At 48.5% G+C, this 144,179-nt stretch overlaps 2 protein-coding genes across 2 annotated transcripts; both read left to right on the forward strand.

The window, feature by feature from the left end:
• The first annotated feature begins 11,074 nt into the window (after positions 1-11,074).
• Positions 11,075-72,510, forward strand: LOC119978522 (olfactomedin-like protein 3). The gene is made up of 4 exons (XM_038820222.1): positions 11,075-11,335; positions 46,300-46,433; positions 58,209-58,494; positions 69,492-72,510. Exons 2-4 carry the CDS (start codon positions 46,323-46,325, stop codon positions 70,274-70,276), a joined length of 1,182 nt encoding a protein of 393 aa, XP_038676150.1. The 5' UTR covers positions 11,075-11,335; positions 46,300-46,322; the 3' UTR covers positions 70,277-72,510.
• A 48,795-nt stretch (positions 72,511-121,305) lies between these two features.
• mcee (methylmalonyl CoA epimerase) lies at positions 121,306-122,668 on the forward strand. The gene has a single exon (XM_038820620.1). It carries the CDS (start codon positions 121,365-121,367, stop codon positions 121,836-121,838), a length of 474 nt encoding a protein of 157 aa, XP_038676548.1. The 5' UTR covers positions 121,306-121,364; the 3' UTR covers positions 121,839-122,668.
• Positions 122,669-144,179: the final 21,511 nt, after the last annotated feature.

Here is a 144,179-nt window from a genome sequence, read left to right on the forward strand (position 1 = left end):
AAGTGGTAAGGGCCCCACTGGGCGAAACAAGAGAGAAGTAGGAGGAAGAACTAGGCACAAAGATAGGGGGAGGACTCTGGAGCAAAATACCTCACAGGGTGAACTCTACTTCCTCGTGTGCGAGGCTGAGCCTGGCGAACTGAAGGTGGTACACAGGGCACACCTGACCAGGAAACGCATGAGCGGGTTCTTCCCAGAGCTGGAGAATAGATGCGAGTGTGTCAGGCGGGGTCTGGCCATCCATTCCTACATGTTCAGGTCTTGCCAGATTTTGGACCACCATCCTCAAGTTCATGTCCGAGGTCATGGGGGTTAGGGTGGAGCCATGCCCATGAGTGACGATCCTCAGAGTATCAGAGTAGCCAGAACTCTTCGAAGGGAGGGGGGCCGTGCCCTGGCCTTCGCCTCCTGAATATCCCGACAACGGCTCCTGCACAGATGGAGATCAGCAACGCCACCCAGGGCCTCGCACTGGCTGGCCGACCTGGCGGGGTTCCTGAGGCTCAAAAAAGTAAAACTTTCCGTTGGGGGGTCGGATGAAGGCTTCTACCTCAAGTGGAGGCAGTTCACCACCAACTTCTTATAAACGGTAGTTCGCTAACATTGCCCTACGAACTGATGAATTTTTATCCTTTTTTTAACTCAAATGCTGTACTTTGTAATATCTGTTTTATTTTTTATGTTACTGTGTATTTTTTGCTTATATTTTATTTTATTTGTTTGTTATAAACGAACCCGTTCAATAAAAATACTTTAAAAATAAATTATATGACCACCAGTGACACACAGTGGCAGCCGTGTGTACCATCTATAAGATGCACTGCAGCAACTCCCTAAGGTTCCTTCGACAGCACCTTCCATACCCAGAACCCCAACTCCCTCGATGGACAAGAAAATGCATGGGAACACCACCACCCACAGGTTCCCGTTCACACTACACACTATCCTGACTTGGAAATATATCGCCGTTCCTACTGGGTCAAAATCCTGGAACTCCCTCCCTAACAGCACTGTGGGTGTGAGGAATTGAACAACCGAATGTGATATAAAATAGCTAGTTAAAATATTAGTTACAATAATGTAGATATGAGCCAGTCTGATAGTAGTGAGTTCACAAACAAAGGACAAAGGGATTCAGAAAGCATGGCAAGGAAGGGGGGAGGGGTGCCTCGTGGAGAATGGGGAAAAGGATGCTGGGTAATAAGAGGCCCAGGGTTGAGGAATGCGAAGTGAGCCAATCAGGATATATGGCCAGGTCAGGAGGTGTATAGGATAACCTATGGGAATCTTGTATGCGAAACTTGATGCCATTTGAATGATATTTGCAGAGATTTCTTTGTCTCCGATTTCACTCGGTTCTGGAGCCTCAGATGACGCCTGTGTGTTCTGAGTCTCTGTGGAGTGAGTCAGCCTTGCAAGTTGGTTAAAAATAAATAATACGATACGTACAAATCCATCTCGAGTTTTATTGAGGCCGGACTGACGGGTAAAAAACTCATATTGTCAGGTGTACCTCCAACACATGGACTGCAGTGGTTCAAAAAGACAGCTCACCTTCTCAAGGGTAGTTGGGGATGAGCAATAAGTGATGGATTAGCCTGAAACACCCATATTCTGTAAAAGAATTTAAAAACCTGGAATACTGTGAACAGTTCAGGACATCACATCATAGGATGGATATGTTACCCTTCGAGAGTCCTCAGAGTACATCTACCATCATGATAGCTGGTCATCAAGGGTTAATTTACATGGAGATATTACGCAACCTTAGGTTGTGCTCTGTTAAATTTAAAAGGTTGTTCAATGTTTCAAGCTAGTAAGAGGAAAAGGTATGGTGGATGGTGTTGCAATCTGCTATGATCTCATTAAAAGACGGACCAAACTTGAGCAGCTATGTGGACTCCTTCTGTTCCTATGTTCTGCAATTTCTTGTTAGTTTGGCTACAGTTTGACGGCCAGTAAGTTAGATGTAGTTAGGAGACACCTAGATATCTAATGTTGTTTCTTATGATCAAATTTTAGTTCCTTGCCCTTCGATTTGATTTAAATAAATACTTAAATATAATAATATACACCTTGTACAAGGAGCACTTGCAAAACTGGAATGAATGAGATCAGGGGGAAAACTCTCCGCTGGTTGGAGTCATACCTGGCACAAAAAAAGATGGTTGTAATCTCAACTCCAGGACATCAGTGCAGGAGTTCCTCAGATTCCTGACCTAGGCCCAACCATCTTCAACTGCTTCATCAATAACCTTCCTTCCATCATCAGGTCAGAAGAGGGGACATTTGCTGATGACTGCACAATGTTCAGTACTATCCACAACTCCTCAGATAATGAAGCAGTTCCTGTCCAAATACAACAGGACCTGAGCAATATCCAGGCTTGGCAAGTGGCAAGTAACATTCCCGCCACACAAGTGTTAGCCAATGACCATTTCTGACAAGAGAGAATCTAATCATCATCCCATGACATTCAGCATTACCATTGCTGAATCCCCCATTCGTAACATCCTGGGGGCTACCATTGACCAGAAACTGAACTGGACTAGCCATATAAATATTGTGGCTACCAGAGCAGGTCAGAGGCCAGGAAGCCTGCACTGAGTAACTCGCCTCCTGATTCCCCAAAGCCTGCTCAACATCTACAGGACAAAAGTCAGGAGTGTGATGGAATACAATCCACTTGTCTGGATGAATGCAGCTCCAACAACACTCAAGAAGCTCAACACCACCCAGGACAGAGCAGCCCGCTTGATTGGCACAACATCCCCAAAAATTCACTTGTGGCTCCGACTGCATCGGTTCAAGAAAGCAAAATTAATAAAATTAATTTTTTTAAAACAGCTCCCCTGCCAGTGACGTTTAGTAAACATTCTGCCAGGTAAGCGAATAACCCACGCAGACCAAGAAAAATGCTCAGTCTGGGCGAAGAGCTAGAATCAGAGAATCTCTACAGTGCAGAAGGAGGCCATTCAGCTCATCGGATCTGTACCAACCCTCTGAAAGAGCACCTACACAGGCCCACTCTGCACACTCCCCTTCTCTATCCCCATAATCTCAGCTACCTTTGGGACACTAAGGGACAATTTATCATGACTAATCCAACTAACCTGCACATCTTTGGGCTGTGGGAGGAAACCGGAGCACCTGGTTAGCTGATTTCAGCTGGGCAGCGACTGGGGCATACTGCAACCATCTCAGTGTCCCCCTAGCTTGGGAATTTCCAATTCCGTCGCTGTTTTGGGTCAGAGTATGTGTAGATAGTAAGATGAAGACAACACTGGGCATACCTCCTACGCCCTACCAACACTCACTCTGAGAACACGCATGAAGAATGGCCACAGCTAACAAGGGACCAAAGATAAGCAGCCACAGTGCACAGGTAATGCACAGTCCAGGGTCTCTTTCTTGATCAGAAAGGTAAATGGGGAAGGAGGGGGGGAAAAACATCAAGTAAAAAGCGAGGGGAAGAAGAACAAAATTCATAATGAAAATGAAAGGAATTTTAAACAGAACAAACATGCATAATAGATACAAGGGACGTAATGTGAGAAATAAATACCCTGAAAAGGAAGCAGAAAAACAACAGAAACAAACTGAAAACAAGCAAGGGGATTTTGTAAAGCAACACGCTGGAGCGGACTATGATGGGAAGGGGTATTTAAATAACTGGGTAATGCTACCCACCTGGATTCTGTGGTACCAAGTCCCACTGTAGCAGTTTGTGAACTTTAGTTTCGGCCTCTCATGTTACTCACCCAAGAAGGTTTGGGGCAGAGTGTGGGGGGGGGGGGGGGGGGGGGGGGGGGGGGGGGGCATGGCGGGGGGCGGGGGGGGGGGGGGGGGTTGGAATTTTCTGACTGTTTGTGTTTCCGGCAGTAACTGACCAGAGGGAATATTTCAATACTTTTCCCACCCGATAGCCAGTCAGATTTACAGATACCCGGGAAAGCAGCCAGCCATGGGAGAGCCGGGAAGCATGACATAATTCACAGCTCCAGGGTCCCAGGTTCGATTTCTGGCTTGGGTCACTGTCTGTGCGGAGTCTGCATGTTCTCCCTGTGGCTGCATGGGTTTCCTCCGGGTTCTCCGGCTTCCTCCCACAAGTCCCGAAAGACGTGCTGTCAGGAAATTTGGACATTCTGAATTCTCCCTCAGTGTACCCGAACTGGCGCCAGAATGTAGCAACTAGGGGCTTTTCACAGTAACTTCATTGCAGTGTTAATGTAAGCCCACTTGTGACAATAAAGATTATTGGCCTGTTCCTGTGCTGTATTGCTCTTTGTTCTTTGTTCTTTGTGTTGAAGTGCATCAATTTGACCTGCCCAGTAAAGTAAGTGCAAGAAAAAGTATAACAAAATCTGACCAGTGGAGGGAGCTGTGTGCAGATGTGTACCCAATTCAGACGTACAGCTCCAATTAACAATAGGTACACAATCCAACTGTAACAACACCTGGACAGCTGCCTGTTACAATGAACAGTGTATTTGATCAGGGATTCACCTCTCGTACAGCACAGCTATGGAAAATTGAACTGCTCAAAATCTATTACAAAGTTACACTTGCTGGGGGCTACAAAACTAGACACCATGGGCGGGATTCTCTAATCCCACGGCAGAGTGTCCACGCCGTCGTCAACGTCGTCGCATTTTACGTCGGCGTGAACGGGCCGAGCCGAGGACTAATTCTGGCCCCTACAGGGTGCCAGCACGGCACTGGAGCGGTTCACTGCTGGGGGTCGAAGAATTTCGCCCCAGATGAGCCGAAGTCCCAATGGCATGACCCCAGGTCTAACCTGCTTTTAAAAATCACGAGACAGTCGTGCTGGCTCACGATCCGGAGGCAGGAGGTGAGGGGATCAACGTGGGGGGACCTACGAGTGGCAGGACGGGCACGGGCGTGGCACCCCCTGTGAGGGCACTGCCATGCAACGGTGGCGCCATCATGAGTGACGGGCAACAGGAGTCGGGGCACAGAGGGTGTGGGCAGGGGTGGGTGTGCATGCGTGTGTGTGGCACAAGCGTGGTGCAACCGTCCAACCAGGGAGGCAATGTAGCCCATGGCATATGGTTGTGGAGGAGGCCATGCACCATGGTTAAACCTGTTGTCCACCCCCCCACCCCCTGCAGATCATAATGTTTGGGCACCAGCCAGTGATGTTGGCCGCCGTGGCGGGAGCCTCTGCCCTGCATGTAGCCATGTGGCACCGTCGGCGCAGGCTGCTCAGGGAGTCGGCGGCAGCGGTGGCTGCAGCAGAGGGACGGGCTGCAGAGGGCAAGGTGGTACCCGCTCAGGCTGCAGGGGCCGCCCAACTGACTGGCGCAGGAGGAGGAGGAGGACAATGACGGGGGCGAGGCACAGGATGAGGATACCAATGTGGATGGGGGTAGGAGGAGGAGGAGTTGGAGGAGCAAGTGGAGGAGGTGCTGCACCTGAGGTGCCCAATGGGGCCTCGTGTCTACCGGCGCCGCATGTCCTTTGAGGACCTGCCAGAAAGGGCATGCAGGAGAAAACTCCGGATGAGCCGGGATACCGTCGCCCATATCTGCCACCTGATGGCATGCCTGGTACCACGTGGCACTGGGGGAGGACATGCTATCCTGGTGACCATCAAGGTTACGGTGGCCCTGAACTTCTATGCCACGGGGTTGTTCCAATCGCCGAGTGAGTACCTGTCCGTCATCTCCCAGGCATCGGTGCACAGGTGCATCTCTGTGGACCGAGCCCACCAGAATGCCCGGGCAGAGGGATTCTCAGCCGTGGCCAGGATACCCAGGGTCCAGGGGGCGATCAATGGGGTGCACGTCACCATGCGGCCACCAGTGGATAACAGGGACAAGTTCATGAACAGGAAGGGGACCTACTCCATGAACATTCAGATGGTCTGCAACCATCCCCACCATGTTCGAGGAACACACACACCCCCCCCCCCCCCCCCCCCCCCCCCCCCCCCCCGGCTGAGGGGCTGGTAGCGGGACGCCAAGGGTTACCCATTGCGGTCATGGCTGAAGACGCCTATACGGAGGCCACAGACCGACGTGGAGAACCGCTACAGTGAGGACCGTGCAGCAACCCATGGATATAGGGGCAAATATATTGGGTAAGTGGACAGGGTGACAGGGTGGTATACCAGATGGGTAAAGCTCCATTGAAACCTAGAGGTAGAATTTCTGCTTCAGGCACAATTGACGATTCCATCAGAAACCCCTAACTACAGTGGTTTTGTCCCCATGTTTCCACTCAAACTTATTTTTATATCACCGAATGCAAAACCTGCTGTGAAATAGTGCGAACAGACAGCATTTTAGAGCAGGCAATTTTTTAAAAATTGGCTTTAAAAATATTCGTTTATGTACTGAAGAACGGTAATTTGGTCAAGTTCGATCAAAAAATTGATTGATCATGAAAAAATAAGTAATTTCAAAAGTAGGTAGGTAATGTTCTAATCCCGCCGTTTAAACAGGGGCTGGCTTTTAAAGCAGACCCAGCAGCACAGTTCGATTCCCGTACCAGCCTCCCCGGACAGGTGCCGGAATGTGGCGATTAGGGACTTTTCACAGTAACTTCATTGAAGCCTACTCATGACAATAAGCAATTTTCATTTCATTTTCAAATTTGCCATAGTTCCAGTGGCTCCTCTTCCCTTTCAGTGGGAGAGCTGACTGGTGGTGATTTAACCTGAGGACCACCACACCTCAGACGAGGGGCAAGGTTGAGAAGGCGGGGCCTTCATGAATAACCTCAGCCGGTTTGGGAATTGAACCCGTGCTGTTAGCCTCACTCCGCACCACAAACCAGCTGTCCAGCCAACTGAGCTAAACCGAGCCCGGAAGCTGTCACTACGGACGCAATTCAGCGGGGCAAATACAGAGTGCCATTTCAGGTGTGTTGAGCGGGGAGTTTCTCGGTGCCTGGGGTGCCGAGAAAGACCCCACTATCCAACGGCACTTTGCCATTGTTTCTGGCCTCGCTGGGGAGCACTTCACCGAGGCGGCACTTACATAATTTCTTGCACTGACGAGCTCAGCTCCTGCAGACATCTTTATATGAGCCAAATGGCTCAGTTAAATAAGCTAGTCTTCTCTGCTTTGTGACATCACGCGAGAGTCCAACATGCCAAGCGTCGCAAATCTCACAAGAGACCTCTCGAAAGATTCAACAGTCTCAGCGTGTCACCAAATTGGGCGCGAGGAGGCTGGTAAATCGTGCCCTACATTTCCTGAACATGATGAATGAGAGTGAAACATAGTACTGTTGTAGCATGTCGATAATGTGATATGCTGCAAGAAGGTGGGAGGAGGTAGGATTAAAGTTTTAATACAGAAATGGAGCAGCTGAGCCGAATGGCCTGGTTCTGTGCTTTAAGTTCTATCCAATTCCTCCCATTGTGATTCCACCGTCAGTCAGTAACCTGACATTAAATTACTGAAAAAGACGTTTTGAAAAATTACACAAATCTATTTTCTAGCTGTTATCGTGCATAGTAGTCAGTTCTTCAGAAATATTTCAAAAGAGTTTTGTTCAAAATGTACGTATCAAAATGCAACAGGCGGTAAAGAAGGCTAATGGGTATGTTGGCCTTCATTGTAAGAGGTTTCGAGGATAGAAGCAGGGATGTTTTGCTGCAATTGTACAGGGCCTTGGTGGGGGTCACACTTGGAGTATTGTGTGCAGTTTTGGTCTCCTTCTCTGAGGAAGGATGTTCTTGCTCTCGAGGGAGTGCAGAGAAGGTTTACCAGACTGATTCCAGGGATGGCAGGACTGTCATATGAGGACAGATTGACTAAATTGGGATTGTTCTCGCTGGAATTCAGAAGAATGAGGGGGGATCTTATGGAGACTTACAATATATAACAGGACTAGACAGGGTAGATGCAGGGAAGATGTTACCAATGATGGGTGTGTCCAGAACCAGGGGTCACAGTCTGAGGATTCAGGGTAAAACATTTCGGACAGAGATAAGGAGACGTTTCTTCACACAAAGAGTGATGAGACTGTGGAATTCATTATTACAGGAAGTACTGATGCTAAAACTTTGAATATATTCAAGAGGCGGCTGGATATAGCACTTGGGGAGAATGGGATCAAAGGCTATGGGGAGAAAGCAGGATTAGGCTATTGAGTTGGATGATCAGCCATGATCGTGATGAATGGCGGAGCAGGCTCAAAGGGCCAAAAGGCCTCCTCCTGCTCCTATCTTCTATGAATCTATGTCCTTGCACCCAAACTTTCCAGCTTATTTTTTGGGCACTCCTTGAAAGCCTGCAGCCGAACACAAAAATTGCCAATGGTGATCAATTCGCCCAAGCGGTACAATGGGGTTGTGGGTGGAGCCTGCTTCAAGTGCAATGCTTTTATCCTGGTGTAAAAGATCCCAGAAGCTCCAACTTTATAGAACAGAATTCGCACTTAAAATTCCATGATCTCACATAGCGGTTACACCAATGTCAGGTGGATTGCATGAAACAAAGGCGATCATGTCAAAATCCCAGATCTTAATAGTCGTCCCATTCACAATTGAGAGGAGTCAACTCTGTTTGACAAAGAGTATTTAATTTAAAATGAAAAATTTAAGACAAAACCTGATTGAATATTTCACTTCAAAAGACAGGCTTCTAAATTCTATTTCTGAATCCTAAATTGTGATTTTTAAATGATTATAATCTATGTTTTGATTTCTGAAACTTAAATTATGATTGTTAAATTCTGAATTCTAACATTGGAAATGGATTACATTGTAGATTAATCTGAACTTGATCCAGTTCAAACGTACCTGGGATGACCTGTCAATTGTTTCAATAAACAATTTGCAAAATATTTATATTAACAGGGCTGGTGAAATGTATAACTCAGCATTAAAAGAAAGGTACAGATGTTCCAATAAATTGCAACTCTTAAGTGTCGAAAAACAACAAGATAAGTGAGACTCGAGACATGCGTTGGTTGTAAGTGCATGATACCCAAAGTCATGGAATTCGTCATGTGTCCCAGGGTGGCAAGGTGGCACAGTGGTTAACACTGTAGTCTCACAGCACCAGAGACCCGGGTTCAATTCCAGCCTTGGGTGACTGTCTGTGTGGAGTTTGCACTTTCTCCCCATATCAGCGTGGGTTTCCTCCGGATGCTCCGGTTTCCTCCCACAGTCCAAAGATGTGCAGTTTAGGTGGATTGGCCATGCCAATTTGCCCCTTAGTCTCCAGGGATGTGATGGCTAAGTGTGGCTACAGTGAAATTACAAGGCTGCAGGGACAGGTTGGGAGACTGGGTAGGGTGCTCTTTCAGAAGGTCAGTGCAGACTTGATGGGCTGAATGGCCTCCTTCTGCACTGCAGGGAAACTATGATCCCCGCCAGGTGACAGGTTCCTTTGTACTCCTTCTTTCTTCCCTGGATTTACCTTGGCAAAGCAGCAGGCTGTTTCAGCTGCTGTAACTACTGTGAGTTCACTTGTTTTCTACTTTATAAGGAATTCTTGTGGTGCAGTGGAGTCCCTACCCTTGAGCCAGAAGCTTCAGGTTCAAGTCCCACCCTAGGGCTTGATGGACAAGGAAGGTGCCTTCATAATGCAGTTGAACAGGTTGAGTATCATATGCTGGAAAGAATGTTGAAGTTGCTGTTGGTGCTATCCATTGCTCCCAGTTGCAACACACATGGAAAATAAAGCACATGTTGCAATAGTAACTTGGGCTCACTGAGTGAACTGTAACCAACCACACACACACACATGTTATATTAAATCACTGCGTCTACTAGAGTAAAGGTGTGTCAACACAAGCGTTAGTGATTGTTTGAAGAAACTTTCATTCATTTCAGTGGGCATATGGGTGGCATGCGCAGGTCTTTATTGCATGCAAACTCTGAGGCAATGTACATTGGCCTTGGGACGACTTCTACCAGCAGCCTCAAGCTCTCAAAATTCAACCCAAGCCGAGAATCACCAAATGGCACATGAAAAAAGATGGGAGTGCCGGTGGAACAATGCTACACTGACTCCTGGAGTGTGATGAGGATCCTATAATGACAGGTTGAGCAGAATGAGCCTCTACTCTCTGGAGTTGATCTCCTTGAAGCCTAAAAGTTTCTGAGGGGACTTGACAGGGTAGAGGCTGAGAGGCTGGGGATAAAGGCCCGATTGTTTAAGACTGAGATGAGGAGGAGTTTTGTCATTCACAGCATTGTGAATCTTCGTCATATCCCTATCTCCCCTACTTCCGGATGCACAGTCGTTTGGGTATATTCCACGTCAAGATTTTTTCAGACTCCAGTGGAATCAAGGGATGTGGGGGCTAAGCAGAAAACTGGAATTGAGGCCCAAGGTCATCCATGACCTCATTGAACGGTGCAGGTTTAACAGATTCTAAGAGCTAATCTGTTCTATTTTTAATGCTGTTATGCTCCCAACGTCAGTCGGATAATGAGGGAAGACAAGAATTATTATATTATTATTAATAAGTGCAGAGCAATGTAACAAAAAGGTGTATTCTCCACCCTACCTATTAACGAAATGGGGTGGAGATAATAAGCTACAGGTAAACACTCAGAGAATCCTGCTTAAAGGAAGCACAGAACGGAGAGAGCGATAACACATTGGAATCAAATTCTCAGACCTGCATTCCAGAAAGCACAGTTCCCCCACAAAGGAAGCAGAAAAATGGCAGAGTAAATTATTTTGGCTTCAGTACTGAACTATCATGTGAATTGCTCAAGGCAAGATGCTGCATGGGAAGGATACGATTCAGGGTATTAGCCAGTTGGACGGTCTCAAACAGACGTTAAACATAAAAACACGGTCTTAATCTGTAATCCATGTGTTCTGATGCACAACCTAAATTGCCTTTCACATCTGGAGACCGTTTAGAAAGAGCTGGACTGAGGATCTCCAGAAACTAATTTCCTTTCTGCATTGCATTTTCCAGGAAAGATGTGCTGGTTTGATAACAAACCAAGTCCGTTGGGAGGTTTGGGTAAATTCTGATCTGTCATGCGTGGCTTCTCTGGGCTGAGGTTAACCTTTGCTCTCTAAGCTGCTTAGCTCTCTTCCCATACTACCTTCATTTTAACAGCAATCCAGGATTATTTGAATTAAACACATGCCAAAGCCAAGTGTTTAAAAGCATGAAAGCAGCAGGCAAGTCACAGCTGGCTGTACTGTACAAGCTGCCAACCGTGGCTCTGTGGGCTGGACTCCTGTGGGTTCAACTTCCATTCCAGGGACCTGAGCACAAAATCTAAGCTGATGCTCCAGTGCATAACTGAGAGGACTGAGATAACTACACTGTCAGGACTGTCAGACTTTTGGATGGGATCTTAAAATAAGGTTGAATCTCCACTCAGGTAAGTGTAAAAGGATAGTCAGGGGATGGAAGTCCCCAAGCTGACGGGAAAACTAGCGGCAACGACTCCGGCGTCAACGGCCCCCCAAGTTGAGGAATTAGAACATAGACATAGAACAGTACAGCACAGAACAGGCCCTTCGGCCCTCGATGTTGTGCCGAGCAATGATCACCCTACTCAAACCCACGTATCCACCCTATACCCGTAACCCAACAACCCCCCCCCCCCTTAACCTTACTTTTAAGGACACTACGGGCAATTTAGCACGGCCAATCCACCTAACCCGCACATCTTTGGACTGTGGGAGGAAACCGGAGCACCCGGAGGAAACCCACGCACACACGGGGAGGACGTGCAGACTCCACACAGACAGTGACCCAGCCGGGAATCGAACCTGGGACCCTGGAGCTGTGATGCATTTATGCTAACCACCATGCTACCGTGCTGCCCTTTCTTGGGAGCTAGGTGTATGCCAGAGGGGTTTGCGCACTCCAGCCGGTGCCGAAGGGCCGGCGCGAGTTCGCGCATGCGTGGATCGACTGGGATGATCTCGCGCATGCGCGAAATGGCCGGTGTGGTTCCGCAAGTGTGCCGACCAGCCGGCATATTTTTGCGCATGCGAGGGGGGTTCTCTTCTCCGTGCCGGCCCCCGGGCAATATGGCGGAGCCTTACAGGGGCCCGGCGCGGACAAAAGAAGTGCTCCCACGGAACAGGCCCGCCCGCAGATCGGTGGGCCCCGATCGCGGTCCAGGCCATTGTGGGGGCCCCCCCGGGGTCGGATCCCCCCCTGAAGACCGCCCCCGCACACTTACCTGCCAGGTCCCGCCGTGTGTGAGGTGAGTAATTCTCGGCGGAACGACTCGCCAAAACTGGACGGCTGCTCGACCCATCGGTGTCCGAAGAATCGTTGGGGGGCCGTTGTCAACGGCCCTCAACTGGCATGGCGGGAATCCGCCGCCACCCGAAAAACGGCGCCGGAGAATATGGCAGCTGGCATCGGGGCAGCAGGATTCGCCCCTCCCTCCGGGGATTCTCTGACCCGGCAGGGGTCGGAGAATCAAGGTCAGGGTATACTCTCCAGTCCATGGCCAATGATTATGCTTCAAACATTATCACATTATTATTATCACTATTATCACATTATCACAAAAAATAAAAAATCTACAGCAAGATTCCCCATTTCTGAGACGAGGGGCTGAATTCTCCGCTGTCAGGATTCTCCATTTTGCCGTCAGCCTGGGGGTTTCCCGACGGCTTGGAGCAGCCCCACCGTGGGAAACCCAATTGACCAGCCGGTGAAATGGAAAATCCTGACCACGGAACGGAGAAATCCGCCCTAAGTGTTCCACGACAGCAAAACAGGTGCTGCACCTGGCCCGATTCAGCTACTGTTAAGGGGCTAGCACCAGCGCCACGTGGAATGCAATCAATTCCAATGAGAAACGGCGCTGGTTTTCACCGGGTCCAAGATTGACACTAACCCTGTTTCACACACCCGTAACCCTACCCCCCCCCCCCCCCCCCCCCCAACCCGGAGGGCAGCCAAACCCCCATCCTGCACCACATGCCGGCACCCATACTAGCAGCCATGGCTGGGTGCCCTGGGAAATGAGGCCACCAGCGACCCACCCCTGGGCTGCACACGTCGGAGTGTCTAACACTGTCATTTTCTGTTTCCCCCGTACCCAGAAGGCCTCTCATAACCCCCGCAGTGCCAGACAAGCCCTGATCTGGCAGATATGTCGCAGTGCTTCGCTGCGCAGCCGGAGTCTTCGGCTGCATGCTCGGTCCGGCAGATCCTCGAATGACAGGCTCTGCCCGTACATGCGGAGCCTCATGCGGCACCTCCTTTGCACCTCCTCAGCCTGTTAGGTGGCCAACTCTGCATCCTGGGCGGCTGCCTCCAGTTCCTCTGGGACAGACTCTGCTGCTGCCCGCTCCACTGTTGCAGCTTCCTCCTCCTTGAGCAGCTCCAGCTCGCACAGCCACATCCCCCAGGGCTGCGACGACTAGCAGGAAGACTAGTTGAATTCCAATATCCATTGTCTGCAGGGGTTGAAAGGCCAACAAGTTATCATGGTGCGTACCCACATGCCCAATCAGGTCCACCAGGCTTCATGGTGGCACCGGTTGGCATTGCGGGCTCCGCCTCCACAAGTTCCCCCCCCCCTCATCTCTGCACCATTGCCCCCGTCATTGCCCAGAACCATGGAGGCCTCCGGCCCTGGTGCTCATCCCTGCTGCCAGGGGTACCATCGGTTGGTGCTGCCGATGCCAGCAGAATGCTCCACGGCCTCTGCTCGGTGCCCCCATAGGAGCTACTGTAGGTGTTGCCCTGGGTTGGCCATCGGTAGTGGGGGGCTATGGCAGAGGGTGGGGTGCGGGGGGGGAGTAGGGGGGCACACATACAGCCAATGTCACTCTACAGAACCAGAGGCCAAGGTTGGTGGTCAGTAGGGTACACAGCAAGATGGTTGCCTTGCATGCCACGGCTATGGTGGTCTGTGATGAGACCATCAATTCACAAGACACGTGATTGGAAGTGAACAGTGGTTTTAATAGTTTTACAACAGAGCCTGCCTGCAACGAGATGAACTGGCAGCAGGCTCACGACTGCAGAGCTTTATACTTCCGGTTAGTGGGAGGAGCCATGGGCGGAGCCATGGGCAGAGCCAAGGGTGGAGCCCAATACAAACTCCTCATCTCCCCCTATGGGCAGAGCCGCGCAACGGCTCATATGCAGAGCCCACAAGGACACAATACATATAATACAACACAGTGTGAATTACTAGGTTTATAATTCACCACATTCACCCCCTGTAAAAAATCACGTCCGACGGGGGTGATGGGTCTACAAATTGAGCCGGTCCGGCGGCCGAGTCGTCCTTTGGGATCGGCAGAGCGCCGGGGTTGCAGCCTCTTCGGGTGGCTGGGTGGGGGCGGTCGGTGAGTGTACGATAGTGGACTCCGGGGGTGATTCGGACAGAGCTTTGTACCCGACTGGTTCGACGGGCGACGGGGAGCGCCGGAAACCTATAGGCGCGGGGGCGTGGAGTACGGGCAGTGAACCTGTAGGTGCGGGGGCGCAGGGCACGGAGGGTTGGGTGGGGTGTAGTGTGAGGGGTACCTCGGCGGTTGTGGTGGTGGAGTTGGATCCTGCAGGCGCCAGGTCCCGGAGGGAAACAGTGTCCTGGCAGCCGTCAGGGTATTCGATGAAAGCGTATTGGGGGTTCAAGTGAAGTAAGAGCACTCTTTCTACGAGTGGGTCAGTTTTGTGTGCCCGGAAGTGCTTCCGGAGGAGAACCGGGCCCGGTGTCTTCAACCATGCTGGGAGTGAAACCCCCGTGGTAGTGCCCCAAGAAAAAACAAATAGCCGCTCGTGAGGGGTCTGGTTAGTGGCAGTGCATAGGAGGGACCTGATAGCATGGAGCGCATCGGGGAGGACCTCCTGCCAATGGGAGGTCGGGAGATTCCTGGACCGGAGGGTCAGTAGGGCGGTCTTCCAGACCATCGCATTCTCCCTCTCCACCTGCCCGTTCCCCCTGGGGTTGTAGCTGGTAGTCCTGCTCGAGGCGATGCCCTTGTCGAGCAGGTACTGACACAGCTCGTCGCTCATAAAGGACGAACCCCTGTCGCTGTGTACGTAGCTGGGGAACCCGAACAGGGTGACGATACTGTGCAGAGCTCTGATGACTGTGTGGGAGGTCATATCGGGGCAGGGTATAGCAAAGGGGAAGCGGGAGAACTCGTCGATGACGTTCAGGAAGTACATAGTCCGATTGGTCGAGGGAAGTGGCCCTTTGAAATCGATGCTCAGGCGTTCAAAGGGCCGGGATGCCTTTACCAGGTGTGCCCTGGCTGGTCTATAGAAGTGCGGTTTGCACTCCGCACAGATCGGGCAAACCCTAATGATGGCTTTTACCTCCTCGGTGGAGAAAGGCAGATTTCGGGCTTTGATGTAGTGGGCGAGCCGGGTGTCCCCCGGGTGGCAGAGGTCATTGTGGATGGCTTTCAGGCGGTCGTATTGCGCGCTGGCGCACGTGGCGCGGGACAAGGCATCTCGGGGCTCGTTGAGCTGCCCCGGTCGATACATAATATCGTACTTGTAGGTGGAGAGTTCGATGCTCCACCGCAGGATTTTATCATTTTTAATTTTGCCCCTTTGTGAGTTGTCAAACATGAAGGCAATCGATCTTTGGTCGGTGATGAGGGTGAACCTCCTACCTGCGAGGTAGTGCCTTCAGTGACGTACAGCCTCCACAATGGCTTGTGCTTCGTTTTTTACTGAGGAGTGTCGAAGTTCCGAAGCGGAGAGGGTTCGGGAGAAAAAGGCGACTGGTCTCCCTGCCTGATTTAGTGTGGCTGCGAGAGCTACCTCTGAGGCGTCGCTCTCCACCTGGAAGGGGACGGATTCATCCACCTCCCACATGGCCGCTTTGGCGATGTCCTCCTTGATGCAGGTGAAGGACTGGAGAGCCTCAGCTGACAGAGGAAAGAGTGTGGCCTTAAATAGTGGTCGGGCTTTGTCCGCATACTGAGGGACCCACTGGGCATAATACGAGAAGAATCCCAGGCACCTTTTGAGGGCCCTGGGACAATGAGGGAGAGGGAGTTGTAAGAGGGGGCGCATACGGTCCCAGGACTCCGTTTTCCACGACACAGCCGAGGATGGCAAGGGTGGAGCCCAGTACAAACTCCTCATCTCCCCCTATGGGCAGAGCCGCGCAACGGCTCGTATACAGAGCCCACAAGGACACAATGCATATAATACAACACAGTGTGAATTACTAGGTTTATAATTCACCACAGTCTGTGCCTCAACACCACCCCTGTCCCATGGGGGGGGTCACCCCAGCCTCTTGGTCTCTTCCCCGTCAATATAAAATATTGAAAAATATAAACATTAATTTAATAAAATAAATGAATAAAATTAATTTTAAAACCCTGAACTTGTAAAACAAAAAGCTGCGACCATTTTTTAAAAATAGAGGCCGCACTGCGCATGCGCGCCCGATCATTGGCGCGCATGCGCATAGTTTTGCATGCGCAATGCGGCTGAATTTTTTTTTACATGTTCGCGGCCGTTTAAAGGCCGATTGCAGCAGGTGTTATTAAATGCCGGGTGCTGCACGGGGATTTGCGCAATCGGGAGCGCCGCAAAGGACGGCTCTGCAACCCCCCCGACACCCGCCCGCGACCCACCCGCGGGTAGCGCCCGCGAATTTGAAGAACACTGCTCTACACAAATTGTTTGATGCGTTTCCTTAAAATACAACAGTGACTACACTTCAAAATTACTTCAAAGGCTCTGTAGTGCTCTGGCGTACCCTGAGGTTATCAGAGCACAAAAATGCAGGTCTTTTATTCTTCTTTTACTGCCATGCTGCTTCAAGTGATCAGAATGGAGCTTAAGGAATCACAGACGTAAAATCCTTTTCTACGACTTGAAACAGCACGAGGAGAATTTATGCCTTAATTCCATAAGTTCCTTTCCTGGGTCAAGTCACCAGGGGAAGAAGTGGGTGGTTATTGAACTTGTGAGCATTGCTTATATCATCAGCATTTGATTATTGTCACAGTACTGAATTCTGAATTTGTAAATTAATATTTTTTGGGTGATTTAAGTGATTTGGTTGATCGGAGTTTGTCCACCTGTTTTAAATAGAGACGGTGCTATGTGGGCCCCTGACAACTGCATTTTTCTGTATACTGACCCCTGCTGGCAAGGAGGCCCATCACAACCCAATTAGAATGAGCAAAAATCAATCACAGTAGATATTGCGGAACCATTGGGGGTTCGAAAATACCCAAAGTTTTAACAAAGGTATCTTGCCACAGACTAGAGAGGTAGTCTGCTCCCCTCCCTCCCTCCCACCCCTGCTAGTGTTTGCCAGTGGCAACGGCAGAACATTGACAAAATAACCCTGACGACTCGATGACACCACAGGTGGCACTCTTGTCCCATCCCCACAGCAACAGCTGAGGTGGTGGTTCACAGCTGTGACACCGAAACCCAGTGCTTTCAGTCAAGGGGTTTGTGACATTATGATAAATGTACAGACCTGTAAAGGTTAAACATATGTCCAAATCAACAACTAGAGGGAGCTACATTCAGAACTGTGTAAAGCATCGATACTAACCTTTGGGGAGAGTATTGAGGAGAAGGCTAGAAGGAAGACTGTAGGAAAGATAGTGTGAGTGAGAGCAGACCATAGTTACTGTACTAGTGTAGAGGTTAGTAGTAGATGAGGGTAGATTGTACGTTTACTGACTCCAATTAAGTAGTGTAAATAAATCTTTAGCTTTGTTTAATATAAAAGCTAGCCGTGGCTGAGGCAACCAATTTTCCACTGCATGAAGCGATTAACATGTGCAAAGCCAGTGAACAAGCATCCTCTGAATATGCAGAGTTCAGGGCAAACGAAAAAGGTGCAATGTCGGGAAACATGGCCAACGCCATTAATGCTGTGTTGCAGCACAGCAAACTGCATCCAATGGCCGGCAGCCATTTTGAGAGTGGCATCACGAGCATGATGATATGCATGTGATGTGGCCACGCTCACAGTAAAAACAAACTGGCAATGTTCCAATTGGTGCAAATACAGTCACTTTGCAGCATAGTGCTGTTTCACAGCAGTTTTTACAGCAAGTACTTTTTATAAACCTGCAACAACTATAGGAAGATTCAGAATATACAGAGTGAAGGAACAGAAAAAAAAAACCTTAACTGACAATGATGATTCCTCCCAATATGCGCAGAAAGATACTTTTATGGTCGATGCAATTCCTCGGATTAATGCACTTGATTGTGATAACAAACCAGTATATCTGCTTTCTCAAAATTTTCGAGAGTGGTCTGTACTATCTGATATAAATGGTTCTGAAATTGCATTTAAGATAGATACAGGAGCACACGCAAATTTAATAACAGAAAGGGATTTAAGACAAGCATACAGCACACCACAAGTAAAGGAATCAACCTGTCGATTGACTGACTATAATGGAAATAACATAGAGGTCCCTGCTGTCTCATTGTTCAGAATGGCGACATCAGTATGCCAATTGACTTTGAAATAGTGGAAGATGACAAATCATCGTCACTTGGGGTGAATGCTTGTGATAAATTAAACTTGGTTGAAAGGATACACATAACCGAAAATTCGAAAGTCAAGCTTAAAGAGCCAGGACAAGGATTATTTTTGCTGATACCTTATCAAGAGCTACAAATAATAGTGATACCACAATTTCAGATACAGTACACATTACGGAAGCACAAGCCTAATTTGTTGCTGAAATTCTACCAGTAACTGACAACAAGCTACGTATCATAAGAGAAGAAACAGAAGGACTTGACATAACAAAGGATAATCAGATGCCTGAAAGAAGGGTGGCCCAAAGAATGCTGCTCCAGTTTTCGCAGTGTCAAAGATGACCTCACTGTAAGTAACAGATTCCTACTCAAATCTGTTGTTTTGGGGTCACCTAGGAATTGGAAAATGTTGTACACGAGCAAGACAATCTGTGTACTGGCCTGGAATGAACAAGGACATGGATAATCATGCGCAGGAATGTAGCATTTATCGGATGCATCAATCTGCGCACATGCAAGGAGAGCATGGAAGAAACTAAGTAATCACCTATCCACAGCTGAAAGTTGGAATGGATCTATTCTACTTTCAAGGTCATGACTATTTAGTCATAATTGACGACTTTCCAACTATCCAGAGGTTATTACACTCACTGATTCAACGACTCGTTCTGCAATCCGAGCAGCAAAATCTGTATTGCTCGACATGGAATTCCATTTCACGCTGTCTCTGACAATAGTCCTTACTTCACCAGCTGGGAGTGGACACAATTTGCAGAAAGTTATAATTTTAACCATATCACATCAAGTCCATTGTACCCCCAATCCATTGGCAACACTGAGAAAGGTATAGGAATAGTTAAGCTATTTAGTAAAGCACTAGATGACAACAAAGAATTATCATTAACACTGTTGACACACAGAGCTACTCCATCGTCATCAGGTTTGCCGCTTGCCCAGATGTTGATAGGAAGAAAAATTCATACCATGTTACCAGAATATGGATGAACAAGAACTACACAACCTACTGAGGTTACAAAGAGAAAACAAAAAGGCTACTACAACGGGCACGCAAAACCTTTCACGCTGTTCCAAGAAGGAGACTATGTCAGAATACTAAATCCTGATGGTGCATGGTCACATGTTGCTGAGGTATTACGACAAATATCCCCAAGATCATATTTGGTACAAACTGAAAAAGGCACAATGTTTAGAAAAAATAGACGAGCATTACTGAAGATGAAGAACTATGTTCCATTTCAAACTCCAAATATTATTGCTCAAGATGCCATTTTCCAAAACATTGCCTTTCCAAATCCTTCATTATCGACAACGAGTCAAGACAACGTGGAAGACAACTTGAATACTTCGACAAGAACACTGAGAAGATCAACGAGAACATGAAACCTCCAAATAAACTGAAGTTGGAATGACATATTAATAACTATTCATCTGTAATCACTACAGTGATATGACATTTCTTTTGCAACTGAATGTAAAACAAGATAATGATGCGTGCTTGCTAATGTAATATTCAAAGGAAAAGTGTTACAAAAAGTTTATAACCTTTTTTTACAAAGGGGGATTTGACATTATGATAAATGTACAGAACTGTAAAGGTTAATGTTATGTCCAAATCGACCACTAGAGGGAGCTAGATGCAGAACTATATAGAGCATCTCTTTTCATGGGGAGGAGGGCAGACGCTCTTGCCTTTACCTCCCTGACCGCCCGCTGTAGAATCCTGCTTGGTTGGCGATCAGCTGCACCACCTAAAGCTGCAAACTTGCTGTCCGACCTATCGAAATTTCTCCAGATGGTGAAAATCAAATTCACCATCCATGGGTCAGAAGAGGGCTTCCACAAAACATGGGAGCCATTCACCTGATTGTTCCGAGACCTGTTTGTGGCTAACACATAAATAAATAAATAGCCAGTAGCCAGGGAGAACTAGCCAGGACAAGATAGAAAGAGGAAAGCGAGGGAGGACCGGCTGGTGGGGGGGGGGGGGGGGGGGGGGGGGCGAGGTAAGGTAGCAAAACTAACAAGAGAAAGTGGAGAATAGCAGAGGGTCAAGGAGAGGGGAGCTGGAGGGGGAGTGGGATAGGGAGGATTGTACGCTGAGGCAGACAGCAACAAACTGTAAATAGAGAAACCTAAGAAACCTTTGGGACTGTACAATGAATGAAAACGAACAGCAATGTATATAATTTTGAAAATGCCAACAAAAAGATTTTAGAGAAAAGAACTATGTAAAGCATCGATGCTAAGCCTTCGGGGAGAGTGTTGAGGAGAAGGCTGGAGGCAGACTGTAGGAGAGATAGTGTGAGTGAGAGCAGATCATAGTTATTGTGTTAGTGTAGAGATTAGTAGTACATGACGGTAGATTGTATGTTTATTATCAACCGTTTATTACATAGGAGTAAGTGTCGAATCCAATTAAGTAGTGTCAATAAATCTGTAGCTTTGTTTAATATAAAAGCTAGTTGTGGTCTTTGTGAACATTACGCCAACCATCATCAGATCAGAACTCACTCATTGTACACACAAATATATGAATTAGGGACAGGAGTCAGCCACCATTCAACAAGCTCAGGTTTGATCTGATTGTGACTCTGTTCCATGTTATGCCTCCCCCTGTAACCTTTGACCCGCTTGTTAGTCAAGAATCTGTCTAGAAATATTCATTGAATGGGTTGAACAGTTCCATCCTGAAGTAGGGCCAGGATTCTCTGATTCTTGGCGGCGCACGGTTCGCTGCCAGTGGGATTCTCTCTTCCTGCCCCTTATCAATGGGATTTCCCATTGAAGCCATCCCACCCTGCCGGGAAACCCGTGGGCAGGGATGTGCTGCCAGGGGGAAAAGGGAATCCCAACGGCCGGAGAATCCCGGCCGTAGTGCAGAGGTTACATAACTCGAACGGGTGATGCAGAAACTTGGACTAATTGTCCAGAGATCGTTCAAACCCCACCATAAGGAGGTAGTGGTGCAGTAGCGTTGTCGCTAAACTAGTAATCCAGAGACCCAGAGTGATGCTCTGGAGATCAGACATGGAGAGAATGTGCAAACTCCACACAGGCAGTGACCTGGGGCCGGGATTGAACCCAAGTCATCAGCACTTTGAGGCAGCAGTGCTAACCACTGTGCCACCATGCTGCCCCTTCCAATCCACCTAACCTGTGTTGTGTTATGCTGCTTCAAATAACACAGGCTGCTACTTGATGTAGTCTTAACTAAAGGATGCTCCAGACTCTGAAATGAGTTCAACGTGTTTATTGAGCTATTAACACAGTTCTCAAATGAGTTCGACTCTCTGCTAATCTAACTGTAGTAACTCGGTCTAACTGCACCAGCTTGCTCTAAGCCACGTGCTGGGGTGTGATGCTGCTGATCAACCCTGTCTAACTCTCTCGATGTCTGTCTGTGGAAAGAGGCAGGGTGTGAGAGCCTCATCCCTTTTATAGTGTTTATATCATGCCCCCTTGTGGTGATGCCATCTCTGAGTGTCCTGACTGCCCATTGGTTGTGTCCTACTCTGAGTGCTCATTGGTTGCATGTTTGCATATCATGACAACCTGCACATCTTTGGAATGTGAGAGGAAACCCACGCAGACACAGGGGAAAAGTGCAAATTCCACACGGGCAGTGACCTGGGGCTGGAATTGAACCTGGGTCCCTGACGCTGTGAGGTGACAGTGCTAACCACTATTGCTATCGTGCTGTCCCTAAGTTGGTTTGATAATTGTCTTTAGGGAAGGAGATCGACCACCCTTACATGACCTGGCCTACATGTAACTTCAGACCAACAGCGATGTGGTTGACTTTTAACTGCCCAGTGAAATGGCCTAATTGTGGTCAGGAAGGTTATTGCCAGCACCACCTCAAGGGCGATTAAGGATGTGAAATAATCATTGATCTGAGTGACAAATTCCACATCCAGTGAATGAAAAAAGTTCTATTTCCTGTAGCTTTCTTGTCGCAGATCCTGTACCAGATGTGCACTGGTGCGTCCAAAATGTTAAACCGGTCTCTGACGAAGAAAGTATAAGTAAAGAATGAAGCAAGTGGAAATGTAATCAAACACCACTGGATCCATTTCAGTGTAGCTGTGCCAAACTCCACACAGACTCCCTCGGGATTTTCCAGGACTTGGCAGTCCTTTAGGCAAACATCCTGTCAGTGATTTAGTCATGCACGCTGCCAAGTTCCTGCCCCTGACATGGACAAATTGTTTACCTCACTGTTCTGTCCATGGCTAATTTAGATTACAAAACTGATCGCAAGAGTATTCCCAGCGCCTTCTGTTTACATATCAGATTTCCTGAAACTGCAGCATGACTGGCTTTGCATTAGATTACAAAGATGTAGGGGCGGGATTCTCCATCCATTCTTGCCGGTGGGATTCTCCGTCCGTTCACGGCAGCGGGATTCTCCCGTCATGCTGCGGTGAGCAGGAGATTTGGCTGAGCGCCAAATTCTCCGTCCTCGCTAGCAGCGGTAGCGGACGGACTCGCAACGGAGAATCCCGGCCATACTTTACAAACGAAAACAGTGACAAGATATTGTACACCAAAATTAAAACAAAATCCTCTGTATTCTGTCAATCCGAAATAAAATCAGAAACTGCTGTACTCAAATAGGCGTCGTAATGTGGCGACGAGGGGCTTTTCACAATAACTTCATTGTAGTGTTAAAGTAAGCCTACTTGTGACAATAAAGGTTATTATTATTATTAAATACGCAGCAGGTCTGGCAGCATCTGTGGAGAGAGAAACAGAGTTGGGTGGAATTTTCCCCAAAAAATGATGAAAAGTCATTTTCGGTGGGAAAACCGGTGCGAATCCCATCGAGCCGGCGATGAACCTTTAGGCACTTCTGTAAAACAAAAATTTCCCCACATGAAAAACGCCACGCCTGAGGCACAAAGTGTCTCATTCGCACACCCTGGGCATTATCTGAGCACTTCAATCAACCAGGTGCTGCATGTAAATTCCACAGAACTCACTCTCATTCAGGTCAGGAGGATGGCAGCTGGAAGAACAGCTCCTAGCTTTTCAGAGGGCCCCTCACTTGATTGCTGGTTACCGTGGAGGAGAGGCGGGCCACAATTCACCCACAGGTTGGCAGGAGGCCACCTCTCCAGCAAGGTCATCAATCCCGACAGGGAGACAGTGGCTGCACTGGTCAGTGCCAGCGGACCAAGAGGATGGGGCGGTTCAAAGTAGAAAAAAAATGAATGACCTACTGTGACCTGCAAGCCTCCTGTCTGCCCTTGGCGCTCCATCCTTCCGTCATTACACCTTCATCCACATGACCAGGCTCAAGTGAGTTCTCTATAGTCCAAAGACTTGACCAGACCATGGATTAAAATCATGTTCCTTGCAACATCAACCGATAACGCTCGGCCATCAACCAGCAGTGCCGCCCCTGACCACCCACGACACACCCTCGACATTCCCTCGGAGGATTGGGATGACATGTCACAGTTTTCACCTGCACCATCCACCATCGGAGACTCCAGGCCAGTTCGCCCACCAAGCAGCTCAGTGGGTGAACGTAGCAGGTCGGCTTCTGGATCACTATCTGGTGTGCCTCATACTGCTTCTGATACACATCAGGTGGAGGCAGGAGCATCCCAGGGATCGGGCAGTCTAATGGATCCCAGGACCCAGCTGCGCCTCAGCTGGGTGCCGTGTCTCTGAACACATTTGTCCCTTGAGATGCAATGGCAAAGCTGGGAATACCAGGAAGAGTGTCAGCAACATTCCTGTGACTGCAAAGCCAAATGGTGGAGTCCCAAAGCCTTTAGTTGCAGGAGATGTTGCTACCAATGTTTAGCACCCCGGTCAACACTGCAAGTGTGGTGTCTCCAGTGGAAAGCCTGGGGCAAGGTGTCAGGGCCACGACCAGAGAACTCCAAAGCATGGCTCAGTCCTCTGGAACAATTGCTGAGGTGTTAAATACCATGGTACAGACAATGACAGGCCTCCAGAACTAGCAGCACCAGATGACATTGAGGCTTCTGGAGCTCACTCCAGCTGTCTCTCCATCCCATGAAGCAAGCAAGAGGCCCATGAGCACCCAGAGGGAGGAGGAAGCACTGGAGCACATCCCAGGGCCTTCTAACTAGGAGCGCCTGGGAATGTCAAGCCCTTCTGAATCCCCCATTCCTGATGCCGGCGCAGCTCAGAGGCGGCGGTCAGAACAGGATGATGTGGCAATATCAATACCACCCGAAAGCAGCCCGGGGCCCTCCAAGTCCCGGCCTCCAGAGGACACCGTCAAGGACATCTCAGTCAACAGGGCATGGAAGGCAGCAGGCCACGGCCACTTCTGTTATGCATCTGGGAATATAATGAGGTGTAGTGGGAGGGCTAACAAGAGGAAGGAGTTGTAGGGGCAAAGAGTGGGCATGGAGGTAAAGTTCACCCTGTGCAGTGCTTCAATCCAGAGTCCTCCCCCTGTCTCTATGCCTAGTTCCTCTTTCCATTTTTTCCTTGTCTCGTCCCGGGGCAGTGTACCTCCTCCACAGTCACCCGTACAGGTCTGCACAGTTTCCCTTCCCTAAGTCGTCCGCATCCAGCAGTTCTTCTACTAACTAGTGTCCTGGTACCAGGGGGTACGTCATTATTTCCATGCAGTAGAAGTTTTTGACCTCAATGCATCTCACGTCACTTCCTCTTGGTAACTGGAACCTCGCCGTGAGTTCTCCCAGGGTTGCTTCTCTATCATCCGTGTACATGTCCCCAACCGTCAGAGTCCCTTCGTCCTGCATCCACCTTTTTTGAAGGTGGTGTACATTATTGCGTAGTGAACCTGTGATTGTTGCAGATGGGGGCCATGGTGGACAATTTGGTTAGGCGGAAGTGTTGCCTCATTTGGTACCATGTCCGGAGCATGGCTACTACTACTGGGCTCCTTGAATATTGAAATGAAAATGAAAATCGCTTATTGTCACAAGTAGGCTTCAATGAAGTTACTGTGAAAATCCCCTAGTCGCCACATTCCAGCGCCTGTTCGGGGAGGCTGGTACGGGAATTGAACCGCGCTGCTGGCCTGCCTTGGTCTGCTTTAAAAGCCAGTGATTTAGCCCAGTGTGCTAAACCAGCCCCTATTTGGCTAGGGGCGATGAGAGTGCAGCTGTGACTTGTGCTGAGAGGGTTGTCCCTCTGCAGGAACCATCTTTACCCACTCTGCTACCCGTTCTTTAACTCATCACCATACAGTTTCTATGGTAGCCGTCCAGTTGTAAAACTGTAGGTTCGGAAGGGCCAAGCCAGGTATACCCGGATCTGATGGAGACAATAGGGAGCTGTCAGGACATTCAGAGGGAGATGTCAGCGACACTCCAGCAGATCCATATCTGTTTGGAGGAGTCCCAGAGGTTATGGGTGCAGGAGATATCGTGGGCAATGTGTGGCACTGAGGCCAACACTGCTAGGGTGGCGACCGCAGTGGAGTGCCTGGTGCACAACGTCAGCACCATTAGTGAAGGTGTCCAAGGCGTTGCGCAGTCGGTAACGGCCATGGCTGAAGGTCTCAGCAGAATGTCCGACTCACTGGGGGATGTGACCCAGTACCAGGCTGACCTTGGTGAGGTTCTGCAGGACAGGTCCTGCTCTCAGATGGGAACGGTCAGAGCGCTGCGAAGCTATTCCCAGTCACATGTGGGCATTGCTGAGTTGCTGCAGAGCATGTCCCACTCACTGAGGAGCATCGACGAGGGTGTCGACACCATGGTGTAGGCATCGGGGAGCCGCAGGGGTGGCAGAGCCAGATGATGCAGGGGCAGCCAGGGCTCAAAACAGCTGTCCCTCCATCCCAAGGTGAACCCTACGGCCCAATGAGCACCGACCGGGAGGAGGGGGTGCTGGGTGCCAACTGGACCTGTCCAACGGAGTGGCGATGGTGGCGACCGGTTCCCCCGAGTTCCACCCCTCTGATGAAGGGATGATGGGGCGGTGAGAGGGGGTTGGGGGATGAGGGGTGGCGGACCCATCGGGAGAGTGGGGAATTGTAAAACACATTAAACACCCTTGTGCACAACCAGTATGACGCGTCTGTCACTTTCTCCTGCAATGTGGGCCAACCTCCGAACCCTTGGCCCATCTCGCCAGGTATCTGGAAGGCTGAGGAAACAAGGTTCACACAGGGCGCTGGAGAGATACAAGATAGCCAGAAGGGAACTGAAGAAAGGGATTAGGAGAGCTAAGAGAGGGCATGAAAAATCTTTGGCGGGTAGGATCAAGGAAAACCCCAAGGCCTTTTACACATATGTGAGAAATATGAGAATGACTAGAGCGAGGGTAGGTCCAATCAAGGACTGTGACGGGAAATTGTGTATTCAGTCTGAAGAGATAGGAGAGGTCTTGAACAAGTATTTTTCTTCAGTATTTATGAATGAGAGGGGCCATATTGTTGGAGAGGACAGTGTGAAACAGACTGCTAAGATCGAGGAGATAATTTTTAGGAAGGAAGATGTTTTGGGCATTTTGAAAAACTTGAGGATAGACAAGTCCCCCGGGCCTGAAGGGATATATCCAAGGATTCTATGGGAAGCAAAAGATGAAATTGTAGAGCCATTGGCAATGATCTTTTCGTCCTCACTATCAACAGGGGTGGTACCAGGGGATTGGAGAGTGGCGAATGTCATGCCCCTGTTCAAAAAAGGGAATAGGGATAACCCTGGGAATTACAGGCCAGTTAGTCTTACTTCGGTGGTAGGCAAAATATTGGAACGGGTATTGAGGGATAGGATTTCTGAGCATCTGGAAAGACACTGCTTGATTAGGGATAGTCAGCACGGATTTGTGACGGGTAGGTCTTGCCTCACAAGTCTTATTGAATTCTTTAAGGAGATGACCAAGCACGTGGATGAAAGTAAAGCAGTGGATGTAGTGTACATGGATTTTAGTAAGGTATTTGATAATGTTCCCCATGGTAGGCTTATGCAGAAAGTAAGGAGGCATGGGATAGTGGGAAATTTGGCCAGTTGGATAACGAACTGGCTAACCAATAGAAGTCAGAGAGTGGTGGTGGATGGCAAATATTCAGCCTGGAGCCCAGTTGCCAGTGGCATACTGCAAGGATCAGTTCTGGGTCCTCTGCTGTTTGTGATTTTCATTAATGACTTGGATGAGGGAGTTGAAGGGTGGGTCAGTAAATTTGCAGACGATATGAAGATTGGTGGAGTTGTGGGTAGTGAGGAGGGCTGTTGTCGGCTGCAAAGAGACATAACTAGGATGCAGAGCTGGGCTGAGAAGTGGCAGATGGAGTTTAACCCTGAAAAGTGTGAGGTTGTCCATTTTGGAAGGACAAATATGAATGCGGAATGCAGGGTTAATAGTGGGGTTCTTGGCAATATGGAGGAGCAGAGAGATCTCGGGGTCTATGCTCATAGATCTTTGAAAGTTGCCACTCAAGTGGATAGATTTTTGAAGAAGGCCTATGGTGTGCTAGCATTCATTAGCAGAGGGATTGAATTTAAGAGCCGTGAGGTGATGATGCAGCTGTATAAAACCTTAGTACGGCCACATTTGGAGTACTGTGTGCAGGTCTGGTCGCCTCATTTTAGGAAGGATGTGGAAGCTTTGGAAAAGGTGCAAAGGAGATTTACCAGAATATTGCCTTGAATGGAGAGTAGGTCTTAGGAGGAAAGGTTGAGGGTGCTCAGTCTTTTCTGATTAGAACGGACAAGGATGAGGGGCGACTTGATAGAGGTTTATAAGATGATCAGGACAATAGATAGACAGTCAGAGACTTTTTCCCTGGGTGGAACAAACCATTGCAAGGGGACATAAATTTAAGGTGAATGGTGGAAGATATAGGGGGGATGTCAGAGGTAGGTTCTTTACCCAGAGAGTAGTGGGGGCATGGAATGCACTGCCTGTGGAAGTAGTTAAGTCGGAAACATTAGGGACCTTCATGCGACAATTGGATAGGTACATGGATTATGGTAGAATGATGGGGTGTAGATTAATTTGTTCTTAATCTAGGACAAACGTTCGACACAACATTGTGGGCCAAAAGGCCTGTTCTGTGCTGTATTTTTCTATGTTCCCCTCCCCCACCTGGGCACACCATGTGCAGATGATGGGTGTGAGCGAGCACTCAGCAGACTGGTAGGGGTCAGGCTATGGCAGAGATTGAGGAGCACTGGTGCTCAGCTCTCTGCAGGTTATCATCACTCCCCTGTCCTCTACAGTGGCCCGCTCGTTGATGGTGATGACACAGTCCCAGCACACGTGAGAGATGTGACCCATACCCTGAGAGGGTGGGAAATGGAGCTGGAGGTCGATAAGGTAGCGATGACGGACCAGGCCACGTCCTAAGTGAAGCGGTGCAAATATGCGGGCTACCTGTCCTGCAGCCTCCGGCTGGTCCTCTGGTTCCTCCCTGGGCCCGTCCTCCAGCTCCCGCTAGTCTGGCGCTGCCTCATCATCCTCGTCCTCGTCCCCATCCTCCTCCTCCTCTTTGGAGGTGGCCAAATGTTCCTCATCACCAACCTCCATCTCGTCGCTCTACTGCTGCATGAGGTTGCGGCAGACACAGCAGCCCACCACAAAGCGAGGGGAGGGGGGGATGGTGGGAACTGCAGTGCACTCCTGTGTCATTAGCCAGGTCCTAAGTGGGTACCTCTTATCCCCCAAGTGCCAGCCACCCATCCTAGAGTGGTCCTTGAAGAGGTCGGGGATGACCAACTGCCTCAGGATGTAGCTGTTGTGGACGTTCCCTGGGAAACGTAGACAGATATGCATGGTCTTCATGTGGTGGTTGCACACGAGCTGCATGTTCAGGGAATGGAACCCCTTTTGGTTACGTAGGGCATCCCCAGGAGAGCCAGCGAGCGCAGGGAAACATGCGTGGCATCTATTACTCCCTGGACCTGGGGTATCCCGGCAATGGTGGAGAAACCTACCACCCAGGCAGCTTGCTGGGCTTGGTCCATGTCAAAATCTATGTAACTTTCCACCTGGGCAAATGGGGCACCCGTGGTCTGTCGGATGTACCTGTCGCCTGCGAGGTGCCACGCAGGTCCCCGTTCAAGCCCTGGAAGGATCCTGAGACGTAAGAGTTCAGGGCAGCGGTAACCTTGACAGCCACAGAGAGCGGGTGTCCTCCTCCTCCACATGGTGCAAGTCCACCAGGACATGGCACAGGTGCTGCACCGTCTCCTTGTTGAGGAGGAGCCTCCTGTGGCACACACTGTCCGTATTCTGTTCAAACAACCAGTGACGCCTGTACACCCGGGAACATCGCGGGACTCCCTCTCTGGCTTCCCCCGTCGCCTAATGGGTGGCCAGGTCCTCAGGGCGTGGGCCGGAGTCCGGCACACAGGACGCAACCTCGAGCATCTGCTGATGCTTCTGCTGCCGCTGTCTCCGGCGTCTGTCTGCCCAGCCTAGCAGCAGCAACACCAGGGCAAGTTCTGCTGGGTCCAAAATCCCTGCCATAACATTCAATATCTGTCAGGCATTGGGGAGGGTGTTAGACTGACAAACAGCGGTGGCTCCCACCCCGGGACCCTCATTCCCCCATTGATTCTATCCTCCCCACCCGGAAATCCCAGCCCACGCACCCCCGGCTGCACAGGCCCTCCTCACCGGATCCCAGACCTTGTACCCAGGGCACCCACTCATAATGTCACCTGGCCGGGCACTGGTCCCATCTCTGTGGCATTCACCCACGTTCTGGCCGTGGACATGTCCCAGGAGCTGTGTCCCATCCTTTGGGTGTTCGGATGTTGCTAGTTGCGTGTGTGGCGTTGCCTTACACAGTGTTCAGGCACAGTGTCCAGGTATCAAGGTCTGATTGGGATGTTAGGCATTAACTCACACATGCTACAAGGCCAGGCCTCCTTCGGGAATCCATTTAGGTTCTGTGCAGTGCTCACTTAATCACAGTTGCCAATTCCCTGTTAGCAATAAGCTTCAGCCGCACGGCCAGAGGCTTTGGCAGTCGGTGAGGGTTATGGCTGGTTGGGTGGGCAGAAGGGCAGGGGCAGGTGTTGCCTGCAGAACGGATACACACTATCCAGTGGTTGGCATAATGGTGCCATATGCGGTGGCCTCTCCGGTTGCCTTCCCCAGTGCCTCCCCCGAACATCCCATGGCGGCCCACCCCTGCAAAGGGTCCCCCATCCCCAGCAGGGGATCTCCCCCCCCTCTCCGCCGAGGGTCCCCACTCCCCACCAAGCACAGGGGTGACAAGCCCAGCACCCCTGGGCTTTTTACCTGTGAGCAAAGATGGCGACTCACCTCCTCAGCTCCCCACAGATGCCTTTTCACCAGGTTTGTCTTGTTATGCTCTAGGTGTAGCGTAAGCGGCTTCCTTGTGGTGCACTTGACAAAGGAAGGTTCAGACGTGGAGATAACTTCAACACGTTTAGTAAACTATATACATTTCTATAACTTGGGTTCAACACTACTGTTAATCCTACTATAGCTACTCAGACTGACTAACCTGACTGCTACAATCCACGTGGTGGGAGTGATATCAAATCAACCCTGTGTCTCTACTCACTGACTGTCTCCACTGGAAAGAGGCAGATCATGTGTGTGGTGTCCTTTATATATGAGTTGGTCGTGTCACCTCTGTGTGTATCGTGAATGCCCATTGGTTGTGTCCTATCTAACTGATCTATTGGTTGAGTGTGTGTGTGTCATGTCTCTGGTGCTCCCTCCAGTGTCTAGCCAGTCCACATGTATTTACCCCTTGTGTATTTACAGTGATGCACATCACCACAAGGTTCACATTTTTAAAAAGGAGTGCTAATCGGCGCCAGCGTGACCACTTGCTGGGGAGCCCGATGAATGGCGAGAGGCTGTTGGATAAGGGGTGGCTCCCATTAATTGTATGGAAAAGGGTTTCTCACCCGGCTACGGCGAGATCCCGATTTCGTCTACGGGAGCAGGCCAATTGTATCGCAAACTGTTTGGCACCTAGCGTGGTTCTTATTTTCGGCCTCTCCCACTATTCACCTCGTTTTGCGTGAGCAAGAGTGCAATGAGGCCGGAGAATTGCGCCCTAAATCTTTGACCTTGAGACTTCACCCTGGGTGAAGTTGAAAGTCAAATGGAGAACACAAAATGTTGCACAATACAGACGGTCCCAAGGTTTGGTGCTCGACAAAGCTCGTGGACAACCCTACATCACTCAAACCACAGAAATTAGGATACTTGAAGCACAAATGGGAAAATGAAAAACTCTCCAATGTGAGGTAATGCATTTTGGAAGGTCTAATGCAGGTAGGGAATATACAGTGAATGGTCGAACCCTCAAGAGTATTGACAATCAGATAAATCTTGGCGCACAGGTCCACACTTCACTGAAAGGGGCAACACAGATGGAGAAGGTAGTCAAGAAGGCATACGGCATGCTTGCCTTCATTGGCCGGGGCATTGAGTATAAAAATTGGCAAGTCATGTTGCAGCTGTATAGAACCTTAGTTAGGCCACACTTGGAGTATAGTGTTCAATTCTGGTTGCCACGCTACCAGAAGGATGTGGAGGCTTTAGAGAGGATGGAGAAGAGATTTACCAGAATGTTGCCTGGTATGGAGTGCATGAGGAGCGCCCTCCTCATGCTATGAGGAGAGGTTGAATAAACTTGGTTCGCTCTCACTGGAATGAAAGAGGTTGATGGGCCACCTGACAAAGGCCGAAGATTTAGGACGCAATTCTCTGGCCTCATTGCACTCTTGCTCGCGCAAAACAAGGCTGGTGAATAGCGGGAGAGGCCGAAAATAAGAACCATGCCAGGTGCCAAACAGTTTGTGATACAATTGGCCTGCTCTCGTAGGCGAAATTGGGATCTCGCCGTAGCGTGGCGAGAAACCAATTATCACCACTTAAGCCCCATTTCCATACAATTAATGGGAGCCACCCCTTATCCAACAGCCTCTCGCCATTCATCGGGCTCCCCAGCAAGTGGTCACGATTGTGCCGATTAGTACTCCTTTTTTTAAATGTGAACCTGGTGAAATTATGAGGAGCATAGACAGAGTGGATAGTCAGAGACCAGAGACAGGGTAGAGAGGTCAAATACTAGGGGGTATAGGTTTAAGGTGTGAGGGGCAAGGTTTAGAGGAGATGTACAAGGTAAGTGTTTTACACAGAGGGTAGTGGGTGCCTGGAACTCGCTGCCGGAGGAGGTGGTGGAAGCAGGGATGATAGTGACGTTTAAGGGGCATCTTGACAAATATTTATAGGATGGGAATAGAGGGATACGGACCCCAGAAGTGCAGAAGATTTTAGTTTAGACGGGCAGCATTGTCGGCGCAGGCTTGGAGGGCCGAAGGGCCTGTTCCTGTGCTGCACTTTACTTTGTTCTTTTGTTCTTTGAGAGACTGCAGTCACTAAGAACAGACCATGAAACATATAATGACTCACTTTCCAAACTGTATGTATGAAGGAAGCATCACAGCAATACAATCACTACTGCTGATTATAAAATGTTAGTTGTTTCTCTGGCTACAGGCAGTCATAAAAGAGAGAGAGAGAGACAGAGTACCTGATGTGACCATCAATTCACTCGAGACAGGAGCGGAAGTAAACTGTGGCTTTAATAGACTTACAACTGAGCCTGCCTGCGACCAGAAGAACTGAGGGCAGACTCACAAGACCGCAGCAGTTTATACTTCCGGTAGTGGGAGGGGCCATGGGCGGAGCCATGGGCAGGGCCAAGGATGGAGCCCTATACAAGATCTTTATCTCCCCCTGTGGGCAGAGCCGCGCAACAGCTCACAGATGGAGCCCACAGGGACACAGTGATACGTAGTGTGAATTATGCACTATACATTCACCATATTCACCCCCTGTAAAAAAAATCAAGTCCGTCGGGAGTGACGGGTCTACAGATTGAGCCGGTCCGGTGGCCGAGTCGTCCGCTGGGATCGGCGGAGCACCGGGGTTGCAGCCTCTTCGGATGGCTGTGTGCTGACGGGCGGTGTGGATCTGAGGGTGGACTCCTGGGGTGGTTCGTTCAGAGCTTCGTTCCTGACCGGTGCGGCGGGCGAAGGGGGGCGCAGGAAACCTGTAGGCGTGGGGGCGCAGGGCGTGGGAGGGTCGGGTGGGGTGTAGTGTGAGGGGTACCTCGGCGGTGGTGGTGGTAGTGGTGGATCCTGCACGTGCCAGGTCCCGGAGGGAAACGGTGTCCTGACGGCCGCCGGGGTATTCAATAAAGGCATAGTGTGGGTTTGAGTATATCCGTAGTACCCTCTCTACTAGTGGGTCCGTTTTATGTGTCCGGACCTGCTTCCGGAGGAGAACCGGGCCCGGTGTCCTCAACCAAGATGGGAGCAAAGCCCCCGTGGTACTGCCCCTAGGGAAAACAAATAATCGCTCGTGAGGGGTCTGATTAGTGGTACACAGGAGGGACCTAATTGCATGGAGCGCGTCGGGGAGGACCTCCTGCCAGTAGGAGATCGGGAGATTGCTGGACCGTAGGGTCAGTAGGACGGTCTTCCAGACCGTCGCATTCTCCATCTCCACCTGCCCGTTCCCCCTGGAGTTATAGCCGGTTGTCCTGCTCGAGGCGATGCCCTTGTCGAGCAGGTACTGACGCAGCTCGTCGCTCATGAACGACGAACCCCTGTCGCTGTGGACGTAGCTGGGGAAACCGAACAGGGTGAAGACACTGCAGGGCTCTGATGATTGTATGGGTGGTCATATCGGGGCACGGGATAGCAAACGGGAAGCAGGAGAATTCGTCTATGACGTTGAGGAAGTACACATTACAATTGGTCGAGGGGAGGGGTCCTTTGAAATCGATGCTCAGGCATTCAAAGGGCCGGGAAGCCTTTACCAGGTGGGCCTTGTCTGGTCTATAGAAGTGCGGTTTGCACTCCGCGCAGATCGGGCAATCCCTGGCGATAGCTTTTACCTCCTCGGTGGAGAAAGGCAGATTTCGGACTTTGATGTAGTGGGCGAGCCGGATGACCCCCGGGTGGCAGAGGTCATTGTGGATAGCCTGTAATCGGTCATCTTGCGCGCTGGCGCATGTGCCGCGGGACAAGGCATCTGGGGGCTCGTTGAGCTTCCCCGGCCGATATATGATGTCATAATTATAGGTGGAGAGTTCGATCCTCCACCTCAAGATTTTATCGTTTTTTATTTTGCCCCGTTGCGAGTTGTCAAACATGAAGGCAATCGATCTCTGGTCGATGATGAGGGTGGACCTCCTACCTGCGAGGTAGTGCCTCCAGTGCCGTACGGCTTCCACAATGGATTGAGCTTCTTTTTTGACTAAGGAGTGTCGAAGTTCTGAAGCGGAGAGGGTTCGGGTGAAGAAAGCTACTGGCCTACCTGCCTGGTTCAGAGTGGCAGCGCGAGCGACATCTGAGGAGTCACTCTCCACCTGCAAGGGGACGGAGTCATCCACCGCCCGCATGGCGGCTTTGGCGATATCCTCCTTGATGCAGTCCCCCCGCATACTGGGGGACCCACTGGGCGTCATAGGAGAAAAGTCCAAGGCACCTCTTGAGGGCCCTGGGACAATGAGGGAGAGGGAGGGGGTCCGGGTCAGGCCCCAGGACCCCGTTTTCCACGACATAGCCGAGGATGGCTAGTCTGGTTGTGCGGAAAACGCATTTCTCCTTGTTGCATGTGAGGTTGAGTTTCTGGGCGGTTGGCGTCGTGGTCCTGCTGGTCGTGGCCGCAGATGGTGACGTTATCCAGATACGGAAATGTGGCCCGCAGCCCGTACTGGTCCACCATTCGGTCCATTGCTCGTTGGAACACCGAGACCCCATTCGTGACGCCAAAGGGAACCCGGGGGAAATGGAAGAGGCGGCCATCTGCCTCGAACGCCATGTAGTGGCGATCCTCCGGGCGGATTGGGAGCTGGTGGTATGCAGACTTCAGATCCACCGTGGAGAAGATGCGGTACTGGCCGATCTGGTTGACCATGTCTGCAATTCGGGGGAGGGGGTACGCATCGAGGTGCGTGAACCGGTTAATGGCCTGGCTGTAATCAACCACCATCCGAAACTTTTCCCCGGTCTTGACGACCACCACCTGAGCTCTCCAGGGGCTATTACTGGCCTCTATGACTCCCTCACGTAGGAGCCGCTGGATTTTGGCTCTAATGAATACCCTGTCCTGCAGGCTATACCGCCTGCTGTGAGTGGCCATGGGTTTGCAGTTAGCAGTGAGATTAGCGAAGAGTGGAGTGGGGTCGATTTTTAGAGTCACTAAGCTGCATATAGTGAGAGGGGGTAGGGGTCCACCGAAGCTGAGTGTGAGGCTTCTAAGATTGCATTGAAAATTGAGCCCGAGTAGGAGGGGGGTGCACAGGTCTGGGAGTACGTACAGCAGGAAATTAGAGTAGCTGGCGCCCTGTATTGTTAATGTCGCAATGGTGTGCCCTTGTATTTGAACTGAGTGCGATCCCGAGGCGAGGGAGATAGTTTGCCGTGCTGGGAAGATAGGGAGCGAACAGCGTCTTACCAGGTCTGGATGAACGAAGCTCTCGGTGCTCCCGGAGTCGAAGAGGCACAGTGTCTTGTATCCGTTGACCTGAACGGATATCTTTGAGCTTCTGAGGTGCTTTGGCCGCGACTGGTCCAAAGTGACTGCGTTGAGCTGCGGGTAGTCGGTGGCTCGATCAGCAGTGCTGGACTGGCCCCTTGATGACTGTCCGCGGAGGTCGTAGTCGTCGAGGTGAACATCGGGTGATGGCCAAGATGGTGGCCCCCGTTGATCGCACGTGGCGGGCGATGAAGAAGATGGGGTCCAAGATGGCCTCCCCGTGGATCGCACATGGCGGGCGGCGAGGAAGATGGCGCCCAAGATGGCGGCCCCCATGACTCGCACATGGCCAGCCGCATGGGGGAGGATTGCCAAGATGGCGGCCCCCATGAGTCACATATGTTGGGCGGAGGCGGAGGCGGTAGATACGTTGCAACATTGCGGGGTCTGCAGGCCTGCGCGTTGGGGGAGCGGTTGTTCTGGATAGCGGTAGAGTTGGAGGGTTTAGATTTAGACAAGCATACCTTAGCAAAATGTCCTTTTCGACCGCAGCTGCTGCAGGTTGCATTGCGGGTCGGACAGTGCTACCGTGGGTGTTGGGGCTGACTGCAGAAATGGCACGATGGCGCTCCATAGTGGGCGGATGGCCACGCGGCGCAGGCCTGAGGCAGTCTCTGGTCGGGGGTCCACGATGGGGTCGCGTGGTCAGCGGGGAACGAGTTCAAACTTTGAAACGCGACCTCCAGCGAGGTTGCTAGCATTACAGTGTCCTCCAAGTTCTGGGCCCCTTTTTAGAGGAGACGCTGGCGCACGTAGTTAGACCAGACCCCTGGAACATACACATCACGGACAGCGAGTTCCATATGCTGGGAGGCAGTTACAGCCTGAAAGTTACATTCCCGTGCAAGAGCTTTTAGATCGCACAGGTAATCCTCTAGCGACTCTGCGGGGCGCTGGCGGCGGGTAGTGAAAATATGCCGTGCGTAAACTTCATTTACAGGCCGCACGTATAGGCGGTCGAGTATAGCGAGGGCTTCGGTGCATGAGTCAGTACTATCGAGTTGCGTAGAGATGTGATGGCTCACCCGTGCATGTAGGAGACTGAGTTTCTGCTCTTCAGTAGTAGCGGAGGTAGTCGACATAGCCAGGTAGGTCTTGAAGCACCGAAGCAAGTGTAGAAAGATTTCCTTTGCTTCTGCGGCCTGCGGGTCGAGTTCTAAGTCTATTAAATTGATGTGACCATCAATTCACTCGAGACACGAGAGGAAGTAAACTGTGGCTTTAATAGACTTACAACTGAGCCTGCCTGTGACCAGAAGAACTGAGGGCAGACTCACAAGACCGCAGCATTTTATACTTCTGGTAGTGGGAAGGGCCATGGGCGGAGCCATGGGCGGAGCCACGGGTGGAGCCCTGTACAAGCTCCTCATCTCCCCCTGTGGGCAGAGCCGCACAACGGCTCACAGACGGAACCCACAGGGACACAGTAATACGTAGTGTGAATTAAGCATTATACATTCACCACAGTCCCTCAGTCATGTCATGGGCCCACTCTATACACCGAGGTCGAAGGTTTATTTCATGCACAAGGAACCAAGCGATTCCACTTCGAACTGCGAGAGCAGGTGCTAAGTGCCAAACTACAGTCTCATTAAATTCCTTCTCCCTGTGGCTGCAATTCTCCAGCTTCAATGTGTCCATTGAAGGCTGCAGTCAAAGCCAAAATCAATGGTACAACAGAACCCTTCCCCTCCTCCCTCTGAGCCAGGATAGACAATGGGCATTCGTTGTTTGGGTGTTTGCTCTGGTATTGCAGTCCTCGACACCTTCTGCAACAAACAATACTCCCAGAACACCAGAAGTTGTGTAAAGTAATAAAAACAGAAAATGCTGGATAAAATCAGCCGGCATGGCAGCAACTGTGGAGGGAGAAACAGAGTAAACGGGCACGATTCTCCCAATCGGCGACAAATGCTCCTGCCAGCCGGAAAAACCAGAGTGATTTCTGCTGGCGTTAGGAGTGATCCTGACATGACATGCAGGCGCTCCTGTTATTTCTAGGAAGCATTTGAGAATAAAGAGGGAGGCTTTTTTTTAGAACTGTGGTTAGAAAACCACCCTCTCTCCTGAGTTAATGGATCCCATGGAACCCGTACAGTGCAGAAGGAGACCATTCGGCCCATTGAGTCTGCATTCACTCTCTGAAAGAGTAAGCTACCTATACCTACTCCCCTGCCCTATCCCCATAACCCTACTAATCTGCACATCTTCAGACACTAAGGGACAATTTAGCATGGCCAATCTACCTAATCGGCATACTTTCGGACTCCTTGCAGAGCTATACAAAAAAATAAGCTTAATACCCCTTTGAAACTGCCTCAACCTGTCAAACAAAAAGCTTTTGGGAGGCAATGGTGCATGAAAAGGAATGTAAACAGTGCAGTTCAAAGTTTTTAGCCTTCTAGACATACAATCTTCAATATTTTAAAAGGCAATGAAATTGATCATGAGCAAAATATTTCAAAGGTTTCCACCACATGAAAGGGGTTACCTTTACCTTTATCTCACTGAATTTGGCTTACTAACAGATGTTTTAAAGGGTTGAGGGGTCCAGATGGGAGCACTTTAACTTTATCAAGAGGGAACTTTAATTTTGAGATACGAACTGCCTGTTTATAGGGTTTAAAGGCTGCAGATGGGAAGAACAACCAAGCGACCCCCATCCCAGGAAAGACCCCTGACCTGAGCCCCTCTAGCCTAGCACAAGCCCCCTGACACCTGATGATATTATGACAACACCCACCTCCCATGAAGCACCCTGCAGGCCATTGTGGGAAGGGTACTCGCCCCCTTGTCACTATTCAGAACAGAAGCCACCAGGAACCCTTTTGTATATACTCACGCCCATCGGGGTTGGAGGGGGGAGTGGAAGCAACACAGGAAGCTATTGAATCAGGCTTCCAACCCAATAATAGCATTCGCATGAATGCTGATGAGCTCTTTGCATGTTCCTGCTGGCCCTGGGCAGGAAACCCATTATGGCCTACGGGGCGGGCCAGTTGACTGATTTCGGCCCAACATTAGATTCAGGGACCATTGCAAATCCTGCAGCTAGCAGGCGGCCCAGAGAATCCTGGCAAATGTTTTAGTTAACTATGTTTCTCCCTCCAGAGCAGCTATCTGTTTATCCAACATTTTCTGTTTTCAGTTCAGATTTCCAGAATGTGCAGTGTTTTGATTTGCATTGTGTGAAGTAAGTTGGCCTTGCACTATCTGTTGAGATCAACTTATACGAGTGTCAGATGTACAGTGGGATAGCTCAGTGACCATGTCACTGATCATAATATCCACCTAATTAGAGAATGCCAAAGGAAACAGAAATTGGGTCATTTTTAATTAAAAAGGAACTATCAGCTTCAGTGAAAGCAATGGCTTTGTCATTCAGAATATTTCAAAGCTGTAATCTAGCATCTAGCTCATTCCACAGGGCTGTTCCCTCTGTCCTTACATCTAATGATGTTGTTCCCATCATCAGTGACGTGACTTAACCACATGAATCCAAAATGCCTGCAGCTTAATCAGATGTCTGTTTTCGAACAACCATAGCGGACCACCTAGATTTGCACTGGGATGGAGAGCTCCAAGCAGTAGGTTGATGTACCATCAATTGAACGGGAGACGAGTTGCTGAACAAAAGCATGGCTTTAATATACCAGATGTTAAGCCCTGCAGTCGATTACAGTAGAAGGACGACCGCTGGGAGTACTGGGTATTTATACCCGCCCTGGAGGCGGGGTTAACTCAGCCTCTCGGCCAATCGGGGAGCCGTCACATGACTGGTCCGAACCAACCGGTCGAGAGGCACATGACCGACCAGGGCCAATGGTAAGCCGGTGTTCTGCACCAATGACAGGCAGCTATGCTAATCATACCACCACATTCACCCCTTGCGGAGAAAGAAGCCGGGGGGGGGGGGGGGAGAACTGGTGGTATGAGTAGTAAGGAGAAAAAAAAATGTATCCTTGGCTTCCCACTGGCCCAGACATTTAGCAACAGTACATAGTGTCCATACAATGTCCATGGTGGTGTTGAAGTTAAATGGACTCGATCAGCCTTTCCGTTGCCCGTGACGTCCTGGCAGACCGCCGCAGGGGCGTTGGTGACGTTGGTTCAGCCGATGGTGGTGGTTCAGCTGATGTCCTGGACTCCGGGAGCGGTGGTCCTTGAACTGTCTCCGTACCCCGGGCTGGTGATGGAGACGCCATGGATGGGGAAGGGGTGGTCTGGGTGGGGCGCTGGGGGAAAAGGGGCAGGGGGAGGGTCTGTGGTGAAGGGGGGGAAGGCCGCACGCCAGCGGGTGCCAGGTCCCGGCGGGAGACCGTGTCCTGCCGACCGTCGGGGTACTCCACATACGCATACTGCGGGTTAGCGTGGAGTAACTGGACTAGTTCCACCAACGGGTCGGACTTGTGCACCCGCACATGCTTCCGGAGCAAGATGGGTCCGGGGGCGGCCAGCCACGTCAGGAGAGGGGATCCGGAGGACGACTTCCTGGGGAAAACTAGAAGGCGTTCATGAGGTGTTTGATTAGTTGTTGTTCAGAGGAGGGAGCGGATGGAATGTAGGGCATCGGGGATAACCTCTTGCCATCGGAAAATAGGGAGATCTCTGGACCGGAGGGCCAGTAGGATGGTCTTCCAGATGATACCATTCTCCCGCTCGACCTGTCCGTTACCCCGGGGGTTATAGCTGGTCGTCCTGCTAGAGGCAATGCCCCTGCTGAGCAGGAATTGACGCAGCTCGTCGCTCATAAAGGAGGACCCCCAATCGCTATGTATGTACGCGGGGTAGCCGAACAGGGAGAAGATGGTGAGGAGGGCCTTAATGACGGTCGATGTGGTCATGTCTGGGCAGGGAATGGCGAAGGGGAAGCGGGAGTATTCATCGATCACCGTCAGGAAGGAAATGTTGCGGTTGGTAGAGGGAAGGGGCCCCTTGAAGTCAATGCTGGGACGTTCGAAGGTGCGGGATGCTTTGATCAGATGCGCGCGCTCGGGGTGGTAGAAGTGCGGTTTGCACTCTGCGCAGATGTGGCAGTCACGGGTTACTATCCTGACTTCCTCGATGGAGTAGGGCAGGTTGCGGGTCTTTATGAAATGATAGAAACGGGTCACCCCTGGATGGCAGAGGTCCGCGTGGAGGGAGTGGAGACGGTCTATCTGCGCGCTGGCGCAGGTACCGCGGGACAGGGCATCAGGAGGCTCATTGAGCTTCCCAGGACGATAGAAGATATCGTAGTTGTACGTGGACAACTTGATCCGCCACCGCAAGATCTTCTCGTTCTTAATCTTGCCCCTCTGTGCATTATCGAACGTGAAGGCTACTGACCGTTGGTCTGTGAGGAGGGTAAACTTTCTGCCGGCCAAATAGTGCCTCCAATGTCGCACAGCTTCGACTATGGCCTGGGCTTCCTTTTCTACTGAGGAGTGGCGGAGTTCCGAAGCCTGGAGGGTTCTGGAGAAGAAGGCCACGGGCCTGCCCGCTTGGTTCAGGGTGGCCGCCAGAGCTACTTCTGATGCGTAGCTCTCGACCTGGAAGGGGAGGGACTCGTCGATGGCACGCATCGTGGCCTTTGCGATGTCCGCTTTGATGCGGCTAAAGGCCTGGCAGGCCTCTGTCGACGGCGGGAAGGTCGTGGACTGAATGAGGGGTCGGGCCTTGTCAGCGTAATTGGGAACCCATTGGGCGTAGTAAGCGAAGAAACCCAGGCAGCGTTTGAGGGATTTGAGTGTATTGGGGAGAGGGAGTTCCATCAGGGAGCGCATGCGTTCGGGGTCGGGGCCTATCACTCCGTTATGCACTACATAGCCGAGGATGGCTAGACAGTCGGTGCTAAACACGCACTTATCCTTATTGTAAGTTAGGTTAAGGAGTTTTGCGGTTTGGAGGAATTTTCGGAGGTTGGTGTCATGGTCCTGCTGGTCGTGGCCGCAGGTGGTGACATTATCGAGGTATGGGAAGGTACTGGGCGCTGTACCGTCTGCTCCAGGTCACGACGGGTTTGCAATCGGGGGTGAGATTAGCAAACAAGGAGGGGGGGTCTACTTTGAGGGACGAGAGGCTTCAGACAGTGAGGGGGGGTATAGGGCCGCCAAATTGGAAGGTCAAGCTCTGCAGGTTGCACTGGAAGTCCAGTCCTAGGAGTGCCGGTGCGCAAAGGTCGGGGAGGATAAGGAGTTTATAATTTTTTTAAACCTTCCCCTGGACCGTGAGGTCCACGATGCAGCACCCGGTGATGTGGACAGAGTGCGAACCTGAGGCTAAACCGATTTTGTGTTTTACAGGCAGGGAGCGCTCAGCGTCTTACCGTGTCAGGGTGTACGAAGCTTTCCGTGCTCCCAGAGTCCAGCAGGCAGTCCGTCTCGTGCCCGTTGAGGTGGATTTGCGACGTCATCTTGGCGAGCATGCGTGGACGTGACTGGTCGAGCTGAATGGCGGCGAGCCGTGGAGAAGATCCATAGTCGGCGGCGGCGGCCGAATAGGTGCTGGCAGGACCTTGTGTGCCAGTCCAGGATGGCAGGACCCAGGACCCGCACGTGGAGTTGGGGCCCCAAGATGGCGGCGCCCAGGACTCACACGTGGGGTCGGGGCCCCAAGATGGCGGCGCCCAGGACCCGCACGTGGCGTCCGGGGCCCAAGATGGCGGCGCCCGCAGGACCCTCGTGGTTGCTGGGGGCGGGGTTAGCGGTGCCGGCGGGCCGATCGGAGCGGCTGAGAGCGGGGGCAGAGAGGCGCGTAGGCCGGACGCAGGGGCCCGGGGGCGGGGGGGGGGGGGGAGATTGACGCGGTGCACTGGAAGGGCCTGGAAGGGCCCGGAGGAGGAGATCCCCGGTCGCTGCGCGGCACAGCAGCGACCAATTTGGCCTGGCAGACTGTCGAAAAATGTCCTTTTAGTGTATCCATGGCCACGTCATATTCCTTTTCTTCCTCTATCATCGCGTAGGCCGCCATGCCCATGCTGGAATGGAGAATATGATGTTTCTGTGCCATGGTGGGGGGGCTGCTTGCGGTCGCCAGATAGCTATCGAAACACGCCAGCCAATGCTTGAAGATTGCCGATGCGTTCGGAGTTTGCGGGCTGATGCGGATGCAGTCGGGCTTGATCCGGAGCTCCATCTTCAAATTTCTAGTATATTAAATTGATGTACCATCAATTGAACGCGAGACGAGTTGCTGTACAAAAGTTAGGCTTTAATATACTAGATGTTAAGCCCTGTGGTCGATTACAGTAGAAGGACGACCGCCGGGAGTACTGGGTATTTATACCCACCCTGGAGGCGGGGTTAACTCAGCCTCTCGACCAATCGGGGAGTCGTCACATGACTGGTCTCAACCAACCGGTCGAGAGGCACATGACCGACCAGGGCAATGGTAAGCCGGTGTTCTGCACCAATGGAAGGCAGCTATGCGAATCATACCACCACATAGGTTCTTGTGGTATTTTTGAAGGATAGGCTTGCAGGCCACGAAGGTACAAATCGAACAAGAGCTTTATTGGAAAAGTGTCCCAATGGGCTGCTAGGATAGACTGCTCATCTGCCCGCACAAACGGCCGGTGATGTCATCAACACATCATGTGACAGGACACTTAAAGCGACCTTGTTCCAACTCGGAACAAACATGAATACACAACAGTGCTGAGTTCAAAACTCACCACAAAACAAAGCAGGATTCCTGCAATGTTTCTCCATCAGAGAAATGCTCTAGTTAATATTTTATAAAAGGGACACCTGAATTGTATGCAAAAGGCACCTCTTCCTTGTGACTGGAATACAAATAGCATGCCGAGACCTCAAACCTCATTTATTATCTCTGGCATCTCCCACGAAGGAAGTTGGCTCCGTCCTGTTCAAACTGGTGGGCAGGGACTCACCACCACCCCTCCCCTGCTCGAGGATAAATAAATCGGCAAGTCGCCCGTCAATATTTCTCCTGTCACTGGCAGGGGCCCCCTCCCTGGGTAAAACCCAAGGCCCACGCTGCCAATTACTTTTTTTTCATAGAATTTACAGTGCAGAAGGAAGCCATTCAGCCCATCGAGTCTGCAACGGCTCTTGGAAAGAGCATCCTACCCAAGCCCACAGCCCCACCCTATCTCCATAACCCAGTAACCCCACCCAACACTAAGGGCAATTTTGGACACTAAGGGCAATTTATCATGGCCAACCCACCTAACCTGCACATCTTTGGACTGTGGGAGGAAACCGGAGAACCCGGAGGAAACCCACGCAGACACGGGGAGAACGTGCAGACTCCACACAGACAGTGACCCAAGCCGGGAATCGAACCTGGGACCCTGGAGCTGTGAAGCAATTGTGCTAACCACAATGCTACCGTGCTGCCATCAAGTACAGACTTGATGGAGACGAGCCAGCAGCATGTTCCTCCGCAGCTTCCCATCAAGAATATGGGCAGAAGCTCCCCTCATGCTAACTGGCATCAATTATCGATGGTGGTTTAGTCGTTTGCACTCTTGCTTCATACTCGGAGGTTGTGGGTTCCAGTCCCCCTCCAGAGCACAATATCACAACTGACACTCCGACTGGCGCTGGGGGAATGCCACATTGTTAAAAATGGAAACTTTCAGATGGGATGCCCTTGCTTCCCTCTGACTAAAAATACTAAATCAGGTGATTATCATGTTGCTGTTTGTGTGATCTTGCTAGAAGCAATTTGGGTGCTGCCATCCAACTTTGCAACAATGGGCTGAATTCTCCGCCAGCAGGATCCTCCATTCCTCCGACAGCGCACCCCGCCAGCAGGTTTCCCGATGACATGCTCACAACAGGAAATCCCATTGGCAAGCAGCAGGAACAGAGAAACAGCAACAACACGGCACCAAGGAATACGGAGCTAGGGAGACGGAGAATTCACCCCAGTGACTCTATTTCATTGCAAAATGCTCTGGGGCATTCTGAGGTTGTGAAAGGTGCTCACGTTTTACAGCTCTTTCAATTTTCTTTCTTTTGGTGGATCTGAGGTGCACAGACTAGATCAGCTCAGCTGTGTTAGCGTTTTATAGTGGCTCCTTGTGGGGTAGGCACCTTGTTAAGTGGCTTGAAGCCTTTCTTACCTCTCACCTTTCTCAAGCTATTTTCTTCACCTGCCAGACATCTGTCACTACCTAGTCAAGTGCACTTGAGATGATGACCGACTGCTGAGGTCTATTGATCTCTGATGTTCCGCTTTAGACTGGCCGCTTTACAGTTGTGACTTCAACCTTATATTAAAGGCCCAAATGATTTTCCCATTCACGTGAATACCAAGACCCACCATTCCTCAGTGAATTTTACCTCGATACACTGATTAACGGAAGCAACTAGTCAGGGAATTATGCATTAAATTGACACCAGTACCAATGTCCTGACTTCCAATTTCCATTCATCCATCATTCCTGTGCTTGCTGAGCTACATTAACTCTCAGTCCGGCAACATTTCAAATTTACATTCCCTCCGTGGCCCAACCTCTCCCCTTTTCTGTAACCTCTTCTAGCTCTACAACCAACCACTCCTCCAATTGTGGCCCATTGGGCATTTCCATTTTCGTTCACTGCACCAGTGGTAGCCATACCTTCAGGGGCTGGTTTCGCACAGTGGGCTAAACAGCTGGCTTGTAATGCAGAACAAGGCCAGCAGCGCGGGTTCAATTCCCGTACCGGCCTCCCCGAACAGGCGCCAGAATGCGCCGACTAGGGGCTTTACACGGTAACTTCATAGAAGCCTCCTTGTGAAAATAAGCGATTATTATTATTATAGTTGCCAAGGCCCTAAGTTGTGGAATTCCCTCCCTAAATCTCTCTCACTCTCTCTCTCCTGCTCGGAGCCACGCCTCACAACCTGCCTCTTTCATCTGCCCAAATTCCTCTTTATGGGACTCAATGTCAAAATCTGCTTGATTTGCTGATATTGTGATCCTGTGAAGCACTTTAAGGCTTTTTATGCCTTTAAAGGCACTAAATAAATGGATGTTGTTGTTGTAGTGGCTTGCAATAACAAGGCAATCATTAAAAATGTACTTCATAGTCTGGTCTAAAATATCTGTGCAGTTGTTGATGTCTCTCGTGACGTTGGATTGATTTAAGGTCTCCTTCTACTGTTATCCATTTCTTCCCTGATCCATTAAAACTAACACTGGAGAAAACATATGGAACTAATAAGTGGATGATTGAGAATATTGTGTGGTCCCTCCTGCAGTCCTCCCCCCCCCCCCCCCCCCCCCACAAACCCGACCCCTGCCTGTCTGTTGGTGCATTCCAAAGCCATGAGCTGGAACCAGACTCGGGATAGAGCACAGTCACACAATCCTCTCAGCTTCACACTCAGAGAGCTGTACGCTCCCTTTTACAGTCGCAGTCCAGGACCATCGCAAAATGATGGGGACGTTGACCCAGTACCTCGCTGTGCTCTCAGCCATCGTTCTGACAGTGCAAAGTCAGTCCACGTTCACAGAATACATTGAGAGAAGGCTGTCTGCTTTCGAGGTATGTCTTTTAATGCTCGCTCGTCATGCTGTTTCTGGTCTGCAAACGAGGAAATGATTAGAATTTTTAAAGTTTTATCGGCTCTTGGTCTCCAAGTTTGGAATTAACATTTACTTTCCCCAGCTGTCGATGCTTCTTTTAAAAAAAGAAAGACTGCATTTTCTCTGCTTCTTTGAGTGAATTCTTGAGTAAACACTTTAGGATTTAATTCCTGGTCGACCTCTGGTTCGTGTATTTGCATGCTATTTTAAAAGCACTCTGAGCCCATTTAAGCAAGCAAATGCATGCATTGAAAAGCACAAAATGGAACTTTCTGTATGAACCAGAGCACTGAGGTAATTAAACTCCTCTGAGTGATTTCCAATGATCATAAGAATTCTCACTCATGGAATTATGCAGTGGAGAATCAAAATCCTTGAAGGAGATCTTGAAGGAAGTCCAACGTCATCACATGAACCGATATGATAGCACTGCGCAAGCACAGTCATGTAAGTAAGTGTGTGTAGCCACGGACCAGATGTAATACACAAGGCATACTGAGTATCATTGATTCATAGAATAGAATGACAACAGTGCAGAAGGAGGCCTTTGGGACCATTGAATCTGCACTGACCCTCTGAAAGAGCACTCCACCTGGGCCCAATCCACACACTATCCCTGTAACCCCACCTAGGGGCAATTTAGCATGGCCAATCTACCTAAACTATACATCTTTGCATGTGGGAGGAAATCGGAGCACCTGGAGGAAGCCCACGCAGACACGGGAAGAACATATAAACTCCACACAGACAGCCACCGAGGTCGGAATCGAACCTGGGTCCCCGGCGCTGTGAGGCAGCAGTGCTAACCACTGTGCCACCGTGCTTTCAAATGACAAGATGGGTAATCTCAATGTAAAATAACCCATAACAGCTCAGTTTTTAAATACTGCACAGATAGCGGCAACATGTGTCTTATTTTCTAAAGTTTTTGGATGGACTTTAATGCGAGTTAAAATGAGGTGAATTTTAATTGATAGAATGATTAATGGGGCTGAGCTAAGGACGTTTTAAGATATTTATTATGTCATAGGTTGCATCTGCTGGCCAAGATTTGTTCTGTTTAAACTTTAACGCGTAAATGAGCTGTTCAGTGGTTGACTTGGTAAACACACTGCCTGGTGTGATTTGAGCTAAAACAGATGGTGAAGATTCCCAGTTGCCTCCCCAACTGCGCTGGATTGCTGGTGTTGACTGTGCAGTTAGCCTCAAGCCTCCTGGGCTAGGAAGGAGAATATCAGCCAAGATTCCCAATCCTGGCAATTTTTCAGTGACTCCGACTAGATGTGCTTTGAATGAGAACAACATTGAGTTTTGCTGTAATGCCCTCACAGTTGAATAGCCCATCAGTGACCAGGCTCATGAGAAAGGTAGGCACTTGGGAAAAGTAATGGACAGCTGTTCGTATCAATGGCAACGTACCTCAGCATAGGTGAGTATCTTTAATCGGGGACAGTGCTGGGATATCTGATTCAAACCATGTTTGGGAATTCACTGGAGACAATCAAAATCCCAGGATAATTTTGCTTTTAGCTTGTGTACCTGCTAACCCTTGCAGTCATGGATTACTTCAGTAACTTAAAAGTCTGACGTAGGTCCAAGGTCTGATGTATAAAACCTGTCAACGGATAAATGCAAATATAACGAGCACCCTACCCACTCCATCAGATCATTACCCCAAGTGGAAAATGTGCCCACTCTACCCCATTCAGCTCACCATCTCCCAACGACCCCCATTGCACACCAACCCCACCTGCCACCCCACCCAAACACAACCCACCCTCGTCATTAATGCACTCCCACAACTCTCCGGTTCATGTGGACAATCTGCACGTTCTAATCCAGTTAATATTCCTCTTCTCCTTTTCCACCACTCAGACTGACCCTCTTCTTCGTCCCTCACCACTTCACTACCAGAATGCTCACATTCTGACTCCTTATTCTCCCCTCTTTGATCCTTGTTCTAAGCCGGAAGGTCGAGGAGTGATCTAATAGAGATCTTAAAAAATGATAAACTTGTAAGGATGTAGACTCAGAGAAACCATTTCCTCTGGCAGGGAGTTGAAAACATAAGGACTTAATCTTAAAGTTGTCATAATATACATCTATGTATATAATGGAGTGCAGACAGGCAGTGATTGACACACAGGATGACCAGTAAGCACACAGAACACTGCAGCCAATCACCAGACAGGACACGATCACTATAAAGCCAGACGGCACCAGTTTTCCCGCACTCTTGGGATCCAGCCTCTGAGACAGTCAGAGCTCGTGAGCATAGCCAGTGCAAACACCATGTGGTAGTCAGTTAGTCTGGTCAGGCTAGTCTCAGGTCTCCAGTCAAGTCAGCATAGTGTCAACCCACAGTTGAACATGTAAAATAGTTAGATGTTAAATAAAATCGTGTTGCATCTCATCAAGTGTTGGAAATCTGTCTCTCGCTACACTGCATCAAACGCCTGCCCAACACATCAAAAGTTAGAATCAGGCCATTGAGGTGTGAAATCAAGAAGTACTTGGCATACAGAGGGTAATGAAACAATCCCCAAAAGGTGCTGGATTCTGAGACAATTGGAGCTTTTAAAACTGCGAGCAAAAGACCTTTGTCTGATAAAGATATCAAATCACTTCATTGTTTTAGAGACATGAGTTAGATCATCCTAAACGCAATCGAATACAAGCCAAGATACAACCTGGTCTCATATTTTAACTCTTTCAGCCCGAGTATGATTCTGGCGAATGGCCCTATGTTCTGGAATTCCCTTCCTTAACCTTCATACCTGTCTCGCAACCTTAACATCTACCTCGCTGCCTTGGTTTTGGTATCATATTTTATCTGATAACACTTCTTGGAAGCTCTTTGGGATATTTGCCTTGTTAAGAGCACTATTGAAACACATGTTGTTGTTGTTGCATTACCTTCTCCCTGAGGTATGTGCAGTGCCCAAAAACGATCACAGTTCTCTAGTTGAGGCTGACCAAAACTCTCTACAACTAAAGCACATTCCAAGGTCTTCCTGTTTGTATTGCAACCACCTTGAGATAAAGGCCAACAGTCCATTAGCTTTCTGGATTGCTCTTTGTGCCTGCGCATTAACGTTTAGTGTGAACCTGAATATCTAGATTGTTCTGCCTGGTCTTTCATCATTTGGAAAATATTCCAAGGGATTGTGTTTGCATTTAGTGGATGACCTCACATTTCCTCATATTTAACGATACCATCAACAGTTGTGCTCATTTAATCGATCTGTCTATATTCCTTCGAAACTTACTTGTCCCATTTTCACATTTTGCTTTGCTTCTTCATTTAATCTCATCAGAAAACTTGTACTATTCGCTAATCCTTCATTCATATCATTAACGTACATGATGAAAAGGTGATCCCCTGTCTGGATCAGTGGGTAATGCCATTTGTCACATCCAACCAATCGGAGCACTTTTTTTTATCCCTATTCTCTACCTCCCAAGCAATTATCAGTCCATAATCTTATGGTTGGAATCACCACACGTTTGAGGACGGTGAAATCCTAATCTGATCCATCAGTAGAAGGCATTGATTAGGCAGGGTTGCCTACCCACCTGGAATGGTCCAAAAAATCAATCAATCAATCAATCAATCAAGCAATCAATCGACGCTGCCTGCCCCCCGCAGCACCCTGTGGCAAAGACGCACAACCCTCTGTGAAGAAAGTCCTCCTCATCTCAAATTGGCTCCCTTTGTTTCTGGGTCTATTCCCTCTGGTCTTAGATTCTGTCATGAGGGGAAACATCCTCTCATCATTTACCCTGTTGAGCCCCTTAAGAATTCAATACTTTTCAATGAGATCACCTCTCATTCTTCTAAATTCCAATGAGTACAGTCCAACCAGTTTAACCTTTCCTCATAAGACAATTTTGCCATTCCAGGAATCATCCTAGTGAACCTTCTCTGAACCGCCTCCAATTAAATTATATCTTGCTTTCAATAAAGGGACCAAAATTGCTCTCAGTGCTCCAGATGTGGTCTCAACAGAACCTTGCACATTTCAGCAAGACTTCCCCACTCTTACACTCCAGCCCCCTTGAAATAAGGGCCAACATTTCATGAGCCTCCCCGATTACCTGTTGCACCTGTGTGCTAACTTTATGTGCTTCTTGCACAAGTACCCCCAAGTCTCTTTCTTTTGCAGCTTTCTGCAGTTTTTCTCCATTTAAATAATACTCTGTTCTTTTTTTTCTCCCTTCCAAAATGAACAACTTCACATTTTCCCACATTATACTAATTTGCCAACTTTGTGCCCACTGACATAACCTATCGGTATCTCTTTACAAACTGTTTGCTGTAAGCTAGCTAAGGAAAAAAATGATTAGGATACTGAAATAAATGTTCAAACGTTTTTGCTATTAGTTATAAAAATATATTGGAGAGGGGAATGAAGATTGTTTGAATGGTTATCTATTTGTGTAAAAGTGATTTAACTTGACAGTTGGCTGTGAGAATGTGGGCCTCTCTGATAATGGACTAGTCATCATGCGCGTCAGCCGGCGTGACGCTTGGCGCGCGGACTTAGTGACGGTTGTTAAGCCCGCGATGCCGTGCTTCACGGGGCCCCGCTGCTAGCCCCGCCCGGGGGGGAGAATCGGGTCCTGGGAGGGGGCGCGGAGGCTGCCGTGAAACACGGCCAGTTTCACGGCAGCCTTTACGACTCGCCGCATTTGCAGAGAATCGCGCCCATGGGGTGTAATTCTCCATCCCCCGGATGCCCAGAATGCGTTCTCTGGTGGGACGGAGAATCGGGGGTTGGGGGAAAGTCGGGATTGTCGCCGGGTGCTGATCCAAACACCATGCTCCGACTCCCTCCTGGCGGCATGAACAAGGTCTCCCCCCCCCCCCCCAGGCACCCCTGTAATAGGGAAACCACCCCCACAGGGCCCACTGTGATAGCGACATCCCCCACAGGGATCCCCTGACTAAAGTGACCCCCCAGAAAAGAAACTCCCGTCTGGAAGTTTGAGGGAAGACCAGACAGGTGCTGTGAGAAGCATTATAGCTGTAACTTCCCCTGCAGCTCCATATGTCCATTCCTCCAAGGACAGCACCTGTGCCTGAGTCTTGTCCCCACAGAACTATTAGCTGCAAGCCATTCATAGCTTTTTAGTAGTGGTCTCTGATTAACAGATCATAAAACCATCTGCAGCTTTCATCCATTCATATCCTTTCATCATATCCATCCTAAGTGTTTGCAAATATTGACCACATCAAAGAGAGGTAAGTACAGTGAAACCACACACTTGAGTGATTGGAATGCAATTATAGACCACTAAAATGGCAAGCAACAGGAAGGTCTGGATCCTGCTTGCGGATGGACCGAAGGTGTTTTACGAAGCGGCCACCCAGTACACATTTAGTCTCTCGAATGTAGATTAGACCGCACTAGGAGCAGCAAATGCAATAGTCCAGATTGAAGATGGTGCACTTAAGCGCTGCCTCACTTGAAAAGAGTGTTTAGGGCCTGAGATGGTGAGCAGGGAGGAGGTAAAGGGGCAGGTGTTGCACCTTCTACGATTGCGTGGGAAGAGAGTGAGGTGTTGGGAGTGAATGAGGAGTGGACCCGGGTATCCCAGAGGGAACGGTCGCTGTGAAATGCTGACAAGGAGATTGAGGGGAAGATGTGTTTGGTGGTGGAATCATGCTGGAGTTGGCCAGTAGTTCTGCAAACTCCACCACTCAACTTTGTTCTGCCATTCACACATTTTAATCTCTTTATGTGCCACTATCAGCACCCTTCTTAGCCTTAAACACTGCTATTTACATTCCTTTTCTCTTCTGTCCCTAACATCTTTGTCCATCTTTACCTAACACTGGCCCCATCCAGCCCCACTATCCAGCCCCACTGCTCCAAGTCCCCTTTCCAGTTCTTTCTAGCTTTGACCTGAAACCATGATGTGGAGATGTTGGCATTGGACTGGGGTGAGCACAGTAAGAAGTCTTACAACATCAGGTTAAAGACCAACATGTTTGTTTCAAACTCGCGCTTTCGGAGCACTGCTCCTTCCTCAGGTGACCAGACTATTAGAATCACAGAGAAAAAGTAAATCAAAAATGGTTGATCTCTGCTCAGACATCTGAAAAGATTAAGAAGCTACAAACTTCGCTACACCAAAGCTGGCAATGGAGGGGTGCCGGATAATAGCAACAACCATCAAAGGAACCAAAATTTAAAAGAGAGCTAACATTTCGAGTCCAGATGGCTCTTTGTCAAAGCTAAAGAGAGCAGATTTTGGAGAAAATAGCATCAAAAGAAGCTTGCCACACGCTCTGCCCGGAATGTTCTGGAACAGTGCTCCCTCAACTCTGAGTAGCAAGTAAAGTAACAAATACCCTGCAACAATTAATTCAGAGCAAAGCAATTTTGTAACGCCTCTTGCAAAACTCGTAAAGCAACAGGCTGAACTCAGGGTTACCTTGTTTGAAAGGGGGGGAAAGAGTAAGGTAGTGCTAAACTCCTCATGGCAGATTTGTGCTTACGCAAGCCATCCCATAATAAAATGGAGGGAGTTTTTGGCACCATGGGACAGTATGATGAAAGTTGGACGCTCGAGTTCATTCACTGAAATTTTCAAATACTTTGTCCAGGTGAACAAAATTGCGGCCGATATAGTAGCCCTGACCTTTCTGAGCAAGGTGGGGAGGGGGGTGGAGTCTTTCAACTCCCTGAAACGTTTTGTGCAACCAGAAAAAACAGGTTTGAAAACTTATGGTGAGATATTTCAGGGCCATTTCTCATTGAAATCCTTGGTCATCGTGAGAGGTTCAGCTTCCATAAACGTAACCAACAAGTGTGTGAATCAGTCACACATTTCATAGCTACTTTGCAGGAATTGGTTGAACACTGTGAATTTGGAGATGTCTTGAACGACACCATTAGAAACAGACTTGTGTGTGGGTTAAGTAGAGTAACTATCCAGAAAAGGCTGTTAACAGAGAAAAACGTACACTTAAGGAAGCCTTTAAAAGTTACAACGTCTATGGAATTAGCAAGCTAAGGAAGCACAACAATTAAGCCCGGGAACTAAATCCATGTAATGTTAGCTGAGGACCGAACACAGACACATGTTCGAAATTGCCATCGATGTGCAAAAACTGGGCACACAACAACTGATCGCTGGGGTAAAGATGCAAGGTGCAAGAATTGTGATTTTAAAAAGGGGAACATCAAACGTGTAAGTTGAGGAAAGAAACAACAAATTGCAAATAAAAAACAAGAACCACGTGTGCAAAATGGGAAACCGAATAGAGGGAAAAAGACCATGCGGTACAATAAAGGCACGAGAAGGGACCAGGGTCACAGTCAGATAATGTACTGTTGTTGAACCTACTGGTCATTGCAGGCACAACAAACTGTTACTGGGCCACTCCTTTACTGGGCGGATGGCTAGTGAAAATAGAGGTGGACACTGGAGCAGCCATTTTGTTGGAACCAGATACTGTTTGCCAAGAGAAACTATGACAAATCACCTTAAAACCCTCAAAGAAAATGCTCTAAACTATACGAGAGAAGTGATTCCGTTGAAGGGCCATATCGATGTAAAGGTTGGCATGGTAGAACAGTGGTTAGCACTGTTGCTTCACAGAGCCTAGGTCCCAGGTTCGATTCCTGCTTGGGTCACTGTCTGTTCGGAGTCTGCACATTCTCCCCTTGTCTGCGTGTGTTTCCTCTCCAGGTGCTCCAGTTTCTTCCCACAAGTCCAAAAAGATGTGCGGTTAGGTGAATTGGACATTCTGAATTCTCCCTCAGTGTACCCAAACAGTCGCCGGAGTGTGGCGACTAGGGGCTTTTCACAGTAACCTCATTGCAGTGTTAATGTAAGCATACTTGTGACAATAATAAAGATTATTATCATTATTATCATTATCTAAACGGACAGACTTAGAACATAGAACAGTACAGCACAGAACAGGCCCTTCGGCTCTCGATGTTGTGCCGAGCCATGATCACCCTACTCAAACCCACGTATCCACCCTATACCCGTAACCCAATAACCCCACCCCTTAACCTTACTTTTTAGGACACTACGGGCAATTTAGCATGGCCAATCCACCTAACCCGCATATCTTTGGACTGTGGGAGGAAACCGGAGCACCCGAAGGAAACCCACGCACACACGGGGAGGACGTGCAGACTCCGCACAGACAGTGACCCAGCCAGGAATCGAACCTGGGACCCTGGAGCTGTGAAGCATTTATGCTAACCACCATGCTACCGTGCTGCCCCTTGTTCCTGCACTTTGTTAAAGGTAACTATCCAGCCCTAATGGGGAGGACCTGGCAGGAGAGAATCAAACTAAACTGGGTAGAGTTAAATCTCATATCAGATGCCAAAGTAGGCCCAACCCGAAATCCTAAAGGAACAGAAAATGGCAGCTGCTGAAAACGCTCTAAAAGCAGCTGCGGTCAAAACTCAGACTAGCAATGCTGGGACCAAGACAACAAAGGCTCAATATACTGTAACAAATGTGGTTCAGGTTTGAGGAACAAATAGAAGATACTAATGAATGTTTTGACAGAAATGAAGATCAAAATGTACTGAAAAATTCTGTGATGTTGACCAGAATGCAGTTATGTGCACGATTTGTAAATTCCGGATCACAGAGGAACAAGAATTTGAGGGGTATCTCAAAATGCCTGAACATAAGAAAACTCTCAAGTTCATTGCCAGAACATTTAAGTTGGAAAAAGAGCTGCTGACTGCCTTCATGCATCAAGGGTTAACAAGAATAAAAAGATTGCTGATCGTAAACAATCGCAGCAACCGGAGCAAAAGGAGCCAGCACAGAAACTCATGAAAGATGTTTGTATGGGGGTTGCTCCAGATGACCAAATGAAAAGAACTTAGAACATACAGTGCAGAAGGAGGCCATTCGGCCCATCGAGTCTGCACCGACCAACTCAAGCCCTCACTTCCACCCTATCCCCGTAACCCAATAACCCCTCCTAACCTTTTTTGGTCAGTAAGGGCAATTTATCATGGCCAATCCACCTAACCTGCACATCTTTGGACTGTGGGAGGAAACCGGAGCACCCGGAGGAAACCCACGCAGACACGGGGAGAACGTGCAGACTCCGCACAGACAGTGACCCAGCAGGGAATCGAACCTGGGACCCTAGCGCAGTGAAGCCACAGTGCTAATCACTTTTGCTACCGTGCTGCCCTAAAAGAGTTGGAGCTGCTCAGCGTGCAGTCTGCAACACGAATATTCCTTCCCTATTTCACTCTGTCCAATGAACATTCCAACAGCGAGAAGAATTACCATAACCTGACTTTGCTCAACAACCCAACCTTAAAGGCTAAATTTGATATGTTCTTAAAGGGCAAGAACCCTTTTGGAAACCAAAGAGAAAATGCTGGAAAATCTCAGCAGGTCTGGCAGCATCTGTAGGGAGAGAAAAGAGCTAACGTTTCGAATCCAGATGACCTTTGGCAAAGGTCATCTGGACTCTGCTGAGATTTTCCAGCATTTTCTCTTTGGTTTCAGATTCCAGCATCCGTAGTAATTTGCTTTTAACCCATTTGGAAATCCTCAGGAGCAACAACTTCAACTGGTGAGGTTAGGTGTTGCATTCCAGAAACAAGACCTAAAACGAAAGGGTGAATGCAGCCAGAATGAAACCTCAAGGGAAAAGACGCAGGGTCTGACGGAGACACACCACAATCTGGAGAAGGCACCACAGAGGCTGTGCCACGAGATTCAGGTAAAGGAGGCCTTGACATGCAGGCTGGAGGGGCAGCGGTTGGCAACGACTAAACAGATTGACAGCCTGGAGCTAGAACTAAAGAGGCTGGAAATGGAGCTTTAGCGAAGTCGGAGACCTCCAACAGCTGCAGAATGCCAGCTCCACCTTACTCCAGCTAAGATCTATCCTGGGTGTACCACACTCAGTAATACGAGTGAAAGTTCGTAGCCTCGTAAGTTAAAGCTCTGAAAAAGCAGCTGAACCAGATTTTGTGATGTGAGAACACGGTTAAACGCCGTGTTGTGCAGAAAGGTCGGGAAGTATTGGAAAGGAACTATACCACCAGTGAGAAATGGATACCTGCCACCATCTTGGCATAGAGAGGACCAGTCACCTACACTGTCCAAACCCAGGATGATGTAGTGTGGAGAAGACACGCTGAGCAACTTTTAGAAAATAGAACTAGTTTGCCAGAGACAGAGTCAACTGAGAGTCCACAACAAATTGTGGCAAGTAAAGACCTAGACATTTTGAGAACCGGACAATACTGGAAACATTTGTGGAAGACATTACCCCAGTTGGGGACATTTCAACACTGAGTCAACCTGCAAACACGACATCGACTCCAGTTGAGACAACTATAGTGACATCCAAACTAAAGCAAAAACACCAGAATTTACAGTCAACCTGAAAACGCAAATGCCTGAGGTTCACTGATAGCCAAACAGAAATTGATGTCCTCCGAAACTAACTTATTGGAGACTGCTGTGTTTATAAATTGTTCATATTGTAAATTTTGGTTGTTAACACTAGATTGTGTTTCATTGCAGGCACCTCTAATGTAAAGGGAGAGGAAAGTGTTGTTCATTCATGTTTGTTCCCAGCTGGAACAACGTCACTTTAAGAGTCTGATCATGGTGATGTATTGATGGTGTCATCAGCAGTTTGGGCAGGCTAAAAGTCAGTCTATTCTAGCAACCTGTGAGAAAACACGTTTCCAATAAAGCTCTTGTTTGTTTGTACTTTCATTGTCTGCAAGCCCATCCTTTAAAAATACCACAAGTACATATGCAACAGCATTTTGAAAGTTACTCACTGCATAAAACAAATTCTTCTCATCACTCACTTGATGCTTTTGCTAAATATTTTAAACCACTCTCCTCTCTCTGATCATTGATCCTCCTTCCTATTCAAACAAGGTCAAGGACTCGATGCCGAAAAAGTAGGGGTGTGCCTTAGGGTGCAGGGGGCGGGGGGGGGGGGGGGGGGGGGGGGGACATGGTGGTGGGGGGTGGGGGCAATTGCAGAATCTGAAGATAACTAAATGGTCTTGAATAAAATATTTGTTTCCACTCCAACAGGGAAATAACAACAACCCTTTCTCTTTGACAATGTTCCATAGATGCAATCAGAATCATTATCAAATAGAATTTGACACCAAATCACATTCGGGGATATTAGGAAAGATTATCAAGTCTTGGAGGTTGGTTTCAGGGAGAATCCTAAACGTAGTGAGAGGGGTAGAGAGGCAGAAATCTTTAGGGAGAAACTTCTAGAGTTTAGGGCCTAGACAACAGAGCTACCATCTGTGGAGCGTTGAAAATCTAGAATGCAAACGAGGCTAGAATATGAGGAATGCATAGATTTCAGGGGTGGGTGGTTACAGAGACTAGTTCGGGGCCATAGAGAGATTTGAAAACCAAGATGAGAAACCTAAAATCGAGGCATTGCAGGATTGGGAGCCAGTGTAGGACATTGAGCATAGCGTTGATGGAGGAAGAGGACTTGGCGCGACTTAAGAAATAGATGAGAGTTTTAGATGAGCTCAGGTATAAGATGAGGGTATAAGATGGTTGGCCTGTCCAGGAGAGTTTTGGAATAGTCATGTCAAGTTATAACCAAATAATGATTAAATTTCAACAGCAGATAAGCTGAAGCAGGTGCACAGGTGTATTAATCACTTGATCACAATTAAAATATAGATGGCAAATAGTAACGAACCTCTGTCTGTTTCTTGGACAGGATCGGATAGCTGTCTGGTATGATCAGACGCAGAGGTACTCCACAGAATACAGAGAATTCAAAAACCAGATTCTTGCTCTTGTGGATGGCTTGGATAAGGAAAGGGAAGAGCAAAGGCGCAGCCTTGAACTGGCAACTTCTCGTATCGAACGTGTCGAGCGAGAGATGGACTACCTAGAGACCAGAAATCCAGCACCAGCCTGCGTGGAGGTAGACGACATGTTGATTGGGAAAAGTGGTGATAAAGCTTCGAAAAAGAAGAAACCTAAGCAAGTCAAGTTGGCAGGTAAGAGATAGTTGATAATGGGTCACAGAATGAAAGTCGCAGCAATCACAAGCAATTGAATTCTTGCGTATTCATTGCTGTTTTTTGAAACACTTCCAGACTTCCCAGCAAGTGGTCACTGAAAGCCCCTGGATGGTTTCAGAAATAAATAAATTGCATTTGTGTAGTGTCTTTCACAAACTCAGAATGTTGCAAAGTGTTTCACAGTCAAGTTTGAATTGGAGGCACCCTTGTAATGTTAGTTGCACAGTGTGAAGCTGCACCAGGAATGATCCAAATGGAAAATCTTCCGGGGCCCCTCCAGCCCACCCCTCAGAAATTTGAGTTGACCTCAGTTATGTCAGCCCTACCGAGCCTTGGATGTGCAGCAGCATGGTCTCAATTCCCCAGGAAACAGGGAAGAGAAGAATCAGCCAGGGTTTCTCTCTTATTCTCTGTGCAGTTAGCATTGTTTGAAAGTGTTTATGTGGTACAGGTATAAAGGTATGTGTGTACAGATGTAGTCATGTACATTGTTTTTAATTTGGCCATCACTAATTGCACTAGTGAAGGTGGCAATGAGCCACGTGCTGGAACTGCCACCATTCATTGATATGGTATATCAACAGTGCTGATAGGAGCGAGTTCTAGGTGTGGTGATCACAAGTTAACCAGATGCAACACAACTGAGCGACCACTAGAGGGAGCACGGGAGAGCCATATAAATACATCAGGACAGGAAGTGAACACACTCTTCACAGCAGGGGGGCTGGTAAGCAGGACACACGGCAAGCAAAGCTGGTAGTTAGCACTGGAAGGTAGTTCTAGGTCGAGCTCTGGAAACTGAACGAACCCACAATAAAGCATCTTCTCCACACTTGAGACTGCGAGCTTTATTAAGACACGAGGAACAACACATGGTACCCAGGAGTGATTTCAGACGCTTATGACAGGACAACTCAGCTGCAGATACAGAAAGCACAAAATGGCATGGAAATCTCATACTGGACATTTGACTGGGGAAGACATCGCTAATTCGAGGATGTGGCATGGATACCCACCTCAGCTGGACACGACTGGTAATGTAAGAAATGTCTGGAAAAGGTTCAAACAAATGTTCGATTTTTATCTCATAGCTAATGATGTTGCAGAAGCCTCAGACAAAATTAAAATAGCAATTCTCATCGAAGGGCCTGTTAATAGGAAAGTGTATAATGGATTTAAATACTCAAAAGGTGAAGACAGGAACAGCTTACAAACGTTACTAAACAAATTTGAAGAGTACTGTGAGAAATTTGAACAGCAAGGCATGCTCACAGTCCAACCTGCACAGAGACTGAGTGATGCAAAACTTTAAAAATCACAAAAAGATCAGGAAATCGCGAATGCACAGTACAGATCAAAAAGAAGAAATAACAGGAATTTTTCACAAAGCCAAAACGCTGAAATCCAGTCCAGATCAGAAAGAAAAGGTAACTTACAACTTTTAGAAAGAAAAAACGCTGAAATCCGCGATAAAATGGCGTCGGAGCACATTTTGCAGTCTATGGTAAACAAAGAACTACAAATCGCGTCTGCGCATGCGCCGGAACCGGAAGTCGCGCGTGCGCCGGAACCGGAAGTCGCGCATGCGCCGGAACCGGAAGTCGCGCATGCGCAGTTTACAAAAGATCGCGGCGCCGATCGTTATGCGCATGCGCAAGCCGCGCATGCGCAGTCAAAAAAAGTCTTCGTCGCGGACCGTCATGCGCATGCGCAAGCCGCGCATGCGCAATGGACACCGAACCGCACAAGGAAAGAAAGCCGATTTGCGCATGTGCAAGTCGTTCCTACGCGTGACGTCATGACGTCTGAAAATCCTGACCACGCCCACTTAAAAGGGAAATGCCCGAAAATTGAAAACAAGACACTTAAAGTGGTAAAACCAAATTTTCTTGCCTCAGAACACAGAAAAACGCCTGAACTTAAACCAACAGTGAAAAACAACTTGCACAAAACCTTGGAAAAAGCTGCCTTCACCACACACAGTGAAGCGAACAAAAAGAATTCCGAAACAACAAAAGATGATTTGTTTTTCGACGATTACCTCTCAGACCTGACTGGGTCAGTCGGATATGCTTATCACAGCATCAGCGACACGGTCGCAAAGCACAACACGAACCAACTCGTGGTAGATGAATCCAACCAAGATGATTTGGTTTTCAAAGAATACTACTCAGACATGGCTGAGTCAGTCGGATATGCTTATCACAGCATCAGCGACACGGTCGCAAAGTTCAAGACGAATCAACTCGTGGTAGAAGAAGCCAACGAAGATGAAATGGGTTTCAAAGAATACTACTCAGACATGGAGGAGTTATTTGGACATGCTGATCACAGCATCAGCGACACCGTTGCAAAGCTCAACACGACTCTACTCATGGTGGATGAATCCAACACCATGGTGCCATGGCAGCTCGTCGATACATTGGATGACAGCAATACCCAAGACGAAGACGACGCCACACAGAGAGCACAGGAAGACTCCACGGAGCGAGCGATGACAGGCTCCACAGTGCGGGTGATGAAAGACGCCAACAGGGATGCAAGCAAACACTCCCGGGCGGACACCAAGCATGAACAAGACCATGAAGGTAAACCCGCTGTACCTGAGCAACCGCAAGCAGACTATGAAAGTCCAACACGCTCACAGGAACAAGAAGAAAAAGCAGACTATGAAAGTCCAACACGCTCACAGGAACAAGAAGAAAGAGCAGACTATGAAAGTCCAACACGCTCACAGGAACAAGAAGAAAGAGCGGACTATGAAAGTCCAACACGCTCACAGGAACAAGAAGAAGACAATGCACCTCTGCCCACTGCATGCGAAGACAGTGACAAGGTGCTCGCACTCGACGTACAGGATCACAGTGAGACTGACAGTTCTCAGCTTGTCTGTACCGAAGCACAGAGCGAAAACAGTGACAAGGTGCTCGCACTTGACGTACAGGATCACAGTGAGACTGACAGTTCTCAGCTTGTCTGTACAGAAGCACAGAGTCGGGCCACCCAACAGTCCAGAGAGACAACGCCAAAAGAAAACATGCAGATTTTGACTCCAGAAGAGGAGCACCTGGAGTCCACAGAGACAATGCCGAAAGAAACCATGCAGATTCTGACTCCAGAAGAGGAGCACCTGGAGTCCAGAGACATCAAACAAAAAGAAACCGTGCAGATTTTGACTCCAGAAGAGGAGCACCTGGAGTCCAGTGAGATAACATCAACAGAAATCATGAAGATTTTAACTCCAGAAGCGGAGCACCAAGAGTCTAGAGAAACCACGTCAACTGAAATCATGCAGATTTGGACTCCAGAAGAGGAGCGCCGAGAGTCCACAGACACCACGTCAAATGTAATCAAGAAGACTTTGACTCCGGAAGACGAGCACCAAGAAAGCAAAGATGCGGAATCCAATTCTCCACAACTGATTGATGTCACCTGCACCGATGCAACATCAGATCATTCGCACCACTCGCGAGAAGACGAGCACCAAGAAAGCAAAGATGCGGAATCCAATTCTCCACAACTGATTGATGTCACCTGCACCGATGCAACATCAGATCATTCGCACCACTCGCGAGACGGAATGCTCAATGACTCAAATTATCCACTCGGGACACTCATAGAGTATAACAAGAAAAACAAAAGTCAAAAGAAACACAGCAAGAACAAAAACAACATGAAGCGCGACAAGACCAACAACAACAATAGCAAGAAGCACAGCAGAAACGAGAACGACAACAGCAAGAAGAAAAGCAACATGAAGCGCGACAAGACAAACAACAATAGCAAGAAGCACAGCAGAAACGAGAACGACAACAGCAAGAATAAAAGCAACATGACGCGCAACAAGACAAACAACAACGTCAGGCACAAAGATAGCGACAACGACAGAGGCAGAAACAACAAGAATGGCAACAAACACAACAAAGTCAGGAGCAAAGATAGCGACAACAACAAAGACGGAAACGACAAAAACAGCGACAAGTACGGCAACGGAAACAACAAAAACAGGAATGACAGAAACAACAGCAATGAAACAACGACTTGTACACAATGGCACTACTTGGCACATGATGGACGATGCCACAGCACACTGCAAAACGATAACAAGACTACAAACATGTCATGGGATGACAACGAATCGCACAAACTCACGTCTGCTCCAGAACAAGCAAGCACACCAGCATCCAAGGCGGATGAGACAATAAATCAACACCACAAGCACAAAAAAAAAGTCCATGCCAGTCAACATCAGTGATGTGACCATGCAAACACCTCGGGATGACGCATTGGGTACTTAAGATAACAAGGAACACCAACAACATTCACAGCGGACTTGCAATATCAATATCACCACGTCATCAACAACAAAAAGAAAAAAAAAAGCTCTGAACAAATTCATCAAGTTTGGACTCATAAATGTGTTTATTAAGTTTGGACATATAAATACATTGGCTTTGTTAACTAAGGCAATAGCATCATCACTTGTATAGATACGCATATCATAAGTTACTGTTTTGTATAATTTTCCTTAATGATGTACAGAAACTATGTAATGAGAAAGAGGGGGATGTGGTGATCGTAGATTGACCAGATACAAAAACAACAGAGCAAACACGAGCGGGAGAGCTATAAATACACTGGGACAGGATGTACAATTTTCTTTAACGATGTTCAGAAAATATGTTAAGAGAAAAAGGGGGATGTGGTGATCACAAGTTAACCAGATGCAACACAACTGAGCGACCACTAGAGGGAGCACGGGAGAGCCATATAAATACATCAGGACAGGAAGTGAACACACTCTTCACAGCAGGGGGGCTGGTAAGCAGGACACACGGCAAGCAAAGCTGGTAGTTAGCACTGGAAGGTAGTTCTAGGTCGAGCTCTGGAAACTGAACGAACCCACAATAAAGCATCTTCTCCACACTTGAGACTGCGAGCTTTATTAAGACACGAGGAACAACACACTAGGTTTTTGACCCAGCAACATGAATAAATAGCAATATAGTTCCAAGTCAGGGTGATGTTGGGTTACGGGGATAGGGTTGAAATGAGGGCTTAAATGGGTTGGTGCAGATTCAATGGGCCGAATGGCCTCCTGCTACACTGTATGTTCTATGTTCTATGTATGGCTTGGTCAGAGGGGCTTGAAAGCATTGGTGTTCCAATGCAACTTCTGCCATCATCCTTCTAGGTTGTGGGTTTGGAACGTGCTGTCAAAGGAGCATTGGCAAGTTCCTCTCTTCTTTCTTTGGGTGGCCGGGATTCTCCAATTCTTCCAAGTTCTGATGCCGGCATGAAAAGCGGTGCCAACCACTCCGGCGTCAACTGCCCTCGATAATCAGGAATGCTCCCCTTCCTAGGGGGCTAGGTCGGTGCTGGAGTTGTCCCCGCAGCTCCAGCCGACGCAGAAAGGCCGGCGCGAGTTTGCACATGCGCGCTACGGCCAGCATGATTCCGCGCATGGGCAGAATGGCCACCGTGATTCCGCGCATGTGCGTGTGTTCCCGTCTCCGCGCCAACCCCCGGGCAATATGGCGGAGCCCTACCGGGGCCCGGCGCGGAGGAACATAGGCCGCCACGGAATCAGCCCGCCTGCTGATCGGTAGGCCCCGATCGCGGGCCAGGCCACCGTGGAGGCCCCCAGGGGTCGAATCCCCCTATCACCCCTCCTGGATGGCCCCCACAGCCACACCTTCCAGGTCCCGATGTTGGTCCCACAGTTGCAAAATCCTACCAACTATCCTGGCTTGAGACAATTCACACCTCTTTAACCTGGGGTTACCCATCTCTCTGGCTCTGTGAAGACTTAATTACCTGCAAATACTCGCATTCAAAGTATTGTCTTGTATCTTTGACTTTGTCGATTTAAATGTTTCTGGAATCTACCTCTTCAGTCACCTGAGGAAGGAACAGTGCTCCGAAAGCTAGCGATTTGAAACAAACCTGTTGGACTTTAACCTGGTGTTGTAAAACTTCTTACCGAAATGTATTTCACATTGCAACTTTCCAGAAGCTGATCAACTTGCAATACCAGACGTCAGGTGACTTTGAGCAGCCATCTTAATGAGACATAGAATTGAGGCACAGAATGTACAGTGCAGAAGGAGGCCATTTGGCCCATCGAGTCTGCATCGGCCCTTGGAAAGAGCCTACCTAAGCCCACAACGTTCCCTATCCCCGTAACCCAGTAACCCCACCTAACCTTTTTGGACACTAAGGGCAATTTAGCATGACCAATCTACTTAACCTGCACATCTTTGGACTGTGGGAGGAAACCGAAGCACCCGGAGGAAACGCACGCAGACAGGGAGAGAACGTGCAGACTCGGCACAGACAGTGACCCAAGCCGGGAATCAAAAGCTGGTCCCCTGGAACTGTGAAGCAACTGTGCTAACCACTGTGTTACCATGCCACCAGTGTCTTTTCTTGTTGTTAAAATTGTCCTTTTCAAACAGTTGAATATATGCTTGGTCAGTTAGTGAAATTACAAATTTTTTTTTTTTTATTTAGATTACCCAATTATTTTTTCCAATTAAGGGGCAATTTAGCATGTCCAATCTACCTACTCTGCACATTTTTGGGTTGTGGGGGCGAAACCCACGCAGACACGGGGAGAATGTGCAAACTCCACACGGACAGTGACCCAGAGCCGGGATCGAACCTGGGACCTCAGCGCCGTGAGGCGGTTGTGCTAACCACTAGGCCACCGTGCTGCCCTGTGAAATTACAAATTGATATCACTCGTCAATAAGTCACATCATCGTGACACGACAAGAAATTGAAAAGGGAAGCACTGGATTGTAGGGCATGGAGAATTAAGCAGGTGAACTTCCCTGAGGCAAGTCATCACTACTAGGCCCACAAACACAATGTGTACCAACTCATTAAAGCCCCACATTATATGCTAATTAGTAGAATCTGAGATTATCTATTATACATTAAATAGGTGAGTGTTCTCATGAATCCATGGGCACAGTGCATATAGGTGACACTGTATGTGAAGCGAGTAATTTATTACAATAGACAACACCTAGTGTTGGATTGGATTTGTTTATTGTCATGTGTACCGAGACACATAGAACAGTACAGCACAGAACAGGCCCTTCGGCCCTCGATGTTGTGCCGAGCATTGTCCGAAACCAAGATCAAGCTATCCCACTCCCTGTCATTCTGGTGTGCTCGATGTGCCTATCCAATAACCGCTTGAAAGTTCCTAAAGTGTCCGACTCCACTATCACAGTACAGTGAAAAGTATTTTTCTGCAAGCAGCTCAACAGATCATTAAGTATATGGGAAGAAAAGGGAATAAAAGAAAATACTAGTTACATGATAACTACCTATTCAACATTCAGAAATCCCAATCCATTTTCTTCAAAATTAATCACAGTCTTGGGTATGCAGGATATATGCCAGTGGGCAGAACAAATTGATTAAAAATAACTTGACGTCATTAAGGTAATGCAACTGCAAAAAGGTAAAGAAACATAAGTCAATGGAAGTCTGGCAGCCATTCAGTCCACAAACATGTACAGTGAAGCTAAAATAGCATGTGGAAACATAAAATGATTCTGGAATTATGGTAGGTAAGGAAGATGGATCCAAAAAGCAAAATGGAAACCACAATGACACCCACCTCAAATGTTTCCATACAATGTGCACTACCTTTCACTTGTCTGCTTTGGATTTCATCTGCACTTGACTTCTGAGCTTCCACTCACCCTAAAGGCATTTCCAGTTTGCTATCATCAGCAACTTGGACCATGTGTCAACTGACTTTCTGAGTCCAGGTCATTTACATAAATCATAAACTTGAGTAGGCCCAACGCTAATCTCGAGGGTGTCCCATTCCCTGTGCTCCTACAGAGATCTCGGGCTGGATTCTCCGATTGCCGACGGCGGAATCGCATTCGACGATTAGCCGGAGAATCCGTTTTAACGCCGAAATCGGGGGCAGTGCCGTTTTTCGGATGCTGTGCCCCCTCAGAAATGGCATCATCGCTGAGTAGGCCGCATGCCGTTGGGATGGCCTCAGGGTATCATCTGAGTCCCTCCCTCAATGCTCCGCCCTCGATGGGCCGACTTCCCAACGGCGTGGGGCACGAGTGCTCACAGTTTTCGGGGACCTTGCGTGGCGGCTGCGGACTGTGTCTGTGACTGTGGAAGGTGGCCTGGGGTGGCGAGGGGGGTAACGGGGGCACTATCTGGCAGGCCGGGTCCGCACGTGGCCACCACCATGTTGTACGGTACGACCGCTGCTGGTCGTTGCCATTCGCATGCGCGGCCATGGACTTGGCAATTCCCCGTCCGTATCTGCAGGCAACACAGAAAAAGCTGGATAAACTCAGCAGGTCTGGCAGTACCTGTGGAGAGAGAAACAGAGTTCATGTTTTGAGTCCGTAAGATACTTTCATAGCACAAATGTTCTGGATAGGTGTGGACTTCATGAGGTTAGAGAGGGTGAGGGCATTTTAAAAAAATTAATTCATGGGATATGGGTGCAGCTGGCTAGGCCAGCATTTATTGTCCATCCCTAATTACCCTTGAGAAGGTGACAGTAAGTTGCCTACTTGAACTGCTGCAGTACTTGTGGTGTAGTTGCACCCACTTTGCTGTTAGGGAGGCAGTTTGAGGTTCCAGCAACAGTGAAGGAATGGTGATATATTTCCAGGGAGTCATTCAAAAATAAATCTGAGAATTTTAAAATCAAGATGTTGCTTGACTGGTCAACATGGGTCAGAAAGCACAGGGGTGAGCGTCATCAGATACTCATGAAAGTTAACACTGAACCATTGAATACCATCACCGAGGACAGCATGTTGATGACAAATAAGAGAGGGGGCAAGGATAGAACCCTGGGTAACATCAGAGGTGACAGTGGGGGACAGGATGAGAAGCCGCTGCAAGCGATTTACTGGCTATCATTAGATGGATAAGAATGAAACCGGGTGAGAGCAGTCCCACCCAGTTGACCAGACAATCTGTTATGGTTACAGAGCCTAAAGAATAAATATTGGTCAGGAAAATGGGGAAACTCCTTGCTATTCTGTAAATAGTGTTGTGGGATCGTTTGCATTCCCTTGTGACAAATACAGGATTTTAGATATATTGGATTACAAATATTTGGCAATTTAAGGATAAAATCCCTGGTTAGAGTAGGTTTGACTGTAGTAGTCATGTTTTTTATTAAATAATCTTGTTTTACAAGACAGGAATGTTTTTAGGAGCCAGAGGTGAAATTGAGTGTTTTCAGCCTGGGCCAATGCAATGTTGTTTGACCAGGGGGAGTCTTTGGGGAGTTATTGTGTTTTCAGCCTGGACAGTTAATTTGTTTCCAGCTTGGGGAGAAATATGTCATTTCTGCGTGAAGCTAAGACATTTTTGAGAAAGCTTTTTGAGTTGAGTACTGATCTGGCTACCCTTTTAGACCACATGTAATGTCTTTTGGCTCTCCCAGTAGGTCAGTTAAAAAAGGAGCAATACTATTTAAAGCAGTGCAGCCTTGTCAGAGGACAAGGAGGAAGCTGAAACAAACCAGTTGAAACACCTTTTGAAGACATGTGGCCAGAGTCTGCAGGGGTTCAAACAAGAGCCAAATCTGTTTTGGAAAGCAAGTACTCATCTGTGCCACTGGGATGTTGGATGGATTGAGAGCTGTGTGTTTTTTCCTTTCTTGTTTAATTGGGAATAGAGATAGTAATTAAGAGATAGTATTAACTGCATTGAGTAGCATTGTTTAAGGGGTAATTGTAATCTATTATTGGGTTTGATGTCAAAGAGTTTAATAGTGTATTAATAATAATGTTTTGTTTTAAAATACCAAATCCCTATTTATTTGTGCAATCATCCTTGGAACAAAGTATTCTTTCTGCAGTCTTACAAAATAAAATAAAATATTGGGGTTTTTGTCCAGTATCCTAGCCACTGTTGGTATTTGGTCTGGGATCGTAATGATGGTCGACAAAGTTTCAGAATAACATCTCAACTAAAAGAAAACACCTTTGATGGTCTATCATACCTGATACTGCACTGGACTGTCAGCCTAGATTACGGGGACAAGTTTCCTAGACTTGAATTCACAATCTACTTTCTCAGAAGCTAGTTGGTGGAAGGAGTTGTTCAGGTAAAACTGGCCTATGCTAGTGGCATGAAAGGAACTTTTAGCAAATTGACAGCCCACTTTACATCATCGGAGCACAAGAAATAGGAGTAGTCGGTCATTTGGCCCCTCAAACCTGCTCCCCCCATTCAATATCACAGGGCTGGTTTAGCTCAGTGGGCTCGCCAGCTGGTTTGTGATGCAGAACAAGGCCAGCAGCGCGGGTTCATTTCCCGTACCAGCTGAGAATTCTGAATTCTCCCTCAGTGTACCCGAACAGGAGCTGGAATGTGGCGACTAGGTGCTTTTCACAGTAACTTCATTGCTGTGTCAATGTAAGCCTCCTTGTGACAATAAAGATTATTTATTTTCTTTATAATATATTCAATAACCCAACCCCCACAGATCTTGGTAGAAGTGAGTTCCAAAGATTACCAACCATCTGAGAGAAGATATCCCTCCTCATGTCCACCTTAGATAGGAGACCCCTTGCCCGTAATTTTCAAGCTTTTCCCGTGTACGTCCCACCGACAGTGCGTGCCTCTTGGTGGTGAAGAGTGCAAACAGTGGGAAACTCCGTTGACAGCAGCGAGACCAGGAGATCCTGCCACCAGCCTATTGGCCAGCAACATCCGCCGCCACCACAAAACGTGCAACAGCTTGCAGGAGGGGAGGTGCAGAAAATCCATACTCTTATTTTTAAACTGTACCCCCTCGGATCACCGACAAGGGGAAACATCCTCTCGAATGTCTACCCCTTCAGTTGTATTTTATCCATTGAAGTTAATGGAGTGAAACTGCTTTCTGTTTGTACAGAAGACTTTCATCAAAATTTCTTTTCAGACTTTGACATTCTGATTTTTATTCTTTCCAGATTGCAGCGAAATGATTGCCAGCATTAAAGCAATGAAAATAGTTAAGAAGCTGGAGACTACTTCTGGCCTGTGGACCAAGGACCTCATGTCGGACTCTGAGAAGATCTATCTCTTTGACGGTGTAGGTAACGACACAATCTATGAATTCGCCAGGTTAAGGGACCTCACCGACTTCTCTGGCTTGGTGAAAGCAAAGAAAATCAAACTGCCTTACCCATGGGCTGGCACAGGCCACCTGGTATACAAAGGCTTCCTCTATTACATTAGAAGTGAGCCCGACTTCCAACTGATCAAATTTGACCTGAAGAACCGGACAGTGGCAGACAGTGCCATGTTCCCGGCCGAGCAGCAGATCCCAGTGTACAGCCTCTCGCCGTTCAACTACATTGACCTGGCCGCAGACGAGCAAGGATTGTGGGCCATGTATGCCACCCGAGAGAATGAGATGCACATCTGCCTCGCGAGGTTGGATCCCAAGACGCTTGATATCGAGCAGATGTGGGATACACCGTGCCCCATAGAGAATGCCGAGAACGCCTTTGTCATCTGCGGTACGCTTTACGTGGTGTACAACAGCAAGCTCCGCAGCCGCTCACGGATCCAGTGTGTGTACGACGTCAATGGCATAGTGACCAATGAGCTAGCGCCTTTGGTGTACTTCCCCAAACGATATGGGACGCACTCCAGTATCAAATACAGCCCAAGAGAAAATTACCTCTATGCCTGGGACGATGGGTACCAAATAATATATAGGTTGGCAATGAAACCGAAATCCGAACTGTAAACTTTGCATACAAATACATTTTGTTACTAGAATCAGAAGGCTGCGCAATTCTCCACAAAAACAGTAAGAAACCAGGGCAAGATGGAAAAAATTATAATGCTATAGGATAAGTGGTTGGTTAATTTACCCTGGCTCCATTAAAGTGCTTAGCACCACAAAAATAAATCAAATGTGTAATTAATTAAGAGGTTTATAATTAGCTGTATGTTAACATGCCTGTTAATATGTTTTGCATAATTGCATTAAGGGTTTTCCACTCTGTTGCAAATAGCAGCAATCAGTCTAAGGAAGTAGTCGAAAGGGATAAGATGGTGCTGGGGAAAACAATCACATCAAACACATTTGCATGAAGCTTTGCACCACCATTAAATAATTTTAAACAAACATTTTGATGCATTTAGATGCCAACAAGTGTGCCTGATGAAAAACTCTTATTTACATAGCACCTTTTACAACATTCCCAAAGTGCTTCATAGCCAACGAAGTACTACTAAAGTGTCGTTGCCATTGTAAGATACATGGCAGTCAAATTGTGTCCAACAAACACCCACAATCAGCACAGAAAGAAATCAATAGGTCATTTGTATTAGCTGCACACCTACATAAAATGTGACATCAGGTTAGCAATGCAGCATCACCCTACAAGGAAGGCGAGCGGGCCCCAAAATCAGAAGCCCCCACCCCCGCCTCCATGATAAACCTGAAGGACTGCAATTTATTGTGGTCCCCTCCATTTGGCGGAACGTGCTTGGGAAAACTTTGGGAGTGAGTTACGCGGTTATGCAGAAGGGGGTGTCACAAGGGCACATGAAAAGGCCTGAGACTGGGTCCATAGATGGCTGGTTTAGCTCACCAGGCTAAATCGCTGGCTTTTAAAGCAGACCAAGCAGGCCAGCAGCATGGTTCGATTCCCGTACCAGCCTCCCCGGACAGGTGCCGGAATGTGGCGACTAGGGGCTTTTCACAGTAACTTCATTGAAGCCTACTCGTGACAATAAGCGATTTTCATTTCATTTTCATTTTCATTTCATGTAGCTGCAGAGTTTGAAGGTGACAGCGTTTGGTTGTTACTATCCATAATTTGTTCAGGTCCTGCAGGCTGACAGAACAATTGAGGAGAGAGAGTGCGGGGGCAGGGGGCCTTCAAATTGGCGGCCGGGACCGACTTCCAGTTCACGGTCTCGCCACCTGCTTGATGTCCCACCCTAAGAGCTCGATCTGCCTCAGAGCCCCCCTGCCCTACACTAATTTGCTGGTCTTCAAGCCGGCCAGCTGTTAATTGGGCACAATGAAACCGGGGACTGCAGACTTCCCCTTCCACTTCTCTTGCCCCACTATTAACCGCAAAATCCAGCCCATGGCGTGATATAATTTACGTACACCTGAGAGAGCAGCCAGGGCTCTGGATTAACATTTTATGCAGCAGACATCTTCACCAGCCGTGCGTCACTCCTTCACTACTGTCATCAATTAGACCTCCCTATCAGATACTGTCATTGACTGGACTTCTCTCCCAAACACTGTCATCAATTAGACCTCCCTCCCAGATACTGTCATTGACTGGACTTCTCTCCCAAACTCGGTCATCAATTAGACCTCTGTCACAGGCACCACCATTGACTGGACCTCTTTCACATACACGTAGGTAGCTGAGCAGCTGGGTTAGATATCTCTTGATGTTGGACACTTGCTAGCCATGGGTAGGGCACATGGTTTTATGACATGGGACTCGTCATCTTTCAGATCCATTTAGAAACTAATTTTTCACTGCACCCAGATCCAGAACATAACTGGAAAAGTGTATTGCTTGTAGTTAGGAATAGAATTTGACAAGATTTGACATTGTAATATATGATGTAACAAAGGATTTGCCTTAGCTATGGTAATACACTGGGCTTGTCCATTATACCCTGGTACTAGGTGGCCCCTCATTACCCTGGCACTGGGCTTATTTCTGATACCATGCCACAAACTCATTTGTCCCTCAACAAGTTCACGGGTAAATTCAATGAGACATCAGTCCCCGTTGCTGTTGAGTTTGGCTACACCATGTTGTAACACCAATTACTTTGCAACCTGTTGCTTGAGTGTATTGGCTTATAACTGATCTATTATCCCACATGTAATCACCATGCATATTTTTTATAATTGTAATTATCTGTATTAATAATAATCACTAAGTGTGAAACTTGGTGATGTAAGTGATTAAAATGCTCTGCATTCCATTCCATTTACAGACTTGAAGCTTACTTTTTTTTCTAATTGTTAGTTCTCGAACTATGAAAGTGTTTAGCAAAGAACAAGGCTACGTGCTCCACCCCAGCTGCTTGCTTTGGTTTTTTGAAAGTGATGCTTAGTTAAACCCAGGACCTGGCTCTTTGCCCATAGCAAAGCAATTATATTCTTCTTCAAGGTGTATCCAATTCCCCTTTGAAAGTTATTATTCAGTCTGTTTCCTGCATTGCACCCTTTCAGGGTGTGCACTCCAGAACATAGGAACATAAGAGTAGGAATAGGACATTCAGCCCAATGAGCCAGTGGTCTGGTTGATCATGGCTGATCATCCACGTCAAAACCAATTTTCCACACTATCCCCATATCCCTTTATGCTATTGCCATTTAGAAATCTATCAAGAACATGCTAAATGACTGAGCTTCCACAGCCCTCTAGGGTAGAGAATTACAAAGATTCACCCTCTGTCTCGGTTTTAAGTGGTTCCCCCTTATTTTGAAATGGTGCCCCCTGGTTCTAGACACCCCAACCAGGGGAAACATCTTACCTGCATCTACACTGTCTACTCCTGTATGTATTTTGTAGCTTTCAATGAGATCACCTCTCATTCTTCGAAACTCTAGAGAATACAGGCCCGGTTTCCCCAATCTTCCTTCATAAGACAGTCCCGCCATCCCCAGAACAAGCCTGGTGATCCTTCGCTGCATGCGCCCTATAGCAATAACATCCTTAAGGGGACCCCAACTGCGCATGTTACTCCAGGTGTGGTCTAATCAAGGTTCTATACAATTGAAGCAAAATGTCACGACTCAAACCCTCTTGTGAAAAAGGCCAACATATCATTAGCCTTGCTAATTGCCTGCTGCACCTGCATGTTAACTTTCAGTCACTTACTGAAGAAAACACCCAGGTTATGTCCACTCGTTGCACAAAGAAAGCCTCCTCATCACCCCTCCGGTTCTTTTACTATTGCCTTAAACCTGAGTCCTCTGGTTACCGTCCTTCCTGTCGTCCTTCTCACTTAATCTATCAAAACCTCTCGCACTCTTGATTACCTCTATTATCTCTTCATTTGACCTTATCTGGTCGAAGGAAAGTAACCCAGCTTCTCCAAATTCTCCACATAATTGAAGTCAGTGGATGAGGAATGTGCCTTGACTGAAGCACTGAGTCAGCAGCCCATTTTAAATTCCAACTAATTATTCTTCCCTAGCATCATCCCATCCCGCCGGACTCAAATGGACTAACCAGCATTACAGACAAGCATTTGAATAAGAAATAGGTGCAGGCCCCCTCGAGATGCTCCGCTATTTAATAAGATCATAGCTGCTCCGATGGAAGCCTCAAATCTGCAGGCCACCAACCCCGATAACCTATCATCTCCTTGCTGACCAAAAATCTATCCACCTCTGCCTCAAAAGTATTCAAAGACTCTGGATGGACTTTTCTCATTATTTGGCAGAGTGGCTCAGCGGGTGGGAAAAACGGAGTGGAAGCCGCCAGCTCCAAGAGCAATTTCCTCTGCCGTATTGTGAGCCTCTTGGTGTAAAACAAAAAATAAGGGGCTTGAAACATAACATCACGCTGATTGAGCCTGCCCCGGTAGTAACTTAGGTTTTTTAAAGATTGGGCGCCCTTTTTAAAAATAAATTTAGAGTATCCAATTAAGGGGCAATTTAGCGTGGCCAATCCACCTACTCTGCACATCTTTGGGTTGGGAGGGTGAAACCCACGCAGAAATGGGGAGAATGTGCAAACTCCACACGGACAGTGACCCAGAGCCGGGATCGAACGTGGGGCCTCAGCGGCGTGACGCAGCAGTGCTAACCACTGTGCCACCATGCTGCCCTCAGGGCCGCATTTTGTAAAGGGTGAACCAATTTTTAAAAATAAAAATTGAAACACTGCCCCCATCCCCGCCACTACTCCACCACAGAAATCTTCCCTCCCCCAACCATGGCAATCCGCCTCCCACCCATCACAAAACTTCCCCCATTATGCAACCACAACACTCCCCATCCCCAACTCCCACCTATCATGGAGCTCTGCTCCAAACATGCCCCTCCCCACCAACCCCCCCCCCCCCCCCCCCACCTCCCGCAACCACAGCAATCCCACCTACCCCCTCTCTCATGGGACTGTCCAAATACAGTATACACCCCCCACTTCCCCCATCACGGAACTCCCCCCACCCCCAGCCATAGAACTTCCACCACCGCAAAAAGACCTCTTTTTTGTTTTAATGATCATTTGGCAAGTGCTTTTCTTTTTGCAGCTGGGTTTGGCAACCCCTGTCTTATTGCTGGTCTGCACATTATACATAGAAGTGTCCGGATCCTCAGTGGGACCGCCGTGCTTCCGAGGGATTGTATAGCCACGGCCAATACTGTGTCCTCAATTGGAGGTTGCACTATCTCGCTCTCTGGTGCCGTGGTTTAAGTCACATCTATAAGATCAAGTGCTATCCCTTCATGGCTTGTTGGAATATCCAACGATATCACCTCATCACTGGAGATTATAATACAAACGCTCTCTGGCCCTGACAATCCAGGCAATGGGCCAACCTGGTCTTAGAACATAGAACAGTACAGCACAGAACAGGCCCTTCGGCCCTCGATGTTGTGCCGAACAATGATCATCCCACTTAAACCCACGTAACCCGTAACCCAACAATCCCCCCATTAACCTTACACTACGGGCAATTTAGCATGGCCAATCCACCTAACCCGCACATCTTTGGACTGTGGGAGGAAACCGGAGCACCCGGAGGAAACCCACGCGCACACGGGGAGGACGTGCAGACTCCACACAGACAGTGACCCAGCCGGGAATCGAACCTGGGACCCTGGAGCTGTGAAGCATTGATGCTAACCACCATGCTACCGTGAGGCCCCTTGTGCTAGTCTTGTGCTAGTATGGACGTTTGTGCCATCGAAATGCATAGCGATATAGTCATCAGCTCCTCTAAGTCATCTCCCAGCAGAGTAGCTTCCAGCATGATGGAGTCGACTACCGGAACCATTTCAGAGGCCTGAGGTAACTGACCGTGTGCCTGTGGACCTAGCTTCTCTGCCATTGGTACGATGTCTTCTGTCACTAGTTTATTCAAGAGCTGCTCCTCTGAGGTGTCAGCCACTGCAATCTTACTTTTCATTTTGGAGTGCGCCATCTCAGAGCTCTCCACTTCTTGGTGACCTGCGTGGTCTGGTCGTCCCTTGTGACCATCTATGGGAATATCCTATGTGTTTGCTTGTTGTAAAATTGATCCAGTTCACATTCAACTTGTGTGGCCTTGGCTTCCTCTGGTTTGCCTGGACGATGAAAGAGATAGAGAGTAAGATAAAGCAGAGCAAGAGTGCCCATGAAAGCTGGCAGGTTGATAATTCAAATGAGAACCAGGCAGAATATAAAATAATCAGAGGGGGAATCAAAAATAAGTAGATCGAACAAAAAGAAGATTTCCGCATGGAAGAAGAGGGCATGTCGCTAATTTATGAAATCAAGAACTTTGTAACAATTCTCCAAAATGGAGGTCAAGTGTTCGCGCCATTGTGAACGCCGTCGCATTTCACAACGGCGTGAAACGGGCACGGGTACGACCTATTCTGGCCCCCACAGGGGGCCAGCACGGCGCTGGAGCAGTTCACACCACTCCAGCCTCCCTTCCCGGTGCCAAATGGGCGCCGCGCCAACCCGCGCATGTGCAGTTGGGCTGTGCCAACCTGCGCATGCGCGGGGGACTTCTTCAGCGCGCCAGTCCCGACTCAACACGGCGTTGGTGTTCAGGGGCCGGCCACGCAACAAAGTAGGCCCGGGGGGGTGAGAGGCCGGCCCACCAATCGGTGGGCCCCAATCGTGGGCCAGACCCCATCGGAGCCCCCCCCTTCCCCCGGTGAAGGATCGTTTTTCCCCGCCCCACAGGCCGCCCCCTGACACTTCGCGCAAAGTTCCCGCTGGCAGCGACCAGGGGTGAACGGCGCCGGTGGGACTCTGTCGTATCCGCGTGGCCGCTCGGCCCATTCGGGCCGGAGAATCGGCAGCCCCACCGATGCCGGCGCCGCATCAAACGCGCTGGCTCAAATGGCGCCGATTCTCCGTACCTCGGAGAATTGCGAACCAGCGTCGGGGTGACGTGGTGCGGTTGCGGCGATTCTCCGGCCCAGCGCCAGGCTCGGAGAATCCCCCCCAATATGTGTACTGTAAGGAATACAAAGGGTTAACAATAAGGTAATAATACTTCTGACCTCCAGATGGAGATAAGGGGCAGTGGTATAAATATCATGTGACTTTTGGGATTCTGGGAGAAGGTTGTGAGGCGTTAGAGAAATCAGGTATATAGCATAGACTTCTGTTGTAAGAGATATCATATTGTTTTATTTATTAACTTATTCCATGTTGATGGTTAGAATCTTTAATTTAGCGGTGTAAAATAAATCAGCTTTGTTCAATAACTCAGCTTGATGTTCTTTGTGACCACTACATTCTTTGAGCATCCTGATAGACGCAGCAGAGAACATGACAAACTTTACATTTGTCTTTACCAAGGAAAAAGATGCTGCCAAATTTGTCATGAAAGAGGAGGTAGCTGACACACTGGGTGTGCCAAAGAATTGAGAAATAACAAGTGTTAGGAAGACTAATTGTACCGAAAGTTGATAAATCACCAGGATCAAATGAGATGCATCCCAGGATACTGAAGGAAGTAAGATTGGAAATTGTAGAGATACTGGGCATAGTCTTCCAGTCCTCCTTAGATACAGGGATGGTGTCAGATGAATGGAAAATTGCAAACGTTTAAAATAGGGTGTAGGTGTAAACATAGCAACTACAGGCCAAGTCAGTTTAATTTCAGGGCAGCACGGTGACCTAGTGGTTAGCACAGCTGCCTCACGGCGCTGAGGTCGCAGGTTCGAATCCCGGCTCTGGGTCACTGTCCGTGTGGAGTTTGCACATTCTCCGCGTGTCTGCGTGGGTTTCGCCCCCACAACCCAAAAAAATGTGCAGAGTAGGTGGATTGGCTACGCTAAATTGCCCCTTAATTGGAAAAAATAATTGGCTAATCTAAATTTTTTTAAAAAGTCAGTTTAATTTCAGTAGAGGGAAAGCTATTAGAAACAATAATCTGGGTCAAAATTAGCAATCATTTGGACAAATGATGGACAAATAGGGCAGCACGGTAGCATTGTGGATAGCACAATTGCTTCACAGCTCCAGGGTCCCAGGTTCAATTCCGGCTTGGGTCACTGTCTGTGCAGAGTCTGCACATCCTCCCCGTGTGTGCGTGGGTTTCCTCCGGGTGCTTCGGTTTCCTCCCACAGTCCAAAGATGTGCAGGTTAGGTGGATTGGCCATGATAAATTGCCCTTTGTGTCCAAAATTACCCTTAGTGTTGAGTGGGGTTACTGGGTTATGGGGATAGGGTGGAGGTGTTGACCTTGGGTAGGGTGCTCTTTGCAAGAGCCGGTGCAGACTAGATGGGCCGAATGGCTTCCTTCTGCACTGTGAATTCTATGAAAAAAAATGTAGATTAATTAAGGGAAGGCAACACAACTCTGTTTAATGAATTTGATTGAGATTGTTTTGTTGCGGTAACAAGAGAGTTGATGAGGGTCATGCACATGATGTGGTAAATATGAACTTCCAAAAGGCCTTTGATAAAGTGCCACAAAGCAGGCTTGTCAGCAAACTTAAATTCTGTTAAAGAAAAAGATAATAGCAACATGGAAATTAAATGGCTAAGTAGCAGGAAACAGAGTACTGGTGAACAGTTGTTTTTTTTTTATGGAGGAAGGTATAACATGGAGTTCTCCAGGAGTCGATATTAGGACCATTGCTTTTCTCGATCTATACTGATAATCATGATTTGAGTGTCGACAACATACTTTCAAAATGTACAGATGACACAAAATTTAAACTGTTGTGAACTGTGAGGAGAATAGTAATAAACTTCAAGAGGGCAGCACGGTAGCATTGTGGTTAGCATAAATGCTTCACAGCTCCAGGGTCCCAGGTTCGATTCCCGGCTGGGTCACTGTCTGTGCGGAGTCTGCACGTCCTCCCCGTGTGTGCGTGGGTTTCCTCCGGGTGCTCCGGTTTCCTCCCACTGTCCAAAGATGTGCGGGTTAGGTGGATTGGCCATGCTAAATTGCCCGTAGTGTCCTAATAGTAAGGTTAAGGGGGGGAGTTGTTGGGTTACGGGTATAGGGTGGATACGTGGGTTTGAGTAGGGTGATCATGGCTCGGCACAACATTGAGGGCCGAAGGGCCTGTTCTGTGCTGTACTGTTCTATGTTCTAGGGCATCGGCAGGTGGATGGAATGGGAGAATATGTGACAGAAAAATTATTGTAGAGAAGTGTGAAGTGATACATTTTGGCAGAACAAATGAGGAGAACAATATAATATAAAGGGGACAATTCTATAAGGACTGCAGAGGCAGAGGGGCCTGGGAGTATATGTGCTCAAATTGTTGAAGGTGACAGCAAATTGAGAATGTGGTTAATAAGGTACATGGGATCTTAAGCTTTATAAATGTCAGTGTAGAGTACAAAAGTAAGGATGTTATGGCAATAAAGGCAAACTACTGTGGGTGCTGGAATCTGAAACAAAAGCAGAAAATGCTGGACAATCTCAGCAGGTCTGACAGCATCTTTGGAGAGAGAATGGAGCTAATGTTCCGAGCCTGGATGACTCTTTCTCAAAGTCAGAGAGAACTGGAAATGAGGTCAGATTTATACTGTAGTGGGGGGCGTGGAACAGTGGGGCTGGATAGAGGGCCAATGATTGGTGGAGATTGACAAAGATGTCATGGACAAAAAGACAAAGGGAATGTAAATGATGGTGATCAAGGCAAAGAAAGGCGATGATAGTTGCACATTAAGTGATCAGAATACGTTAATGGAAGAACAAAGGTAAGCAGTGTGTCAAAGGACAACTAGGAACAGGGAACAAATGACCTTTATGGGGTGGGGTGGGAGGAGGCAGGGTGAGGGAAAGAAAAACAGATCAATGGAAGAAATAAAAATTAATTGATGGAAATAAAAATGGGGTGAAGTTGGAGGAGAGAGTTCACAGTGGGAAGTTGTCGAATTCAATGTTTCAGAAGGCTGTAATGTGCCTAATCGGAAGATGAGGTGCTGTTCCTTCAATTTGCTTTTGGCTTTACTGGAACATTGCAGCAGGCCAAGTACAGACATGTGGGCATGCGGGTGAGTTGAAATGGCAAGAAGTTATGGTGAATCTTTCTGAAACCTTAATGGAGATAGTGGGATCTGTATCATTGGGACGGTCTACACCTGATCTGTGTTGGGGCTGATGATCTAGTGAGCTGAATCACTGGAGATATAGAGAGAGTTCTGAACTAAATAGTGGTGCAAAGCATCAAGTTTGGGAACATGTGGTAAACCAAAGAGTAGTGACAAGACAAGAGAGAAAAGTGCGAATATGGGAAATAATAAACAGACTGTGGCAGAAAGGACAGAGAGTACAAGTGATGAGTCAATCAGCAGATAAGGCTAGATGCTACAAATATAATAAAGGACTAAACATAAGACTGTATCTGAATTCACATAAGCATTTGAAACAAAACAGATGAACTGATAGCGCAACTGGACATGAATAAGGATGCTCTGATAGCCATTACAGAGACATGGCTACAGGGTGACATAAATTGGGACTTCAGTATTGAAGGGTACATGACATTTAAGAAGGACAGAAAGTTAAGAAAAGGTGGAGGGATGGCTCTACCAATTTATGATGGTATTAGCACATCAGAGAGCGATGACCTAAGTTCAGGAAACCAGAATGTAGAAGCGGTTTGGGTTGAGGTGAGGAATTATAAAGTTAATAAGTCATTTGGGGAAGTGGTGTTCAAGCCTCCTAATTGTAACTACGCGGTTGGACAGAATAGAAAGGAGGTTTTAAGAAGAAATCATTGCGCACTCTTGAAAACCAAAGAAGACTTTCACAAAAATGTGATGGATGACGAATAGGTGTCATCAGCCACGACCGCAACGGATAACACATAACCCCTGTCACCCAGGAGCTAACACTCCAGCCAGGGGTGGGCATCTCGAACATGTCAGGAATTGTCAAGTGTGCCAGGACGAAGGCGTCGTGCACACTGCCTCGGTATCGGGCACAGACGTGAATTTTTAAAAGCACAAGTGAACCGTGCCGTCAGGAACTCAGCCCATCGGAAGCGGAAAATCACGGAGGCCTCGGAGAATACCGGGTCAGGCTACTAATGATATGGAAACAGTATTTACTGTACGTGCGTTCCGATACGCATTGATGCCACTGTCGAGGTGACGGAGAATTGCGATTTGGTGTCAAATCGGCACCTGCCGCAATTTGGGTGTCAGAACCTATTCTCCTCCCAATCGCGTTTCCCGATTTCAGCTAAACCAATGGAGAATCCCACTTGCGGTCTGCTCAGGAAATTTCTCTTCTTTGGAAAGAAATTCAGTCACAATTTCTTCTGAGCTTGAGGAAGTAATGCCCAGACTAATCTACAATTCAGACATGGCCATTGAGCCAGATCTATTCCACCATTCGATTAGACCATAGTTGATCTTTAACGCATTTTGCTCCATATCATTTGATGCCCTTAACTAGCAAAAATCTATAAATCTATGTAACAGCTTATACTGTGTGAAAGCAATGTTTTACATGGGCTTTGTACTTTAGCGTGTCTGCATGGAAAACATTTACTTACACATACTGGAGAGAAAAAGCAAACCATAATTACATTAACGGGTGCTGGGAGAAATCTGAGTATGATAAGGTGGAGAAAGGTGAGGAGGAAGGTGGGTGTTTGGGGATATTCCCATCAGAAAAGTTTAGAATTTAAACTTCACCTTGTTAATTTTAGGCACTTTTATATTTTCTGTTTTTTTCCTTTTCAAAACAGGAAAATCAAACCAACTAATTGAATTTTGAAGAGATCAATCAGTCATCATGGTCTCTCTGCCACATCTGTATTTCTCTGCCCTGTTCAGGTCGGCACTCTGGATCCACTATAGGGTGCTCAATGTCCCACTCTTTTAAAAACCCTCTATTTGTCAACCCTTCAAGGGAGCCCATACTGGAAATGTCTTTCCTGTTATTCCATTATTTCCCCTCTCTTTATTTTTGCCATTACCATTTTTGATCCATGAATGCTTAATAGACATATATCTAAGTCAAGCAGTAGAGGGAATGAGACGCCAAGAAGTTGCAACACCGTATATGGTGCTGCAAAATTTGGACAATAGAGCCCAGACATTGTGGCACCCGAGAGATGGGTGGGACTCAGTTCAGTTGGTTTGCTGGTGGTCAACGAATTGGCCAAAAAGGCCGTATTCTGGCCAGCAACAGGTGGTGATTGGATTCTGCTTGAGCGGGATGATTTCCAGAGACCGAAGGAAAGCAGAGATGAGACGTGGACACACAGCGACATGGTCCTGATTCCACTCTCCTCTCTCTCGCTCTCTCCAGAAAGACTGAGTTGACAGATTCCTGAACTTACAGAGAACCTGAATGAATGAATCCACAGTGAAGCTATTGCAGGCTGCAAACAGAGACCTGGGTTTAAAAACTTACTTTAAAGGAAGATCTGCTTAAAGTCAGCGACCTGAAACAAAGACTCTTTATTCTTTTACTTATTATTTTCACTCCTCCCCTCAACTCTGTGTTTGTCTGTTATGTGTGTGTCTGCATAGAGGGTGGGGACAAGTTAAAGTGGGGGATTAGGAATTAAATAATAGTTCACCAGTTGCATTTGCTGCATATTTCATTATAGATCTTGTTATTAATAAAACATAATTGTGTTTAAACTTACAACCCTGGTGACTGTAATTATTGGGCAGCCAATAATTGGGTATTTTTCTAAAACTTAATGGTTAATTCAATTGTGTTGCGACTCTGGGTCAGTAGGGCTAGATTGACCGTACACTAGCCCAAGGGGTCATAACAATACTGCTGTCTCTCTCACCATTTACTAGAAATACAGATCCTCTTAAACATGTTCAAGCTGATACTCTTCTTGGCTCACGTGCCTGATGTTGGCATGAGTTAACCCGCATCTTCTGACATTTCTTTCCCCCATATTTCCTATTCTTCTCCTCCTTAATCGATGCTGGAAATCTTCTTCCTGCCCATCCCAAAGCACCATTTCAAATTTCTCTCTCCTTGTATCTTCCCTTCATTTCTTCCTTTTCACTCTCTTTTAGTTCTTCCCTTTCCTCTCCTTGTGACCTTTTCCCTCCCTCCATTTCCACTGCGTCACCAAACATTTAGCCTCCCCCTTTCGCCTTTATCTACATCTTTCTGCCCACTCTCTTCAGTGCTGCTCAACCCAGGAAAATGATGCTAAGGCAAGTGATTCCACCTTCTCCACACAACCAGAAGGAACTCCTGTTCTGCAAATAACACCCATCCATAGTACACCACAGTGGAGCAGCAGATGGTACCAATGGGTGGCATGTGTTGGTGCGCTTAAGGGAACTGCTGAAAAGAGTTTGGACAGATTAATCTAGACCTACACAACTAAGACACTCTGGGCAGGATTTTCCAACCTCTCCACAGTACAGTTTGTGACAAAGGAGGTTGTCCCCCATTGTCTAACAAAGGAATCTTCCAGTCCCGTTACTGCCTATGGCTTTTCCCATTGCTTGCACCCTCCACTTCTGGGGAGCCCGTAGTGGGGGAAGGAGGGAGGGGACCATCACCGTCCAGCAGGACTGGAAGATCCTGCCGGCAGGAATGGCTGCACAATTTCGGCCGGATGCAGATTGCTGATCTTATGAGGAGTGTCCAAAAAATGGCCTGCTTGGCAAATGTGAAATTGTGTCACTGGTAGAATAGCGGAGAAATGGTTGCTATAACCCATAGAACTATAGAATCGCTACAGTGCAGAATCATAGACAGTCACCCAAAACAGACTCCACATGGACAGCCACCCAAGGCTGGAATTAAACCCAGCAAGGGAATTAAACCCTTAGGAGGGCATAGTAGCACGATGGTTAGCACTGTTGCTTCACATCTCCAGAGTCCCGGGTTCAATTCCCTGGCTTGGGTCACTGTCAGTGTGGAGTTTGCACTTTCTCCCCGTGTCTGCGTAGGTTTCCTTCGGGTGCTCTGGTTTCCTCCCACAGTCCAAAGACGTGCAGGTTAGGTGGATTGGCCATGCTAAATTGCCCTTAGTGTCCAAAAAGGTTGGTTGGGATTACTGGGTTACGGGGATAGGATGGAGGCGTGGGCTCAGGTAAGGTGTTCTTTCCAAGGGCTGGTGCAGACTCGATGGGCCGAATGGCCTCCTGCTGCACCGTAATTTCAAGATTCGGTCCATGGAGCTGTTTGGCAGCAGTGCTAACCACTGAGCCACTCAGCCCATCGATTCCGCATCGATCCCCTGCAGAGGCAAGGAAGGCTCTACTGAACTTTGGCATTTTGCACCTGAAATAGCAAATATTCTGATAACAAAACATAGGCATCTCTCAGTTTGACGAATGCAAATTCACACAAAAGTGGAATAAAACGGTAATGTGGATTCTGTTTCAAACAGGTACCACCGTATTCATAAGTCAGAGCTGAATTGAAAAATAACTTGATTGATCCAAAAGTCCGAGACGATTTGCTGCTAATTTTCCTTGTCTCACCTCTTGGACTAAACCACAACTGTCACTAGCAGGAGGTGTGCCCAGTGTACTCACCGCAGGCAATACATCCAATCTCTTAGCCTTGGTTTGGTATTGAGTGAATTACAATCCCAGAGCCAGATCTAGCAGAACCTGGCAGCAGTAAACATTAATCCTTTGGCCAACTAAAACACAAACAGGCACTTTGTAATTCATACTTTGTTTGGCATAAAGGGAGCCCCAACTGTTAATTGCTTTATAGATTTGCCCGACAGTGGATTTTGGCTTGACTTCCGATCATAAAGTCTGTTATTCAAGGAAATTTCAAGTAAATGTGGAAAATAATGATTTAACTTTTTAAGAATGTTTTGTTGTAAGATTATAAGCCCCCGTTGTAGCAGCCAGTCAGAGTGGAATATTCTTGGGTTGGGGGTTAGCGAGAGGCAGGTGGAAGGTGCTAAAATAGTGGCTTGTCAGAAGCCATAAATTCAAACCTCCTGCCATTTGACTGACGGGATTCTGGCAGTGTGCAGGTCACCGGTCTGGGGCCTAATAACAAGGACAATGTCGTCAGTGTTTGCAACATGATTTAACCATGGGGAGCTCACACTGTGCCAAGGCCACCAGTGAAACCTGATGCGAGAAAGCAGCTTGGCTAAATCACTGGCTTTTAAAGCAGACCAAGCAGGCCAGCAGCACGGTTCGATTCCCGTAGCAGGCGGCGGAATGTGGCGACTAGGGGCTTTTCACAGTAACTTAATTGAAGCCGATTTATTACAGGCCGGCGGCGAGCGAGGAGGTCGCAGGGAGAGGGGCTCCCGCAAGCGCCAGACAAGGAACCCCCCCGACAGGCCGGACGGCGGAGGAGAAGGAGCGAGCGGAGGAGAAGCGGCAGCGGAGGAGAAGGAGCGAGCGGAGGAGAAGCGGCAGCGGAGGAGAAGGAGCGAGTGGAGGAGAAGCGGCAGCGGAGGAGGAGCGAGCGGAGGCGGAGAGGCGAAGCAGAGGAGCGGCGGCGACACCCCCAGCCCAACAGCGGCAGGTCCAACCCCTCTCCCTCCCCCCCCCCACGCGGGCCTGGAGCGGTGCGGCAGCGGCGGACCCTCTTCTCTCTCCCCCCCCCCCCCCCCCCAGACGCGGGCCGGGAGCAGTGCGGCAGCGGCGGGCCCTCTTTTCTCCCCCCCCCCCAACCAGCAGCGGGGACCCCCCCCCCCAACCAGCAGCGGGGACCCCCCCCCAACCAGCAGCGGGGACCCCCCCCAACCAGCAGCGGGGACCCCCCCCCCAACCAGCAGCGGGGACCCCCCCCCCAACCAGCAGCGGGGACCCCCCCCCCAACCAGCAGCGGGGACACCCCCCCCCAACCAGCAGCGGGGACCCCCCCCCCAACCAGCAGCGGGGACACCCCCCCCCCCCCCCAACCAGCAGCGGGGATACCCCCCCCCCTTACCGGCAGCGACCACCGGCCCACTCGCTCCTCCCCCCCCAACTGCAGTGACCACCACGTGGCAAGGACAAAGGGACTCTCTCTCTCTCTCTCCTGGGTGAGTGGGGAGAGAAAACAAAAGAAAAAAGAGACGTATATTTCTGTTCTTTTTTTAAAAAAACCCAAAAGAAAACTGGTAAAGAGAAAAGGGGTAAAATAAAGGGGTAAAGGAAAGAAGGGGGGAAATAAATTTTTATTTAATAAAAAAATAAAAATAATATATATATATATATATATAAATAATAATAAATAAAATAAAAATAGGGTGCGGAAAAGGGGGAAAAGAAGAACAAGGAGAGAAGAAAAGATGAAGGGGAAGGGGGAGAAAAAAATGCCAGAAGGGAGCCAAGAGAAAGGGGGCACCGGAAGTAGACGGGGCAAAGGGCAAACCAGCTTGGGCGAACGAGTCAACACGCGAAGCAGCGGGAAGGATGTATCGCCGCATCCAAAAGAGCTGGACGGGCGGGCAACCTCTCCCCTGGGGTTAGAGGGGGGCGTGAATTGGAAGGAAGCCTTTGCCGAGGTGGTAAGGGAGCAGCTGCAGGCAATCAAGGCAGAGTTAAAAGCAGACGCAGAGGCCGCAGCACAGGCAGCAGTGACCAGGGCCATGTCAGGGGTGCAGCAGACTCTGACCAGATTGGAGGAGAAAGTGGATGCCCAAGGGAAGATACTGGAAGCCCAGGGGGCAACCATTAAAGAGCTGGAGAAGGCAGCGACTGACGTAAGCGACCGGGTCATGTCCCTGGAGAGGGAAATGGCGAAACTGAGTGCAACACAGGGGAGCCTGAAGGGCAGGGTAGACGATCAGGAGAACAGCTCGAGAAGGCAAAATATTAGGATAGTGGGCCTGCCAGAGGGGATCGAGGGTAGAAATCCCACAACATTCGTGGCTGCGATGCTGGGCTCCTTAGTGGGGCGGGAAACTTTTCCCACCCCACCGGAAATGGACAGAGCTCATCGGTCACTGCGCCCGAAGCCCAAGGAAGGGGAAAAACCGAGAGCAGTTATAACCAAACTGCACCGGTACCGGGATAGGGAGACAATCCTGCGCTGGGCCAAGGAGAATAGAGCCTGCGAATGGAACGGGCACGCCATCCGAATCTACGAGGATCTTGGAGCGGACATAGCTAAGAGACGGGCGGAGTTCAACAGAGCGAAAGCAGCTCTCTACAAGAACAAAGTACGTTTTGGTATGCTGTACCCAGCAAAACTCTGGGTCACATACCAAAACAAGGAATATTTCTTTACAGCCCCTGCCGAGGCGAATAGATTCGTCGAGGAGCACGGGCTGGAAAAACGCCATGGGAAGTAGGGACGAGGGGCCCATGGCAAGGAGAAACGTCATGCCGACGGGGGGGTGGGGAGGGGCGAGGCAAAGCCAGCCCCCTCCCCCCTGGCAGGAACACCCAGAACGAAAAACAACCCAATGCCCACGGGCCCGCTCCAGGTGGGAGGCCAGGCCCCGGCACGAGGGAACGGGAGTACTGGAGAGGGGAGAGGAGAAGCGGGACAGCACCTCCGAGAGGGGAGCCACCGTGCTAGCAGGAAAGCTAGCGACGGGGGCGCGCAACAGAGCAGGGCCGCAGCGCACCCCCAACAGGGGGGTTACGGACCCAGGGGGACGGTATGTCATGGTCAGCGGGGCCCTGGATGGGGCGCCGGTAGTTCTAGTTAACGTGTACGCGCCCAACTGGGACGACACGAGCTTCATCCAAAAGACCATGGCAGAAATCCCGGACATAGCGACGCACCGACTAATCATGGGGGGGGACTTCAACTGTGTACAGGACCCAAAGACGGACAGATCAAACCCCAGAACGGGGAAAACCTCAAACATGGCAAGGGAACTCAGTCACTATATGGAGCAGATGGGAGCAGTGGACCCCTGGAGATTCGCCCACCCGGGGGAGAAAGAATTCTCTTTCTTCTCCCCAGTACACAATGTGTACACCAGAATTGACTTCTTTGTGGTGGGGAAAACGGTGCTTCCAGGGATAGACAAGGTGGAATATTCCGCAATTGTGATATCAGACCACGCCCCACACTACATGGACGTGCGGCTGGAGACGGGAAGGGCCCAGCGCCCCACATGGAGGCTGGACGGTGCCTTACTAGCTGACAAGGCCTTCAGCGAAAGGATAGCGCGGGCCATAGCGGAATACACGGAGAACAACCAAAACGGGGAGGTCTCATTCTCCACGTTCTGGGAAGCGCTTAAGGCCGTACTAAGAGGGGAAATCATTGCCTACAAAGCGCAAAGAGATAGGGAGGAAAGGGTGGCTAGGCAGAAGCTGGTCGACTCCATACTGGAGGTAGACCGTAAATACTCCGAGGCCCCGACCGTAGAGCTCCTGGCGGAGAGAAAAGAATTACAAAGGAACTTTGACCTGCTCTCCACCAGGAAAGCAGTACACCAACTCCGCCAGGCACGCGGGGCCCTGTACGAACACGGAGACAAAGCCAGCCGCCTGTTGGCACACCAGCTGAGAAAGCAGGCAGCCAGCAGGGAAATTGCGCAAATCAGAGGTACCAGAGGCACGTGGGAAACAGAACCAGAGAGGATTAACGAAACCTTCAAGGCCTTCTACCAAGAGCTATACACCTCGGAGCCCCCAACGGGGAAGGCTGGGATGAACCGGTTTCTTGGTGGACTGGACATACCAGTCGTGGGAGAGGGCAGAAAACGGGATCTGGAAGCACCACTAGCACTGGGAGAGATCATGGAGAGCATTAGCTCCATGCAGGCGGGGAAGGCGCCGGGACCGGACGGATTCCCGGCGGACTTCTACAAAAAATTCACGACAGCGCTGGCCCCGCACCTGCGGGAGATGTTCACAGACTCGCTAGCTAGGGGCACACTGCCACCCACGTTAGCACAGGCCTCAATCTCGCTGATACCTAAGAAAGACAAAGACCCAACGGAATGTGGGTCATACAGACCCATATCTCTGCTGAACGCAGACGCCAAAATACTGGCCAAAATCCTAGCCAAAAGGCTAGAAGACTGTGTACCTGAGGTGGTCACAGAGGACCAGACGGGCTTCGTCAAAGGTAGACAGCTTACCGCGAACATCAGGCGCCTGCTGAACATGATAATGACCCCCTCCGGGGAGAGAACACAAGAGGTGATCGTCTCCCTGGACGCAGAAAAGGCCTTCGACAGAGTCGAATGGAAATACCTCATAGAGGTACTGGAGCGGTTCGGGCTTGGAACAGGGTTCACCGCTTGGGTAAAGCTCCTATACAACGCCCCCATGGCGAGTGTACGGACCAACAATACCAACTCCCAATACTTCCAGCTGCACAGGGGCACCAGACAAGGATGCCCACTGTCCCCGCTGCTGTTCGCACTAGCAATCGAACCGCTAGCAATCGCGCTCAGGGCAGCAAAAAATTGGAGGGGGATCCGAAGGGGAGGTAGAGAGCACAGAGTCTCACTCTATGCGGATGATCTGCTCCTCTATATCTCGGACCCACAAAGCAGCATGGACGGAATCATAGCGCTCCTGAAAGAGTTTGGAGCCTTCTCGGGCTACAAACTCAACATGAGCAAAAGTGAGATCTTCCCAGTACACCCGCAAGGGGGGGGGGGGGGGGCAGCACTAAAGGGCCTGCCGTTCAAACAAGCCCAAAATAAATTCCGCTACCTGGGGATCCAAATAGCCCATGACTGGAAAGGGATCCACAAATGGAACCTCACCAGCCTGACAGAGGAAGTTAAAAAGGACCTGCAAAGATGGAACACACTCCCGCTCTCCCTCGCGGGGAGAGTCCAGACGATCAAAATGAACGTACTGCCCAGGTTCCTTTTCCTGTTTAGATCCATTCCGATCTACATCCCCAAGGCCTTTTTCAAAGCGCTGGACAAACATATCATGGCGTTCGTATGGGGGGGTAAAAATGCTAGGATCCCAAAGAAGGTCATACAAAAAACAAAATCCAGGGGGGGGCTAGCCCTCCCGAATCTACAATTCTACCACTGGGCGGCAACAGCCGAGCGAGTAAGGGGATGGATCCAGGAGCCAGAAGCCGAGTGGGTGCGTGCGGAGGAGGCCTCCTGCATGGGAACCTCCCTCCGGGCCCTCGCCACGGCAGCACTCCCATCCCCACCCAAAAAACACTCCACCAGCCCAGTGGTGACGGCCACCCTCCAATCCTGGAACCAACTGCGGCAGCAATTTGGCCTGTACAAAATGTCGGACAAGGCTCCCATCTGCAACAACCATAGGTTCACACCAGCACTGACTGACGCCACCTTCAAAAGGTGGAGGCAGGACGGGGGGACACTGACAGTCAAGGACCTATACACGGACGACAGGATCGCAACACTGGACGAACTGACAGAGAAATTTCAGCTAGCTGGGGGGAACGAGCTGCGGTACCTGCAGCTCAAAAACTTCCTACGAAAGGAGACAAGGACATACCCACAACCGCCACGACGGACACTACTGGAAGACCTACTGGACGCAAGTATCCTACAGAAAGGGAACTGTAGTGACATGTATGACCGACTGGTAGATAGGGACGACACCGTACTGGACGCAACAAGAAGGAAATGGGAGGACGACCTGGGGATGGAGATAGGGTGGGGACTCTGGAGCGAAGCACTGCATAGGGTCAACTCCACCTCCACGTGCGCAAGGCTCAGCCTGACGCAACTAAAAGTGGTACATAGAGCCCACTTAACGAGAAACCGTATGAGTAGGTTCTTCCCGGAGGTGGAGGACAAATGTGAGCGGTGCCAGAGAGGCCCGGCCAACCACGCCCACATGTTCTGGTCTTGCCCCAGACTTGTGGAGTACTGGACAGCCTTCTTCGAGGCTATGTCCAAAGTGGTGGGAGTGAGGGTGGAGCCATGCCCGATAGTGGCGGTCTTCGGGGTTTCAGACCAGCCAGATCTATTCCTGGGGAGGAGGGCGGACGCCCTTGCCTTTGCCTCCCTGATTGCCCGCCGTAGAATCCTGTTTGGCTGGCGGTCAGCAGCACCACCCAGAGCTGCAGACTGGCTGTCCGACCTCTCGGAATCTCTCCAAATGGAGAAAATCAAATTCGCCATCCGAGGGTCGGACGACGGCTTCCACAGAACGTGGGAGCCATTCATGCAACTGTTCCGGGACCTGTTTGTGGCCAACGTACAGGAGGAAGAATAGTCGGGTGGCCAAGAACCAGGGGAAAATGGACGGGAATCGGGGGAAGGTAGCCGGGGGGAGGGAGGGGGGGGGGGGGGCTACGGGCTCGGTATGGGGGTTTGATGGCAAGCCAAGGCCCAAAACCAAACTATAAATAAATGCCTATAAACATGTGCCTCGGCCATATTGGGGAATGTAAAATATGTATGCTGGCTAAAGGGGGCGGCCACAATTATTGTTATGAAGATGCTTACCTGTAAATATTCATGTTAAATTTTTGTGTTTTCCTTTTTTTTTTTTTTTTTTTTCTCTCTCTAATAACTTGTAATTTGTCATATATAAAATATGAAAACTCAATAAAAAAACATTTTAAAAAAAACTTAATTGAAGCCTACTCGTGACAATAAGCGATTTTCATTTTTTTTCATTTCAAGTAATAGGAGAGATCTAAAAAAACAGTTAAAAATGTAAAACAAAACAAATTCAAAACTGATTAACTAAAATAAGGATGGAGGGCAAGATGATGTGTTGTTCCTGCATGATGTGGGAGCTGGTGAAACCCATTGTGGTTCCCAGTGACCACATCTGTAATAAGTGTTGGTTGCTCGAGGAACTTTGGCTCAGAGTTGATGAGCTAGATTCTGAGCTTCGGACACTGCGCCTCATCAGGAAGAGGGAGAGGTACCTGGACATAGTGTTCCAGGAGGCAGTCACACCCCGTTGACTAACTACATTGAATTCAGCCAGTGGTCTGGGACAAGAAGGTGTGGCTGCAATTGAGGCAGGTAGAGGGACACAGGAGTTAGGGTTGGAGGAGCGGTAGCCCTAGACATTGTCCAACAGGTTTGAGATTCTTGCTCCCTGTGTAGACAGGAACGGGGACTGCAGGGAGGATAAGCAAACTGAGCACAGCATCATGGTACAGGGAGCCAATCAAGTGGGGGTAGAGAAAAGAAATGTATTCATAATTGGGGACAGTATAGTTAGGGGCATTGACACTGTTCTCTGTGACCAGGATCAAGAGTCCCAAAGGTTGTGTTGGGGATATCTCATCTAGCTTCAGATATCTAGAACATGGAGTGGGAAGGTAAAGGACCACTTGTCGTGCTCCACGTACATCAGATAGAATGGTTTTACAATTGAATAAACGTAACTACAAAGACATGAGGGAAGAGCTGGCCAGAGTTGATTGGAAGGGGAGCCTAGCAGGGAAGACAGTTGAACAGCAATGGCAGGGCTTTAGGGGATTATTCAGGAGCCACAACACAATTTCACGCCAAGGAGGATACATGCTAAGGGGAGGATGAGGAAACCATGGCTGACAAGGGAAGTCAAGAGCAGCATAGAAGCAAAGGAAAAAGCATACAATGTGGCAAGGATTAGTGGGAAGCCAGGGGCGGGATTCTTCGACCCCCGCCAGGTCGGAGAATCGCCGGGGGCCAGCGTCAATCCCGCCCCTGCCGTGTCCCGAATTCTCCGGCACCCAGGAATTGGTGGGGGCGGGAATCGCTCCACGCCGGTCGGTGTTTCCACCCCGGCGATTCTCCGGCCCGCGATGGGACAGAGTCCCGCCGCTGTCATGCCTCTCGGACCGGCGTGGTCAAACCACCTACCTTACCGGTGGGAGTAGGCGGCGTGGGGCGTTCTGGACCCGGGGGGTGCCGCCACGGTGCCCTGGCCCGCGATTGGGGCCCACCTTTGCCGTGGGGGCACTCTTTTCCTTCCGCCTTTGCCATAGTCTTCACCATGGCGGAGGCGGAAGTGACCCCCCTCCCCTGCGCATGCGCGGGGATGACGTCAGCAGCCGCTGACACTCCGGCACTTGCACGGACTTCCGCCAGCCGGCGAAGTCCCTTCGGCCCCGGCTGGCATGGCGCCAAAGGCCTTCAACGCCAGCCGGCGGAGCACCAACCACTCCGGCGCGGGCCTAGCCCCTCAATGTTAGGGCTTGGCCCCTAAAGGTGCGGAGACTTCCGCACCTTTGGGGCGGCCCAACGCCGGAGTGGTTCACGCCACTCCATCACGCCGGGACCACCCACCCCGCCGGATAGGGGAGAATCCCGGCCCAGAGGTTTGGGAAGCCATAAAAGCAAGCAGAGGACAACTAAAAAAACAATAATTAAGGGGGAGAAGATAAAATATGAGTGTAAGCTAGCTGGTAATACAAAAGAAGATAGCAAGAGTTTTTTTGATATATAAAAGGTTAGAGAGAAGCAAGAATGGACATAGGACACTGGAAAATGAGGCTGGAGAAGTAGTAATAGGGAACAAAGAAATGGCAGAGGAAAAGAATAGGTACTTTGCATCAGTCTTTACTGAAAGACACCAGTGCCATATCAGAACTTCAAGAGAGTCAGGGGCAGAAGTGAGTGTAATGGCCATCACTAAGGAGGAAGTGTTGGGGAAGTGAAAGGTCAGACAGTGGATAAATCAGACCAGATGGACTACACCCCAGGGTTCTGAAGGAGATAGCTGAAGTGATTTTGGAGGCATTGGTGGTGATCTTTCAGGAATCACTGAAGGCAGGGAGGGTCCCAGAGGATTGTAAAATGGCTAATATAACACCCCTGTTTAAGAAGGGAGGGAGGCGGAAGACAGAAAATTATAGGCAGATTAGCCTGACTTTGGTTGTTGGTTAAGATTTTTGAGTCTATTATTAAGGATGAGATTGCGGAGTACTTGGAAGTGCATGTTAAAATAGGACTGAGTCAGCACGGATTCGTCAAGCAGAGGTCATGCATGATAAATCTGTTAGAATTCTTTGAGGAGGTAACAAGGAAGTTAGACAAGGGAGAACCAGTGGACGTGATCAATTTGGGTTTCCAGAAGGTCTTTGACAAGGTGCCATATAGAAGGCTGCTAAATAAGATAAGAACCCATGGTTTTAGGGGCAAAGTACTGGCATAGGTAGAGCATTGGCTGACTGGCAGAAGACAGGGCGCAGAGATAAAGGGCCTTTTCAAGATGGCAGCCAGTGACTAATGGTGTTCCGCAGGGATCAGTGTTGGGACCCCAGCTACTCACGATATGCATTACTGATCTGGAAGAAGGAGCTGAGTGCTTTGTTGCTAAGTTTGCATGCAAAGATATGTAGGACAGACAGTATTGAAGAAGCAGAGAGGTTGCAGAAGAACTTGGACAGGCTAGGAGAGTGGGCAATGAAGTGGCAGTTGGAATACAATGTGGTAATGTGTGAGGTTGTACAGTTTGGTAGGAAGAATAGAGGCATAGACTATTTTCTAAATGGGAAAAGGCTTCGGAAATCAAAAGCACAAAGGTACTTCGGAGTCTTAGGTCAGAGTTTTCTTAAGGTTAACATGCAGGTTTAATTGGCAGTTAGGAAGGATAATGCAATGTTAGCATTCATGTCGAGAGGGCTAGAATACCATAGCAGGGATGTACTGCTGAGGATGTATTAGGCTCTGGTCAGTGAGCAGTTTTGGGTCCTGTATCTAAGGAAGGATGTGCTTCCCATTTAGTCTATGCCTCTATTCGTCCTACCAAAGTGCATAACCTCACACTTTTCCACATCTTATTCCATCTACCACTTCTTTACCCACTCTCCTAGCCTGTCCAAGTACTTCTGCAACTTCTCTGCTTCTTCAATACCGTCTGTACTTCTGCATATCTTTGTATCATCTGCAAACTTAGCAACAATGGCCTCAGCTCTTTCTTCCAGATCATTAATGTATATCGTGGAGAAGATGTTTCCACTAGCAGGAGAAATTAGAACCCAAGGGCACAGCCTCAGATTGAAGGGAAGATCCTTTAAAACAGAGATGAGGAGGAATTTCTTCAGCCAGAGGGTGGTGAATCTGTGGAACTCTTTGCCGCAGAAGGCTGTGGAGGCCAAGTCACTGAGTGTCTTTAAGACAGAGATAGATAGGTTCTTGATTAATAAGAGGATAAGGGGTTATGGGGAGAAGGCAGGAGAATGCGGATGAGAAAAATATCAGCCATGGTTGAATGCTGGAGCAGACCGAACGGCCAAATGGCCCAATTCTGCTCCTATGTGTTATGGTTTTATGGTCTAAGGCTAAAGTGAATGAACATTTTTAGCATTTAGAAGGCTCCTTTGGGGATCTTGAGAAGCAGGAATAAGTGTTGATTTATGATCCTTGGGTCCAACCTCATGGCATCTTCCAGATCATAGAGGGTGTGTGGTCTGCTTGTGAGAATGTCACAGAATTACAGAATCACAGAATCCTACAGTGCAGAAGAAGCCCTTCGGCCCATCGAGTCTGCGCCGACGCATGAAAGGCCCTGACCTGTGCACCTAATCCCACTTGCCAGCGCTTGGCCCATAGCCTTGAATGTTATGATGTGCCAAGTACTCATCCAGGTTCTTTTTAAAGGACGTGAGACATCCCGCCTCCACCACCCTCCCAGCAGTGTATCCCAGACCGTCACCACTCTCTAGGTAAAAAAGATTTTCCTCAAACCCCCCTAAACTTCCCACCCCTTACTTTCAACTTGTGTCCCCTCGTAACTGACCCTTCAACTAAGGGGAGCAGCTGCTTCCTATCCAGCCTGTCCATGCCCCTTATAATCTTATACACTTCGATCAGGTCACCCCTCAATCTTCTCTGCTCCAGAGAAAACAATCCAAGTCTATCCAACTTTTCTTCATTACTTAAATGTTCCATCCCAGGCAACATTCTGGTGAATCTTCTCTGCTCCTCCTCCAGTGCAATTACATCCTTCCTATAATATGGTGACCAGAATTTCACACAGTACTCCAGCTGTGGCCTCACCAAAGTTCTATAAAACTCCAACATGACCTCCCTGCTTTTGTCATCTATGCCCCAAATGATAAAAGCAAGTGTCCCATGTGCCCTTTTCACCACCCTATTAACCTGCCCTTCTGCCTTCAGAGATCTATGGACAAACACGCCAAGGGCCCTGTGTTCTTCGGAACTACCCAGCGTCAGACCTTTCATTGAATATTTCCTTGTCAAATTACTTCTTCCAAAATGTATCACCTCATACTTTTCAGGGTTAAATTCCATCTGCCACTTATCTGTCCATTTGACCATCCCGTCTATATCTTCCTGTGACCCAAAACACTCAGCCTCACTGTTAACCACCCGGCCAATCTTTGGGTCATCCGCAAACTTACTGATCCTACCCCCCCACATAGTCATCTATGTCATTTATACAAATGTCAAATAGGGGGCCCAGCACAGATCCCTGTGGTACACCACTGGTCACTGGCTTCCAGACACGAAAGCAGCTGTCTATCATCACACTCTGTCTCTGACCGCTAAGCCAATTATGAATCCGCTTTATCAAATCACCCTGTATCCCATTTGCCTTCTTCATAAGTCTTCCATGTGGTATCTTGTCAAAGGCTAGGGTGAAATCCATGTAAACTGCATCAATTACACTACCCTCCTATACACACTTGTCAATGCCCCTTGATAAGAAATAAGAGCAGGGGTTGAGCATAAGGCCGGAGAATCCTGCCCTATGTTTCAATGAGGTGACCTTTCATTCTCGAAAACAGAGAGAGAATGACCGGGGTTTTCCAGTCCCAACACAGTCACAGTCCCAACAAAGACGGGTGGGGGGGGGGGGGGGGGGAGGGGGGGGGGGCTGCACAGGGCAATGTGTAAGGTGCTGAAAACTCGGTTTCCCGCCATCATGAAATAACATTGGGAACATCGCACCCACTCATCATGGTAGACGGCCTTTACCACCAGAGACTGGTGTGAAGATGTTTCACATCCCGCTAATGAGATGTAAATGAAGCCCAGGCCGGAATTGTCTTCCTGTCCGATTCTCTGTTCCGCCAGCGGGATATCACACTGCTCTGGTACACGTCTGGATGAACCCAGTGTGGACAAGTGGGACTCACTTGCAAGAACGAGTGTGGCCACCTGGGGGCAGTGGATGTTGGAGGCCTTCAGTAACTTTTCACCGTGTAATATCACTTGCAGCAGTGAGTGAACGGAGCATTAAACACATGGGCCGGGATTCTCCGAGCCTCCACGCTGCAATTGCGCCCAGTGCGGGGGCGGAGAATGGGGCGTCGGACCCGAGGCGCCTTCCAGTGATTTTCCGGCAGCCGGAGAATCGCCGCCAGGCATGCGCGCGTGGTCAACGCGGTGCCAGTCGGGGGACGTTGAAAGAGGCCCCAGCAGCGTTTATCCGTGAAGATCCACATCCTGGAATCGGCCAAGTTCCCGCCAGCGTGGTTCATGTATGGTTCCACCCGGCGGGAGCTCGGAGTTGGGGCTGCAGTGGCCGTCCCGGTAGGGGGCGGGGGGATCCGTCACCAGGGGGGCCTCCACAACAGCCAGACCCGCGATCGGAGGCCACCAATCGGCGGGCGCGTGCGATCGATGGGGGGGTGGTCTACTTCTTCAGGGCCGGCTCACTGTGTGGGTCCGCCATGCCATGCGCATGCGCGGACCCACGATCAGAAGTGCAGGGCCCCGTATCGCCAGCCGGAGCTGCGAAGAGCACTCCGGGCCCTCAAACCCCTTTAAAAATGGAGAATCACCGCCGTTCTAGAAAAAAGTCCAGAGTGATTTGCACCCGTTTTCTCGCAGATGTGGGGACATAGCCCCACTATTGGAGAATCCCGCCCAACGATCTTCAAGACAAGAGATTATAGGATGTGGATCTTCACTGAAGGAGATTCCAGAATGGGGATCTTCACGACAGGAGATTCAAGGATGTGGATCTTCAGGAGATTCCAGGATGTGGATTTTGACTGCAGGAGATTCCAGGGTGTGGACCTTCAGGAAATTCCAGGATGTGGATCTTCACGGCAGGAGATTCCAGGGTGTGGACCTTCAGGAAATTCCAGGATGTGGATCTTCACGGCAGGAGATTCCAGGAGGTGGATCTTCACTGAAGGAGATTCCAGAATGGGGACCTTCACGCCAGGAGATTCCAGGATGTGGATCTTCACGGCAGGAGATTCCAGAGGTGGATCTTCACTGAAGGAGATTCCAGGATGTGGATCTTCACGGCAGGAGATTCCAGGATGTGGATCTTCACGGCAGGAGATTCCAGGAGGTGGATCTTCACTGAAGAAGGTTTCAGAATGGGGACCTTCATGGCAGGAGATTCCAGGATGTGGATCTTCACGGCAGGAGATTCCAGGAGGTGGATCTTCACTGAGAAGCGAGAAAGAGGATTGGCTATGAATCTACCATGATTTTTGATGGTTGCAGTACTATCACAAGCAATAGTCTTTGCTCCAGGCACTCCAGTGATGGCAGCACTCCTCCTCCATCAATGTCCAGCCCCCCCGCTGGTTAGCTCCTGCTGCCATCAGTAAGTGCCACTTTGTCCTGCTAAAGAGAGGAAAGAGTGTCAGTGGGTGTCGTGCAAGCTGCAAGATGTGGTTGTGAGACCTATACTAGTCCAGGTGTGTGAGGCTGACCTAGAGCTACAGTTGTGCAGTCTGAATCCTGAGATTACTGGTAGATGGGTGTGGATGTTGCAATGTATTGACCAGAGTGTGAGGTGAATGGCGCAGTTGGTTGGAGATGGCATTTGAGGATGCTTTCACTGACCTTGACCAATCGTGTGGGGCCATTGGGCTTCTTAACGTTCTACATCTGGCACTCTGTGACAACTATTTACTCCTATTCCCTTCACAAAGTCTGTCCAGTGGCCTACTCCTGGCCTACTGTAGATACAGGATCTGTCTCCCCCTCTCCACCTCCTGCATCCAGGCCTCCAGTGTAGCACCGAAGTACCTGGGAACCCATTCTTTCCACCGTAACGCCATAATCACTCTTCTTATAGGTCAGATACTCTTCCTCACCACTTGCTTCAGTCAACTGCACCTCTCCTATAGGAGATGTCAGCTGGCTTTAAGCAGAGTGGGCAAACGTGAACTCATGGCAGAGACTCATGACTTTGTACCCCTTCCACAGGCGTGCAGCAATTAAAGTGCACACTTAGCACTGGCTGCATGCTGCAATCAGGTAAATCAGAAGGCAACAGGAAATTTGTGTTCTGTCTGTCTCAGAAGCAAGGAGAATGGGGTTAATAGTGTATCATGATCTTTGTGTCCATTTTCAGGTCTTACTCCACAAATTTTAAAAAGGTGTCGTCAGAAAGCTGTGGAACATCCATGGCTGATTTTCACTGATATATTGAAAAAACTACGTGACGGTTTTTTTTTGTGAGACATTTCAATATTTGCCTACGGTTTGCTGAGCACTTCACATTGTGGTAAGTCATTGCCCTGTCAAAAGGAGGCCCCATTAAGAGTTTTCACTGCAGAGTTGATTCTGGGTCCATTCTGTTCAGTTCTGCTCTCCAAAACTCACTAAATGAGGAATGATTGAGTTGAGGGGGCTAGGTTCCTCTGAGAGGGGGCAATGGAAGAGTGGAGCTACAATGGTTTGCACTGCTGTCTCACAGCTTCAGGGACCCAGATTCGATTCTGGTCTTTGGTGACCGTCTGTGTGGAGTTTGTACATCCTCCCTGTGTCTGCGTGGGTTTCCTCCATATACTCCGGTTTCCACCCACAGTCCAAAGATATGCAGGTTAGTCGGATTGGTCATATAAAATTTCCCCCTAGTGTCCAAAGATGTGCAGGTTAGGTGAGGTTTCAGGGTTTGGGTGGGGGCCTGGGTGTGCAGACTCTTTCTGCTCTGGAGGGATCTATGGATACTATGGACAGAGGGAAGTGTCAGACTGGAGAGGTATCACTTGATGGTTAGTTACAGGAAGCATATTGTGCACCATCCATTGTAGCTGTAAACAGACCAAGAGGGGGAAATGGGGGCAAAAAATTCACCAAGAATTATCCACATAGAAAAAGGGAACATGTTGCACTGGTGAACTCTTCTGAGAACTGCAGATATGACTGAAAACACTGTGGGTTCTATAGGTCAATGAGCATCATGTGAATCAATGGCCAAGATACAAAGAGAAGTGGTGAGATGATAATTGAAAACAGCAGCTCTGGGGTTATCCAAATATAATACATGCCAACAACTTATTGATTCCCAATGCGTCTTAATGTCACCATAATGTGATAATCAGTGAAAATTGTTTAAAAAATCATTTACTTTGACTAGCAAACAGCGCACATGATTTTTTAATACTTTTTTCATTTGTTCCTTGCCGCAAAGTTGTGGCTTTTTGAGTTCTGCTTTACTCAGGCAATGGAAAGCTGTCAGAGCTTCACGTAGAGAAAAACACTCACAAATGTTAAAGGGCAGACTTCAAAGCACAGAGCCTGGGATGATTTTCTTTAATCCTTTAGGTGAAGGGTGAGGGAAGCGGTTTTGCTAAATGCATCAGAAAAACCTTCAAAATCAAGGACTGGATTTTCAATTCCCAGCGGGATCAGGAACAAATGTGGTCACTGATGCTTCTGGACAAGAGGGACACATTGGGAGCCCACCAGCCTCCCATTAATAGGAGCTTGTCAATGAGCTGGAGAGCGCAATAAAAAGGCAAGTTTCAAATGTGAATTCGGCAAGCCTAAACAATCTGGTGCCGATCAGCTCACAGCTGAGGTGAAAGTTTTTTTTAATATGATGAGAAGTGCCAGGACGTATGGGATCTTACACCACATCATGCGCTGTACATTTGAGTGGCCGTCTAGCTACTTCCATATGTGTTTATACTGCTGGCTCTCTGGGATGCTTCCTGCTCCCTCCAGCAAGGCCCCATCACGGCTGACATCTGCCTTTGCCACTGGTGCCGGGCTGGCAGCTCCTTCCTGTGGGCGGTAAGCTTGCCTCAGGTCCAATGAGGACATTTACATTTCAAACTTGCATCGAGCAAGTGATTCATTTGCACCGCTTGAATCAGGATCCTGAAATTATCCCGGCAATAGGTTCCCAACTCCTCCTTTCACCCCATGATGGTCCATGAGCCACAACATCACTACTGTAGTGTAATTAGTCGGTATAGCTCCCAATCACTCACACATCAAAGTTTTCACTTTGGCATTTTTCCTGCACAGTGGGCTGCAGATTGAGCTACAACAGAGTAAGTGTGGGAATTCACAGGTTTTTTTGATACCCTCAATAAATTAATACTTGCAAGTACATTTATTAAAATGGTAACATTTGAATTTGATAGTAATAGCCCCAATGTTCAAGAAAACGAAACAAGCAAAAACACAAATAAAGAAATTGAATGAGTCGATTGAAAATAATGAAGCAACTCGACTGTGATAATGGGAATAGGAGGGAAATCCTCCCTAAATGTCCTGGAGAACATTTATCCCTCAACCAACATCGCTGGAAGAGATTGTTTGGACACCATCTCTTTACTGTTGGTGGGATCTTGCTATGCACAAATTGGCTGCTGAGTTTCCCACACTACATCAGTGACTACCCTTCAAAAGTACTTCTTTGGAGGACCTCGGCGGCGTACCAAGTGATGCAGGAGATGGACGAGGCCTCGGTTGAGGAGTTGAAGGGTAAATGGGAGGAGGAGCTGGGTGAGGAGATTGAGGAGGGGACGTGGGCGGATGCCCTGGGGAGGGTGAACTCCTCCTCTTCTTGTGCGAGGCTTGGCCTCATACAGTTTAAGGTGCTGCACAGGGCTCACATGACCGGGACAAGGATGAGCCGGTTCTTTGGGAGTGAGGACAGGTGTATGAGGTGCTCTGGGAGCCCAGCAAATCATGCCCATATGTTCTGGGCATGTCCAGCATTGGGGGAATTTTAGAAAGGCGTGGCAGGGACGTTGTCAAGGGTGGTAGGATCCAGGATCAATCCAGGCTGGGGGCTCGCAGTATTTGGGGTTGCGGAGGAGCCGGGAGTGCAGGAGGCGAAAGAGGCCGGTGTTCTGGCCTTTGCGTCCCTGGTAGACCGGCGGAGGATTCTTCTTCAGTGGAAGGACGCGAGGCCCCCAAGCGTAGAGGCCTGGGTAAACGACATGGCAGGTTTTCTCAAGCTAGAGAAGGTGAAATTTGCCCTAAGGGGATCAGTGCAGGGGTTTTTCAGGAGGTTACAGCCATTCCTGGACTTCCTGGCAGAACTATAGAAACAGGCCAGCAGCAGCAGCAACCCGGGGGGAAGGGAGGGAGGGACGGAGGGAGGGGGGGGGGGGGGGGGGGGGGGGGGGGGGGAACGTTATTTTGTTGTTTTGTACTAAAGGGACGGGCATAGTTGTTCTGTGCCAATGTCGGGCATTAATTCATTTCCTCTTCTGTGTATACGCGGTGGGGGGGGAGTTTCTGTCCTGTCTATTGAAGGGATGGGCAGATGTTTTGGGGGAATGATGGGTGTTAGTTTATCTCTTCCGCTGTGTATGCGCTGGGGGGGGGGGGGGGGGGGGGGGGGTGTTCTTTCTGTTCTTTATTTTTTTTTAAATTCTGTCTTTTTGTTGTTGATATTATGCAAAAATTTGAATAAAATTTTTTTTTTAAAGTACTGCTTTGGTTTTAAGAGGCTTTGTCAGATCTTGAAAGGTGCTATATAAATGCATGTGTTTCTTTTCTTTCCCTGTGTTCAGTCTTGGTCTCCTTACTTAACGAATGATGCACTCCCTGAGGGAGTGCAATGAAAATTCACTAGACTGATATTCTTGGGATAAGAGGATTGCCCTGTGAAGACTAATTTAGTAGACTAGGCCTATATTCCTCAGAGTTTTGAAAAATGAAACATGGTCTCATAGAATCCTATAAAATTCCAAACGGTTTGACAGGGTAGATGTTAGGGAATCTTGAATGAAAGGTCACAGCGTTAGGATAAGGGGAAAGTAAATGCCAGCAGTGACTCATATGGGATTCCATAACACTTCTAAAACATTGGAAATGCAAAGGCTTGGTGGTATAGTCACTGGGTGTGTAATCCAGAAACCCAGGGCAATACTCTGGGGACCTGGGTTCGAATGGAATTCAAATTCAATACAAAATCTGGAATTAAAAGTCTAATGTTGACCATGAAACCGTCGTTAATTGTTGTAAAAACCTATCTGGTTCATCAATGTCCTTTCAGGAAGGAATTCTGCCTGGCCTGGCCTACATGTGACTCCAGGCCCTCTGTAATGGCCTAGCAAGCCACTCAGTTGTATCAAAATCGCTACGAAGCCTTCAAAAAGGAATAAAACTGGGCGGACCATCCAGCAAAGGCCTAGACACAAGAATCATAAGCGGAAAACTCAGCTTTCTCAGCCCTGCAAAGTCTACCTTATTAACATCTGAGCGCTTGTGCCAAGGTTTGGAGAGGCTAGTCTGCAACATTGACTCTTGACCCATGAGGTCTCATGGCATCAGGTCAAAAGTGGGCAAGGTCACCTCCTGTTGAGGGGTAGTGTAGAAGCCAGGTAGAAGCAGTGGAGTCGAGCTATTGTCACTGGACTAGTAATCCACAGACCCAGAGTAATGCACTGGGGAGCTGGGTTCAAATCCCACCGTAGCAGATTTTGAAACTTAAAATATATCTTGCTGATGGTCAATTCAAGTAAAACATTTGGAAATTAAATCTTATGATTACCATGAAACCAGTGTTGATTGTTGTTTAAAAAAAACATCTGGTTGCCTGGTCTGGCCTACATGTGACTCCAGATCCACAACAATGTGGTTGTCACTTCCCTTAAGGGCAGTCAGAGATGGACGTACACAGGGCAGCACGGTGGCCAAGTGGTTAGCACAACCGCCTCACGGCGCTGAGGTCCCAGGTTCGATCCCGGCTCTGGGTCACTGTCTGTGTGGAGTTTGCACATTCTCCCGTGTCTGCGTGGGTTTCGCCCCCACAACCCAAAAATGTGCAGAGTAGGTGGATTGGCCACGCTAAATTGCCCCTTAATTGGAAAAAATAATTGGGTAATCTAAATTTTAAAAAAAAAAAAGAGATGGACGTACACAATCCATTAAAAAGATACCGATCCGGATCAACCTCAGTTCAATGACGAGTACAGGGCGGCATGCCAGGAGCAACGTCAGACATAGCGAAAAATGTGGTGTCAACCAGTCTGTCACTCCATGTGATATGAAGAAACAGCTGGAGGCACTAGATACTGTGATGTTCTCTGTTGTGTCTATCAGGATGTCTTGAGAACATAGTGTTGAACAAAGAACATCAAGCTAAGTAAATGAACAAAGCTGATTTATTTACACTATTTAAATAAGATTCAAACAAGTCACAAGGTATGTTATTAAATTAAACTATACGATATCTCTAACAGAACTCTACACTATACAACTAATCCATCTCACACTTGAACACCTTCTCTCAGAATCCCAGGAGTCACATGATATTTATATGACTGTTCCTTATCTCCATCTGGTGGTGACAAGTATTCACATCAAATTGTTAACCCTTTGTATTCCTTACAATAAACATATTACAGATACTGCAAAGCCTATGGGCCCTGACAATATTCCAGCAATAGTACTGAAGACTTGTGTACTGGAACTTGCCACACCCCGACCCAAGCTGTTTTAGTACAGCTACAACACTGGCAATTTGCAACCCATGTATGTCCTGTACACACGAAAAAGAACAAATCCAACTCAGCCAATTAATCTACTCTCGACCATCAGCAACATGATGGAAAGGGTCATCAACAGTGCTATCATGAGGCACTTACTCAGCAATAGCCTACTCATTGATGCTCAGTTTGGGTTCCGCCAGGGTCACTCAGCTCCTGACCTCATTACAGTCTTGGTTCAAACATGAACAAAAGAGCTGAATGCCAGATGTGAGGGGAAAGTGACTGCCCTTGACATCAAGGCAACATTTGATCGAGTATGGCAACAAGAAGCCCATGTAAAACTGGCATCAATGGGATTCAGGGGGAAAGCTCTCCATTGGTTGGAGTCATAAATGGTCAGATGGAATACTCTCCATTTGTCTGGATGAGTGCAGCTCCAACAACATTCAAGGAGCTTGACACATCTAGGACAAAGCAGCCCACATGATTGGCACTCCTTCCACAAACACTTCCTCCCTCCACCATTGATGCACAATAGCAACAGTGTTTATGACCCACAACATGCACTGCCAAAATTCGCCAAGGTTCCTTAAACTGCATGTTCCAAACCCATGACCACTACCATCAAAAAGGTCATGTGCAGCAGATACATGGGAACACCACCACCGAGAAGGTCCCCTCCAAGCCACTCACCATCCTGGCTTGGAAATATATCGCCGTTCCTCACTGTCGCTGGGTGACAACATTGGAACTCCCTCTCTAACTGCACTGTATACCTACAGCACATGGACTGCAGCAGTTCAAGAGGTCAGCTCACCAGAACCTTTTCAAGGGCAATTAGGCATAGGCAATGAATGTTGGCCTCACAGTGATCCCATTAACATAGATGATTTGGAGTTGGGGACCAAGTGCAATGTGTCCAAGTTTGCAGACGACACTAAGATGAGTGGTAAAGCAAAAAGTGCAAAGGATACCGGACGTCTGCAGAGGGATTTGGATAGTTTACGTGAATGGGATAGGGTCTGTCAGATGGAATACAATGTTGACAAATGTGAGGATTATTATTTAAATGATAAAATATTAAAACATGCTGCTGTGCAGAGGGACCTGGGTGTCTTAGTGCATGAGTCGCAAAAAGTTGCTTTACAGGGGCAACAGGTGATTAAGAAGGCAAATGGAGTTTTGTCCTTCATTGCTAGAAGGGTGGAGTTTAAGACTAGGAAGATTATTTTGCAACTGAATAAGGTGTTAGTGAGGCCACACCAGGAGTATTGTGTTGAGTTTTGGTCTCCTTACCTGACAAAGGACGTACTTGCACTGGAGGGTGTGCAGAGGCGATTCATTAGGTTAATCTCAGAGTTGGGGGGGTTGGATTACGAGGAGAGGTTGAGTAGACTGGGACTGTACTCGTTGGAATTTAAAATATGCGGGGGGATCTTATGGAAACATATATAATTATGAAGGGAATAGATAGGATAGATGTGGGCAGGTCGTTTCCACTGGCGGGTGACAGCAGAACTAGGGGGCATAGCCTCAAAATAAGGGGAAGTAGATTTAGGACTGAGTTTAGGAGGAACTTCTTCACCCAAAGGGTTGTGAATCCATGGAATTCCCTGCCCAGTGAAGCAGTTGAGGCTCCTTCATTAAATGTTTTCAAGATAAAGATAGATAGTTTTTTTGAAGAATAAAGGAATAAAGGGTTATGGTGTTCGGGCAAGAAAGTGGAGCTGAGTCCACAAAAGATCAGCCATGATCTCATTGAATGGCGGAGCAGTCTCGAAGGGCCAGATGGCCTACTCCTGCTCCTAGTTCTTATGTGCTTATGAATGACATCCTAAACTAGAGATGCAGACACACAAAGGATAAGTAGTAGGGCATCACACAGAGCTGAGGAGAGGAGTGTTGGGTGCTAATGGGATGAAACTGCAGAGAAATCCCTCATACCGTGTGAAGGGATATGCCACACCATTCACCCTCCAGAACAATGCAGGCCTGTGATAGAAGTTCAATGACCTCATGTAGCCACAGCCATTTCTTCTCCTTTTCTTCCCTGGGAAACCAACCACAGTGCTGAGTCCCTAAAATTTAAATTAATAAATTAATAAAAATGAATAGTTTTGGGTCCACTGACTTCTAGGGTTAAAGGGGTCACTAACCTTAGCAGCTTACAGCATGTTACAATTCACAATCAAAACTTTCTAACCTCTTTTGCCACATGCAGAATGAGTAGCAGCAGACCTATTATATCAGCTGTTCTGGTGCCAGCTGGCAATATCTACCTAAATGCTCACTCCCCCCCTTATCACTCATCCTAATGCAGGATGGGTTACACATAGTTGCGCAGTGAAAGGCATAAGACCAGAGAGAACATTGTGGGCACCAAAGAGTTGATCCCTGATGGGTAGTAGACTATGTCCCTTCAGAGTGGCAGTATAGCCTGATATGGAGATGATGGCACTGTGGGACAATGCGGTAATGAAGTTAATGAATGTGCACCTACCCAGGCATTGCAATGCCATGAAGCAGAAGACAGCAAGAAACAGCTGCCTCTTTCCTGCTTCCTTGCCACTTCTGCTCCTTCATTGTTTCCTCCAGTTCCTGAAGTAGAGATCGATGAAGAGGAGTAGGATGACAATGTTGAAGCTGACGACTATGATTATGATAAGAAGGGAAAGCATTAGGAGGAATTAAAATTCTTCCTCATGGTGAAGCTGACAACTATGAGACTGCTGAAGAGAAGGAAAGGGATGTTGAAGAGAAGGTCGCACAGGATCCCAGGAGCAGGATCCTGCCACATACACTCCACTGGTTTCATCCGGGCTCTTCTGTAACTTGCCCAATCTCCGTCAAAAGCTTTGTTACGGTCAAGTAATAAATACCCTGTAAGTCTCAGAAACCAGCAGCTCGTCATGAACGTGTTCTGGCCTCAAATCTGTGTGCAAACAACTGTTGGATAAAATCTGCCTGATTAATTCACTCCAATAACCTTCAGTCCAACCTTCCGACTTATCTGACTGGGTCGATACAATAACATGAATTTTCTTCGGAGGTCCCAATTAGCTGCTGCAGGGGAGGTCAGAGGTTGACGGTTGGGGGAGGCTCTGTCAATGGCACCCCAGCTTCGGGCAAAACTGGCCAGGTTCCTGATGGCATGGTTCTAACCACGTATCGCCAGTCGGGAACCTCAGGTGGTGGCTGCGGTCTCAATCCACGGCCGCCCTGGTGGGGGGCGGGGGGGGGGGCACCGGGGGTGGGGGGGGGCCACATGGGCGGCCGGGGTAGTGATCGGGCGGTTTGGATCCGTGGGCGAGCGCCATCTCAGCGGGGCCTACATTATCGATATCGATCTGCGGTCCGAGTCCGCCATGGCGCACGGCGCAGCCACTGCAGGCCACCACCGTGCACAGGCACGGATTCCTGACTGGAATTGCGGGTGCCCGTATCCACAGCCAGAGCTGCGAGAAGCACTCCAGGGCCCTGACAGCCCCTGCAGGTAGAAGAATCACCTTTGACTTTTTTAAGGAAAGTCAAGAGGGAAACACCAGCGTTTATACACTGGCGTGGGAACGTAGCCCCATTTTTGGAGAATCCAGCAGGATGGTGGAAGGATCCAAAGTACACAAAGTGTTCAGAACAATCCAAAATCACAGAAGTTACATAGGATTGCTCACCTTATGCATTGTCAGATACCTTCATGATTGAAGCCATTACCAAGATTGATTTATTGGATCGGAAAGATAGACCAATAAACATACCTTCAAAGATAATAAAGGAGTAAATGGTGGAATGTTCCCATTCAAGATTGACACAGGAGCACACACAAATATTATCACGTTCTGCTCTTTACAGAAAGCAATCAGAAAGCCTCAGATAAAGCAGTCCACCTGTGAGCTCAGATGAAATGAAATGAAAATCGCTTATTGTCACAAGTAGGCTTCAAATGAAGTTACTGTGAAAAGCCCCTAGTCACCATATTCCAGCACCTGTTCGGGGAGGCTGGTATGGGAATTGAACCGTGCTGCTGGCCTGCCTTGGTCTGCTTTAAAAGCCAGCAATTTAGCCCAGTGTGCTAAACCAGCAATGGTAACAGGATAGCTACAAAGGAGTCATGCTGTCGTTGTGAAGAATGGGCAAATAGAGCTACCCAACGACTTTGAGGTCGTAGAGGGTCATAAATCTTCATTGATTGGTGTTGCTGCTTGTGAAAGATTGTAATTAGTGGAAAGGATTCACTCAAATGGGAGTTCAGGTGACACCGATGAGGAGGCCAGGGAAGACCGAGGTGATATGAACGACCTCTCCGAAGTTCTTAATGCTGATGACACATCAGAAAACATGCTGAAACATCAGAAAGCAGGGCAACAACTGATGCTGAAACTTCAGAACCTGAGTTAGTCCGAATAGAGGAATCACAAGCCTGTTTAATTTCTGAGATACTACCAGTAATTGATCAAATTACAGACCAGTCGTAGGCGAGCCAGGCAATCGGTGTATTGACCAGGAATAAACAGCGAGATTGATCAGTATGTGCAAACATATCCTACTTGTCAGATGCATCAACCTGCGCAGAGCAAGGAAACCATGCAACAAATGGAAATTTGGACCAGTCCGGATCTCTCACCACCACAAATGCTGCTGGGGAGAAGACTACAAAACATGTTACCAAATGCTTAACAGCCATGGAAATCTTTAAATAGCAAGGTACGACAGATCATCAGTCCAGAAACTGATAACAAGAAGATCAGTGAAAGAATCACTAAAGCGTAGAAGAAGCAACAAGAGGAATACAACAGACAAACCACGCCTTTACCTGAGCTTCACGAAAGGGACTTCGTGAGGATTCAAGATCCAGAAAATAGTTGGCCAAATTTTGCCACAGTTCTAAAATAGGTAGCACCCACATCCTACCTAGTGTGAACAGAATGAGGAGCGCTGTTCAGAAGGATCAGACAAGCATTACTTCGTGTCAAGCACAAGGTTCAAGCTCAAAGGGAAAATGTTGTTCCACGAGCTAATATATTTAAGGTCAATGCCTTTCCAGATCCAAGTTTAGCACTAACACAGCTGGAGGGTGGACTACAGCAATCTAATGCCTTGAATATTCCACTAAGACATTCTACCAGAAGAAGACAACCTCCAGAGAGGCTGAACTTGTGATTGTAATTTAACCATTCTCATTTAAGTGATGTAACTGTAACAATGCACACGAATACTGTATTGTATGATAATAAGATAGTGATAGTTACTCGTCATTTAGATAGCAATACTATTAGGTTAGTTATAAAATAAAATATCACAACCACTGTAATAATATTTGCTTTCACAAAGGAAGGGGGACGTGGTATTATTATAACTATCAGCATTATACGGGTTAATGTAGTACCATGAATAGCCACTAGGGGGAGCTGCAGAGAGTACTATATAAAGAAGTGACATTAGTGGGGGAATAAGCCGGAGATAGTTAGAACGAGGTCATCAGAGCAGTTTATGTGGGAAGTTTATGTAGATTAAAGTTATATCAGTGAGTGAGATTAGCAGTAGGTGAGTGTAGTTAGGTGTTATTGATTAATTCTGTATTCTAAAAAGAACTAAGTGTCGAAACCCAGTTTAGTAGTGTAAATAAAATCAGAGCATTGTTGAAGTAAAAGCTAGACTGTGGTCTTTATGAACACTACACCAACCATCTTGAATAAGCAACACAAAGAACATCACATACCTGAACCGGTGCTGGAATGTGATGACTAGGAGATTTTCACAGTAACTTCATTGCAGTGTTAATGTAAGTCTCCGTGTGACATGAATAAAGATTATTATTGTGTGTATGTATTTTGCTCAATGGCTAGTTTAGAAGTAGATGGAAAAGTGATCGTTCTGTATTTTTTTTGTTAGAACCGTTTAATCGGTAATTGGATGTTAATGGGGTAAATTCTGCGTTAATAATAAAGTTTGACTGGCTCAAATTACCTGTGATGTGACAGTGCAAAGTTCTGCTTCGGTTCTCATAAAGAGCCCCATGATTGGAAAGTTCATGACTAGATCAGGAAAAGGCAATTCGACCACAAATACTTGTCTGAGACTCTGTGGGCATTTGGGTTCAAGACACGTTCTGTCAGCTGGACCCAATCTTTGTGCCTTGCCATCTGATTACGGTTAACAGATCTTTCACAGCCACACTGTGTTTTAGCAGAGGAGTTCCTCATATCCAGCCAGTTCTATTACATCTGCCTGCACCTTTTCCCTGCCTCTTTCTACCTGAGAGTCCACCTCGGCCCACCTGAGGAAACCAAGCCTGCAAACTGGCAATGATTCCACCTCATAGTCACAGCTCACTGCACTGGTCACCGCACTCGAAAACTACAACTTTGTTATTGAATCACTCGATACTAGATGCAAATAACTACATGCAGATCTGTGGCTAACGTTCCAAGAAGCTAGAAGTGCCAGTTAAGGCACAACAGAAACCTAAATATAGATAACAGCCTTAAATTGAAATGAGCCTTAACAATAATAATCACTTATTGTCACAAGTAGGCTTCAATGAAGTTGCTGTGAAAAGCCGCTAGTCGCCACATTCCGGCGCTTGTTCGGGGAGGCTGGTACAGGAATTGAACCAACACTGCTGCCTTGTTCATATCTGCTGGCACTCTTGTGCTTTTTGCTCCTGACAGGAGGTGGTGCAGGCAGCACAAGTTGTGCTTCTCTGTTTAAATGGTGCGTACTATACCACCCCCTAGTGGCTCTAATTGGAAAGAAAGGAGTGTGCAATTTTCTTTTACTTTTAGCCAGCAAAACTAATTATCTTCCATTGCAGGAAGTTGCTGTAGGGGAACCCACCAAATCTGATCTGGGTGCCTTAGTAGCACTAAAAAGGACAGGCACCCACCCACAATATATTCTTCAATTTGGGGCAATAATGTGTCAAGCAATGCCCCAAATCCAACAATTTCTAGTCTCTTGGAGCTTTTGCAATCGACCGATATGCAGATAATCAGCATTTAGTACTTAGTCATTCAAAAGCGGCAGGCAACTAACAAATCTTTTGTTTAAAAAGTTTGCCTTTGACCACGTGACCAGATTTCAAATGTCACAAAAGCCATGGGAAGGCGGTGCTCTGCGATGATTGGCGTGTTGGGCGGCCAATGGCAGATGCCGGGGAGGGGTGATTGAAAGTGTGAGGACATGTGATATAACATCTCCTGTAATATGCCCATTCAGAGTGGCAACCCGATTCTGTAAATTGTTTAAAAGGCGGCATCTGCAATGGAAGTGCCAAAAATGGTCATGACAATCCCCTTGAAGAAGGCAAGGGGACACTGGATGTTGGGGGGGGGGGGATTTCACAATAATTTCACACACCAGCCCAATTTATATTTGACAAAGGGAAAAAGTGAAAACTGGGACATTTGAACCATTTTTTTCTCATTGTCAGGAGACTGGGACTTTAACTGAAAAACCAAGACTGCCCTGGCAAAGCCCATATCTGGACAACCTAACCTTTAATAATAGAAATAATCTTTATTGTCACAAGTAGGCTTACATTAACACTGCAATGAAGTTATTGTGAAAAACTACTAGTCGCCACATTCCGCCGCCTGTTCGGGTACACGGAGGGAGAATTCAGAATGTCCAATTCACCCAACAGCACGTCTTTCGGGATTTGTGGGAGGAAACCGGAGCGCCCGGAGAAAATCCACGCAGACACAGGGAGAACATGCAGACTCCGCACAGACAGTGACCCAAGCCGGGAATCGAACCTGGGGGATCTCTCCCCTCAATCCTGAAACCTTTGGCCAAACAGTTCCACGAGCATTGGATACCTTCCACACCTCATCCAATCTTTTAACATGCTAGTCATTTTGGCTGTAACATTCATTATAACAGGCCCTGACCATCAAACATTCAAATGTGTGAAGTGTGGGAAGTTTTGAAATATTGAAGTGTCTCACTATATATAAAGTTTATTAAAATACTGTGTACACAAAATAATACGAATCAAATTGAAAACATGACTGAATGATTCAGAAACCCTGGTTAGATTTTTCTCCTCCCCCCCCCCCCCCCCCCCCCCCCCCCCTCCCCCACCCCATACACCATACCCCTCATCCAAGTTAATTCTAGCACCGGAGGTTAACTAACTCAACACAAAGCAGGGGATTAACCCTGGCACCTTCCCAGTTGTGTGGCTTCGTTAGAGTGCCAGGCACCAATTAATTATTTGCAAGTGACTAAGGGCCTGTTTCTCAGACAGTTTATATCACACCTGATGGAGTTATGTACAATGTGGGCTGGATATGTTGCAGAGTGTTTGTGCAGCTGAGGAAACATTAATAACCATTGTGGTCATCTGCACAGATGCTCCGTTTGCAGAAAGTTCCAGTTCCTGAGGTTCTTTCCTCCGTGTGATTATGTGTGAGCAATGATTTCCTTTCCAGAACCAGTAGAGGAGATGTTTTCTTTTATTTGATGATAAGTTGATGGGCAGCACGGTAACATAGTGGTTAGCACTGTTGCTTCACAACTCCAGGGTCCCAGGTTTGATTCCCCGCTGGGTCACTGTCTGTGCGGAGTCTGCACGTTCTCCCAGTGTCTGCGTGGATTTCCTCCGGGTGCTCTGGTTTCCTCCCACAGTGCAAAGATGTGCAGGTTAGGTGGATTGGCTATGCTAAATTGCCCTTAGTGTCCAAAAAGGTTAAGTGGGGGGTTGCTGGGTTGCAGGGATAGGGTAGATATGTGGACTTGAGTGGGTAGCTCTTGGTAAGGGCCGGTGCAGGTTCGATGGGCGAATGGCCTCCTTCTGCACTGTAAATTCTATAAGTTGATATTTACGATGTGGAGATGCCGGCGTTGGACTGGGGTGAGCACAGTAAGAAGTCTTACAACATCAGGTCAAAGTCCAACATGTTTGTTTCAAATCACTAGCTTTCGGATCACTGCTCCTTCCTCAGGTGAATGATATTTACAGACTGAGCAACATTGCCACTGTGGAATGGAACACTACCCAGTTTTCTCACCGTCAGCACCAGGTACTCCCACATCACAGGGAGGGTGTGACTGTGGAGCTATATTTGGATTGTTTCACCAAAGTGGCAGCCGTGCGTGTACCATCTACAAGATGCACTACAGGAACTCACCAAAGCTCCTTAGACAGCGGCATTCAAACCCACGACGGCTAGAAGGGCAGAAACAGCAAGAGTTCTCCGCCAGGTCACTTACCAGCCTGGCTTGGAAATGAATCGCCGTTCCTTCACTACCGCTGGATCAAAATCCCGGAACTCCCTCCCCATCGGCACTGTGGGTGTACCTACACCTCATGGACTACAGCGGTTAAAGAAGGTTGCTCACTACCACCTTCTCAAAGGCCATTAGCGATGGCCAATAAATGCTGGCTTAGCCAGCGACACCCACATCTCTTGAATGAATAAAACAAAGTACAGCCACACTGGACCAAATGACGTCCTTCTGTTTTGTAAAACTTAAATCCTTTGTGATCGATGCCAGTCAATGAAAAAGAGAAAACGTTGCAGCTCATGACCTCGGAATATCCCAAAGGATCTTGAACTATTTTACAAGCTGTTGTAGTGGAGGAAATGTGGCAGCCACTTTGCACACAGCAAAAAGCAATAAATTAAATAACCAGATCATTTGTTTTAAGTGCTGTTCAAGGACACCAGAAAAATCTCCCTGCTCGTCTTTGACTAATGAATGCCATGGAAACATTTATAACTTCCTGAGAGAGCCGATGGGACCTTGGCTTAACCTCCAATCTGGGGAACAGCACCTCTGACAGTGCAGCTGTCCCTCAGTACTGCACTGAGCTTTCAGCCTGGATTACGTGTTCAAGTTGCTGGAATGATTATTGAACCCACAACCTTCTGACTGAGGGACGGGAGGGTCACAACTTTTCCTAGAATGGTCACTATGTGGTGTCTTGACAATGATAAGGATTCCTTTAGTCATTCTGTGCAGTAGGGTTATAAGTGATAAGATCCTGTGTTAAATGTTTCTGTGAAATTGAGTAGTTCTTGTATAATATATATAAATAAAAAACACTTTTGAGATATTTTTAATAAGGATGCCGCGTATTCTTCAAAACAGAATATATGAGACAGAGATTATTACGTTTCATAGAATCACTTCAAGGTCACAGCATACATTGAAATTCTTCAGAGTGCTCTGAATGTTCTGTGGGCACCTTTCTAAAAATATAAACAGGTTTTTATAGATGGAGACAAAATTTGGTACCCAGATGTTACAACTGGATGAGGAGGGGTGAACTAGCTCCCTTTTTATTTGGTCGCGGCAAAAGTTAAAAAAGATTTCTTTCCCCATAGATGCACCCACTTCAGCAGCCTCATCGTGTCCGACTTTGTGGAGACGGGGTCGAGGCCCCTGAATCTCACGGAAGGCCTATTGCGAGTTTCACGATGTTCAAAACGTCTCGTGAGGAGTCACAATCTGGACCTCTCCCTCACTCAGCGTGATCCAGATCTGCATATTTAAATCAGCCATTCGGTTATACCTGGCGCCCGGTTCTCAACGGCTGCGCCTGGGAGACCTTGCCAGGGCTCCGTTTAGGACTGGTCTACACAAACGTGGACCAGGTGTAACAGCATCTCGGGGGGCCTCCCAGACCATTGGAGACCCCTGGGTGGTTGAGGGCAGCGCAGGGTGGCACCCTTGGCACTATCAGCCTGGCACCCTGCCAGTGCAACACAGGCACCTTGGCATGTCACTACCAGGGTACCCAGATGGCATTGCCCGGGTGCGCCATGTGCCATGGTGCCAGGCTGACAATGCCAGGGTTATGGGGTGCCAGGTTGGCACTGTCAGGAGTCGGGCCGGGGGGCCCTCACCACTTAGAGGGGGGATGAGATGCGGTTCCCAGGCGCCTGCCCAAGGTTAGGGGGGGGGGGGGGTCACAAAAATTTGTGGGGCATAAGGGGGGCGGAACATCGGAGCAGCTGGTCAAAATCCAATGTCGCTCAAGCTGATCTGTGAGGAGCCTTTACTACAGGAAATCCTTCTAAGTGCAGAGGGAATCTCCGGAGGGTCATCAATCTGAAACCTAGAGAACTCAGTGCTGAACTTGTGGGTGTCTGCCAGGTCGCTGAGAGACCAGAACAATTGCCCTAATATTCGGGAGAGGAGAAGCAACGGATTTTCTGTCCCTGTTACAACCATCGGCACCTCTGAAACCGTCAAACAGCAGAAGTGCCCATCAGCCCATCAGCCCCACTATCTGAGGCTGCCACCTCCACTTTCTACAGTGTAAATGTGCAGTACAGAGTGTGTCTGTGGGTGTGGGTGGGTGTGTGCGTGGGTGTGTCTGGGGGTGTTTGTGTGGGCGTATGTGTGTGTGTGGGTATGTGTGAGAATGGGTATGAGTGTGTGCTGTGTATGTGTGTGTATCTGTGTGTGTGCCTGTGGGTGTGAGGGTGTATGGGTGTATGTTTGTATGTGTATTTGGGTGTGTGTGTGTCTGTGTATCAGTATGTATATCTGTGTGCAGTGTGCATTGGGTGCGTGTGTGTGTAATAATAATAATCGCTCATTGTCACAAGTAGGCTTCAATGAAGTTACTGTGAAAAGCCCCTTGTTGCCACATTCCGGCGCCTGTTCGGGGAGGCCGGAACGGGAATTGAACCCGCGCGGCTGGCTTTGTTCTGCATTACAAGCCAACTGTTTTAGCCCATTGTGCTAAACCAGCCCCAGGGTATTGGTGTGTCTGTGCCTGTGTGCATGGATGTGTCTGTGAGTTTTTGTGTGGGTGTGGTGTCTGTGTGTTTGTGTGGGTGTGTGTGTGCCTGTGTGTGGGTGTGCCTGTGGGTGTTTGTGTGGGTGGCTGTGCGTCTGTATGTATGGGTGTGCCTGTGTGTGGGTGTTTGTGGGTGTGTGTGGGTATGTGTGGTGTGGGTGGGTATGTGTGTGTGGGTGTGTGTGGGAGAAGCCAGTGATTGTGTATGGTGCTTTAGCTCACACAATGCAGGAGGTCAGAACTAAACGCTCTGCCTTGATTTGTGGGCCGCACAAGTAATGTGGGCACAACAGAGGGGTAGACCGACTCACATTTCTTCAGAATCCAACATACTTTCCACCAACTTCCTCATTGTAGTTCATTGTATGGGAAGTATTTTGAAGTGTCTCTGTGAGATGAGATAAGATGCCACATATATAGAAATCTTTCATTATCTGGTCAATACAACCCACTTTTGATGTTGGAAAGATCGGTATTCCACAGTTAATTACATGGAGCAATGTCACAGAGTCATACAGTACAGAAGAGGCCCATCAGCCCATCGAGTCAGCACTGACAAAACTACACTAAATCTACACTAATCCCACTTTCCAGCACTTGGCCCATAGCCTTGAATGTTATGACATTGCAGATGCTCATCCATATTTTAAAGGTTGGGAGGTTTCCTGCCTCTACTACCTTCCCAGGCAATGCATTCCAGACTCCCACCACCCTCTGGGTGAAACATTGTTTTCTCAAATTCCCTCTAAACCTCCTGCCCCCCACCTTAAAATTATGCCTCCTTGTTATTGACCCTTCAACTAAGGGGAACAGCTGTTTCCTATCCACCCTGTCTATACCATTCAGAATCTTATCAGGTTCCTCATCAGTCTTCTCTGCTCTATGAAAACAACCCGAGCCTATCCAACCTATCTTCATAGCTCAAATAGAGCTATGCTCCATAGACCATAGAATCCCTACAGCGCAGAAGGAGGCCATTTAGCCCATCGAGTCTGCACCGATCCTCTGAAAGAGTATCGTAACTATGCCCATAATCTGCACATCTTTGGACACGAAGGGAAATTCAGCATGGCCAATCCACATAACCTGTATATCTTTGGACTGTGGGAGGAAACCGGAGCACTCGGAGGGAACCCACACAGACATGGAGAAAAGTGCCAACTCCACACAGACAGTCACCCAAGGCCGGAATTGAACCCAGGTCCCTGGCACTGTGATGCAGCAGTGCTAACCACTGTGCCACACCATTCTGCCATCCTAGTCAACATCCTGGTGAATCTCTTCTGCACACTCTCCGGTGCAATCACATCCTTCCTATAGTGAGGCGACCAGAAATGAACACAGTACTCCGGGCTATGGCCTAACCAAGTTTTGTACAGCTCCAAAATCTCCTTGCCCTTATAGTCTCTGCCATGACAGATAAAGGGCAGCGGTCCCATATCTGTTTCAGGCATCTATGGACCAGCATTCCAGGATCCCTGAATAAAAGCAAATTACTGCGGATGCTGGAAAACGCTGAAAATTTTCAGTAGGTGTGGCGGCATCTGTAGGGAGAGGAAAAAGTTGACGTTTTGAGTCCACGGACCTTTTGTCGAAGCTCATAATCTTTGACAACAGGTAATTTGGACTCAAAATGTCAATTATTTTCTCTCCCTACAGATGGTGCCACACCTGCTGAGATTTCCCAGCATTTTCTCTTTGATTCCAGGATCCCTGAGCTTCTCTGAGCTGCCCAGTGTCCTGCCATTAATCAATTACACTCTTGTCTTGTTACTCCTTCCAAAGTGCATCACCTCGCACTTTTCAGGGTTAAATTCCATCTGCCACTGATCTCAGATTCCCATAGAATCCCTATAGAAGGAGGCCATTAGGCCCGTTAAGTCCGTACCGAGTCCCCGTTAAAGTACCCGATCCGGGCCCACTCCCCCGCCCTATCTCCATAACCCCTTAACCCCACCTAATCTTTGGACACCAAGGAATTCCTCAGGGTAGTGTCCAAGGTCCAACCTGCTTCATCAATGCCCTGCCTTCCATCATAAGGTCAAAAGTGGGGCTGTTTGCAGATGACTGCAACATGTTCAGCACCATTCACGACTCCTCAGGTAATGAAGCAGTCCATGTCCAAATGCAGCAAGACCTGGACAATATCCAGGCTTGGGCTGACAAGTGGCAAGTTACGTTTGTGCCACACAAGTGCTAGATGATGACCATCTCCTACAAGAGGGGATCTAACCATTGCCTCTTGACATTCAATGGCATTACCATTTCTGAATCCCCCACAATCAAAATCCTGGGGGTTGCAATTGATCAGAAACTGAACTGGACTAGCCATATTAATACTGTGGATACCAGAGCTGGTCAAAGGCTAGGAATCCTATGATGAGTAACTCACCTCCTGACCCACCAAAGCCTGTCTACCATCTACAAGGCACAAGTCAGGAGTATGATGGAATACTCTCCACTTGCCCACTTGCAGCTCCAACAACACTCAAGAAGCTCGACACCATCCAGGACAAATCAGCCTGCTTGATTGCTATCCCTTCCACAAACATACTGGGCTGGATTCTCCATTTTTGAAATGAAATGAAAATAAAATGAAAATCGCTTATTGTCACAAGTAGGCTTCAAATGAAGTTACTGTGAAAAGCCCCTAGTCGCCATATTTCGGCACCTGTTCGGGGAGGTTGATACGGGAATTGAACTGTGCTGCTGGCCTGCCTTGGTCTGCTTTCAAAACCAGCGATTTAGCCCTGTGCTAAACCAGCCCCTTTTTAGGCTATGTCCTGACGCCGGTGTGGAAACAGTGGCGTTTTACGACTGAACGTTCGTCGCAAATGGGCCACCGATCCTCAATTTGGCTAGGAGCTAGCAGCCGAGCAGCATAGAGCACCCGGCTCTATCTGCCGATATGCAACATATGCAACATGCAACATGGCGCCGGCCACGTGCTAACCCAGCCTGCAAAATAGTGACCCTTCATTGGCCGGCTCACGAAGACCGGACTACCCCCCCCCCCCCAACATTACTCTCAGCCCCTGACAAAGTCCACCCTGCCCGCGGATTGGCCCTCCCCCGACTGTGGTGACGCTGGACTGAGTCCCCAGCCGCCACGCCGAGTTCCCGACGGATGAGACCACACGTGGCATACGCCATCAGGAACTCAATCAGTCAGGGACGGAGCATTGGGGGGTGGGCCTCAGGCAACGTCCTGAGGCCATCAATACAGCGTGAGTACGCCACTTTGGAGGGGACAGAGCATTGGCGGCACCCCCGGTTTTGTCGGAACTGATTATTCTCCGGCCGATCGTCGAACGTGATTTCGGCATCAGCGACCGGAGAATCCCGTCCACAATCTCTCCAACACCAATGAACAATGGCAGCAGTGTATACCATTTACTGCATTGCAGTAACTCACCAAGGCTCCTCAGGCAGCACCTTCCAAACCCATGACACTACCAGAAGGAAAAGAGCAGCAGATATTTGGGAACTCCACCACCTGGTGTTGGGGCAGGTTTAGCACAGTGGGCTAAACAGCTGTCTTGTAGTGCAGAACAAGACCAGCAGCGCGTGTTCAATTCCTGTACTGGCTTCCCCAAACAGGAGCAGGAATATGGCGACTAGGGGCTTTTCACAGTAACTTCATTGAAGTCTACTTGTGACAATAAGCGATTCTTTTTTTTTCCCCTCCAAATCACTCACCACCCCAACTTGGAAATATATCACTGTTGCTGGGTCAAAATTCTGGAACTCCCACCCACCCAGCACTGTTGGTGTACCTACACCTTAGGGACAACTAGGGATGGGCGATAAATTCTGGCCTCATCGGCGACGGCAACAGTCTGTGAATGATTTTGTTTTTTAATTTTCATCCGGTGGGTGAAACTGCCAGAAAGTGTGCAAGCGGCAGAAATTCTCATCACATTTAAAAAGTTCTTGAAGTGCTGTAGCCCTCAAAATAGCGGACCATCAGCTGGAAGTGGGATTAAACTGCATAGCTCTTTTTGAGCTGAAAAAACAATAAAAAGATGAATTAATACTCGTCTGAACTGGTCTTGTATACTTTAAAATGGAACAGCAGTAAAAACGGGATGCGGAAATACTGGTGCCAACTAGTTTTTCCTTCTGGGCCAGGTTCAGTCAGCTTTCTGAAAATCAAAACTGACCCTAACAGGTGGGAATCCTGCCTGGGCGAATTATCTTTTTAGAGATACATTTTATTTTCACTTTCAGATTTTTCGGAGCTCTGCACATTTTGTAGGGTGTATGAGGAACAGGTAGAGGTGTCTTAAACAGCTGAATATCAGTGCTCCCAGTCAGCAGGCATTTGACGCACAGAGCAGGGAATTGGGTGCCTACAAGACATTGGAAATAAATGCCAACACACATGCCATAGAATTCCTATAGTGTATAAGGGGGTCATTGAGCCCATTGAGTCTGCACCAAGCAGGAGTAGGACTAGGTCTTTTTGCTCCTCGAGCCTGCTCCGCAGTTCAATAAGATCATGGGTGTTAAGGTTTTTTTGGTTTGAGAACATGTTGAAAATTTTAAGCATCATCTATTTGATTTGGGGCACATCTTATTGTCTTGGTGATGTCCATTTTGTGGAGCTAACTTCTGCCGAGATGACACTGCAGTAAATCTGCCAAAACCCGAATGGTGGGAATAGCGCCTCTGGCTCAATGGAGAGATCTCATTACGTGACCGCCTGTCACCACACACTCGCTCGCCATTGGTCACCCAACAGATCTATCGCCAGAGTGCACTACGTTCCCACAGCCAATGGCAAACCATGATGTGGAGATGCCGGCGTTGGACTGGGGTGAGCACAGTAAGAAGTCTTACAACACCAGGTTAAAGTCCAACAGGTTTGTTTCAAACACGAGCTTTCGGAGCACGGCTCCTTCTTCAGGTGAGGAGAAGGAGCCGTGCTCCGAAAGCTCGTGTTTGAAACAAACCTGTTGGACTTTAACCTGGTGTTGTAAGACTTCTTACAATGGCAAACCAGACAAATTGTGGTAGGAACAGCTTTTGCTCTCACACCTTCAATATTTTTTAATAAATAAAACTCATCAAAGAGAATGAAAATACATTTTTGGGTCGGGGGGTTTATAGCTGCTTTGATTTTTCTCCAGGGTGGACTGCTGGCCAATCCGGGAAGGTTCAGTGTTCTGGTCCCTGATCTGGGGAAGAATGGACAAGGCTTTTTGATGACACTTTTCATGTCCCGGATGAAGGGGCGAGGCTCTGTTCAAGGGGTGTGGCCTATTGTGACGCTGGTAATGCCCCGGATGAAACGGGCTGTGTGTTGTGGCCGTTGAGCTTTCCATTTACCGGATGAAGGGGGCGGGGCTTCCGATCAGCTTTCCATAGCCCGGATGAAGGGGGCGGGGGCTCCGACCAGTTTTCCATAGCCCGGATGAAGGGGGCGGGGACTCCGACCAACTTTCCATAGCCCGGATGAAATGTCAATAAAGTTGTTTATTTTTAAAGTGGCAGCAAGATGGCGGCCTCCATGTTGAAGGTTGCTGTGGGAGGCCGGGCCTTGAGCTCGGGGATCCGGGACGTCCTGTGGAAGCTGGGCCGCCTGAACCACGTGGCGATCGCGGTGCCGGAGATGGAGAAGGCCCGCTCCTTCTATCGGGACGTCCTGGGGGCCCAGGTCAGCGAGCCGGTGGCCCTGGCCGAGCACGGGGTTCTCACTGTCTTCGTGGAGCTGGGCAACACCAAGCTGGAGCTGCTGGAGCCGCTGGGCCCCGAGAGCCCGATCCGCGGCTTCCTGCAAAAGCATCGCGACGGCGGCATGCACCACATCTGCATCGAGGTGGACCACCTGCCCGACGCCATCCAGCAGCTGCGGCAGCGCCAGATCCGCACCCTGAGTCCGGAGGCTCGGATCGGAGCCCATGGCAAACCTGTCATCTTCCTCCATCCCAAAGACTGCGGAGGGGTCCTGGTGGAGCTGGAGGAGGCCTGAGAAGAGCGGGGGACGGCCTGGGATCACCTGAAACTGAGATAAAACCTGGAAACTTAGCACCCGGGGGGAGCAAATTGCACAAGTTGAGGGGGATTGTGACTTCTCCGTATCCAAAGGAGTCCAGGAGCTGGGGCCAGCGGCATTTTCTGATCATTCAGACTGATTAGAGACCTAGCGTATGATCAAAAATCAAGTCACTCATCAAACCTGGAATATGTCAGAAGATCATTTGCTGTGTGAAAATACCAAATGTGAAAGGGGATTGAGACTCCCATGTATGACCCATCTGCTGCTCCCTCCTTTGCCCACAGCTTCAAATTTAAATTTGGGGTATTCTTAATCCCTTTCGTTTCAGCATTAATAAAGGAGTGGGGAGGGTGATAATTGTGGGCAAATTGCTTTGGTGTGTTCAATGTTCCATTCTTGTGTGTTTTGGGATAACTCCCATGTTAAATCCATATTCTCAGCTGTCTTCAGAATATTCCTCCATTAGATCTTTGTGACACCAAACCATGTTCTTACTCTGCTGACAGCTCATATTTAAATGAAAACAGCCTTTGGCACAGTTGATTTGACTCATTCAAGGTGTCAGCCTTTGCTGTGATGGTAGCGATCTTGTTTCTGAGTCAGCAGCTGAGTCAGCATGTTCAGTCTCACTGCATAACATGAGTGGCTGATGCTTCAGTGCAATACTGAGGGCTACCATCTCTGAGATGAGATATTAAATGAAGGCCCTGTCCTGGTGAATATTCGTCCATCAACTGACAACCCAGAAAGGGGTGAATCTGATCTCCATTAATGTAAATACAATTAAATGGCTTTACAATGTACCTTCCAGCCCCGTGTGATGTTCTCCACCCACCCCCAAGGGGCGTGGTGCACTACTGGTTTTCAAAATCATGAAGTTAGATGACCATGATAGGGGTACAGAGGTGCCTGGGGGCACATACCACAAACATTGCAAATCCTTCTCCATTGGGAGAGGAGAAAAAGGGCCCCCTACACTTCTGTGAGGTGAGGGGTGTTGTCCCAAAGCTTGTGGAGTGGGGTCCACCATGACCTGGGGGAAGGGGGGGTGTTGGAAGGGAGGTCAGTGTTCTTTCTGATCAGGGTGCCCTTTAAAAATGGTAGCTGGGCTTGCCAGCTCTCTGAGGCCCCGCCAGAGTGACGGTTCTAAATACGCCCACCAATTTTATTTTTTCTCTGACAAAGTGTCAGAAGATCCAGACAGAATCTGGCTGTGTTTCTGTTTCTGGAGGGAACCGCACCAGTCGTCAGTCAAAGCCTCACACTTTCCATTTTTTCGGAAAATTCCGTCCACTGTCTCTCATCACAAACAAAGACAACATTTTCACCATCTAACTTCATGGTTCACGCTTGCACTCCCTTGTCTTGTCAGCTGGAAAGATATTCCATGAATAGGAATTGACCAGTTGCCCAGTGTTTAATTCAGCCAACCTGGCAATCTTATTCAATGAGCTGTTAAGTAAAATTGAATTAAATATGCCACACAAAATGGTTTGCCTAAAGTTGAGATTGAGAAAATCTGAGGGAACATTTAACCCACTTAATACCTGACCTGGAGAACATATGCTTGGCATTTGGTCCCCGATATACAAACAAAGAAAAGTACAGCACAGGAACAGGCCCTTTGGCCCTCCAAACCTGCGCCGACCATGCTGTCCGTCTAAACTAAAATCTCCTACACTTCCGGGGTTCGTATCCCTCTATTCCCATCCTAATCATGTATTTGTCAAGATGCAACTTAAACATCACTATCATCCCTGCTTCCACCACCTCCGGCAGCGATTTCCAGACACCCACTACCCTCTATGTAAAAAGGTTCTTTACAGCTGCAACATGACTTGCCAATTTTTACACTCAATGCCCCGGCCCCTACCTCCACCTGTGTTGCCCCTTTCCCTACCTGTATTAGACCTTCCAAAATGCATTACCTCACATTTGTCCAGATTAAACTCCATCTGCCATCTCTCTGCCCAAGTCTCCAAACGATCTAAATCCTGGTGTATCCTCTGACTGTCCTCATCGCTATCCGCAATTCCACTAACCTTTGTGTCGTCTGCAAACTTACTAATCAGACCAGTTACATTTTCCTCCAAATCATTTATACTACGAACAGCAAAGGTCCCAGCACTGATCCCTGCGAACACCACTAGTCACAGCCTCCAAGAAGAAACACGTTCCTTTTCCCAGCACTAATTATCCTTACCTTGATCAGCGTAAAATCTGGCATTTGTTTTATTTTTAAAGTGAAATCAGCTGTAGGTTGAATCACAGAAAATTCATTTCCAGTGTTGAGCATGAGCACTTCTAAGTTAATTCTGTATGGTTTAAATGAAGCGGAGTATTCCCTACAATCGTCCTAATCTTCCAATTATGTTGTTTGAATGGAAAACCACAGTAGGGGCATCGGGTGCAAATTTACCAGTCAGTTTTGTTGGCCCCTGGGATTGGGCAGCTTTGATATTGCAGCCCCTGCTCTTCCCCGTGAATCCTCTCTGGGATATAAAAAAATATTCCTTGTGCATGGGTTGAAGGGAGACTACCTATTTAATGCAGGTAAGAAATGTGAATGTTTTCACAACATGTCTTAACAAAAAAGCTTGTTTTCCTTCTGTGGAAGTAAAAGCAAACATTGAGCAGAAAGGTCTCGAGTCAAACATTTGTTCCTCTTTAAATAGATAAAAGTTTAACAGGAAAAGGACATGCCAGTTGATTCTCCAATTGGGAGCTCCTGGTGAAGTGGTTGGGAAATCCAGGACGGAATAGGAATTAAGCCACTCTGGCCTCAGTTTCCTGACTGGCAGTGCTCAAATCAGAATCAGCCCTATGGTGCACTGTCTCAACCAATCTCCGCCTTGAACAACAGACTCATTTCACAGAATCAAAAATCTTACAGCTCAGGAGGTCATTCAGCCCATATTTCCTGTGAGAGCTCTTTGAAAATGCTCTCCGAATAGCTCCCTCACCCAACTCTTTGCCCAGCAATATTTGCCTATTCAAGGAGATACCCAGCTCCCTTTTGAAACTTACCGCTGATTCTGCGTTCACCATCTTTCCCTTAGAGTGCCTTGTATAAAAATAACTTTCCTTGAAAACTTAAATTTATACACCAACTTTAACATAATGAAGTGTCCTAAGGCACTTTTCAGGGGCATTATGAAACAAAATATAGCAGAAGCCACAAAACGAGATGTTGGATCAGATGACCAAAGGCTTGGTCAAGGAGGGAGGTTTGACGGAATTGCTTCACACAGGTGGAGAAGTGTAAGGATGGTCTTGTAGAATTTAGGAGCTCTGCAACTGAGGGCGCTTCCCCCGGTTGGTCGAGTGATTTCAACAGAAATGTTCAAGAGGCCAGAGTTAGAGGCACGCAGATATGTTGCAGGGTTGTGGGCCTGGAGGTTAGAATTTTAAAATCAAGACTCTGACCAAGAGCCAATGTAAGGCAGCAAGCACAGGGCCAAACGAGCAGTTCCAAAGAAGAGTCTTGTTCGACCCAAAACGATAAACCCGGGTTCTCTTTCCATAGATACTGCCAGATTTGCTGAGTTTTCCCAGCACTTCCTGTTTATATTTCAGATCTCCAGCATTCTCAGTATTTTGCTTTCATTGCATGCCAGGATTCAATCTGGCATTTTGCTAATCTGTATTAAAAACAGAAATAATTTAAATGTTATTGTGCCCTTCAGGACTTCCCAAAGTGCATTGTGTGATTTATAAATCAAAATAAATATTTTAAAAACAGCTTTGAGACAAAATGCGATTGCTGTACAATTAATAGTATTGTAATTATTGTAAACTTCTCATTTATTTAATAAAATGAATAACAGCGTCACATCAGGAATGGGCTGCAGTGATGAACAGTAGCCAAGTGGGGCCAGTATTTGTTGAACTAGATCCCAGCTCTTGTTTTCCACCTCCAGAACCCTTGCACAATTTTCTAAGATTGCAGCTCTGAGATGGTGAGGGGATTCAAATGACAGAATTGTCCTCTGTAGCATACTATTACTTATTTTGAAATGGACAGTGGTTTATCTACTGACCAAAGTAATGGTATTAATAATCATACAAAACAGAACAGATACTAACAAACGGAACCAAACAATTACCTCCCCTTTCTGACGCTGGGTGGAGTCCAGATCCACCAACATAGCTCCCACTTCACCAATGTTCAGAATGGGCAAAGATCAAGGACTGGACTTTTTCTTCATGAGATAGGAATCATGAGTTGCAAGATTTCCCAGCATCACAATCCCACATTTCTAGTGGCAGTGCCCACCCATGCTATTTTCATGGTGGGCAACTGCCTCCCACGTCAGGCCCAAGACAGGCAGGCAGATTTAAGGCCTGCCTCTGTTCACTACCCCCGATTTGTAAATGGGTGTCAGGCACCCTATCCATCACCTGCACATCAAAAAACTTTACTCCCCTTAGGAGCTCAAAACTATCAATCAGACACAGCTAGTCAAACTCTATTTGAAAAAATCCTCGTGTCCATAGAAATGTCAAAATAACACCATTCGAAAACATCTTGAAAAGAACATACCAATATTAATTGCTCATAAAACCGTCAAAAAAAACAAGCCTCACAGGCCCCCTGACAGCTGTGTCAACAAACTGGGGCAGCACGGTGGCACGGCTGCCTCACAGTTCCAGAGACCGGGGTCTAATTTCAGCCTCGGATGACTGTGGAGTTTGTACTTTCTCCCTGTGTGTGTGCATGGGTTTCCCGTTTCCTCCCACAGTCCAAAAATGTGCAGGTTAGGTTGGACATGCTAAATTTCCCGAGTGTCCAAAAGGTTAGGTGAGATTACTGGTTTATGGGGATAGGGTGGAGGCGTGGGTTTAAGTATGATGTAGACTCGATGTGCCAAATGGCATCCTTCAGCACTAGGGATTCTATGAACCCCTACTGATCTGGGATTCTATTGCACAGCTGAATAAACAAAGCCTGCAGAACTGAATATAGTAAAGCCTTTTGAAGTAGCTCTAACAGCTGATGATCTGCCGCATTGTTTAATTCAAAGGCTCAACAAATAGTTCAACTATGAATCAAGGTAAAGATTCAAGCATAAGACCAAAATTACAAATTCTGATAAGAATCTCAGTAGAGTTGAGTGCTGTGGAGCACTCCAACCAGTGAATAAAGTACCGTAAAGCATCTAAATACTTTCAGAATGCGAGTCAATTTAAGACCAAGTGCTTTCATCAATTACTGCATTTTTGTGATCCCCATAGACACTGATAACATTTTTTAAACAGTGATGAATGTTCCACCAACCAATGGGAACAACCACGGAACACAATTTCATATTTTAAGACTTTTACTGTAACTAACAAACTAAAGTAAAAGGATCAAACATATCTATACCATATGAGCTGCAGAGCTTCAAGAAAGTGTCTCACCACCACCTTTGCTGGGGAAACTAGGCAATAAATGTTACCTTGCCGGCAATGCCACATCCTGGGATTTGTTTTCAACAAACAGTTATTTCCTGCAGAATTATTGTGTGATGATCAGGAAGTTGACCAACCTTTGATTCACTACCCCAATCCCCATCCTCGACCCAGGCATACTGAGATCTATTACAGCAAAACTTCTGAGTTCAGCACAGATTAAGATTCAGTCTAGTAACTTTGTTCCTATAGATTGTACCTAAACACAGAGCCCAGCAGAGAAGGTACTTGTAACTAGTTTTCCTATCCAACATGGTCAAATTGCACCAAGCAGGCATTAAAAATGTTGTTTTGGATCCAGTTCTGGGAATCTCACCCCCATCATCAACAATATTCATCAGCTTGAAAAAGGAGACATGTTGCGAGCCACCACCTGACTACCTCAATGTTGCCAGTTCCATCGTGGAAATAGGCAATTTAAACCTTCTACAATTGTGAAGGAGTCATGCTAGCTTTGGAAGGCCCAGGGGTGTTGTGAACCCTGGTGTGGAGTGAGGAATGTATGACAGGTAAGTTTAAACAGTTTTGCCAACTTGAAATGTAAACATGTTTTTACTGCAGCAATTGATGATAGGGCTCTGTTAAAAGGTAATCAATCATTAAACTGTACTGCATTGTGAAAATGGAAAAGTCTTCAGATATAATAGAATACATAATTCATTGGATAAAGGGGGTGAGGGTTAGAGGACCTTATTCTGCATTACACACAAATTATATTCACATTAGAATATATGAGATATCCCCGTTGGCTTTCATGTTTCCCTTATGTAATCTTAGCCATCTGTTTAGTTGTTTCAAAGCTTTGACAGATGGGTGAGCTTTGGTCTGACTGACGTCAAAGATAATAATATATTCAGCTCTGGAGATTTTATTGACACAGTTGATCAATGGAATCTAATGAATGCTTGAATGGGTTCCAAACCATTAATGGATAATGCTTAGCATGGGTTGTTGACATAGCTGTTGAGGAGAATTTGAGATTGGTTACAGTGACATATTTAGGAGCTGCTGAAAGGATTTTGTTTTTTAAAGTGGATTTTGAAGTACCATTTGTTTATTTTGACAGATATATGAGCTTCTCAAAGACTTTAGCGTCCTGAAGATGCGGTTCAGGTGCCTGAACCACTCTGGAGGACCCCTCCAGTATAGCGCTGGGAGGGTCACCCGCATTGTGGTGGCCTGCTGCATCCTCCGAAACATCACACAGCAGAGGGGCGATGTGCTGGAGGGGAGGATAAATACCAGGCCTCATCCAATGGGGAGAATGGTGAGGTGAGGATGGGCGACATGGGGCCAGGGCAAGCACAGGATGCCGCACAATGTGCGCCAGGGCCAACGTGCACGGGATGCTCTCATCTCCAGATTCACCCGCTTGTTTCGGGAGGTGGGGGCGGGGGGGGGGGGGGGGGGGGGGTGCTGGCCAGGGCCATGGAAACCGCATCCAATCTCCAGAATCCCCATCCAAGCCAACCCATGCCTGTAACCCTCTTTGTGATACATACCCGATGCACTATGGGGTATGGGTCTGGGTTGGCAGTAACAGCGCGTATGGTCCATGGGGTGGAGGATGATGACAACCCGCTCTGCGATTAGCACTGGGGTGACGGAGTGGGGACGAAGAAGGGATGGGGTGGGCTACCAGAACAGTGAGTGCTGGCTGAGCTGAGCAAAGCCCACCCCCAACATCTTAGTTCTCGAACCCTGACCCTGCATCAACACTTAATCTCAGGAATGGAGAATTCCACTGATGAGGTTTAGAATTAAGCAGCATCTTCAATGAGAAAGATAAGATGGGAGCTCAGGAGAAACAAGGGCGAGAAGGATAAATAGATGGAAATGATCACATAATGTGCAGAACATGCTGTCAGGCTGCTAGGATTATGGTACTGACTTATAAAATGGAAAATCAATCAACTAAAACTATGCAGGCCACAAAGCTAGAGGTATTTCATAGTTCTCCCTAATGTATCTTTAAAAGACTCTGCAAAACATTATAGAACCTTTCCTCACATTTAATGGGAAGTGTAGAGTAGGATTCATAGAATCCCTACAGTGCAGAAGGGGACATTCGGCCCATTGAGTCTGCACTGACCCCCTCTAAGAGCACCCTACCTAGGCCCACCCCCCCACAATCCCACTGAACCTACACATCTTTGAACACTAAGGAACAATTTTAGCATGACCAACCCACCTAAACCTGCCTATCTTTGGACTGGGAGGAAACCGGAGCACTCCGAGGAAACCCACACAGACACGGGGAGAAAGTGCAAACTCCACACAGACAGTCGCCCAAGTCCGGAATTAAATCCTGGTCCCTGGCCCTATGAGGCAGCACTGCGAACCACTGTGCCGCTCTGGCATATGATCTGTAGAATGAACAGGCTTAATCAATTGACCAACCATTTCTCATCCCATTTTATACTTTACAGTATCATATTTCACCTTTGGGACCCAGTTGTGAATGGGTAAAGCTAACATTCCTCAAATGCATGGGTGAATCGGAAATGAGCTGGGTTTAGGTTTAGGTAATGGAAATGGACTGGTCGTGAAAGCATGTCTTTACTTTTTGAAAGGCAATTTAATATGGCCAATTCACCTATCCTGCACATCTTTGCGTTGTGGGGGTAAGACCCACACAGACATAGGGGGAATGTGCAAATTCCACACAGACAAGCCCAAAAACTCAACCTGTAATAACCTGTGTTCCTTCATTACAGCAAATGAAGTAGCAATCTTTTATTAAGTTATAGCCTAACTTTGTGATTAACCAAAGCCCTTGAGTTAATGGTAACAGATTATACCAATCTCAGAGCTGCGCATGCAAGGGAAACAGTAACTACAAGTTAATGATTAGCAATCTAATCATTCATAGTGGCTGCTTTGCTTCTCGTTAATGTGAACACTTAGGCTTTTAGTTTGATTGCACCAGTGAGCCATTCTGCTGTTCCTTAAAAACATACCTTTGCTGTAATGCAGTTAGTACGGTCAATGTTACAGGGTCAGCTTTTGTTTATAAACTCCTGTACTGTTTCCAGTCAACCCGCTATGTTAATTAGATTCAGGGGAATACTAAAAGCATGAAATACTTCAAGATTAACCTGTTGCAAACATTTTGTTAACCTTAGTCATACGCCAGTGTAGTTAATTGCTACTACTTGGCAGAGAGAAAATATCCTCCTTGAAATGACCTTTTACAATGTAGATGGACTGGAAATGCAAAGGACATTGTATTTCATTCAAACAAGCTGGAGTTTCTAAAAGGAAAAAGTTATTCTGTCAAAGAGCCTCTCCTGATTTCCATGCTATCACAAATTTGTTCTTTCTTGCTCTCTACTCTTTCTTTGTCTTTGTATCTACTTCAAATCTGCCAAAACCTTAACCTTTCCAGTTAAACCAGGTTTAGCTCACTCAGCTAAATCGCTGGCTTTTAAAGCAGACCAAGCAGGCCAGCAGCACGGTTCGATTCCCGTACCAACCTCCCCGGACAGGCGCCAAAATGTGGCGACTAGGGGCTTTTCACAGTAACTTCATTGAAGCCTACTCGTGACAATAAGCGATTTTCATTTCTAACAGCAAATCATCGACTAGAGCTCCCACAAAACGAAACAGTTTGCTTGACTGGCACCCCTTCCACCACATTCACTACGTCCACCACCGACACACAGTAGCAGTCGTGTGTACCACACCTTCAAGATGCACTACAGCCACTCACCAAGGCTCCTTTGACAGCACCTTCCAAACCAGTGAGCTCTGCCACTGAGAAGGACGAGGGCAGTAGATAACTGGGAACACCACCACCTGCAAGTTCCCTTCCAAGTCACTCACCATCCTGACTTGGAAATATATCCCCGTTCCTTCACTGTTGCTGTGTCAAAAACACTGAGCTACGAGTGTACCTACATCACATGGACTGCAGCAGCTCAAGAAGGCAGCTCAGCACCACCTTCTCAAGCCAATTAGAGAGGGGCAATAAATCCTGGCCTAGCCAGCGATGCCTACATCCCGTGAAAGAAAAAAACGAAGCTACCGCCAGAGTATTTGCAGCATTCTTTTGCTTTGATGTAAGTTACAAGTTGACTATATTACTGCACCTGGCTTCCTGATGCACAGCTAACCAGGAAGGATCATTTTTCAGAAAACATTTAACCACAGCCAATACCTCTTGTACAGTTGTAGGTTCCTCAGAAAAGTATATCAGCTGACCACTCTTCATAAAGATTACAGGTCAGAAATGCCATTCAACCTTCCAGAGAATCCTACATGTTTCCCCATCAAAGCATCTATCACTTCAATCACTCTTGAAATTTGACCTCAATTACACGCCACTAAAGACTATTGATACTGTGCAATATTACTTGCTTTCTGATATCACTCTTCAAAAGCCTACTTAACCTCTCCTTGACCAGTCTGCCTGTTGCAGTTTCATTTGCCCCTGACAATGTTGGTAGGAGTGATTTCCCCACAGTACTTGTGGAGACGAAGTCCCATCTTTGTACTGAGGATATCCTCCATCAAGTTGTGTAGCACTACCTCTATGCTAAATGAGATTGGTTCTGAATAGATCTAGCAGCTGAAAACTGGGCGTCAATGAGGCGCTGTGGGCCTCAGCAGCAGAATTGTATTCAACAGCAATCTGTAACCTTATGGCCTAATAACCCCCCCCCCCCCCCCCTCCCATGGAGGACACGCACATTTATACTCCGCCTACCAGGCGGAGCCAGCAGGCAGGGACTACCGACGTACTTGTAGTACAGGTCCAACCATACATCACCTAATATAGGTGCAACAGTGGTTTACCACATTCACCCCCTGTTAGAATTGAGTCCGGCGGGGGGTGGTGGAGCACTATATACAACAATAAAATTTTACATTTACAATATTTGAGAGGAAAAAAATGTCTCTTGAAGTTCAGTGGACCAGTTAGAGGCTTAACCGGTCCAGGGCCTTGTGGTGCCGCTGGGAGCAACGCAGTGGTGGCGGCGATGCCGATGCTGGTCTGGTCTTCGGTGACTCCGGGAGAGTGCCAAAATCCTCTTCCTCCTCGGACATGGGCAGGGGGAAGACGAATGGTCCTGGGAGGGTTTCTGCTGGGAGCGCCGGGAGGGGAGGGTGGTGCCGGGCCTGAGGGGTGTGTGTGTGTGGAGCCTGCTGGTGCCAGGTCCCTGAGGGAGACAGTATCCTGGCGGCCGTCGGGGTACGCCACATAGGCATACTGGGGGTTCGCATGGAGCAACTGCACCCTCTCCACCAACGGGTCCGCCTTGTGGAGTCGGACATGCCTACGGAGAAGGACGGGTCCTGGAGCTGCGAGCCAAGTCGGGAGCGACACCCCGGATGTGGACTTCCTGGGGAAGGCAAAAAGACATTCATGGGGTGTATTGTTAGTGGCGGTACACAGTAGTGACCGAATCGAGTGTAGTGCATCAGGGAGGTCCTGCCAGCGGGAGGCCGGGAGGTTCCTGGACCGTAGGGACAGTTGGACGACCCTCCATACCGTCCCATTATCCCTCTCTACCTGTCCGTTTCCCCGGGGGTTATAGCTGTGGTGAATCACAGTAGCGCAATTCACACTGTACCACACATGTTGTACTATGTATCTGTAAGCTCGGCACACGAGCAGTTGCGCTGCTCTGCCACTAGGGGAGATGCACTGGGAGTGTACTGGAGTTTGTACTGGACTCCACCCTTGGCTCCACCCACGGCTCCTTCCCCTAACCGGAAGTAAAAGGTTGATGCTGAGAGCCTGCCTGCCAGTTCATCTGGAGTTCATCTTGTCACAGGCAGGCTCTGTTGTAAGACGATTAAAACCACTGTTCACTTCTAACCACGTGTCGCATGAATTGATGGTCTTATCAATAGCTTGTCGTCCTGTTGGCGGCGATGCCCCTGCTGAGCAGGAACTGACGTAGCTCATCACTCATGAATGAGGATCCCCTGTCACTGTGGATGTAGGCGGGGAAACCAAACAGAGCGAAGATTGTGTTGAGGGTTTTGATGACGGTGGCAGACGTCATGTCGGGGCATGGGATGGCAAAGGGGAATCTGGAGTACTCATCGACCACACTGAGAAAATACGTGTTACGGTCGGTGGAGGGGAGGGGCCCTTTGAAATCCTCGCTGAGGCGTTCAAAGAGGCGGGAGGCCTTCACCAGGCGCGTGCGGTTTACACTCCGCACAGACCTGGCAGTCCCTGGTGATTGTCCGTACTTCCTCGACGGAGTAGGGCAGATTGCGGGCCGTTATGAAATGGTACAACCGTGTGACTCCCGGGTGACAAAGGCTGTCGTGCAGGGCCAGGAGTCGGTCTACTTGTGTGCTGGCACATGTACCTCACGACAGGGCGTCTGGGCGCTCGTTGAGCTTGCCGGGGCAATACAAAATCTTGTAATTGTAGGTGGAGAGCTCGATCCTCCACCTCAAGACCTTATCATTCTTGATCTTGCCCCGCTGTGTGTTATTGAACATGAAGGCTACCGACCGTTGGTCAGTGAGGAGAGTGAATCTTCTGCCGGCCAAGTAATGCCTCCAATGCCGCACAGCTTCAACGATAGCTTGGGCCTCTTTTTCGACAGATGAGTGCCGAATTTCTGAGGCATGAAGGGTGCGGGAAAAGAATGCCACGGGTCTGCCTGCCTGATTGAGGGTGGCGGCTAGGGCGACGTCTGATGCGTCGCTTTCCACTTGAAAGGGCAGCGTCTCGTCTACTGCATGCGTCCCAGCCTTGGCGATATCGGCTCTGATACGGGCGAAGGTTTGTTGAGCCTCGGCCGTCAGGGGTAAATGGGTGGACTGTATGAGTGGGCGGGCCTTGTCCGCATATTTTGGGACCCAATGGGCGTAGTATAAAGAAACACCCAGGCAGCGTTTGAGAGCCTTGGGGCAGTGGGGGAGGGGGAGCTCCATGAGGTGGCGCATTCGGTCGGGATCTGGCACCAGAACTCCGTTCTGGACCACTTAGCCGAGGATGGCATCGTGGTCCTGCTGATCATGACCGCAGATGGTGACGTTGTCTAGATACGGGAAGGTGTCCCGCAAACCGTGCCGGTCGTCCATTCGGTCCATCTCCCTTTGGAAGACCGAGACCCCGTTGGTGACGCCAAAGGGAGCCCTGAGGAAGTGATAGAGGTGACCACCTGCCGTGAAGGCCGTGTAAGGACGGTCCGCTTTACGGATGGGGAGCTGGTGGTAGGCGAATTTGAGGTGTACCGTTGAGAAGACCCAGTACTGACTGAATCTGATTGACCATATCAGATATGCGTGGGAGGGGGTACGCGATGAGCTGCGAGTACCAATTGATGGTCTGGCTGTAGTCCATGACCATTCGGTGTTTCTCCCCAGTTTTCACCACTACCACCTGGCCTCAATGATGCCTTCCCGAAGCAACCACTGGACCTCAGACCTGATGAAGTTCCTGTTCTGGGTGCTGTATCGTCTGCTCCTGGTGGCGACGGGTTTGCAATCCGGGGTTAGGTTTGCGAATAGGGAAGGTGGGTCGACCTTTAGGGTCGCGAAGCCGCACACAGTAAGGGATGGTAGGGGCCCGCCGAATTTCAATGTTAGGCCCTGGAGGTTACGCTGGAAGTCCAGGCCGAGTGGTAGGGCAGCGCAGAGGTTGGGGAGGACGTAGAGGTGGAAGCCGCTGAATTCTACGCCCTGGACCGTGAGTGTGACCATACAGTACCGCCGGATCACCACGGAATGGGATCCGGAGGCCAGGGAGATTCTTTGGTTGGCGGGGTGTACCGCAAGGGAGCAGCGCCTTACCGTATCTGGGTGGATGAAGCTTTCGGTGCTCCCGGAGTCCAGCAGGCAAGAGGTCACGTGTCCGTCGATCTTAACGCTGGTTGATGCAGTGGCCAGGTTGTGCGGACAAGACTGGTCGATGGTCACTGGGGCGAGTCGCGGTTGGTTGTCACTGGTGTCGGATGATGGGGTGCCCAGGGGGCACGGGTCCTGGAACGCTGGGGGTGCCCATGTGCCGTGGGGGAGACAAGATGGCGGCGCCTGAAGGTCTTGGGAGGACAAAATGGCGACGCCCATGGGCCGCACGTGGCGGGGGTTGAGAAAGATGGCGGCGCCCATGGGCCGCACGTGACGCACGGAGGGGAAGATGGCGGCGCCCACTGCCCACGCGTGGTCCGGGGAGGTGAAGATGGCGGCGCCCATTGTCCGTAAACGAGGGGGGGTGGGGGCGATAGCGGTGACTGCGCGGGCCTGGCACACCGCGGTGAAGTGCCCCTTCTTACCGCAAGCCTTACAAAGGGCAGCGCGGGCCGGGCAGCATTGGCGGGGGTGTTTCTGCTGGCTGCAAAACTAACATTGGGGACCCCCAGGGTTCGCTGGCTGGCACGTGGCGCAGACGTATTGGCTGAGTGAGGCCCCCGCTGGGGCGGCCTTCTGTGGGGTCCACAATGCGTAGGATGGGTGAGCCACGCGGCTGGGGGTGTAGGCCTGAACATTGCACGAGGCCACCATCATAGAGAGCGCTAGCTTCGTTGTCTCTGCGAGATCAAGCGTGGCCCCTTCTAAAAGTCTCTGGCGTATGAGGTCCAACCCAATCCCCGTAACAAAATCATCCCGCATAAGGAGGTTAGAATGTTCAGTGGCCGTAACGGCCTGACAGTCACAGTCCCGGACTAGTGGGATTAGGGCCCACCAGCAGTCTTCTATGGACTCACCAGGGAGTTGAGAGCGAGTGGCGAGCACGTGCCTGGCGAAGAGCGTGTTCGTCTTCTGGACGTAATTTTCTTTACTTAGTGTCATGGCTTCGGCGTAGTTTGGCGATTCCTGGATCAGCGGAAAGACGTTGGAGCTCAACCTCGAGTACAGTATCTGTATTTTCTGAGCCTCCGGAACAGTACTTGGCGCCGAGTTGATGTACGCCTCGAAACAAGTGCTGAAAGTCCTTTTTGGCGTTGCTTGATTGGGGATCCAGCTGCAGGCGATCCGATTTGATACGGAGGTCCATCTTCTGAAAATCTTAGAGCAGTAAATTGATGCACGATCAATTGCACAAAGACGAGAGTTGGATACAAATGAGGCTTTATTGCTCTAAGATATGTGGCCCCCACAGCAGCTGGCGAAATGGCTGCAGCATGGAGGACACACAGAACACAGAACAGTACAGCACAGAACAGGCCCTTCGGCCCTTGATGTTGTGCCGAGCAATGATCACCCCACTCAAACCCACGTATACACCCTATACCCGTAACACAACAAGCCCCCCCCCTTAACCTTACTTTTTAGGACACTACGGGCAATTTAGCATGGCCAATCCACCTAACCCGCACATCTTTGGACTGTGGGAGGAAACCGGAGCACCCGGAAGAAACCCACGCACACACGGGGAGGACGTGCAGACTCCGCACAGACAGTGACCCAGCCGGGAATCGAACCTGGGACCCTGGAGCTGTGAAGCATTTATGCTAACCACCATGCTACCGTGCTGCCCAATTTATAATTTGTAATTTATAACGCACAATATAATTTATACTGGGCGGAGCCAGCATCAGGGACTACCGATGTACCTGTAGTACAGGTCCTACTATACATCACCTAATATAGGTGCAACAGTGGTTTACCACACACGTGATATCAATAAACAGCTGAAGGCACAGGGTACTGCAAAGACTATGGGCCCTGACAATATTCTGGCAATAATACTGAAGTCCTTTGCTCCAGAACTTGCTGTGCCTTTCGCCAATATATTCCAGTACAGCTATAACCGCAATCTGTAATCTCATGGCCCAACATATCCCCCACTCTACCTTTACCACCAAGCCAAGGGGCCAACCCTAGCTCAATGAGGATTACAGGAGAGCATGCAAGGAACAACACCATGCATTCCTAAATATGAGCTGCCAAGCCATTGAAACTACAACATAAGACATGCCAAACAGCATAAGCAGCATGCAATAGACAGAGCTAACACAACAAACAGATTTGCAGCTCAGGCTGCAAGGTGGCACAGTGGTTAGCACTGCTGCCTCACAACACCAGGGACCCTGTTTAATACTGGCCTTGGGTCATGTCTATGTGGGGTTTGCACGTTCTCCCTGTGTCTACTTCGGTTTCCTCCCAATGTCCAAATATATGCAGGTTAGGTGGGTGGGCCATGGTAAATTGTCCCTAAGTTTCCAAAGTTTAGGTGGGGTTACAGGGTTAGGGCGGGGAAGTAGGCCTAGGTAGGGTGCTCTTCTAGATGGTCGGTGCAGACTCGTTGGGTCGAATGGCCTCCTTCTGCACTGTAGGGATTCTGATTCTAACACAGGCATCTACCCGACATTGTGGAAAATTGCCCAGGTATGTCCTGTACATTACAAAGACAAATCCAGCCATGCTAATTACAATCCTGTCAGTCTACTCTCGATCACCAACAAAATGGTGGAAGGTGTAATTGACAGTGCTTACTCAGAAATATCCTGCTCACTGACTTTAAAAACAATTAATTCATGGGACATGGGCATCGCAGGCGGGGCCAGCACTTAATGCCCATCCCGAATTACCCTTGAGGGGGCAGTTAAAAGTTAAACACACTGCTGTGGGTCTGGAGTCACATGTAGACCAGACCAGGTAAGGGCAGCAGATTTCCTTCCCTAAAGGAAATTAGTGAACCAGATCGGGAAAGTTTTAATACTTGCAACCAAGATAAACTGTACAAGGTCTTTTCCACTTTATAGAACAATTCAAAGACTTTCTCCTGCCTGTGTGCATGATTGTATTCAGTATAACTATTTGATAGAACAGGCATAACTGGATTCTATTTTATCAGCGATCTCACAGGGTAGGAAGATCAAATAATTCCTGAGCAGCAATGATTGAACAACATAGGTCTTCACTGTCAGTGAGAAGCACTGGAGTCCTAGGGTGTCTCTGTGTGATACAACACTTAAGAGGCCCGAGGACAAAGGCTGAATTGTTCACAATTATATCTGTGTTTTCTTGATCAGCATTTTTCAATATTTACTCTGCAACGCAGTTTTATCACAATATTTCAATATCTCAAAAATCTCATAAAAGCACCAAGGTAGAATGGGATATTAGGAAATAGACAAAAGGACAAGATTGAAGTCAATGGAAAAGACTCTTGAGAATCATGTACAGGATAAAACAAGTTATTGATTCACAATGAGTCCGTTATGCAGTCGTGTCCTGGCAATTTCACCCCACAAAGTAAGCTTCCATCAGCAACAAAATAAACAGAACCCCAGCCATGATTTCACCATTTTCTCGCAAGATAATTATGGAAGACATAGGCCATCTAACCCAGCTCATTTCATCCATCCAGAACGACATACAAACATTCTTATTAGGAGCAGGAGTAAGCCATTTGGCCCTTCGAGCCTTCTCCGCCATTTGATAACACCTACATTATTTCTTTTTAGGGGCCCCGTTTTGTACAGTGGGGAGCTCAGCTCGCCGGAACTCCCCATTGCAGCAAGAGATCAGGACGCCACCTTTAAATGTAATCCTGATTGCCAAGGCCCCCGAAACAATCCCCGACCTCCCCCCTAGCCAGAAGGCGAGATGGCAGCGCCCCCCCCCCCCCCACTCCGTGCCCCATCCCACCCAAGCCAGCCAACCATGGCCCAATCGTGCACACGTGCGCACACAAAGTGCCAGTTTGGCACCTTGGCAATCCCAATCTGGCACCCAAAGGTGCCACGGCACCACCCAAGCCAAAGTGCATGCAGCTGGGGGCCTCCGATCCCCCACGGGCACCGTTCCATTTGGTGCCCATTTGTGGCGACCAGTGGTCTCTGAGAGCAACACCTACATTACAGGGACACAGGGCAAGGATGCCCGCTGTCTCTGCTTCTATTCGCCCTGCCAATTGAGCCATTGGTAATCACCCTCAGAACAGTGAGAAATTGGAAAGGAATCCAGAGCTGGGGACAGACAGCATAGAGTTTCACTCTATGTGGATGTCCTGCTCCTCTGCATCTCCGACCCGCAAGGCAGCATAGAAAGGATCATGAAGCACCTGAAAGAGTTTGGAGCCTTCTCAGGCTGCAGACTCAACCTAAGCAAGAGTGAAATCCAAGGATCCCCAAAAGGGTCCAACAGAGAAAACAAAGTGTGAGGACCTGACCCTCTCAAACCTACAATACTGCCACAACAGAGAGAGTGAGGGGATGGGTGAAGGAACCAGAAACAGAATGGGTGAGGATGGAGGAGAGTTCCTGCAAAGGGATGGCCTCCAAGCCCTCACCATAACGGTACTCCCATCCCCGCCAGCCAAACACTCAACAAGCACAGTGGTAGTACCACACCGGACCTGGAACCAAATGGGACAACACTTTGGTCTCATCGAAATATCCACCATGGACCCCATCTGCAGCAACTACAGGTACGCGTCAGCCATGATGGACTCCACCTTTAAGAGGTGGAGACAGGATGGAGGGACGCTGACAGTTAGGAACTTCTACACGGAGGACAGACTAGCGATATTAGAGGAACTGGCAGAAAGGTTACAACTGCCCAGTGGGAACGAACTGCAACACTTACAAGTAAAATACTTCCTCCGAAGGAGACAACATCATACTCACGGACATCGAGACACTCAATGCCAGAGGAACTGTTGGACATGGGCAAACTAGGTGGGGGAAATCTGTGGGGAACTTTATAGATGACTGTTAGAAGGGGCACGCTCACCGCTGGACGTGACTGGAAGAAATGGGAGGAAGAACAAGGAATAGAAATAGAATAGGGGCTCTAGAACGACACACTGAACAGGGCGTACTCCAGCTCCACGTGCGCAAGGCTAAGCCTAATGCAATTGAAAGTAGTGCATAGAGCATACGTAACTAGAACGTGAACTAGGAGGTTTTTCCTGGAGGGGACAGACAAATGTGAACGGTGCCAGGGAGGCCCAGCCAACCACACCCACATGTTCTGGACATGCCCCAGACTTGTCGGGTTCTGGACAACCTTCTTTGAAGCAATATCCAAGGTTGTGGGGATGAGGGTGGAGCCGTGCCCAAATATGACAGTCATCGGGATACCAGATCAGCCAGAGCTCTTTATGGGGAGGGGAGCCGACACCCTTGCCTTTACCTCCTTAATCGCCCGCCGAAGAATCCTGATCAGCTGTCGATCAGCAGCACCGCCCACAGCTGCAGACTGGCTGACCAACCTGCCAGAATTTCTCCACTTGGAGAAAATCAAATTCACCATCTGGGGTTGTAAGAGGGTTTCCACAAGACATGGAAGCCATTTACCAACCTGTTCCAGGACCTGTTTGAAGTCAACAGTCAATAGAGCGAGGGGGAAGGGGAAAGAGGGGCCACCACAGAAGGGCCACTAAAGCGCCAAGGAATAAGGAGAGGGACGAAAGAAGGGGTGGGTGGAGGGAGGGGACGGGGAGAGAAAAAGAGAGACGGAAACAGTCGGGGCAGATGACGGGAGGAGGCGGGGCGAGAACAAGGCCGCCGAGGGAGGGCAAGCACAGGCCAAATTAACCTTGTGGGGAGGGGCTCCACCCCAACCCTCCTCCCGGAAACGCGCAAAGAAAACCAGCGAATGAGCCAAACCAGCATACGGCAAAGTGGCGGGGGAGGGGAAGACAGGGATGGAGGCGAGGCATCCCATATGTAAGGCCTTCCTCTTTGGTCTTGGGGTGTAAACGTATGGGGCCAGATTCTCCGATTTTGAGGCTATGTCCGGAGGATCCGTGGCATTCCATGTGCGAATAATTGATGCCGCTCTCTCACCGATCCTCTGACGGGTGAGGGGCTAGCAGCAGCATCACGTAAAAAGCCCTGCCTCCACGAAATAAACAGCCCGGGAATTGTGGGGTCCGTGGCCACGCATGCGCACGGTGACGACCTGCAGCGGTCGTGCTGTACAACATGGCGTCGGCCATGCACGGACCCGACCCGCCAGATCTTGCCCCCCCTGGCCAACCGGCCCTCACCGCAAGCCCCCACGGCCAGCAGCATGGCTCCCACCCAACTGTGGCGGTGCTGGACACAGTGCATGGCCCATCAGGGGCGGACCATCAGGGGAGAGCCTTCGGGCGGCACGATAATGCCGTTACAGAGGGAGCGGAGCATGTGAAAACAATGCCGCCCCTGGTTCCATCGTAGAAAGGGATTCTCTGCCTGATCGCCAATTACAAAATCGTCGTCGGGAAACGGAGAATCTCGCCCATGGTCTTTTTGTAAGCTTTGAAAAAAAATTAATAAAAGTCGCTAAAATCTCAGTAAAAATATTCTTTAAAATCAGTGAATATCACCATTTCTGACCTTCCAATGGAGGAAGAGTCATTGATAAAGCAGCTGAAACTGGTTAGACTTGGGATATGTTCTAAAAAGGTAAACATATCTTTCTTCAGTTCATTCAGGTGTGGATGTCGCCAGCAACTCTGACATTTATTGACCATTCTCAATTGTCCTCCAGAAGCTGATGGTGCAAGTAGTTTGCTAAACCATTTAAGAAAGCAGTAAAGAGTTAACCACATTACTGGAGGTCTGAATTCACAAGGCCAGTCTGGGAAAGGTCAAATTTCCTTTCCTAATGGAGATCAGCTCCTGCAGCCTTCAGAGTTATGGATTGGGAGGCGAGAGCAAGGGACCGAGCAAAGAGAATTCACATGTTGAATGACCCCTATGGCCTGGTATCTACCGGTTATAATTTACAGCAGTAGTTTCTGAATAGTTAATATACCACTTTTTAAATCTTTATTATTGTCACAGGAAGGCTTACATTGACACTGCAATGAAGTTACTGTGAAAAGCCCCGAGTCGTCACACTCCGGCGCCTGTTCGGGTACATGGAGGGAGAATTCAGCTAACAAGCACTTTTTTCGGGCCTTGTGGGACACCCACACAGGCACGGAGAGAACGTGCAGACTCTGCAAGCCAGGAATCGAACTTGGACCCTGGCGCTGTGAAGCAGCAGTGCTAACCACTGTGCTACCGAGTCACCCACTTTGAAGAGGAAGTTGAAAAAAAACAGGAAGATTCCTTTGAAGCAGAAAGAAATATGCAATCGGACATGTTTCAGAACTGTGCAATAGAAACTAGGAAGTTCCCAGGTTTATTTTGTGGTCGGTGCTGAATTCAATTGATCGGAGGGTGATGGAGTGTTGCAATGGTCAATGTGTTCCTGGATGGGGAACATCAAGCAGATGTTTCCACTCTGGACCTCTAGATTCCTATTGGAAAGCATTTGTATGGACATCAGGTAAAGACAGGATCCTGTACCCCCTTCACTTCCATTCTCAAACAGTGACAGTGTAATAAAAGGGATAGTGACAGCATGACTAACAAGTTGGCTGAATGACAGGAAACAAAGTAAGTGGTGAAAGGTTGTTTTTATGAGGGGGAAGGTAAATGGTGCGGTTGGTGTTAGGAAGACTGCTTTTCTTGATCTATGTTAATGACCTACTAGACTTAGGTGTGCAGTGCACAATTTCATAATTTGTAGATAACACAAGTAGGGGGTGGCACAGTTAGCACTGCTGCTTCATAGTGCCAGGGACTCAGATTCAATTCTGGCCTTTTGTAACTGTGTGGAGTTTGCATGGTCTCCCCGTGTCTGCGTGGGTTTCCTCCAACAGTCCAAAGATGTGCAGTTTAGGTGAATCGCCAAGTAAAATAGCCCCTTAAGTGTCCCACGATGTGACTTCCAGTGGCAGCCATGGTGTGAATGGTCACACATTTGGCAGCTCCCGCTTGTGCTGGTTTTGTTGGTCCTTTCCCCCGATTAACGGGTGGAAGTTTTAGCAAAAAAGGGTGCAAGAGTGTTGGAGGAAGACTATACTCCACCGGTGGATGGATTCGTGGACAGACCAGAAGTGGCTTTAGACGAAAGGAGCTGTCGGAGCAAGAAACCTTTCCTGCGACACAGGGAAAGATGGTGGAGAGCAAGGGGTTGACCCTATCATCTCAATGATAGATGGAGCAGCTGGTGAACTTCATGAATGAGAAGTTCAGCCAGCAGATAAAGGAGACTCTGGAGGACCTGGCAAAGATGGTAGACCCGCTGAAAGCAGGGATCGATCGTGTGGAGCTGAGGTTGGAGACCCAAAGTCAGGCAATCCATAAGGTGGAGAGACGGTGGGGGAGCATGAGAAGCAGTTTACTTAGTTGACGGCAAAAAACAGGATGTTGAGGGATACCCAGAAGCGGCTCAAAGTGAAAGTGGAGGATCTGGAGAACCACTCCCAAAGACGGAATGTGAGGATTGTGGGATGGCCAGAGGGCATTGAGGGAACGGACTGTTATGTAGCCAAAATGCCGTTGAAGCTGTGGGGGGAGGCTGTCGACCAGCCCCTGGAGGTTGATCGGTCGCATAGGATGCTGATGAGGAAGCCGCAGGCGAATGGGCCACCCAGGGTGATGGTGGTGAGGTTACACCAATTACTGGATAAGGAAAGGATCTTGAGGTGGGCAAGGCAGACGAGGAGATGTACCTGGAGGGAAACAAGCTCCGGGTATATCAGGACCTGGGTGCGGACCTGGCCAAGAGGAGAGTGGGTTTCAACTGAGTAAAGTTTGTCCACTGTAAGAAAGGGGTGAAGTTCAGGATGTTGTACCCGGCCCACCTCTGGGTGACCCACAATGTTCGAGATTATTACTCTGGAACACCGGAGGAAGAGATGGACTGGCAGGAGGAGGAGCACATTGAACTTTGGAGGTGGTTGGCTCTCTCTGTCCCCTTGCTGGGGAGTTTGGCGTATTTCCCCTTGTTCTTTGGCTGTTATTGGGGCTGGTATAGAACAGTGGGCTCAACAGCTGGCTTGGTAATGAAGAACACTGCCAGCAGTACGGGTTCAATTCCTGTACCAGCCTCCCCGAACAGACGCCAGAATGTGGCGACTAGGGGCTTTTCACAGTAACTTCATTGAAGCCTACT

The sequence above is a fragment of the Scyliorhinus canicula genome, chromosome 15 (genome assembly GCF_902713615.1).
Source record: "Scyliorhinus canicula chromosome 15, sScyCan1.1, whole genome shotgun sequence".
Classification (NCBI taxonomy): Eukaryota; Metazoa; Chordata; class Chondrichthyes; order Carcharhiniformes; family Scyliorhinidae; genus Scyliorhinus; species Scyliorhinus canicula.

Excerpts from the sequence above, each read along its gene's own strand:
- LOC119978522 (XM_038820222.1), top strand. The coding sequence starts at position 46,323 with ATGATGGGGACGTTGACCCAGTACCTCGCTGTGCTCTCAGCCATCGTT. Across the intron at positions 46,434-58,208 it reads GAAGGCTGTCTGCTTTCGAG|GATCGGATAGCTGTCTGGTA; the intron begins GTATGTCTTTTA and ends TTTCTTGGACAG. Across the intron at positions 58,495-69,491 it reads TAAGCAAGTCAAGTTGGCAG|ATTGCAGCGAAATGATTGCC; the intron begins GTAAGAGATAGT and ends TATTCTTTCCAG.
- mcee (XM_038820620.1), top strand. The coding sequence starts at position 121,365 with ATGGCGGCCTCCATGTTGAAGGTTGCTGTGGGAGGCCGGGCCTTGAGC.